This window comes from Tauraco erythrolophus, chromosome 15, assembly GCF_009769465.1.
Source record: "Tauraco erythrolophus isolate bTauEry1 chromosome 15, bTauEry1.pri, whole genome shotgun sequence".
Lineage (NCBI taxonomy): Eukaryota > Metazoa > Chordata > Aves > Musophagiformes > Musophagidae > Tauraco > Tauraco erythrolophus.
In genome coordinates this window covers 23,134,303-23,248,778 of record NC_141479.1, presented here as the reverse complement: position 1 = coordinate 23,248,778, position 114,476 = coordinate 23,134,303, and the positions used below count along the sequence as shown (strand labels likewise).

The 114,476-nt window shown below is 44.5% G+C and overlaps 7 protein-coding genes and 1 long non-coding RNA gene across 13 annotated transcripts; 3 read left to right on the top strand and 5 right to left on the bottom strand.

Annotated features, from left to right (window-relative positions):
* Positions 1-16,684: 16,684 nt before the first annotated feature.
* LOC147527806 (uncharacterized) lies at positions 16,685-18,887 on the top strand. The gene is made up of 3 exons (XR_015222568.1): positions 16,685-16,792; positions 17,437-17,742; positions 18,851-18,887. It is a non-coding gene; the product is annotated as an uncharacterized LOC147527806 (long non-coding RNA).
* Positions 18,888-30,682: 11,795 nt separating this feature from the next.
* On the bottom strand, positions 30,683-44,096 carry LOC104382756 (carbohydrate sulfotransferase 5). 3 transcript variants are annotated; one of them, XM_086621076.1, is made up of 2 exons: positions 44,048-44,096; positions 30,683-32,825 (listed from the first exon to the last, which is right to left on the bottom strand). In XM_086621076.1, exons 1-2 carry the CDS (start codon positions 44,086-44,088, stop codon positions 31,616-31,618), a joined length of 1,251 nt encoding a protein of 416 aa, XP_086477202.1. In that variant the 5' UTR covers positions 44,089-44,096; the 3' UTR covers positions 30,683-31,615. The 3 variants fall into 3 exon arrangements, with proteins under 3 accessions (XP_086477202.1, XP_086477201.1, XP_086477203.1); XM_086621075.1 differs by lacking the exon at positions 44,048-44,096 and adding an exon at positions 40,482-40,629 and having other exon boundaries at positions 30,683-32,826; XM_086621077.1 differs by lacking the exon at positions 44,048-44,096 and adding an exon at positions 40,495-40,547.
* A 57-nt stretch (positions 44,097-44,153) lies between these two features.
* Positions 44,154-48,238, bottom strand: TMEM231 (transmembrane protein 231). The gene is made up of 7 exons (XM_086621078.1): positions 48,097-48,238; positions 47,836-48,005; positions 46,734-46,862; positions 45,796-45,939; positions 45,432-45,513; positions 45,193-45,298; positions 44,154-44,343 (listed from the first exon to the last, which is right to left on the bottom strand). The coding sequence occupies exons 1-7, from the start codon at positions 48,236-48,238 to the stop codon at positions 44,154-44,156; spliced, it is 963 nt and encodes a 320-aa protein (XP_086477204.1).
* Positions 48,239-48,684: 446 nt separating this feature from the next.
* Positions 48,685-62,719, top strand: GABARAPL2 (GABA type A receptor associated protein like 2). Of its 2 annotated transcripts, XM_086621178.1 has the most exons (5): positions 48,685-48,754; positions 49,078-49,133; positions 54,432-54,604; positions 56,665-56,758; positions 62,656-62,719. In XM_086621178.1, exons 1-4 carry the CDS (start codon positions 48,721-48,723, stop codon positions 56,753-56,755), a joined length of 354 nt encoding a protein of 117 aa, XP_086477304.1. In that variant the 5' UTR covers positions 48,685-48,720; the 3' UTR covers positions 56,756-56,758; positions 62,656-62,719. The 2 variants fall into 2 exon arrangements, with proteins under 2 accessions (XP_086477304.1, XP_086477303.1); XM_086621177.1 differs by lacking the exon at positions 62,656-62,719 and having other exon boundaries at positions 56,665-57,684.
* Positions 62,720-62,741: 22 nt separating this feature from the next.
* ADAT1 (adenosine deaminase tRNA specific 1) lies at positions 62,742-87,014 on the bottom strand. 2 transcript variants are annotated; one of them, XM_086621175.1, is made up of 9 exons: positions 86,576-87,014; positions 86,158-86,226; positions 84,400-84,454; positions 83,505-83,635; positions 81,350-81,965; positions 75,878-76,023; positions 73,411-73,510; positions 70,679-70,765; positions 62,742-62,886 (listed from the first exon to the last, which is right to left on the bottom strand). In XM_086621175.1, exons 1-9 carry the CDS (start codon positions 86,742-86,744, stop codon positions 62,754-62,756), a joined length of 1,506 nt encoding a protein of 501 aa, XP_086477301.1. In that variant the 5' UTR covers positions 86,745-87,014; the 3' UTR covers positions 62,742-62,753. The 2 variants fall into 2 exon arrangements, with proteins under 2 accessions (XP_086477301.1, XP_086477302.1); XM_086621176.1 differs by lacking the exon at positions 62,742-62,886 and having other exon boundaries at positions 75,878-75,980.
* A 390-nt stretch (positions 87,015-87,404) lies between these two features.
* KARS1 (lysyl-tRNA synthetase 1) lies at positions 87,405-98,296 on the bottom strand. 2 transcript variants are annotated; one of them, XM_086621052.1, is made up of 14 exons: positions 98,215-98,296; positions 97,402-97,552; positions 97,033-97,198; positions 96,533-96,626; positions 96,083-96,269; positions 95,784-95,909; positions 92,352-92,471; positions 91,948-92,110; positions 91,679-91,852; positions 90,847-90,932; positions 90,073-90,158; positions 89,628-89,754; positions 87,835-87,978; positions 87,405-87,534 (listed from the first exon to the last, which is right to left on the bottom strand). In XM_086621052.1, exons 1-14 carry the CDS (start codon positions 98,274-98,276, stop codon positions 87,448-87,450), a joined length of 1,773 nt encoding a protein of 590 aa, XP_086477178.1. In that variant the 5' UTR covers positions 98,277-98,296; the 3' UTR covers positions 87,405-87,447. The 2 variants fall into 2 exon arrangements, with proteins under 2 accessions (XP_086477178.1, XP_009981857.2); XM_009983555.2 differs by lacking the exon at positions 98,215-98,296 and adding an exon at positions 98,024-98,115.
* Positions 98,297-98,333: 37 nt separating this feature from the next.
* On the top strand, positions 98,334-100,374 carry TERF2IP (TERF2 interacting protein). Its single transcript, XM_086621053.1, has 3 exons — positions 98,334-98,862; positions 98,901-99,052; positions 99,476-100,374. Exons 1-3 carry the CDS (start codon positions 98,334-98,336, stop codon positions 99,917-99,919), a joined length of 1,125 nt encoding a protein of 374 aa, XP_086477179.1. The 3' UTR covers positions 99,920-100,374.
* A 6,380-nt stretch (positions 100,375-106,754) lies between these two features.
* On the bottom strand, positions 106,755-114,237 carry LOC104370855 (carbohydrate sulfotransferase 4). The gene is given in 15 exon segments (XM_086621270.1): positions 106,755-106,843; positions 106,846-106,997; positions 106,999-107,098; positions 107,101-107,281; positions 107,283-107,435; positions 107,437-107,552; positions 107,555-107,578; positions 107,581-107,657; positions 107,659-107,741; positions 107,743-107,772; positions 107,774-107,794; positions 107,796-107,822; positions 107,824-107,883; positions 107,886-107,982; positions 114,125-114,237. Coding segments are annotated over 15 exon segments (1,323 nt in total).
* Positions 114,238-114,476: the final 239 nt, after the last annotated feature.

The window sequence follows — 114,476 nt, the reverse complement described above, 5'->3', positions numbered from 1 at the left end:
CATCTCCCTCTGACACCGGACATCGACTCACCGCGTCGCGGCGCTGCGCTCCCCTCTCTGCGTCGCTCTTCAACAATCCTCCCCATGCCTTTTCTCTCAGCTGAGTCCACTTAGTCGTTTTCCATCGTGGCCCTACTCGGACCATCATCTACAATCCCTTACCCAGCCAGGGAGTCGCAGAGAGACACAGACATAGAAAGAAAACTGTGGCTGTTGGAGGGGTCTGAGGACTCTAGGAGGAGTTGGGGGGCCTTAGAATGGGAACTTTAGAATGGAACAAAGTTCCACCCCGGAACTTCGGTTCCACCTCACAAAGGTTCCAGTCCGTCGTTTGTTCCTCTCGGAAACTGCCCCCTGGAACTTTGTTTCCGCGTCACAAAGGTTCCGGTCCGTCGCTTTTTGCCATCCCCCGGAAACCTCACCCGGAACTTCGGTTCCACGTCACAAAGGTTCCGGTCCGTCGCTTTTTGCCGTCCCTCTCGGAAAGTGCCCCCTGGAACTTTGGTTCCGCGTTACAAAGGTTCCGGTCCGTCACTTTTTGCCGTCCTCCCGAAAACCGCACCCCGGAACTTTGGTTCCACCTCACAAAGGTTCCGGTCCGTCGCTTGTTCCTCTCGGAAACTGCCCCCCGGAACTTTGTTTCCGCGTCACAAAGGTTCCGGTCCGTCGCTTTTTGCCGTCCCCTGGAAACCGCACCCGGAACTTCGGTTCCGCGTCACAAAGGTTCCGGTCCGTCGCTTTTTGCCGTCCCTCTCGGAAAGTGCCCCCCGGAACTTTGGTTCCGCACTACAAAGGTTCCGGTCCGTCACTTTTTGCCATCCCCCCGGAAACCGCACCTCGGAACTTTGGTTCCGCCTCACAAAGGTTCCGGTCTGGTTTTTTTTTTTTTGACGTCCCCCCGGAACCCGCACCCCGGTACTTTGGTTCCGCATCACAACAGTTCCAGTCCATCACGTTTTTCCTCCCAGACTGCTTTTTACCGACCCCCCATCTTTTTTTTTTCCCTCCTCACTTGCTTTTAATTGACCCACCTTGCTTTTTTTAAACCTCCTCGCCTGCTTTTTACTGACCCTTCCTGCTTTCTTCTCATTAGCATATCCCCACCCCTGCTTTTCATTCGTCCCACCCATCCTCTCTAAACCGCCCTCCGCTCTGCATGGCCCGCCCCCCCACTTCACCCATGCCCTGCCTTGTCGCAACCCCTTTGCCACCTGATTGGCACCCTCCCCGCTTCAATTTGCATGTGCCCCGCCCAACTTGGCCACCTCATTGGCATCCTCCGCCCTGCCATTTGCATTCTGCCCCCCCTCTCGCAGCCCCACCCAAACTACACCCTGATTGGCACCCTCTGACCTGCAATATGCATACGCCCTGCCTTCTCTATAGGGCTCTGTGGGGTTCTAGAGGGCTGTATGCAGCTCTATCGAGCTCTGTGGGGCTCTATAGGGCTCAGTGAGTCTCTCTAGCACTGCGCCGGTCTCTGTAAGATTCTGTGGAGCTCTGCGAGTGTGTCCGGGGCTCTACAGGGCTCTGTGGTAACCTATCAAGCTCTGTTGGCCTCTCTGGGTCTCTATAGGGCTCTGTGGTGCTCCTCGGGGCTCTGTGACGCTCTATAGGGCACTATAGTGCTCTGTAGGGCTCTATAAGTTTCTGTGGAGCACTGCGACGATGTCCAGGGCTCTATAGGCCTCTTTGGGGCTCTATAAAGCTCTGTTGGCTTCTGTGGGGCTCTGCCAGCCTCTATAAGGCTATGTGCTTGTCTATATAACTCTGTGGGGCTCTATAGGGCTCTGTAAATCTCTGTTGGGCTCTATGGGGCTCTGTAAAGCTCTATAGGGTTCTGTGAGGCTCTATAAGCCTCTGTAAATCACTGTGGGTCTCAATAGGGCTCTGTTGGACTCTATAGGGGTCTCTTGGTCTTTGTGCAGCTCTATATGTCTCTGTGGGGCTCTATAAAGCACTGTGAGGCTCTGTATGGCTATGTGGGCCTCTGTGGGGCCCTAAAAGTCTCTGTTGGGCTGTTTTGGCCTCTATAGAGCCTTGTGGGGCTCTATATGGATCTGTGAGGATCTATAGGGCTCTGTGGATCTCCACAGGGCTCTGTGGGGCTCTATAGCACAATAGATAGCTTTGTAAAACTCTATGGGGCTCTATAGACCTCTGTGGGGCCCAAAAAGTTTCTGTTGGGCTCTGTGGGGCTCTATAAGGCTATGTGGGTGTCTATATAACTCTGTCGGGCCCTATAGGGACCTGTAAGGCTCTATACTGCTCTGTGGGGCTCTATAAAATCCTGTGGGTCTTGATAGGGCTCTGTGGGGCTCTAAGAGGCTCTATAGGGGTCTATGGGGGTCTCTTGGGCTTTGTGGATCTCTGTAGGTTTCTTTTGGGCTCTGCGAGGGTGTCTGGGGCTCTATAGACCTCTGTAAAGCTCTGTTAGGATCTACAGGGCTCTTTGGGGCTCTGTAGGGCTTTATAAGGCTCTGTGGGGCTCTATAACGCAATACAGGGCTCTGTAAATCTCTATGAGGCTCTATAGACCTCTGTGGGGCTCTATAAAGATTCCTTGGGCCTCTATAAAGCTCTGTGGGTCTCTGTAGGGCTCTGTGGCGTTCTAAGAGGCTCTATAGGGCTCTCTGAAGATCTAGAGTGCTCTGTGGGGCCCTGTAGGGCTCTATAAAGCTCTGTGAGTCTCAATGGGGGCTCTACAGGGCTGGCTGGTGTTCTATAAGGTGCTGTGAGCCTCTCTGGGGCTCTCTAATGCTCTGTGAGTGTGTCTGGGGCTCTATGGGGCACTGCCGGGCTCCATAAATCTTGGTGGGGTTCGATAGGGCGCTGCGGTGCTCTTTGGGGCTCTATAATGCACTGTGGGGCTCTGTGGGGCTCTATAGCACTCTGTAGGGCTCTATAGGGATGTCTGGGTGTCTGTAAGGTTCTGTGGAGCTCTGCGAGGGTGTCCGGGGCTCTATAAAGCTCTGTTGGCCTCTCTGGGTCTCTGTAGGGCGCTGTGCAGTTCTCTTGGGCTCTATGAGGCTCTATAAAGATCTACAGGGCTCTGTGGGGCCTCTGTGGAGCTCTAGAGGGCTCTGTGACACTCTATAAGGCTCTTTTGGGCTCTGTGGAGCTCTATATGGCTCTATGGGGATCTAGAAAGCTCTGTGGGCCTCGATAGGGCTCTATAGGGCTGTCAGGAGCTCCATAAGGCTCTGTGGGGCTGTATAGAATTCTGTAGTGCTCTATAAGGCTATATGGGTGTTTATATAACTCTGTCGGGCTCTGTGGGGCTCCATAGGGGTCCCTTGGGCTTTCTGCAGCTCTACAGGGTTCTGTGGGTCTCTACAGTGCTCGGTGGGGCTTCACGGGGGGTCTATAAAGCTCTGTTAGACTCAGTAGGGCTCTGTGAGAAGCTGAGAGGCTGTAGGTTGGGTCTGGGGGCTCTAGAATAGGCCTTGGAGGCTGTAGAATGAGTCTGGGGTCTCCTGGAAGAATATGGGGGCTCTAGGAGGGGTCTGAGGAGGTGCAGAATGGTTCTAGGGGATTGGGGAGTCTCTAGGAGGGGTCTGGGGGCTGCGTACCACTGTACCAGGTGTATGACACTTGGACAGTCACTGCTCCTTCCCCCACTGCTCACTGCCCCATCAGCTCCAGTGCCCATATTCTGCTGCGCTCGTTGCTTCGCACCTTCAAAATAAAACAAAAACCCCAAACTCTCAGCAGTCACGGAGCCACCGGTCCCATCTTCCCTCTGACACCAAACGCCGACTCACCGTATCGCAGTGCTCCGCCTGACTCGGAGTTGCTCTCTAGCACACCTCTCGTCCCTCTGCATTTGAAAACACAATACAGGACAAGTCATCCAGCTGCAGAGTGAGAGCTGTACTTTTTCCATAGGTCTTTTTCCTATTACAAGAACACCATTTAGATTCTAAATACAGCTGCCATTAAAAAGCAAATTTAAGCTTCAAGCCCCACACGTACAAACCGTAACACCTTTTAAGACACAATCTGCTTCACTGCAGATGAACAGCCCCTCCCAGACAGCTCCACCATCCCTGTTCAAGCGCTGTTGAAGTGTCTGTCCACACACCCTGCTGATGGCTGCTCCATCCCAGAGGGCTGTATGTGCTCCCAGACCTCTGCCTGAACACTCCCGGCGTATCAACGTACTAACCCCAGACTCTTACTGCTCTTCCACCTACCCCCGACTCCACACCCCCAGGCAGAGCAGCTCCCAGACAGACACACACATACAAACCGACGTTCAACAGAACACTACAGGAAACGCAACTCCAAAAGGAAAAACCTCGCAACAAGAACAATGACTCCCAGACTGGAGATGCTGTGGGGCAACAAGACCTACGGAGCCACCACGGCAAGGTAAGGAGGCTCTGTGTCGAGCCCAGAAACAAGGCCAAAGGTAACGGCCCACGATGAGAAGTTACTGCCAAAATGCAGAGAATGGATGCACGAGAAGCCTCACTGCAAGAGTCAAGAACATAAGGATGCAACCAAGAAGTCCCAGTCCTTGAAACGGACAGTAAGAGATCGGAGCTGCTGACACAGCCCGGAAGAACGATGCGCACGAGGACCGATCGGAAACTTCCGAGACGCGAGACCGATCCGCGCTTTAAGCTTGTCCCGCCAGAGAAGAATTGACCGATTGATGCTCTGCCGATGAGTACGGGCATTCGAAACCCCAGAGATGGCACCCGAGATGCTGCTGCGCTCCTCAAGTGCAAAGATCACCTTGAGACCCGAGGAAGGTCTGAGAGACAGAAGACAGATGACGCAAACCACACAACACCAGACACGAGCTGGAGCTGCCCTGCCCGGCACACACGAGTGTTGTGATGAAAAGTCACTGCTCCCTTTACCAGGACAACCCTCTCTCCTACACTGACTTGAAAACCTCTCCCTGCAATTCCTCGCATTGTTCCCTCCTCCCAACCCGTCCCCAGCCCCGGTCCCTCAACTTATCTTGCTTAGGGCCGGAGATCAGAATCCATCCGTGACAAAAGCCACATCGTCCGACCACGATATTCCTCCAGTCGCCAGGTTCCTCTTCGTCATCTGCAAAAGAGTGCCAGCAGAAAGCATCCCGTTGGTTAACACCGACTGTTTCCGCAACACCCCTTCCCTCAAAAGCACTGTGACATTCCACTCACCTGCTCCCTACCGATGCCAAAGTCAGACGCTGTGGCCGTCGTCACTTCCGGCACCTAAGATACCGAGAGACAAAAATTACTGATGCGCTTGTGAGAAATCACTGGCCCCGTGCTCCTCTTGCTCTCACCCAGCTCACCTCAAATGCTCATCCGGTTCCAGAGGTGACCCGGCAGCACCTGCAAAACCAAAGAGAAGCGCTTTAATGAGTTGCCACAGCATACTTTGCTCTGAGACACCGAGCCAACCGAGAGTCACCTCACCTTCTTGGACTGCATTCTCAGCGTGCGGCTTCGCTCCTCCGAGTCTGCTCGCGGCACCTGAGAAAATGAACAAATAAGCAAAAGGCACGTGCTGAGATACTGCCTGAAACCACAGCCTGCCCGCACCGATTGCCGCACGCTGCTCCTTTACCTCGGCTGCTCGCTGGTCCTGCCTCTGCTATTCACAGGTTGCCGTGATGAGCCTCGAGCACCACCTGCAGAACACAAACAACAAGGGATGCTTATCACTGCACTGAGACTGTGTCACCTGAAAAATAACTGCTACTTCAGCCCACTGGTCATCGCTCACCTGCCCCAGTCGGCTCCAGTGCCGATGTCCTCATTTGCTCATTGCTTCACACCTTCAAAATAAAAGAAAAACCCAAACCGTAAGCAGTCAGGGAGCCAGCGGTCCCATCTGCTCTCTGACGCCAGACACCAACTCACCTCGTTAAAGCACTCCGCTCACCTCTTTGTCACTCTTTGGCACACAGGTCATCCCTCTGCAGCTGAAAACACAATATCAAACAAGTCATGAGATGCAGAGCGAGAGCTTAACCGTTCCAGAAATCTTCTTCCCATTAAAAGAACACTGTTTAGATTCTAACTACAGCTTTGCTATTAAAAAAAAAACCACTAAAGCCCCACACGTACAAACCATAACACCTTTTAAGACACAATCTGCTTCACTGCAGATGAACAGCCCCTCCCAGACAGCTCCACCATCCCTGTTCAAGCGCTGTTGAAGTGTCTGTCCACACACCCTGCTGATGGCTGCTCCATCCCAGAGGGCTGTATGTGCTCCCAGACCTCTGCCTGAACACTCCCAGCGTATCAACGTACTAACCCCAGACTCTTACTGCCCTTCCACCTACCCCCGACTCCACACCCCCAGGCAGAGCAGCTCCCAGACAGACACACACATACAGACCAACGTTCAACAGAACGCTACAGGAAACGCAACTCCAAAAGGAAAAACCTCGCAACAAGAACAATGACTCCCAGACCGGAGACGCTGTGGGGCAACAAGACCTACGGAGCCACCACGGCAAGGTAAGGAGGCTCTGTGTCGAGCCCAGAAACAAGGCCAAAGGTAACGGCCCACGATGAGAAGTTACTGCCAAAATGCAGAGGATGGATGCACGAGAAGCCTCACTGCAAGAGTCAAGAACATAAGGATGCAACCAAGAAGTCCCAGTCCTTGAAACGGACAGTAAGAGATCAACACTGCTGACACAGCCTGGAAGAACAATGCACACAAGGACTGACCGGAAGCTTCTGAGGCGTGAGACCAGTTCACACTTTAAGCTTGTCCTGCCAGAGAAGAATTGACTGATTGATGCTCTGCCAATGAGTACGGGCATTCAACACCCCAGAGATGGCACCCGAGATGCTGCCGCACTCCAGAAGTGCAAAGATCACCTTGAGACCTGAGGAAGGTCTGAGAGACAGAAGACGGACGACACAAACCACATAACACCAGACATGAGCTGGAGCTGCCCTGCCCAGCACACACAAGTGGTGTGATGAAAAGTCACTGCTCCTTTCACCAGGACAACCCTCTCTCCTGCACTGACTTGAAAACCTCTCCCTGCAATTCCTTGCATTGTTCCCTCCTCCCAACCCGTCCCCAGCCCTAGTCACTCAACTTAACTTGCAGAGGGCCAGGGGTCTGAATTCATCTGTGAAAAAGCCACATCGTCCGACCACGATATTCCTCCAGTCGCCAGGTTCCTCTTCGTCATCTGCAAAAGAGTGCCAGCAGAAGGCATCACGTTGGTAACACCGACCTCTTCCACAACACCCCCTTCCTCAAAAGCACTGTGACATTCCACTCACCTGCTCCCTACCGATGCCAAAGTCAGACTGCTGTGGCCGTCGTCGCTTCGGGCACCTAAGATACCGAGAGACAAAAATTACTGATGCAGCTTGTGAGAAATCACTGGCCCCGTGCTCCTCCTTGCTCCCACCCGGCTCACCTCAAATGCTCATCCGGTTCCAGAGGTGACCCGCGCAGCACCTGCAAACCAAAGAGAAGTGCTTCACTGAGCTGCCACAGGATACTTTGCTCTTGGACACCGGTCTGGCCAACACCTGCCTCACTTTCACTCACTGTGTCTTCACCCCTCCGAGCCGTCATGCGACACCTGAAAACAAGCAGACTGAAAGACACGTGCTGAGATACTGCCGAAACTGCGGCCTGCCCGCGTTGCTTTGTCTCCCGCTCCTTTACCTTGGCTGCTCACTGGCCCGGCCACTGCCATGTACAGGTTGCAACACGGAGGCTCAGGTACCATCTGCAGACCACAAACAGCAAGGCACGCTTACAACTTCACTGACAATACCACACCTGAAAAGTAATGACTACTTCAGCCCACTGGTCATTGCTCACTGCCCGAGTCACTTCTGCTATCGTCATCCTCGCTCGCTCCCGGCTTCCACCTTCAAAGTAAGAATAAACAAACCAGAAGCTGCTCTTATAGCCACCGGTCACATCATCCCTCTGACACCATACCCAAACCCACCTGCTTATGGTGACCGCTCGCCGCCCCTGTCGCCCTTTGGCGTATGGCTCGTCCCTCTGCATCTGAAAAAACATTATTGAACAAGTCACTCGGATGCCGAGCAAGAGGTAACCGATTCCAGAGGTCTTGTTTCCATTTAGGAGAACCATCTGGATTCCAACAACAGCCGGCCATAAAAATCAATCAAATATTCATCCCCACATGTCTTAACACATGCCTTTGAGATTCAGTCTCTTCAGCTTGCACTCGATCAGCCTCTCCCAGATGGCTCCGATCATCCCTTCGACATCCTCACGTGCTACTGAGGGCTACTTGCTCTCAGTGGACTGTATGGCTAATAACTAAACCATCTAGGCACATTAACGTTCACTATAGTCTCTCACTGCTTTTCTTCCCCTAACATTGCTACGCCCCTGGGCAGAGCAGCTCCAGCCCGGACACTCACACCGACTGACATTGCACACAAACAAGATTAATGACGAGACTCAGAGACCCGAGATGATGCTCGGCAAGAAGAATTACTCCCGGAGGGAAGACGCCTTTAGGCGAGAAGACTTAGGGGGCCATGAGGAAGAATCTACAGCTGCTCCCAATCGGTCAAATGCCACAGCCGGTGACAGAGAGATGACTGCAACTGTGATGATGGATGTGTGAGAAACCAGGCTCTGAGAGCTCAGACCAAAAGGATGCAAAGAAGAAAACAGCTGGAAAACAGCTCTGTGAAAATAGACTGCTCGACAGCAGATATGCCGATGCATCCTGGATCACCGCTGCGAGGCAACTGTCCCTAAGCTTCTGAGATGGGAGACACACAAGAAGTCTGAGTCGAGCTTCTAAGGCGAGAAAGGAAGCGCTTCTTTAGCGTTATGCTGATGAATTGAGGCACGCAAGACCCTCAGTACGGCTACCGGTGTGCCTACCTGGCACAAAGAACGACGAGAACATCAAGACCTGAGTAACATATAGTGTAGGACACAGAAAAATCACCACCACAAAATACATATTGACAAATACATGGGCTAGAACTGCCCTGCCCGGCACATGCTTTATGTTATGTGTAAAGGACCCCAGACCCCCTCCTTACCCGAATGTGTCCTATTCTGAACTGCCCTCTCCACTACACCGAATTTAAAAGCCCTCCCTGCCGCTCCACGCAAAGATAGCGCCGGCCCCTCGACTTAGCTTTCGGAGGGCTGGAGGTCGGAGTCCGTCCTCGGCAAGACCGCCTGGCCAAACTAGGATGTCGCTGTGATCGCTCCGTTCCTCTTCATCGCCTGCAAACAAAGCACCGTTGGTCACTTTCACAGCAGTCGACTCTGATCTCCTCTGCGATGTAAAAGGTATGGAGAAGTAGAAACTTCAGAGCTCTGCAAGGTGTATTTCAGTGTAACTAATGCTTTCTGAGATGAGAATTGTCTGATGTTTAGCCCTACGTATTGTGACGTGGAGGCCCAGACGGTTCGTGCTGCGTCTCTCGTGACTTTGTTGCACCTCTCGATGGCTGCACGGACACTGAAAAGAACAGATCTTCTCAATACCCAAACCCGACAGCAAAACCCATCTGACAAAGGCAGATGGAACCCCCCACCGCTTTCCCAACCTTCCCCCGGTTCCAAGACTTTAAAATCCCCTTTGCTTTCCTTGAACTGTCAGGGAAGGAACACTGCTCCTTCCCAAAAGCTCCGGCCCTGTATTTGCACCCCTCAATGCCCTGAGTCGACCGCTTCATGGGAATTGTTCTTCTGAGCCTTCCTCTGCATTCCACAGGCACATCCTATCTTCATTCTTCCCACAGACTCTGAGCTCGGCTAGAGGCCCACAAAATAAGTGAAGTCCTTATACTTGTAATCTATGAGGGGCCTGACAGCAAGCTACAAAGTCTTAAGGAACAACACGATACCCTGTATGCATTTAAGAAAAGTGATGAGCTGTCCCATATTCTGGCAGACACTATGCTGTAGGTCCCTGCTGTTTTCTTGAGAAATGCTAAAACTCCATACGCAGACCCATACGGGATGCTCACCCTGACCCCTGCTGGGTAATCTCACTGTTGCTCCTATTAAAAGAGACGACACCACAAACTTACACTGTATACAGCAACACCAGTGAAAATAACAAGGTTCTACCTTCAGTAAAGTCAGGAACTCCAGAAAACACAACACACCTGGAATTAGAAAAAACAACAACAATCAACACATGTCAGTTAATCATCTTACCACCCCTAAACCCTCAGTACAAGATTACTGACCAAAACCAACCAAAAAGCTGCACGCAAGTGTACTTTCCACTATACGTGCAGCTGAACCTTGACAGGTCCTGAAGCTCTTACCTCAGATGGACACCTCTGCATCCCTATAGAGCCCCACAGAGCCCTGTGGAGATCCACAGAGCCCTATAGAGGCTCACAGATCCCTATAGAGCCATAAAGAGCCCAACAGAGACTTTTAGGGCCCCACAGAGGCCCACATAGCCATACAGAGCCTCACAGTGCTTTATAGAGCCCCTCAGAGACATATAGAGCTGCACAAAGCCCAAGAGACCACTATAGAGCCCTTCAGAGCCCTATAGAATCCAACAGAGCCCTATTGAGAACCACAGAGATTTACAGTGACTTATAGAGCCCCACAGAACCCTATAGAGCCTTACAGAGCCAAACAGAGCCCCATAGAGCCCCCCAGAATTATATAGAGCCCCACAGAAGCCAACAGAGCTTTATAGAGCCCCAAAGAGCCCTATAGAGCCATGAACATCGTCACTGCTCCTTCCCCCACTGCTCACTGCCTCATCAGCTCCAGTGCCCATATTCCGCTGCGCTCGTTGCTTCGCACCTTCAAAATGAACCAAACTCCCAATAGCAGTAGTCAAGGAGCCACAGTCCCATCTTCCCTCTGACACCTGACGCTGACTCACCGTGTCGCAGCGCTGCGCTCCCCACTCTGCGTCACTCTTCAACAATCCTCCCCAGGCCTTGTCTCACAGCTGAGTCCACTTAGTCATTTTCCATCGTGGCCCTACTCGGACCATCATCTACAATCCCTTACCCAGCCAGGGAGTCAGAGAGAGACACAGACATAGAAAGAAAACTTAAAAACCACCGGGGTGAAGGAAGGAGCGAGAAGAAATAACTAACTGAGAAAAGGGAGGTATTAAAAACTAGGGTCAGGGAACCAGCTAGTGGGAGACGTGGAAAACAATTTCAAAAGCAGCATTTTCAAGTTGAAAACGCTCCTCGTCCACAACCTTTCCTCGATACGCGGTAGCTCACCTACGTAGGCGACGGAGGCTCCCAGCTGCCGCTGCTGTGTGCTGCGTCCACTCGGCCAGGGCTGGCTCAGGGGATCCTTCCTCTCCACAGGGACTGGCTGTTCCTAGCTGGATTCACTCCTCAGCCAGTTCCCCTCCATCAGCCCCCACAGACAAGTGTGCCCAGGCAGCCCCTTTTATAGCCACACTGGCCACCCTTAGCCTCACTGGCCACACCTGGGGTGCTCCCAGCCCCAGCTGCAGCCTGTTGCAAAGAGGGGCCATGTGACCAAAGCCCCACAGCACATGGCCCCCTCCCCTGGACCCAGCCACAGCCACCAGCTCCACATCTGGCAGCTGCACACACCCCCCCATCCAGGGGCACGGAGAAGGCAGGAACAGTTTCTTCCTTAATGGGCAGAAGAAATCCCGGCAGCGAGTTGGCTACGAGGCTCAGAGCCCAAAGGCAGCAGGACAGAGGCAGAAAAAGGGAAGAGAAAAGCAGGAGGAGGATGCTGTGATCCAGAGAGGGACGGGGACTGGGACAACAGTGTGGAGAGCTTGAGCTAAACCTCAGGGCCAGAGAGATGGAGGAATGAAGAAAAGAGGGAGTGGGAGAGAGAGGCAGGAGTTACCCGCAGGAAAAGGAGATGGAGCCGAGATGGGGAAAATCCTGAAGGTATCTCAGGAAAAGAAAGAGAGAGAGGAAATCAAAAGTAGAAACGAGGAGCCTGGAAAAAGTGAAGAGAGAAGGAGAGTTTGGAAAAGCGACGGGGTAGGAGAAAGACGGGCAGGAATGGAAATGAGGTCAGGGAGAGGGAGGGAAAGGCAGTGGGAGAATGGAAAAGGGTTCAAGAAATATAGGCAGGAATTTAGAAACCCTCTAGAGTCCTAGAGAGCCCTATAAAGCCCTCTAGACCATTCGAAAACCCTACAGAAGCCCTCTACAGCCCTATAAACATGTATAGAAGCCCTACAAACACGTACAGAAGCCCTATAGAGCCTTATATAGAGAACTATAAAAAAAAAAAATCTCTAGAAGCCCTATAGAGCCCCATAAAGCTCTCTAGACCCCTACAGCAGTCCTATAGAGCCCCATAAAGCCCTATAGACTCCTATAGAAGCCCCACAGAGCACTATACACCCCTACAGAGGCTTATAGAACATGAAGATTCCTCCCAGTCCATCCCTTTTTCTGTCCACACCCCACTCCCACCACCTGGAACTTCGGTTCTGCGTCACAAAGGTTCCAGTCCATCACTTTTTTTGCAGCCCTCCTCCAGAAACCACACTCCAGAACTTTGGTTCCACATCACAAAGATTTCGTTCAGTCACTTTTTATATCCCCCGCCACCTCACTCCTTTGCTTTGCCCTATAGAAGCCTCATAGACACCTGCAGAACAGCCCAGACCCACCCTTCACCCTTGCTTTTTTTCCCTTCTTGCCTGCTTTTTACTAACCAACCTTGCATTCTTCTCACCTGCTTTTTATTGACACATTCTGCTATTATTTTTCCTCCTTACCTGCTTTTTACCAGCACACCCATCTTTTTTTTTCTCTTCACCTGCTTTTTACCTCCCTGCCTTGCTTTTTTTAAACCTCCTCACCTGCTTTTTACCAACTCACCCTGTATTTTTCTACTTCTTCACCCACTTTTTTCCTACTCTGATTTATTTTTCCCCCTCACCTGCTTTTTACCGACCCACCCATCTTTCTTTCTCGCATGCTTTTTACCCATCCGCCCATGTTTTTTTTCTTCTATCTTGTTTTTTACCAACCCACCCTTTTTTTTTACCTCCTCACCTGCTTTCCTTGCTTTTCACCAAGCCACTTTTGTTTTACCTCCCTGTCTTCTTTGCCTGCTTTTTACCCACTCATCTTATCCAACAAAGGCTTCCGGCTCCTAGTGCCCTGTGCTGATGTCCACTCTGTCAGGGTCGGCTCAGGGGAATCGTTCCTCGCCACAGGGACTGGCTGTTGCTGCCTGGAGGCACCTGCCTGTGGGACCCCCTAGATTGACTCCTCAGCCAGTTCCCCTTCATCAGCCTCCACAGACAGGTGTGCCCAGCCAACCATTTTTATAGCCACAGCCCCACCCTCAGCCTCACTGCTCACACCTGGGGATGTCCCAGCCCCAGCTGGAGCCTGTTGGGAAAAGGAGCCAATGCCTCTAGGATTTGCCTAGTGGGGTCTAGGATGCACATGGGAGGTGTAGAATGGATTTGAAGAGATCGAGGGGTCTCTAAGATGAGTCTGGGGCTGTAGGAGGGGTCTGGAAAAATCTAGGGGCTCAAGGAAGAGTCTGGGGGAGCATAGAATGGGTCTGGGGGGATCTGTGGGTCTCTAGGATGGATCTGGAGAAGTGTAGAATAGGCCCGAGGGGATCTAGGGGTCTCTAGGACTGATCTGAGGGCTGTAAGAGGGGTCTGGGTTCTGTAGGAGGGGTCTTGGAGTGTGTAGAATTGGTTTGAGTGGATCTGGGGGTCTCTAGCATGGGTCTGGCCTCTCTACGAGCGGTCTGGGTACTGTAGGATAAGCCTAGAGGGTTGTAGAATAAGTCTGGTAGGATCTGTGGGTCTCTAGGATGAATCTGGGCGCTGAAAGGTCTGGGGGTGTGTAGAATAGGTCCAGGAGGATCTGGAGGTCTCTAGCATAGGTCTGAAAGCTCTAGGAGGGGTCTGGGGTCTGTAGAATGGGGCTAGAAATATCTGAGGGTCTCTACGATGGCTCTGGGGTGCTGTAGGAGGGGTCTGGGGGGCTGTAGGAGGGGTCTGGAGGTATGCAGAATGGGTCCAGGGACATCTGAGGGGCTATAGGAGGGGTCTGGGGGCTACAGGAGGGGTCTGGGGGCTCTACGATTGGCCTTGGAAGGTGTAGAATGGGTGTGGGGGGATCTGGGGGTCTCTAGGATGGGTGTAGAGACTGTAGGAGTGGTCTGGGGTCTCTAGGAAGGATCTGGGTGCTCTAGGATTGGCCTGGGAAGATCTAGAATAGGTCTGGTAGGATCTGGAAGTCTCTAGGATGAGTCTGGGGGCTCTCAGAAGGCTCTGTGCATTCTAGGATTGGCATTGGAGGATGTAGAATCTGTTTTGGGGAATCTGGGGTTCTGTAAAATGGGTCTGGGGGATGTAGGTTAGGTCTAAGAGCTCTAAGAGGCATCTGGGGGCTCTAGGATAGGCCTGGGAAAGTGTAGAATGGGTCCAGAGGGATCTAGCAATCTCTAGGATGGGTCTGAAGGCTCTAGGATAGGACTGGGAGGGTGTAGAATGGGTCTGGAAAGATCTAGGGTTTTCTAGGATGGGTCTAAGGGCTGTAAGCGGGGCCTGGGGGCTTTAGGAAAAGTCTGGAAGTTTGTAGAATGGGGAGGGATCTGGAGGTCTCTATACTAGGTCTGCGATCTCTAGGAGAGGTCTGGGAAGGTGTAGAGTAAGTCTGGGAAGATCTGGGGGTCTCTAGGATGCAGCTGGGGGTTTTAAGAGGGGTCTGGAGTCTCTAGGATAGGCCTGGGGTGTGTAGTATTGGTCTGGGGGATCTAGGTGTCTGTAGGAGGGGTCTGGGGGCTCTAGGAGGGGTCTCTAGGATGGGTTTGGAAGCTTTAAGAGTGGTATTGGGGTTCTAGGACGGGACTGGAAGATTGTAAAATGGGTCTGAGGGGATCCAGGGGTGTCTAGGATAAGTGTGGGGGCTGTAAGAAAGGTCTAGCGGCTGTAAGAACCATTTGGGGGTATGTAGAATGGGTCCAGAGAGATCTGGGTGTCTCTAAGAGCGGTCAGGAGGACTCTAGGAGGGGTTAAGGAGGGTATAGAATAAGGTTGGGTGGATCTGGTGGTCTTTAGGATTGGTCTGGAGATTGTAGAAGGGGTCTGGGAGCTCTAGGATAGGCCTGGAGGGTTGTAGAATAAGTCTGGGTGCATCTCGGGGTCTCTAGGATGGGTCTGGGGGCTTTAAGAGGGGTCTGTGGGATGTAGAAGGATTCTAGGGGTTTGTAGAATGGGTACTGGGGTTTCTAGGATGGATCTGGGGTCTCTAGGAGGGGTCTAAAGGCTCTAAGAGGTTTCTGGGGAAGTGTAGAATATGTCTGGACGGGTCTGGGGGTGTCTTAAGTATTCTTCTGGAGGACTTCCGGCCCATAGAGAGTCAGTTCGGCTGACTGATGGGGCACTTCCGGTGTTCTGGAGGACTCCCGGCCCATAGAGAGTGAGGTCGGCTGACTGAGGGGCCACTTCCGGTATCCTGGAGGACTTCCGGCCCATAGAGAGTGAGTTCGGCTGACTGACGGGGCACTTCCGGTATTCTGGAGGACTTCCGACCCATAGAGACTGAGTTCGGCTGACTGATGGGGCACTTCCGGTATTCTGGAGGACTCCCGGCCCATAGAGAGTGAGTTCGGCTGACTGACGGGGCACTTCCGGTATTCTGGAGGACTTCCGACCCATAGAGAGTGAGTTCGGCTGACTGATGGGGCACTTCCGGTATTCTGGAGGACTCCCGGCCCATAGAGAGTGAGTTCGGCTGACTGATGGGGCACTTCCGGTATTCTGGAGGACTCCCGGCCCATAGAGAGTGAGTTCGGCTGACTGACGGGGCACTTCCGGTATTCTGGAGGACTTCCGGCCCATAGAGAGTGAGTTCGGCTGACTGACGGGGCACTTCCGGTATTCTGGAGGACTTCCGACCCATAGAGAGTGAGTTCGGCTGACTGACGGGGCACTTCCGGTATTCTGGAGGACTCCCGGCCCATAGAGAGTGAGTTCGGCTGACTGACGGGGCACTTCCGGTATTCTGGAGGACTCCCGGCCCATAGAGAGTGAGTTCGGCTGACTGAGGGGGCACTTCCGGTATTCTGAAGGACTTCCGGCCCATAGAGAGTGAGTTCGGCTGACTGACGGGGCACTTCCGGTATTCTGGAGGACTTCCGACCCATAGAGAGTCAGTTCGGCTGACTGATGGGGCACTTCCGGTATTCTGGAGGACTCCCGGCCCATAGAGAGTGAGTTCGGCTGACTGAGGGGGCACTTCCGGTATTCTGGAGGACTCCCGGCCCATAGAGAGTGAGTTCGGCTGACTGAGGGGGCACTTCCGGTATTCTGGAGGACTTCCGGCCCATAGAGAGTGAGTTCGGCTGACTGACGGGGCACTTCCGGTATTCTGGAGGACTCCCGGCCCATAGAGAGTGAGTTCGGCTGACTGAGGGGGCACTTCCGGTATTCTGGAGGACTTCCGGCCCATAGAGAGTGAGTTCGGCTGACTGACGGGGCACTTCCGGTATTCTGGAGGACTTCCGACCCATAGAGAGTGAGTTCGGCTGACTGATGGGGCACTTCCGGTATTCTGGAGGACTCCCGGCCCATAGAGAGTGAGTTCGGCTGACTGAGGGGGCACTTCCGGTATTCTGGAGGACTTCCGGCCCATAGAGAGGGAGTTCGGCTGACTGAGGGGCCACTTCCGGTATTCTGGAGGACTTCCGGCCTATAGAGAGTGAGTCCGGAGGACTGACGTGGTAGTTCTGGTATGCTGGAGGACTTCCGGCCCATAGAGGATCATTCCGGAGGACTGATAGGGCAATTCCGGTGTGCCGGGGGACTGCCGGCCCATAGAGGGTGAGTCCGGAGGACTGAAGGGCGCTTTCGGGCCGCCCTGGAGCGCGGTAGGGGCCCGTAGCGGAGCGCCGATGGCCGGTTTCGCTACCGGGCGGACAGGTCTGTGCTGCGGGTGGGCGGGAGTATCCGTCCGTCGCCAAGAACCGCTCCGAGCGGCGGCAGCTGTTGCCGCCGGGGCCGCGGCGGTGCCGGTTCTCCCTCCGGCCGCGGCTCTCGAGGGCCCGGGCTCCGCGAGGGCGTTTCTCTGCTGCTCGGGGCCTCCCGGGCGGGTACCGGCGGTAGCGGCAGCTGCTGCCGCGGGCCAGTCCCTCTCGTCGCGGTCGGTTCTGCCTCCGGGCCGTTTCGCTGCGGGTGCGGGGCCGGGGCCGGGGCCGCGCCCGGCGGTGCCGCGCGGAGGGGCGGTGGTGCCGGGGGGGCTCAGCCGCGCAGTTCGGTTACTCTTACGCGGAAGCGGCGGTGGCCGCTTAAGCGGCGCTGCCCGTTACGCGCGGGACGGCTGTGCCGGGCAGTGACGGCGTCCGGCCCGAGCGGCCGTCGCTGGGGCGGGTGTGACTGCAGCGAGCGGAGCCGGGGCTCCTCCGGGGCGCTCCGTTGAGGCACGGGACGGCACTGACACGGCCGCGCTCAGTCACTGACTGTTCTAGGGCGCAGCAAGCGAAGGACTCGCGCCCGGAGAGAATCCCGGTTCTGTGCGGCCGCAGGAGAACGGAAAAGGACACGAAGCACCGACAGCAGAGACGGCAGCGGAAGAAAAGGTTCTTCTCTCGTCCGAGTCGCCATTGTGCAGCAGAAGTCACGAACCACGTCTGTGTGCTGTAGTTACACTCAGGTAGTGTCACCGCAAAGCGCTCCCAGTTATTGTTCTGGTTCTGCTCCGTGTCTCGAGATGTTCGTTACAGCGGTGCTGCCCGGCCGCCGTGAGCACCTCAATGTAACATCGCTGCTGTTTGGTGAGTAAGAGACATTAATGATGCCTAATTAGTGTTCTCAGGGTTTTCAAAATTCAGTGTAACTGTTTGCTAATCAAATTCGTTTTGCACTGGTTTTATTTTTATTTTAGTTCTACTTGAAAGAAATCGAGGGGGGGGGGGAGGGGGGGGGGAGGCGGGGGCGGAGCTGTCCCCAAAATTGGCCACGTTTAAATTTAGGTGGTCACGATACTGTGTTAACAGTTTTCTAATTTTATTTTAAAACTAATTCTTTTAATGTTGTTAGTTCTGGTTGATAATCATCACTACCTGCGAATTTTCTTCATACCTACATTTAAACACAGCTGTTAATTAGTGACTCACTTTTATTTCTCTTTATTTAATCTAAAGCTCTGATTACTGTTTTGGTTCTGGGCAGGAGTTTTTATTGGTTGTGAACTTACAGCTGTGTTATAATTTAAGTATTAAACACTCTCCATTAGCTTTCCAGTTCTATTTTCATTTTAAATTCTAAAACTGTCTTATTTTGTTTCCGATGGAGTCGTTAATGCAATTTATTTAATAATGGCTCATTAAATAAATGGCTATATTAAATAAACGGCCATATTAAATAATGGCTATATTTAACTTTATCTATTAATGGCTGTCAACCAGTTTTCTATATGGCTTCGAAAAAGGCTGCTGAATTTTTTTATTAAAATTACAGTGAAGACTGGGAATCTGAACCACCTGGTTTGTGAAATAGTAGCTACAATTAAATTTAACCATGATTCATCCCTACATAACATTTCCTTTGTTTATTTGCACTCTAAGGTTTTGTCACCTTACCACTAAAGTGGCATTAACTAGTGCCTGTGGGTTTTTTATTTTTTTAATACTGACTAGAGTTGTTCCTCTACAGATGCTAATCCCAATTAGTGCTCCGTTATTTGTATTTTGCTGCTTGTGGTTTTATAATATAAATTGGGAGCAATTACTGTCTGTAAAGTTTTGCATAGTAGCTGGAGTCTGGGCGTTATTTACTTGTAAAGACTGTTCTCGTTACTGTTATTTAAGTTTTTATTCTACATGCTTTAAAGTAAATAAGAAGTAGTAAAAATTAAAATAACAGGAACATTGGAAATCCCAGGGAGAACAGCGGGAGCACTGCAGTGTGAGCAGAGGTCCCACTCGGTCACTCCAGGATTTCGCACTTCGACTCCACCAGCCCTTTTTTTCCGGGAACCCTGAATTCCTGGGGGAGCAGATGCGCGCGCAGCAGATACACAGCAGCATCGGAGTGCCGGCTGTGCCACCACCACCCGCTGTGCCCTGTTACTGCTGCGGCACCCGCTGAAGCCTGAGCGACTGCCACCCTCTTGGCCAAAAGATTCTGACGGAACCGGTGGCACTGAAGAACGCCGGTGGGTACCCGATGGAGACAGAGGAGCGGTGCGGTCAGGACAGGTGAGAGGTACGATGCATAGCACTGAAACACCGTGCCGGGTCGCGCACATGCGGCACGGAGTTTTATTCTGCACGAGGCAGACATTCGTCCTCAGCATCTGCACAGCTCTCATCACGGCACCACCGTGACTCCCAAGTAGAAAACCAGCGAGCTCTGTGCCTGGCAGTGTGCCCTTGCCCTCTATCTGATTTATTGCCTGCAGGTCCTGTACTAAGCCACAGGTTTTGCCATCGGCTTTCTGACAGGCAAAAGAGGAGTGTTATACTCCAAGGAACACTCCATCAGTAAGCCAAATTTCCTAAATTCTTCTAGAACGTTTTTCACTTCTCGCCTGTCTTCCACTTTCAAAGGATATTGTTTGATCCTAACAGGCCTCGCTCTTTCTTTAAGTTTAGCAACTCCCAGTTCTGTATTTTTAGCCCTTCCAGGGATTCCTGAGGCCCATATCCTGGGGTACATCTGGTCTTTTCTCTCTTGTATAATTTCTTCCTCCTTTAACTTGCGGTTCAGTAAGTCATTTCATTCCCTAGCTCTACTGGAACCAGGAGATCTGCTGGGGAGGCTTTTCAGTTTACTCCAGTCTCTCTCTCATTCAAAATTAGAATTTCTCATCATCAGTACATTTGCCATAACGCACACTGATTCTGCCCAATTGGGGCATTACCTGAGGCTCCAGGAATATATTCTCGACTTCTTCCTCTAGGAGCACTTCTCTTAAAATATCTTTCTTTGCCTCTATTTGGGGCAGCAGTTAACAGGCTTGCCGGCAAGTTCCACGCTCACGCTTTTCTCTGTCATCCCATACAACGCTGCATTCACCTCTCACACCGTTATCACGTGCAGAACACCACCTCTGCCTCTGTTGACGAGTTTCTTTCACTGACAGCTTCTTTTTGCCTTCATCCCCTTTCTCCTACCCTCTGCACCTTGCCACTACCACCCTTGTTATCATCAGTTATCACCACCATGTGGTGATGGGGCAAATGGATGACTCCCAGAGCAAGGAAAGGGAAACGGGGGCCCTTGGGCCACACCAAAGGGCTTCTAAAGCAGGCAGTGGGGCTCAGCGAGGCCAAGGGGAAGTCAGCTATTACCATGCAAGTGCCATCTCCCACCTCTGCTAGCAAAGGCCCCACCCCTTGCCACCAGACACACCAGGAACATCTCAGGATGCTGATAGCAAATCCAGGAGCAACCTTAGGACATGGCACTGGAGGAATCCTGGCTGCTGCCAGGGTGATGCGAGGCGTTTCTAACAGCCAAATGTCGATGGCACTGGGAGAAACTACCCCACTCCCCCAGCCCTGTGAACAGCACTGGGGTTGTCCTGGAATGTTAAGGAATGTTTAAGTGGTTCAAGAGCCCTTGGGACTGGTCTCCAGCATCTCAGACACAATGTGTAACCTCCTCCCTGGAGCACTGTGTTGAGGCATTTTTTTACTGAGCACAAAGGGACATGGTATAGTGGTCACAGTCACAACCTGTGAGGGTTACTTGACCTGCAGTTGTGTAAAGATCATGACTGTGGGGTTCTTAGGATTCCACAAGGACATGGACATCTGAGTTTCTGAGAATTTCTTTATTACAAATTCCTATAAAACTATATTAAAATAAATTATATATATGTTTATACAAAAGTAGTATATATAGTGGGTGCATATATATATATACACACATACACACACTACAAGTCACTACAAAATTACCACTAGGAAAGCAAGTATATATATATTACAAGCGTAAAACAAATATATGCGTATTATATGTTGATACTAATTCTGACTAATGAAGCAAGTCTATATTTATAAACTTTTACCTGTGTGCACACCTATAAATATATTATGTGAGGTATCACTGGTATGACACTCACCAAATGGCTCCCAGGAGGGAGGCTGGCTGATCAACAACAGAAAAGTCCAACTTCAAAGATGGTCCATTGTGGAGCCTGGAGCCAGGGATGCATCCCCAGCAAGGGTCCAGCCTGTCTAGCAGATCTCGTGCAAGGAAGCTCAGAGAAGCTCATTTTGGGGAGGTAGTGAGTTACTTTTTATACCTCTTTGGTGTGGATACATAAGTGGGTTTAGGACATCAATTCCTGGAATAGTTGTTGCTGACTTATGCTGTCCTAGACACTCAGGTCACTATCACAGTTTCTTTGTTCTGTACCCATCAAGGGTTTTTTTGTCCCACCTAGGACTCCTCATCAAGGATGTTTCAGCTGAGCTTATCAGGGACGTTTTCAGAGAGATATCTTGTCTGTACTTCTGCCCTACCTCTGGAATAAAGCCTCCCCAAGAAATTTTCATAGCACCGGCTCACTTGTCACCATAGTGGTCTGACTTTGTGTGAGGTGGCTGTACCACATCGAATTTAGGCTCTACATGAGAGCACAGAGCTGAATCCTGGTTGGCACAGGAGAAGGTTACAAACTCCAGAGAAGGGTTCACAGCCTGATGTTTAGAGTTCAGGGTTTACAGTTTTTTATCTTGGAATGTAGACATTTCCATTTTTGTAAATCATCAATCCTGACTCTAAGTTATAAATCTAAAATGGTTGTTGGGGATTTAAAGTTTATGGATGACAATAGACTTTAAACCCTGATTCCTGATCAATAACTGCGTAAACTGTAAACCCTGACAAATACTGAGCCTCCCAAAAGAAACTATAACCTCTGAGTAAGCAATGCTCAGCTACAAACTCTAAAAACTAAACCATAAGTCAAAGACTGAACCCTCAGTTTCAAGTAAGAAACACCGAAGCACACATGAGCAGGAAAAGAGAAAAGAGAACCTGAGGAATTTTTTGACCACAGCTTTAAAAGTTTCCAAGGAAGGCGTGCAGCAGAATGCACTCCCACAGAACCAAACTGCAACGCCATATGAACTAATTGATCTGCACTAGGGACAATTAACCTAGGGGACAACAAGCAACCAGCCTTTCCTTGAAGAAAGCAGAGCCTGCTGAGAGACAGAGAAGTGTTTGTAGCAACTGGCAGTACTCTTCCTGCAGTCACTAACAGCACCTCAAACCCCTTTTTTCTCTGGCCAGTAAATCCCACCCTCACGACTAACCAGAAAACACCTCACCGAGTAGCCAGAACAAGGCTGGAACACTGCAGCTGGGGAAAAGTTTTTTGGTTTGATTATTGTTGTTTTTTTTTCTTATGATGTAGAACAAATGTTTTTTAGCATACTACTCACATGATGAATGTTTGTAGTCCACACCACCTAACTATTTGGCACATCACTGAGATTCGCACTGCGTCTGGCACACACTCCCCTACTGCCTGCAGCTTCAGCCTCACAAAAAAAACCCTCCAGCTCCCTCCAGCCAGCAGCAGCCAGACTGTCACAGTGTCTACCCTTTGGCCAGTAGGGCTCCGCCAGCTCGCCTGGCACCCACAGCCATCTGCCTCCATGCAGGGTTTAAGCTTCGGGTACTCTCTTCCTCTGTATCTCAGGCCACTAGAACATCATCCGTAAGACCACGCCTTTTCTTTATTCCCTGGAAACAGCTTTTCTAGCATTTTTCAAATGTGACCATGTGTTACTGCAAGCCTGTTGCAAAACCCCTGCAGTACCTGAGTAAAGGTATGTTTGTCTTTAAATGTACAAGCAAACCTGTAGGCTGCTTCTTCAGTTAGCGTGATGGCACAGAAACATCTGCAACTGAAAATCACTGCTTCTCTTCCTCTAATGTACCAATACTCTTAAGGTATGCTTGCTGCAACACGAGCCACTGTCTGAGTGAACTTGCCCATCTGGTGGTAATCCACCATCATCTGCCAAGGTTTTCCATCAGCCTTCTGGCATGGTTTAGCCCCAGGCGGGAACGAAGCACCACACAGCCACTCGCTGACTCCCCCCTCCAGGTGGCACAGAGAGGAGAAAATACCACAAAAGGCGCAAAGGTCGAGACAAGAACAAAGAGGGCTCACTCATCAACCACGGTCACTGGCAAAACAGACGCGACTTGAGGACCATATCAATTTAATTAATTATCAGTCACATTCAGAGAGGATGATGAGAAACAAAGCCAGATCTTAAAAACACCTTCCTCCCACCCCTTCCTTCTTGGCTCTACCTCCTCTCCCCACTGGCGCAGGAGAACGGGGAATGGGGGCTGCGGTCAGTTCATCACAGGTTGTTTCTGCCACTCTTTCCTCTTCAGGACGACTCCTTATACTCTTCCTCTGCTCCAGTGTGGTGTCCCTTCCCACAGGACACAGTTCTCCACAGACTTCTCTGACGTGAGTCCCTCTCACAGAATCCAGTCCTTTCCCATCAGATTGCCCCAGCATGGGCTTTTCCCACAAAGTCACAGCTTCTTAGGGCAGAGCCATCTGCTCTGCTGTGGAGTCCTCCACAGACTACAGATGCATCTCTGCGCCACTGTTAATCTCCAGTAGCGTGGGGTCCTTTCCCGTGGGAGGCAGCCCTCTACAAACTCCTTCAGAGCTCTCCAAGCCACGCCATCTTGGCCACAGCAGTGGCCCAGCACAGGCAGCTGCCTGCACGGGAGGCCAAGGGCCAGGCATCCCCCTGCCTCCCCAGTGCAGGTCTTGCATGGTACAGGTTTCTTTGTCCCTTCTTAAATAAGTTATTCATAGAAGAGCTGATTGGCTCAGCCCTGGCCAGAGAGGGGTTTGGCCTGGCCAGGGGCAGGTCCAACTTAGAGACAGGAAAGCTTCCAGCAGCTTCTTACAGGGACTGTCCTTGTAACCCCTCCCCTGCTACCAAAAACCACACCACGTAAACCCAGCACACCTTCCTAACAAGCCAAAACTGAGAATTATATGGGCTTAAATATTTGCAGAGCATCACATTCTGAATATTCTTTAACCATTTAACAGTTGCAGCTTCTTTAGGATATAGGGATTATTTAAACAGATAATCTGAGGGTCTCTAGCCACACGTCTATAGAAGGCAATGACACAAACTCAGCAGAAGGGGCTTTTGCAACATCTCAACAGCCTGAGAAAGGGTACCTGTGCAATAGTGTTGGGGAACCAAGATCACAGCAGTCAGCTCAGTAGAGAAAATAAGCTTGAACAAAGCGGTCCTTAGCAGTTCAAAGTCCCTGTTCTTCCCACCCACCCTAGATCTAGCACGTTATTCTTGAAGATAAACAGAAAGAGTTCTACAAATAAAATCTCAGTCAGCATTATTAGTTCACAGGAAGGAATCTGAGAATCAGAGTATTATAACACTGGGGAAGATAAAAACAACAAGCTTTGCTGGTTTCTTTTCAGTGGTCCCAGCACTTTACAGAAAGCCAAAATAAAGGGAAATAAGAACTTTATGATGTTATAAGTATTTTGAGAAATTATTTTGCCTGCTGAGATAAACTTTCAAAATGCTACTGCTGCACTGATCATTTAGAGTCAATTCTGTAGCAAAATTTTCAAAGCTCTTATTTTCTATCAAAGTACAGCGACAGTAACCAACAATCAGTAGTGCTACACCATAAGAGCTCTCTCTTGAGATATTTCACTCCCTCAAGAAAGACTTTCTGGACTCTGGCCCAATTGACAGGAACTACAGTACCAGGGTAAGAGCTTAATCTAAATGAGAAGAAAATTAGAGGCCGATGTTTGGCCCCAAAACTGAAATCGCTTTCTACTTTCTTTCAACTTCTGAGGTAGGCAAATTTCATTAGTCTTTCTATATGCACAGAATACAACCCAGAGAATAAAGAAAGCCCTCTGAATCAAGTTCATTAAAATAACACCAGCTTTTTGTTATTTATTCCAATCCAGTGGTTCTAAGGTAATGTATTTTATATAACGAGAGTAATACTAATGGGCCTTTAATTATTTTTAATTTAGAAAAGGACTTGAAGGAACAGCAGGAAGCTGTTAGAGAAGAAGTTAATTTCTACCACTTTAATGAAACAAAATAAGTTTTTAATGGTATGTTTAAAATAACTTCTTAAGTGTGTTAAAACCAGCTAAAAGCAAAGAAAATTCATGATTTAATGTGAAATTCAATCTGATCCTACTAGTACTCCCACTGCATCTATGAGGCAGAGACACTGGACTGCAAAGCTAGATGACAAACCTGCAACTAAGAAAAGGACAAGAGATACATTACACTTACTGAAAGCTCAGCTATAGGAAGCACAGCAGGGAGACAGAACTTGTCTGAATATTGAGAAGAAATATCTGTTCAGTGTTGACATTACTTTATGCGCGTAGCAGTCCTTCTGAAAAGGAGAACCGTTTTACTTCTCTATAGAAAAGCACCCTCCCAGCACTAAACCAACACACTTACCAAATTAGGCAAAATATACTAACTTGTTCATTTGCATGTGCCCTATAGAGTTCATGAATGTCAAAGTCTTCCAGATTCAGATGCAACTTCTCCTTGCACAGTTCACAGGTATACTGCTTCCAAAGAAGAACCTGGAGAGGAGGGGCAGGGGAAAATCAGAGTCGAGTTGCAACAATCTATGACATAGGACACAATTATACAAGCATTACAAGCTGTAATACATGTATACATGTCTTACTGTCCTGGCTTCAGCTGGGACAGAGTTAGCAGAGTTATTTTTAACAGCTAGAAGAGCTCCGTGTTTTGGTTTTAGTCTGAGACTCATTATGAGAAGAACGCTGACAGCACACTGATGTTTATAGTTGGCACTGAGGCCTCAAGGACTTTTCAGCTTGCCATGTTCTTACCAGCATGCAGGAGCACAACAGGATAGGGGGAGCATGGCCGGGACAGAGGGTCCACAACTCTCCTTACGATTTTGTACTTAGACTTAGGATTGAGGGCCAAACTGGCCAATGAAGCGTTCCATATCACTCAGCATCATGCACAGTATAAAAATGAGGTTCAGCCAGAAAGAAGGGCCTTTGCTCTTCTGGGGCTCTCACTCTCAGACTGCTCTCTCTCTCTCTCACTCTATTTTCCGGCCTCTCACTGGTCCAGGATTGGGTGTCAGGACTTATCTATTTCAGGATCGTTAGTCCAGGACAGGACAGGCCTTGGTCAAGGGGTAGTGAGCAATTACTCTGTGCATCACTCGTTTGTATATATTTATCATTGTACACATATATATTCATATAGTAGTAGTAGTAGTAGTAGTAGTAGTAGTAGTAGTAGTAGTAGTAGTAGTGCTACTACTACTACTACTCCTCGAGCCAGGGGGCAACCTCGTGGGGGGAGTGGGGGGCGCGGAACCTCGCAGTCAGAATAAGGGATAGAAGAGTAGTTGAGCTAAAAGAGGATTTCAAGTAAACATGTCAGCTCACAATACAACACACCCTTTAAAACAGAGTGCTTTGAAAACTTAAAATCAATATTAAGACTAATTGATACCATTTTGAACATATTCTTAGCATAAAAGTAAACACTCCTGTAGTGTTGGAAAACATCTCATCCTTTCCTCACAGCACTGCTGCAGGGAGATAACCCTGGGAGGCAGCAGGACAAGGTTGAACTGTAACCAGAATCTATGCTTACAGATCCACCACAGCCCTTGCACTGCTGCTGCTGCGCATCTTGCTAGCTTGGTCAATAAAATTGGAAGTGAAGTGTAAAACTTTAAAGAGTAAAATGAAAAATAAAAAACAAATCTCAGTAATTAATTTTATGCTAAAAAGGTGTGCATATGTTTTTATACATCCAACAAAACTCCTATACAAGCATCTGATTTTCCTTTTGCATTAATTGAACTTGCATAGCTGTGAACTGATACCATTAATTTATCCATACATTTTTAAATTTAAGTACACAGTTATAATTTGACTAGGGTTTTCTTGTGTGTTACATAGTTAGGAGGGACATCTGGCCAGCTGCTCTGCTCAAGAGAGATGCTACTGAACTGCCAGGGAAAGGTTTAGGTTGGAAGGTACCTCAAAGATCATCTAGTTCCAGCCCCCCTGCCATAGGCAGGGACACCTTCCCCTAGATCAGGTTGCTCAAAGTCTCATCCAGCCTGGCCTTGAACACTTCCAGGGATGGGGCAGCCACAACTTCTCTGGGCAACTTGTTCCAGTGTTTCACCATCCTCATTGTAAAAAATAAAATAAAGTACTTCAGAGCACTCCATCAAAAAAATATTGGGAGAAAATCTCGTAACACTCAGTTGTCTCTCTTTTTAAACATCTAGAACAAATACCTAACTGCTTAAACACACCTAACAAATTGTATGCTATAGCTACTTGGCAGTTACAGTTTAAGCAATGCAAGTTAGTTTGTAAATATTTTTAACTTTTTTAAAAAGTTTCATTTATGATGCAGAAATTTGTGAGATAAGAGATCCCCCATATCGTTTTACTTAAAAAAAAAATAAAATAAAAATCAAATCCCCACTGCTGCAATACATAAGGCTACCAAAAAGGACTGGCAGATTTGCTGATGTTTTTGGCTGTACTAAAGCATGCAGAAGAACATGTTTTTGTGATATCTCAATCATTATAATTGAGAACCCAAAGACCAGCGATGCCGTCTTTTGGGAGACATGCTGTGCTTTCATCTTAGGAAGGAAATTGACTTCCCACCCCCATCATTTCTGAAGGTCCACTCTGATGGGAAGTTGATAAAATGCAACTTCTTTGAATAAGATTTCCATTCTGGGACATTTCTTTTCAACTGAAGTAAAAAAAAATTACACACAGTAGGTTAAGGAAAAAGGACATTATTGAAGCAATAAGTGACCAAAACCACATCAAGACTCACTGTCACTGGTTTCAAGTCTCCTAACGCTTTTTAGGAAAGACTGTAGAACATGTGGAAGTGATGCTGATTTGTCCTGTTTTGTCCATGTCTCTTCTTTGACCTTGATTGCTTTAGTACAGGTGTTAATATCTCAATAAGGTTTTCTAGTACTTCTATGACATATTTTAAAAATTCCTTATTTGAAAAGCATAAAGCTTTTCTCATGAAAACAGAGTCTGTTTCTTCTGAACTCTTACAGTTTCTTTCCTCTTTTAGTACAAAATTATTTTCACAGTATCATTTAATAGTGAGTGCACAGAAACAGAAGATTATGCTTTCAGGAAGAGAAAATAAGCAGAGGGAAGTAAGCTTTGCAAAGGCTCCAGATCAGATTTTATTTTCTTTTTAGTATTTGTGCTAAATTATTTCATAGAAAAACTATAGGAGAGCTGGCACATTCTTAAAGTTAACTAATTTAAAGTCGACACAAGCACCTCAGGAAAAATGCAGACACACATCATAGACATACCTTATACTTGCAGACCACTATGGATCCTTTCCACCTGTCTCATGCTTTTGTGGCAGAAGAAAGGATGACAACACTGAAATGGTGGTAGTTCACCACCACCTTCTGAAAAAGAGAGGTCAGGCAGCAAGAGAGCTCTATAGGCTGGCAGCAGTCAACATTGCACTCCTTAAAAAATAAAAAAACAAAATCCAAATAAACAACAAAACCATGACCTTGTCTCTTTTTTTTCCTTTTGGATCTCATCCCTGTCTCAGCATATTGTCTTGCAGAGTATGAAGCGGTGATCTGCATCCCAATAGCATTTACATGCGATGAATACATTTTTGGAAACCATCCAGATCTGAAAAACCGGTGTCATTTTTATGGTTTTAATAATCATAACTCAATTTATTGACTTATGCATTTGTGAGGAAACTAATTTTTAAACATAGCCTCTCGTTTTGCTTGGAGCTCCTTGCTGGGGACAGCCCTGCCTGCACTTGGCTGCTTTTCAGCCGTGCTGGGAGTACAGTCCAGCTGATAGATACTCCAGCCAATTGCAGCTCCTGCTCATTACAGCTGCAGGTAGTTTTAGCTCTGGGGCGGTTCTCGTCCCTTTTCGCTCTGACACCTCCCGCTAGCTCAAGCCGAGTCGCTCCTGCAGATTACCGCTGCTACCCCTTCCGACGCTTGGTGCTGAGCCCGGCCCCGCCGGTGGCGAGTGCTGCTCTCCGCCCGGCCGTGAGAAGCCGTCCCGGAGCTCTCTCGGTGCGTCTGACCCCGTCCCATTCCGAACTGGGAAGAGGGTGCGAAGGCGGACGCCCGGGGCAGAGGTTGCCTCCGTCCCGCCGCCGGTCCCATCCCGCGGCCGCCTCCCTTCCTGCCCCCTCTCAACCTCCCCCCGCCACGCACAGGGGGCGCACACACGGCATCCGCGGCCAGGGGCATCTCCGCGGAGCCGCGGGGCCGGGCTGTCCCGGGTACAGGGCTGTGCCGTAGGAACACGGGCCGACAAGCACGGGGAGCTGCGGAAGAGGAAAGGGATATTGGATTCCCATTTTTCCCACAGGCTGATTCTCCCCTCGACGACGAGTCACCCCCGTTTCTCGCGCTTCACAGACCCCCGACGCGAGCCCCGAGGCCAGAGGAGCCGCTTTCCCTGCCAAAGGAAGGGGTGGCCGGTACGCCGGGTAGGCGGTTGGGAAAGGCGGAGGAAGCTCTCCGAAGGGTCGGCGTAGTGCTGGGAGGTACTTGGGTCAGGTTGGAGCCTTGCGAATGGGAAGGTCACGGCAGTCCTAGGGGAGAGGTGCGGGGTAGGAGTCGGGGGCAGCTCGGGACCGTGCCAGAGGCGTAGGGTGGTGCTCGGAGAGCTCCAGGGGAGCGGTGTCTGGGATAGAGTAGGAGCTGAACCGCGGTCTGTCACAGGCGAGTCACGGTGCATAGACCCAGCGCCACTTTCCCCTTTTCATGGCTACACACTACCCTTCACAGCCTTAGTACAGCTCCCGCTGTCCCAGCGTTCTAGCCTCCCCACCGTTTGTTTCACGTTTCCCAAGACGTTCCCAGATGCAGGGACACCCCCCAGTCCCAGTTCACTTTCTCCACAGCGGCAGTCACAGTTCTAGTCCCAGCAAGCAATGCTTGGCTAGAGCTCCATTGTCCCAAATAGACCCTGGCACAGCCCTACAAAATTAACAAGTAAACCACAAGACCCGAGTGAGAAACCCTCAACAGGAAACTGGTAAAAAAAAACCAAAAACGACCGCACAAGAAAATCTCCAAACCCTCAGTTTCACATAAGAAAAAACAAAGCACATCTGAGCAGGAAAACAGTCAAGAGAACCCAAGTAATCTCTGCTCACAGGTTAAAACACTTTCCCTTCATTTGTGAGTGTGCAGAACCGTAAGATGTCATAAACACTATACGGTTGCTGTTTATAAGCTTGGTTATAGCCACCGTTCAAATGTGACCATATGCAAGAACCAATACACAGGATTGTACTAAGCTGCATTTCAACTGAACCTACCTGCCCACACTGTGTGCGCTAATTCATGTGCAGTACCAACAAACGTTTGTGCTATCCAGGATAGCCAGCAGATGGCACACGGAGTGTCCAGAATGAGGGTAAAACTCAACAGATACAGACAGGGAAATGTTCATTATGTAAACCAGACATGGTTTTAGCCTATTAACCACATTGTGAGCATTTCTACTCTAAGCTACCTAACTGCTCAGGCACCAGGCTGTCTTCAGCCTTTGGCAGATCATAGAATGTATTGTCCATCCTGAGATGTGCTGTATTAAAAAAAATAAAAATAAAACCGAACAAAAGCACCATACACAAGTGTTTATCTTTACTATCAAAATTGTTTGAATTGATTACTTCCATACAGCAGTATAATCAATATGCATATTTCTAAGGCACCTTACATTTCTCAATGATCTCCATTAACAACAACTTGTAGTTCTGAAGAGAGAGGATAATGGTACAAATCGCACTGCAGGAGCAAGTGTGTGTCTACTCTGTGTCGCAGCGTTAGAACGCACGACTGGGGTGGCATTAACAAGCTATTTCCACAATGATTCTGCTCAAAGTTTCTTCATCTCTCTTGCTTTTTACACTCCATGACAATATTGCATTTGAGTATCTGATTGCAAACTCTTCCATTCCAAGGAAAGCACTGAAAAGTCTATCAAGAAATTAAGTTCCTGCTTAAGCCTTTTACAACAGAACTGCTGCAGTTGCCCCAGCTCTTGGAGAACTGCTATGTTAAAATTTAAAACATCAAGAGAAGTCTAAAAAAAAAATACACAACTGCACAACAACTTTAAAGTCAGAAGTCAAGCAATTCTGGAAGAAAGTGAAGGAATTTAGTTTCTGCTTTGTTCCATTTATACAAATACAGAACTGAGATTCTTAAATATTAAAGCACCAAAACAGAGGTGAACTATTATCAACAAACAAAGACATATTTGACAATTCATCTTTTAATAGAAAGTACTTAAATTATACTTTTAAAACAACGCTGAGAAAAGCACAGCTCAGCTGTAAATCTGCAATCTGTCAAGTATCTTGTGGCATTTCTTATGCTTTTTTTGTTTGTTTTTGCAGTGTAAGAAACTCAGGAAAAAAACTCCTTCTATTACAGAAAAACAGCAGACAGGAAGATAGTTAAACTCATCAGCCGAGGATTTTCAAGTTACCTATATGCTACACAGTAGACAAATACTCAACCATCTACCACCCCCACCCCCAACCTCTCAAAAATAACGTCTCAGTGCTTTGGATTAAATGATGACCAACTGAATTGATTTTGTCGTCTTGGCAACACTAAATCCAATGACAGATCTCTTTGTTCTTTTTCTGAATCCACCAGCTGATAGCCAAGCATGTTTATAGCACCTTTGCAAACTTCCTGTATTTTCTTAATTTTCTGGAAGGAAAGAACATTTCTCCAGGCCTGTGAAACGCTAACTGCATCTCGAGATGTGATTTTGAAGGCTTCTTTTTTTTTTCCTGATCCCTGTCCATGTGTGATGTTATAGATCCAGCTTTTGAGGGTGGGGGTCAAATGCAGATCTGCAAATTTGTACATTTCTGAGATTTCTGATAATGGATCTCTTACCAGATCTTCAAAACGGATCATTAAATAGCGATCTTTAAGGAAATTAGGTGGTTTTAGAGTAGCCGTTTCATAAATCTGAACATGACTTCTACAAATCTCTTGCATTACTTTGTATTTGCTGTCTTCCACTTTAGTGCCATTGGTACTCAAAACAATTCCATTGTCACGGGCTAATGCTTTGACCGATTGTTCCCGTGACTTGACGACTGCCCTGGGGTCACGGACTAAATGAATAATTTTGAGATTCAGGGATGGATCAGTGAGAAGGGGGTAGAGGACCTTCAAGTCAAAGAATCGGACCTCCTTGATGACAACATGGCTGTAAGTTTTACAGGCTTCCTCCACCTTACTGAATGGGTACCGTCCACAAAGAGTCTTGCATGCCATTTCACTGGTTATGTCAGTACGTTGAAAGGAGTCACAAGCAGGAGATGAACACAGAGCCCGACTCACTGCCCACTGGAAAAGATCAGATAAGTTTCTTTTCCAAGGCATGTAAGCATCAAACACAGACATGTCACACAGAAAGACCGACCTGACTAAGTCCCGCACTGCCATGTGCAAGACCTTGGCACTATTCTGATACATTGTAACCCACACATGCCACGCAGGCTCCATCAGGTAGAAGACGCTGGGATGCTGGCTGAAAAGTTGACCAACAAAAGAAGATCCTGACCGCCAGGAGGAGAGAATGAGGACGTGGACTTGAGATGGTTTCTCCTCAGACTGAGGCATGAAGCTACTGTACCGGGCATACATGAAGAGTAAGAATCCAGTCTGAACCGTAACAAAAAGTATAACGATTATGCTAGGAATCCGGATCCTTGCCATTCTCACCGAGGAAAAGCAGCTAAAAAAGCTGAAAAAGAGAAGGAAAATGCTGGTGAACCATTGCTCCAGTAGCACAATAATGATAAAACTTAAACAATACAAACTATTGCGTTAGTAAAACCTTTCTTCAAATATGCATGTATGTATTCAGCACTATTTGCTTCCTTAATCAGTGGCACTGGGAGATGATCACCTGCAGGTGACAACGGATTGGAAACTGAAAAAAAGTAATGCATGACAGCAAGATCACAGCAGATATAAGGCTGGAGCAAATGTTTGACACTGAAGGAAACTTTGGGTTGATGCAGCTCAACTGTTACAGAAAAAAAAAATCTACAAAATACACAAAGCCCTCAACTTGAAATCTGGCAAATACTGCCGAGGGGAAAAAAAATCTTTCTGAATTGCTCCACTGTGTTTCAATTTCAGTTTAACATTACAAGGTCTTCTATCCCTTAAAAGGAGTAGACGGGAACATCAGTAACTGTGGCTACTGAAATAAAAATCATCTTCATAAGAACTAATGTGAGTGCTGTACCCTGTGGTGACGGTAGGGTGCTACACCAATTGATGCTTGCGTACAATCCTCTGTTTTCTACATTGCAAGAGAAGGGTGAAAACTCACCCCCTGAAGCTGCATCTGGCCACAGATGTTAAATGAAAAAGTAGCTGACGTGTGTGTTTGGGCTGGAGCACATATACCTCATGACTGAATACTCTTGAGTTTGCATTTAGGGAATTATCCATTTGTAAATTAGAATTAATCTGCAGGTAACTCCTGGAAAATTTTAGGCATGTCAACTCCACACGGACTTCTGTTTTACTTTGAAGTCAAAGTTCAAGCCACATGTACTCCTCGCAACCTTTTATTGAAGGTTTTTGGCACCTAACCCTTTGTGCTCTTACTTTTGCGGATTCCACTTGTAAGCAGTCAGTATCATAGAATCATAGACTGGCATAGGCTGGAAGGGACCTCAGAGATCATCTAATCCAACCTCCCTGTCATGGGCAGGGACGCCTCTCAACTAGACCAGGCTACTCAAGGCTCCGTCCAACCTGGCCTTAAAACACCTCCAGAGAGGGGGCATCCACAACTTCTCTGGGCAATTTATTCCAAAGTCTTACCACCCTCATACTGAAGAATTTCTTTCTAAGATCTAATCTAAATCTGTTCTCCTTCAACTTAAACCCATTTCCCCTTGTCCTATCAGTGGACACTCTTGTAAAAAGTCCCTCCTCAGCCTTCCTGTAAGTTCCCTTCAGGTATTGGAAGGCAGCTATTAGGTCCCCCGAAGTCTTCTCTTTTCAAGGCTGAACAATCCCAGCTCCTGCAACCTGTCCTCGTAGCAGAGGTGCCCCAGCCCCTGGATCATCTTTGTGGCCCTCCTCTGAACACGCTCCAACAGATCTATGTCTCTCTTATGGTGGGGACACCAGAGCTGGACGCAGTATTCGAGGTGGGGTCTCACAAGAGCAGAGTAAAGGGGGAGAATCACCTCTCTTGACCACGCTTCTCTTGATACATCCCAGGATGCGGTTGGCCTTCTGGGCCGCATGAGCGCACTGCCGGCTCATGTTGAGCTTCTCATCTATAAACAACCCCAAATCCTTCTCTTCAGGGCTACTCTCAACCCACTCTGTGCCCAGTTTGTATTTGTGCCTAGGATTGGCCCGACCCAGGTGAAGGACCTTGCATTTTGACTTGTTGAAGCTCATGCAGTTTGCGCTGGCCCATTTCTCAAGCCTATCAAGGTCCCTCTGGATGGCATCTCTTCCCTCAAGTGAGTCCACGGCACCACACAACTTGGTGTCATCGGCAAACTTACTGAGGATACACTCAATGCCATCATCCATGTCGCTGACAAAGATGTTGAACAGCGCTGGACCCAGAACAGACCCCTGAGGGACACCATTTGACACTTGTCTCCATGTAGACATCGCACCATTGACCACAACTCTTTGAGTGCGACCACCCAGCCAGTTCTTTATCCACCGAGTGGTCCATCTGTCAAATCCGTGTCTCACCATTTTAGAGACAAGGATGTCATGTGGGACAGTGTCAAATGCCTTGCACGAGTCCAGGAAAACGACATCCGTTGCTTTACCCATGTCAACCAGCGCTGTAGCTTTGTCGTAGAAGGCCACTAAATTAGTCAGGCATGACTTGCCCCTAGTGAAGCCATGCTGGCTGTCATCAACCACTTGGTTATTTTTTATGTGCCTTAGTACAGCTACCAGGAGAATCTGTTTCATGATTTTACCTGGCACAGAGGTAAGGCTGACTGGTCTGTAGTTTCCTGGGTTGTCCTTGGTCCCTTTTTTAAAGATGGGGGTTACGTTGGCCCATTTCCAATCTGTAGGAACCTCACCAGACTGCCAGGACCTCTCAAATATGATGGCTAGTGGCCTAGCAACTTCAGCCGCCAGTTCCTTCAGGACCCGTGGATGTATCTCATCAGGTGCCACGGACTTGTGCACCTTCAGGTTCTCTAGGTGTTCCCGGACCTGATCTACTCCTACCCTGGGTGGTTCTTCACTCTCCCAGACCCAGAGAGCATCCTCTGTGATTTGGGTGGTGTGGTTCAAGTGGTTGCCAGTGAAGACTGAGTTATACTAGAACTCATGTTTCCTGTACTATTTAACTTTTTCCCTAACAATCCACTGCTTGCTACTCTCAGGCACAAGAGCAGATAGATAAACATTTTGTTTAATTCAGCACGGCCATTCTTCATAGCTAAAATTTGCCTTGTTCAAAGACTGAATTTTTGCATATTATGTCACCAGAAGCATCTACGGGTTTCTCTACGCTGTGAGGATTATCAGCAATCCAGTGGCCTGCACTGACACTTCGCCAAACAGAAGTGATGAAAGAATCGAAGCAAAAGTGCAAGAGCAGTTGCATTTGCTAGTTCAAGGAGTTTTCCTGAAATATATTCGATGCCTGAAAGCCAGCCAGCCATAACTACCTCAAATCTTTTTCTTACCTGCAAAACATAAGCCATTTGCTGCAGACTGCATTCTTCAGCTCAACACAGTCTAACCCATTACATAGCTTTTAGAGACTCAATGATGCTTTTTAAATAATATCTTTCTACTCTAACTACACAGAAATGCTGCTCCACTCTAAGCTCTCTGCAGAAATGCAAACACTGTTCTTTATACCTTATTGGCAAGGCGTGGGAAGTATAGATGTCAAACCAAAAGCCAGGGTTTTTAAATTCACATCTGCGTTGACTGCCTCTTAGACCTCTCGTTGCTCTGATTCCCACCCAAGTACTGTTGCAGACAATACTGTGCCAACAAAAAAAATAGCTAACGTGAGTACTAGTCCATACCTTGGGTCTGAATTAACCTGCCCACTACAAATAATATGTAAAATGACTGCAGCTAATATATTTCTCTATTCTTCAGTATGATATAAAGTGCAAGAAAAAAGCGTGATATCGAAGTAAAGCACTAAGTAGATACCCGTTTTCAGTTTTCAAGATTCATCTTCTACCCTTTTGGGAAACTTGAGATATTTCCAAGGAAAATGCACACACGCAGACAACACCAAGAAATTAATAATTACACCAAAAAAAAGGCAGCATCTGTAAGAGTATTCTCTCAGGCAGTTTCCGGTGCATGAGGCCAACACACACATCCAGTTCACTGGATTTTCGCTGTAAACAGCACCTTTTATTTCTGCATTTCTCACATTAGGCACGCATAATCCGATCTGCACGTAAGTATTCTTTTACCATTTGGAATTGCATTCTGCAGTTAAGGTGCTTTCAGCCTGGGTTAAACTTACAGCCCTTTAATGTGCAACTTTATAAACCACCAAGCTCTTTCACGATTTTTGACAAATGTTAGCTGCAGCAGAAAGCAGCTCTTGAACACCCTGAAGAATCGCCCTCCCATAAAGTTGCTGGATATATATACACACCCACATATATATACACAAATCTACTGAATAGATTACACGGTGTCATTGCCTTAATCGTGAGGGACCGGACTTTGTGATACGGGCTGTTCATATCCTCTGTTTGTTCCACCACAAGACTCACCGGAGGGTGCTGATAGCCCAGCTCGCTCCTTCAGCACAGAAAGGCCATACGCCAAAGCTTCACTACTTACTAGGTGAAACGCTGGTCTGTGACTTGCTTCGCATTGCCTCATCCCTCTTTTTGTCAGTGCTCTCCTCCGCCGCCCGCAGCTCGGCGGCACTGCCTGCCTATCCCAACCTCCCCTCAGGAGAGCTAAAAAGGGGCTCGTTCTTCCTTCTTGGCTTCCCAGCATTGCTTCTCGTCGCTGCACCTGCTGACTGGAGCAGGGCTGCTGACTGACAACACGGGGGGAAAGAGAGCAGCACCAGCGGGGCGGCTGTCCGAGCACTCCTGCCACCTCAGCGGCCATCTCAGTGACAAACCCTCCAGCAACCACCTCCTCATTGACTCACGAGATCAGACTGACCAGAAGCGGCGAGGGAGCTACAAGAGACAGAAAAACAGACTGAGGGACGCCGAGTTGCAGCACAGAGCACTCCAACACCTCTCAGCTGAGACGTTTGCAGTATTGCAATAGTTGCTGGTATCGCAATACATGCTCTTGTATGTAATGAATACTGTTAAGCAGAAATTATTTTAATATCAGTTACAATGTTATTCCTTTTCTGTGACAGTAGTATTACTTCTTTTGTGACACTATTTCTTCAAGGAGAGCTCTGGCAAATAGCAGAATAATCAAAAAGACTAATTCTAACAAATCCTTGAGGCAGAATCATCTCTTCACAAGCCAATGTCAACGTTCAAAATGTGATCTAAAAAGCATCTGCACATATGGTTTAGTTGACAGCCCTGAGCCAAGCTCTGTCCGTGGACTTGTCTGCTAACGCCTACTAATGCAAACAAGATCCTGGACTAGATGAACCCTGGGTCTGCCCCAGAATAAACTATTCTTATGTATTGTGCAAATGAAATTAATTATACAAACTGGCCAACAGAACAACCGTTTTCTTCATCACTTAAACTGGCTCTGATAGAATGCTGAGCTGCAGGGCCACTAGCATCTGCCATTGCTTGCCAAGAGACTAGATATATTACAGAAAGCTATCCAGTTTTACCAGGCAGGGTAAAAATACAGTGAACAAGAGTATCGATCCCAGAAAGCTTGCTTTTTGAACAGAGCACTCTTCAGACCCAGACGGTAGAAAAGAACAGAGGAGGAAAGAAATAAATTGTGCAGTGGATGATCATTTAGCTCTTGCTTTTGGGGACTTCTATTTGTTTGTCACATAAAACAAGTAATGTTGGAATGGAGTAATTAGATATTTGCAGGTCAGCAATCAAAGGAGCATAATTGCTCAGTGAACCTCCTTTCAGTACAGAATTCAACCTGAAGTAAATGAACAAAAATTAACTTTAGCTGAAAACCAAACAAACAAACCCCTCCTATTATGCTGCTCAATTTTCTGGGATACTAAAAAGACTGTAGAGAGACAAAAAGAGTGTCTCACATTAGAGCTGTACAGAAACATGGGCTCTCTTTGAGCTTGAGACAAAAGGCTGGAATGAAAGACTCCCTCAGAACAAACAGCTCTGGGTCTGTTGCAGGAAGACTGAAAAATCTGGCTGAAATAAAGCAAAACAACTGAGAGAAAAAAATTACAACTACCTGCTCCCCTAAAATGACTTCTGAGCAACTGAATCTTAGCTGTCTTCGTCGAAGACTTCCCCGGCCATTTTGTGTGCGAGAAAATTTCCAGCATGCTTTCATTTAAAACAGTTCATGAAGCACTTTTAAAGACAAAGTCTTTATAGATTACACAGAAATTACTTCAACTTCCACAAAATACAAAAATTCACATTCAGTTAATTTCCTAGATTGATGTCTTCCACTGAAAAATTCACGTTTAACCTTTTTCTAGCCAAAAATGATTGTCATGTATGCTTGTCATACACTAAATGCTGACCTTCACAGCAATCATACAGGCTAGTATAATTTATGTACTTACAACTCACCAAAACACCTCAGTAGTGACTGTGAAAAGCATGATAATAGTAAATGTCATTATGCATTTTAAAGAACTGTAAAATACCGTGTGGTGTGATAAACAGAGCAAAGACCACCTGAAGATCTACTATACCTTATGAAGAAGTTTACTCACTACATACTTCACCTGTAAGACATCGCTCCAATGAAACCACCACCAGCATGGCTTCTATGAGCTAACATTAGAAACTTGGTTTGCTGCTTAAAAAAGTGAAACACAGGAACACGACAAAGCTGGTCCAAGAAAAATGAACAATATTACTCGTAATTCTTGCTATAAATCACTCAGCTGACAAAATGTCACTTTCCACGCTTTTTCCACAGCTAGAAATGACACATCTTCATAAAACAAAAGCTTACTGTATTCCCAACAATATGCAGATTGGTCTTTGAATGGGGAAAGAAAAAGTTAGTTTGGAGGGTGCCTTCTATAACCACTGATACTTCAAAAAGAGTTATAAGTCTTCCCAACAGCTGATCATTGCTAAATAGTTGAAAGAATTAATAAGCCTGCTTAAATTTTTAATACAACAGTAAAACTGCAACAGAAATAATAAAAGTACAGTAAACATACTGTAATCAAACATTAGCATTTCAGCTGAGTGTTAATTTAGCTTTTGAAAATGTACTTCCTTTTACAATCTAGTGGAAAATGAGATTGGAAAAGTCGCTTCCAGGTAATCATCAGGCTTAAATACTTTATAATACAATAAAACATACCATAGATTTTATGATACCACCACAAAAAACATTTTTTTAAAAAAAGGTATTGGACTTTTTTTTTCCTTTATATTGTTTGGACTTAGATAAAGTTGTCCGGCCTGAACAAATGGCAGTGTTGAGGCACAGCCCTACAACATCTATTTCTCCATGCGATGCAGCTGAAGATCACTAAGTGTTTTCAGCTACTAGAATTACCAGCGTTCAAGAAATTAGGTCTGCTCAGTTGCAATTTTTGTTAGAATTTTTTACTATTTTTAAGGATAGCAAAACTGCGATGACAAAGAGACATTCGCAGTGACTGAATGCTGTTCACTTGAGACTTTGCCTGCACTGATACAATAGTGTCCTCAAATTCAAAGAGTGTGAGGGCGAATGGGCAGAGATGTGCCCCACTGAAGCAATCGCTGCAACTAAGAAATAACGACAAATTCTTTGGTCCAGTATGTCACTTTCACCTAGAAACAGAGGCTGGACACAGTAGAAAAATGGGAAGGAATTTCCCGAATGACGGTAAATGCTCACTAAAGCACCTGATTTCATCATCTAACTTCAGTAAACAAAACCACCTTAACCCGCATCAGTCATGTTCTCGGGGAGATGGGGGGGGACGGGGACGGGGGGACACAAGAGAAGAGTCTGATTTTCAACAGCTTTACCTCTGTCAACAATTGACTACGCCTGAAGGAACGCCCGGCACGGGACCGCGCTACACCGGCACCGCTGCGGGCACGGGCCGCGGCTCCGCCGCACCGGCTATTACCGCTACTTCACCAGCACGAGTAGGGGTGGTCGTGAACGGCTTTAAAACATTCTCCGAAACGTAGGGAAAGTGATTAAAAACCCCGCTGTTAGACACCGAGAAAAACGTCTGTCATCGTCCGGCTCGCCGACCGGGACGATGAGTCCTGCGGGATAACCCCCTCCCATCGGCCTGCCCTTACCTTTCCGCCGCCTCCCGACACCGCCGCGGATCCGAGCTGCCTACAAAGACAATGAGCCGCTTTCAGACGTGGCCGAGGCGCCGGGGCAGCGGGAGGAGCCCGGAAAGGAACCGATCCGCCCCGCACTCGGAGCATCCCCAGGCAGAGGCGCAGACTGGCAGCGGCGTCCCGCCCGCCCCGCCCCACGCCCAGCAGAGCACCCGGCCGCTCGAGCGGTAGCGGCTGGGCTGGGCGGCCGTGCCCGCCCCGCCGCCAGCAGACGGCGGCTAGCCGCCGGGGAACGCCAGCCCACGGCTCAGGCGCTGCACCACGGGCGGATGCCGCCCGGCCCGTAGGGTCCCGGCAGCCTCACAGGGGCCGGCCCGCTGCACCGCCTAGCGGCCTCCGGCACGCGCCCTCGTCTCCACGGCCCTCCGCAGCGCCCTGGGCCTGCCTGCCGCATCTCGCGCCGCCGCCTCCCCCTCCGGGCGGCCCGCAGGCCCTGGCGCATCCTGCGGGCCTCGTGAGAGCGGTGAAAGATCCCGCCTTCACACACGGGCTGCTTGGCTAGCTAAGAAATAAGCATAGAGGTGGCTTCTCCCATCCTAGTATCTTGTCACGCCTTTAAAAACTACCGAAGAATGGCTCTTACATGTCCACATTCACACTTGCGTTTACACACAGGACTTTTAATCAGCTACTTACTTTTTCCTCTTGCAGAGCCACGTACAGAAACTTGATTAATCCTAACATGCCTCTCTGTCCTTCCTCAATGAAAAGCATTTAGTTTGCTCTTTGGCATATGTCTACACGGAAGATCCGTGCAGTAGCACTGTGGTGGTTTGCAGTGGTATTTTTATTGGTCGTTTTATTTTCTGTTGCTTAGCAAGCTAAAGGAAGAGTCCTTACAGAGAGCCTTCCAGGAAAACTCCTCCTTCCTAAAGCTCCATTAATGCTAGTTGCAGTGGATTCTCGGGTATTTTTCCTTATACTTCTGTTTATTGCTATAGCCATAAAATCTAACTTACCTTTTTCTTTTTTTTTTCTGTTGCTTCGTTACTTACAGAAGTAGAGTGCCTCTCCAAGGCTGAAAAAGGAGTCAGAACTATGAACCAAGAACTCTGGACAGTGTAAGTGATCCAGGAAGTTACCACAGCAGAGATAGCACCAACAGGTTTTTTTCCCTGTTGTAGTCACATCTGCCTTAACTGCTCCTTTCACACTGCATTCACTTACCAGTCCCAGTTGTGAAAAAAAAACTCTTGGAAAAGAAACTGAGGGATTGCTTGAGGTCATACTAAACAGTTACATGCCATCTACAAGCAATCAACTCTTTTTTATTTCCTCCTTTTAACTGAAATAGTTCTCCTCTTAAATTACTGTAGAGGATTTTTTCCAGCTTTCTCATTCAAAATGAAAATAGAACATAAGGATATTTTTCTCTGTATTTCCTGAACCAGACCTATTCACCATTTCTTCTCACATGCCTTCACTGAACTGTTGCTTGGAACAGCATCATTTGTCATAACTTAATGTCGAAGGATACAATAGGAGGAAGAGTGTGAGAGTGATCATGGAGTCTCTCAGTATTATTGTTGTTTTCTGCCATTATCCTTAATGTTGCTACCTTAAACAGGTTTTTGTTCAGCTTAGAGGACTGTAACATATTCCATTTTTCTGGGAGTACAACAGCTCAAACCCTTGCAATGGGGTTCTATGGTCTCTCCAGAGATTTCTATCTCTTGATTACGCCCACTGTAATCCTTGTGCCCACACATACCAAGTTCATTCGGGGAACTGACTTGTCTGAAAAAGTGAGTGTATTTGGCAATGATCAAACAAACGAACTCCATAACAATCTCCCTGAATTAACTCATGCAGTCACACGAGCACTATCACCACTGCAAGGGAGAAGAGCTGAGACTACAGCAGAGCAGATGTACATCAGCTTGAGATAACGGGGAAACAAGCTCATGGGCCTCTTTTTTCATCCTGTTTGGCACCTAGAAACACTAAACAGCAGTAGACAGTTGCTTTGACTCTGTGCACTCTGATACAAAGCCAATTATCAGTGGTCCTAGGCTGCCAGGTACAGACTTCAAAAATCAAAGAGCAAACTGGAGATTTCAAACCAAAATGTATATATACGTGTATATACAGTGAATACTCCTTGCAATAATTTACAATTCACATGTATACATAAGTTCCACAAGCACCAAAGTGTGTTGAATAACCAAGACAGGGCTCCCCACGTTCATCTGTCACTTGCACTGAAGAACAGGCTGGAGTCCATCCAGCCTGTAAAAGCTGGGAGAAACGCAATCTGCAAGACCATAAAGTTTAAAATAAATTTAAACAGAAGTTCAAAAAGAAGCTGTCCATTCTGAGAAGGAGAAAAGGAAAAGGAATAGGCAGCTCTCCAAACTGCCAGGATGTTTAGTTCCAGAGGACAATAGCCAAAAAATGGGGTACTGATGTACAAGTTGCTCTTTCACATTTCATAGCTGCACCATGTCTTAAGAGTTCAAGAGAACCAAAGACAATCAGAATTTTGTTAACTAGCATCTGGAATTGTTTTAGATGATATAAAAAATAAGCCCAGAAAGAGAAAATAAAATTAAACAATATTCCCTACCACCACCACCCTACCCGCCTAATCAAGAATGAGGGGCAACCTACTGGAACAGGTTGCCCAGAGAAGTTGTGGATGCCCCATCCCTGGAGGTGTTCAAGGCCAGGTTGGATGAGGCTTTGGGCAACCTGGTGTAGTGGAGGATTTCCCTGCCCATGGCAGGGGGGTTGGAACTAGATGATCTTTGAGATCCCTTCCAACCCTAACCATTCTATGATTCTATGACACAGTATTTCAGTACTCCACAGGTGATTAGAATTGATTTAATTTTTATCAGTTCTAAGTTATCATTTAAGTTCTGAAAGTAATTATTCACTTGCTTTGAAGCTTCTCTGGTAGGTTTTTTTGTTGTTAGTTTTCTTTAAATAAATACCAGTCTTCTCTGTTTTACTATTCCCAATTCAATTAATCATCTAGTGCTACAGTAGTAATGCCAATAGTAAATGATTGTGCAAACCTTGCAGACACTATCATCCACTACCCAGTTTCTCATATCAACCTTCAATTTGCCCATCATCCAATTTAATAACTAAATCAGTGAGCATTGTATAGCCACAGTTAAAGTGTGGCTCTGACACCAACTCATCCATACATTTTTTCACATTCCTTATATTTGTTCAATTCATAGTGCACACAAATGCACGTACAAATAGCTCCTGACAGAACTCTAACTCAGCAGTGAATTAATCTACAGAACAGTAAAAATGGCTTATGTTCTTACTCTTAGCATATTATTTTCAATCTTCAAGGTTTAGTAAAATTAAGATAATGCAAAAGCAGTGTCATTGCTTTCTACTGTTTTTTGAAGTGAGTTGCGGTTGCAAAAAAATCATTAGGTTCTTCTTTAACTGCCAAAATTATTAAAATTTTCAGTCCCAAAGCAGTGAAGAGAAACGGATGAATGAACATTCATTTTAAAAAGGAAGCATGAACAGAACATACTTGGAACGCACAAAGTTCTCATCTTCCAAAGTAAAAAGCATATAGAGAATAAAAGCAGGTATCTATTTTTGAATTGCAATTCTTTAAAGTCTTCTCAGGCATCCCCTCAGGACTGGTGCTGTTTGTAGGACAGTACTGGAGACACTGGCAGAACTGGTGATATTGGAGTTGTAGTCAACACCTGATTCTGGAACACAAACATTTTAATCCTACCAAACACCCAAAGAAAGATAAGGAGAATACTGACATACTGGATCCAGGCAAATTTCATAATTTCCCAAAATCCTGGCTGATATTTAAAGAAAGTCAAGGAGTGTTAATGAAGAAGCTTCTGATACTACCACTGCAATGATGAAACAAAGGAACTCAGACGTGAAAAGGTACAAAACTCATTAGACATCAGTTTGTGTGGCAAACGCAAAGCCTTTGAGCCACGGAAACCTCTAAAAGCCTTTTATTGTAGTATATAACAAAAGCTGCACAGAACCGTCTGTCCTAGGAGACATTTAAACCAATTCTGTGGAAAGTGCCTATTTTGTCCCTGACTCACCAGAAAGTAGTTATTGGTAACACTCAGGCAGGTAAACAAACAAGAACTGTGCTCCATACAGATTCTTTTAGACACAGGCTTGTTCTTGTCTAAGAAATTGAGTAAACAATGTAATGAACGAATAATTATTTTGTAGAAAAAAAGATTCAGGTCTGTTTGCGCATGCAAGAGATTTGCCATATCCACTGCAGGTGTTATTATTTGGTGAGCTTACCTTGCATACACTTCTAATGATTTGCTTTAGGTCACCGAATACAGTATTGTGCTTTGCTAGTGACATCCATGACAGATTGGGACAGCAGGTGCTGCAGGAGCAAGACTTACTAAGGATATTCACTGTGAATGGCTAAGAAACTGCCTTAAAGGCCAGTTTAGTTAGGCTGGAAAGCAACACAGGTTCCCTCTAGAAAAAGGCAAAAAATGGTTATGCAAGCAGAACCATCTGGAGGAACAGGCAAACAGAACCATAGCGCTTGCTTAGCTAACAAAGGAAAAGTTTAGCAACAAGTCTAGAAGAGTTTTCATTTGGCCATATGTGAAGGCGCAAATAACGCAACGCAGTTACGTCACAGTTTATGCAGTTTTCAAAGGATATAAGATAACTTCCACTGGGTAATGAATAGTGGCATTAATGATAAATGGTGTATCTGTTGCTCTTCCAGTCATCCAAACAGGGTTGGGATCTGAAAAGACTGTTGTCACTAAAATGGGGAAAGGAAACATCCAGGTTAAGGGGCTTTCCAGTCTTAATACAGAACCCAAATTCTCATAGAATAGCTGCTAATATGCTGACTACTGTTGTCCTGTAATTCGCAGCTATACATTCAGGCTTACCATTTCTATCCCCATATGCTGCAATGATGTTTGTTAAATCATAGTCACTTGCAAAAGGACTTGTGCCGTTGACCACAGACACCTATTACAACAAGGAGACACTTGCATTATTTGTCCACTCTTCGAGAAAGTAATTCTACTGAGTTTCTTACACAAAGTAACCATGCCCATAAAGGAATGCATATAAACATCAGACTGAACATCTTGGCAGAATAACCTCTTCTACCTTTCAGCCTAACAAGAAAACACCAAAGTTCTCGGGTCCACTCTGTGCAGGAGTATAAAAATTAGGGTGTCACCTAAGGTACTAGGAGGATAAAGAGAGCGGGGAAACAGATAGGGAAGGAAAAAACAGTTTCCTTACATTGTATCTGGTATCCAGTCCACAATGGTTAAGTAATTGCCTCTGGTTCAATTTCAGGTCTCCGTTCACATAGAGCTGAGACCCTGGCACAGGAGAAAAAAACTGAAGAAAAGCCATGGTCTGCATCACAAGCGTTGACATTCTCTAAAATGGTGAACACAAGAAAAGAGAATTTAGAGGAGGGGAGAACACAACACACTTTTCTACCTCTTTGAATCTACAGATTTTCTGCATGGATTTGATTTTTTTGGTCTCCCAAGTTTCAGATTATCACATTAGTCTAAACAAGGGAACACCAAATAGGAAATATGAATTACCTTTTTTTAAGTCAACTACCTTAGTTGTTAGTTAACTAACTTTATAAACCAAACAAAGTTCCACAGGAAATTCAGTGAAGTCCAACAGTCTGTGGCTAACAACAGAAAGATTTGACTTACCATAACATGTGGAAACCAGCAAGATGACTAAATATATGAATTGAAGGCACACTTTAAAATACTCAGCAGTCAAATCCAGCTAAGGACTATTGCTCTGCAATAACGACCAAACAAAGAAGTTCCTTAGTCTTTCTAAACCCCTCCCAGCTACAAGATACATAAGATGATTACCATTGTTTCAAGAGTTATTAAGTAAGCAAAATCTCTAGTTTTAGGCTGCTGCAACAGCCTTTCCCTTCACCTTAGAAAACTAACTGGTTATGTCAAGACACAGCAGTATGTAAGAATGCACATCCTTCTGCCTACTGCAAGACTCTCAGTTATTTCCTGATGCCACCCACACTGACATCCACGTGCAACTCTGTTCTCTATGCTGCACTACAGCCCAAGAGAATAGATAGCTTCCAAAAATAATTAAATAAATAAAATCTAATGAGTAACCACTGCTGGAACATTACACTGGGTCTAGATGTCACAACAAATAAAACTAAAAATGCTTACATAAAGGTGATAGGAAAAGAGCAGAATCAGCTGAACACCAACTATGTGCTCTGTAGGTTGTAGTGGAAGTTCCAATTTAAAATGCAACTGATCCATTTTGCCATCTTGATTTTTGTCTTCTTCTCTAGTCTAAAAGAGTCAATAAGATTTTTTTTAAAGATGGGAACTTCTGTTAGAAAGAAAAACAAAAAAGGAAAGCAATAAAAAGCTGCTTGACTTTATAGACACAGGACTAGAGACAAGCAAGAAGCCTGCATTTTTGTCTGTTACACAATGTCTCATATGTCCCCCAGGGAGGGAAAGCTCATCAGACACTTCAAGGTCTCTTCTGCCCTATGCCATTCCATCTCCACTGCATGCTACAAAGCATGCCTTAGTGCTGGATCTTCTGTCACATCGTGTGTGAATGCATGACTGATGGTCATGCAGCATTGCAGCCTGCCCCTCAATGGCCTCTGTATGCCAATTCTTGGCTGTGAGTGCAGGTTTGCTACACTTCTGTGCCACAAATGCCCAGCACTTCAGCTATTTGCAAACATAACGGGACTCATAACAGAGGTAACACAGAAAAATAACTGCCACTGTTGAATCCCAGAAGGAACAACGGCTGCAGGGCAGAGGCTATACGCTTTACAAAGCACATACCTGCTTTCAAAACCTGGGGCTACCTACCAATCCCTTCAAACTTCAGGTCTTGATAAGCCATATGGCAGGGCAGCAGGGGGTAAAGCAACGCAACTGATTTGAGGAAAGTAAACTGATGTGTTCATGCAAACCACTAGTGTTGCTAAGGGACGTGGTTTAGTGGTGGACTCAGTGTTAGGGTAATGGTTGGACTTCATCATCTTAAGGGTCTTTTCCAACCTAAATGATTCTACGATTCTGTAACACTGGGAAAGAATAAAACTGGAACTGTTAAACATCACTTGCCCCAAGCGAATTTTGCTGTGAGTCACGAGCAATGCATGAAGCTGCTGCTCCTTGAAGACAGCAGCGCACGACAGGCTGCTTGCTCACAGGCGCCACCAGCACTCATCCCCTGATCCCACTCTCCAGCCCCACTTCCCCCCACCACTGCCGGGCCCACCCCGGGCAGGCCTACCGACAGGAGCGGGACTCGCAGCCGGTCCCCCTGGAGCCTGTTGAATGCTGGGAACGTGCTCCACGCCAAGAAGCTGCCCGGGCCAGGCCCGATGGTGGCCACAAAGAGCACCTCGTACCGGAACCGCACAGTGGGCTGCTCCAGGTAGGCGCTCTGCTTCAGCCAGAAACCTGCAGGCAGAGACAGCGCGAGGCCTCAGGACCGCACCGCGCCGGCCCGGGCCGTGCCGTGCTGTGCCGGGTGGGGTGGAGCGGCGCTCACCGTGGCTCCGGTAGGCCACCAGCAGTGGCGGCACATAGGTGAACACCGTGATGAGCAGCAGCGCCAGCGCCGCGGCGGAGCAGAGCCCGGCCCGGTAGCGCGTGTGGAGCGCGGGATGCGAGAACAGCTCCACGCCGGCCATCGCGAGCCGCCGGCCCTAGCGCGCGCCTCACCGTGGCAACGGCGGAGCGCCAGACTGACGGGCCGCCGCGCCTATCAGCACATCAGGGGCGCCGAGGGGGAACGGGCGCACCAGCCAATGAGCGTGTACTGCTGCATTCCGGGACCGACGACTGCGGGGAGGCGGGAAAGCGCCCGAGAACGGCAGCAGGACGGAGACGGCGGCACTTCCCGCGCCCCGGGAACGCCTCGAGCAGAGCCGACACGTAGCCTCGCATCTGCCGAGTGACTGCATGCCCAGATGCTACAACCCCACCCCTCCATCCCCGGCCGGAAGCGCTGTCTTGTGGGTGGTTGCTAGGGAACTGGCGAGCCGGAAGTCCCGCCTGCCGAGCCGTGATTGTTGTTGTTGTGACAGGGACTGTGACAGCGACAGGCCCGGCCGCCCGGGACAGCCCCTGCCCGCCCGCACACGGGCCTCGCCGCTTACCGCAGGCTCCCACCATGAAGTGGATGTTCAAGGAGGACCACGCGCTGGGTAAGGATGGGCCCGGGCCAGGCGCTGCCCGGCGGCGGCCCCGCCGCCCTCCGTCTCCCGCCGCCATCCGCTCCGCGGCCTCCCGACGTTGTGTGCCCCAGTCGGCTCCCCGAGCTGGTCGTCTTGTCTCTGGGCGGACAGCCGCCTGCGGCCCTCGGCGAAGGGTGGCCAGATGCCCGGGGACGGCCTCCCTGAACAGCTGGAGAACCCCGTCGGGGGCAGCAAGACGGCCGCGATCCCATCCCTGCGAGCACTGCCCTCTCTGCCTAGGACACTGGCGATACTATTACTATGCAATGACTAATTATGAGTTTTGTTCACAGAGCACAGATGTGTCGAGTCGGCAAAAATCCGAGCCAAATACCCCGACCGTGTCCCGGTGAGTAAACCAAGCCAGCTTCATCTGAGTACCTAGAGGCAGAGGTGGATAAGCTGTTTCCATCCTGCCCTCTCTTCTTTGATCAGATCCTACTAAGTAAATTCATCTTCCCTTTTGTGTCCTTAGATGTTTTAAAGAGGCCCCAAACACGTCTAACTAATCCAACGTTCCCTCCTCTGTCCCAGTGCATATTGACAAGTAAGCAAGAGTGCCTGTTAGGCACTAAACACTTTCCAGGCATGTTTATGGTTTATCAGTGTCCTGGTTTCTTCTAATGGCAATTATCTAGAGCACATGCCTTCAGTGTCTTGAGGATTTATTCTGTGCCTGATCCCAAGAAAGATCATAAATTCTTTAAACCTTGGCAATCTTCCATTCTGTCTATATGAGGAAGGTGATTTTCCCTCATGTATTCCATGCTTATAACCACTTATCGTGTTGAATCTCCCCATGCACACTCTGTTGTTTGAAGAGCCAGTGCAAGTGGTGACCCCTCCTTTCTGCATTAATACCTACCTACCTGCTAAATAGTGAATGACCTTTCTTCACTCTGCAATCCCTTTTATCATGTTTCAGTCACTGAAATGACCATGCTTCACATCCTTATGTAACAGCTAGTAAGATGTCCACATTCTCAACTTATCTGCTCGTGAGTAAAATTTCCCACATCCCATCTGACCACATGCCAGTTAGTGCCACTCCTGTCTGAGCTCTTGGCAAATAACTTATCCATTAGACAGCGCAGCCCAGAGAAGAACCTCTAATCCCATTGACTTTCACTGTTGCTGAGTTGCACCTAGTCACAGCATCTTCTCCAGTTGCAGTCTGGCAAGCTGATCTGATCCTTGCCATTCTCTGCTTGGCTAACCCCCCTCATATATAGACTGTAGCATGCTAATGACCATGCATCTCCACAGATTCCGTTTGTCCATTTCAAGAATCTCTTTCATAATCCTAGGGGAAAAAGAGACGTTGAAACTCATAGTGAGTCAGATGCTGTATCAGGAATGGATAGCCAGGTGTGGATGGATACAGGAATTAAATCTCAAATTGCAGTGTGATGCTTTGTCTGGACCAATATGTGTTTTCTGCTTGATGATACAAATTGTAACTTTGACAAAATAGTTGGTATCAAATATATTTTTGGCATTTAGTAGTCAAAAGTGGTTTTCAGACCTAATGTATGTTTCCTGCTTTCCAGCTTATAGCCTGCATCCAGAGGGACATAGGTCAAAGTGACTTCAGTTCTCAGCTGCTGTATCCATCTACCTGGATTTAGAGATGCTACAGTGGTTCAAAGCTACTAATATAATGTATAAACAGCCTGCCTCTGTCCTAGGCTACACCTTTTAGGAATAAAATGGGAAGTGAAAGAAATTCATGCTTGCTAAGCACTGCAATTTTAAATTTGCCTGGGGAATCAAGTGGTTTAAGGGTTAAAGGTATCTATAAATGTTACTATAAGCAGTTCACCAACAGCCTTGAATTCCAGTTATGACAGTTTCTGCATTATGAAGCTAAAATGCCTAGTGTGTTATTGTAATATTTTATTTAAAAAACCCTATCAGTTGTTAAGACTTCAGTATTCCTTTCAGGCTGTTCTTGGTCCTCTTTACAGTTCCCTCATACTAAGTTGCAAAGGGCAGCTACCATGCCCTCCTTCTGTTTCTATAGAGAGAGCTATTAAGAAATTATAAGGAAAATGCTCTCCAGATCATAAGATAGCATATTTTGTAAATTTACTTGAGCATTAGCTGTATGTTGTAGCTATGGGGAATGCAGAGCTAAGGAACGGAGATGCTGGAACTTCTTGTAAGCCTTATTTCACCATATGCTGCATTTTTCCTCCAGGAACTAGCCTATGCAGAGCAATAAGCATCAGGTCATTTCCACAAGTAATACTTAATTCTCCTTTCTCCTGTACCTGTTCCTTTTTGTTTGGTTTTGTTTGTGGCCATCTTGCTATCTTTCCTTCCTGTAGTCAATTTCTAATTTCCTAACCTATGGAGTAAGGTACTCTAATCAGCATAATACAAAGCAGAGAACAGCATCAGTGAGTCATACTTTGACAACAATAACACAGTGGAACAAACAATATACCTTAGAGTGCAGTTAAAAAAAAATATTCTGGTTTCCAGTGATAAAATCAGTATGTTATCGCAGACCTGAGTGTACAGATGTCCTAAAATAGTGATTAACATAGGCAGTCTTTTTTCAGAGTTGCCAACAAAAGCCTGTTGCTGCCAACATCATCTTACCTAGGCATCTCTGCTTGGGTTCCTACCTGCTTTCTGTTACCAAACGCTCCTGGTGTAAGCAGAGAATAGTGAAGTTCCTATGGTGGCTTAGCAGCATAAGCATGGGTTGTGATTTTTTATTTAATTTTTTTATTTTACTTTTTTTCCTTACAGCCTACATATTCTACCTGGCTTTCATTCATATATAGCTAAAACCTACACTTTATTAGTATGGTTTCACTGTCATCAATTAACTGAAGCTGTAATCATATAGTTTTTAACATCAGATGCATACATTGCTGGATTATCTGGCAGCGTAAGTCTGGTACAGCAGAGGCACACAGACAAGATCACATCATGGCGCCTTTCTGGTGATTTGGTGGGAGTGCTCAACCTGGCATCCTTGGCAGGCCAACTGGTATCCCAGAGTATACTGCAGCCATGCTTCATTTCTCTTCCTTGAAGCATTGTAGACCTTGGCTGAAATGCTTGGTGGCTAGCTATGGGAAATCAGTAATCATTGCTGGATTAATTATATAGATGCAGAAAGCATGGATTTCAAATTAAAAGCAGTGCTGCAAAGCACTGTAAAAAAAATGAACATGTAGTCTATGACCAACCAGAACTTTGCCGTATACCACAGTTCACACTGTAACTCTCAGTTTTGGCTGTATTCAGATATAACACAGCTGCTTCAGCTCTGCACGGAGTTACCTGAAGTATGCATGTGCCTCTACTTAGCGTGACAATTTCTGACATACTGATACATGTTTTGTAATAGTACAGGAGGCTGCACAGATAAATACCAAAGACTTCAGGGAAGGGGGCGAAAAAACAAGAGTTAATGAATACGCTAATGCTCTAGATGGAAGCCTGAGAGCCATTTTGGCATCTCTGGCTTCTGCACTACAAGTGCAATAGCAGATTAAATACTAGGCTGGTGATTCTCCCTCTCGTTTACCTAAATACTGATTTTTTAGCTTCAATATTACTGAAATTTATTTCTAATTTTGCTGTACACCATATAAAAGCAGTTGGTTCTGCCATCTGTTAGGAGCAACTTGGGACATTGTTTAAAGAAGATGGTTAAGTTGGAAGGGTGGAGGTGGTGTGTACATTAAACCTGTATTTCTTTGTATCGTGGGATTTTATTTAGTCATATGACAATTTAAAAGAGATAGGGCATGCTTGTTGCAAATTAGAATTCTGTGTAACACAAGATTTCCAGCAATGATGGTCACACTTGCATGTCCTATAAGCTGGATCCGTTTAGTTTGGTGAAAAGGAGGCTGAGGGGCAACCTCATTGCTCTCTGCAGCTTCCTGAGGAGGGGATGTGGAGAGGGAGGTGCTTATCTCCCTGGTATCCAGTCACAGGACACATGGGAATGGTTCAAAGCTGCATCAGAGGCAGTTCAGACTTGACATTAGGAAGCGTTTCTTTACCGAGAGGGTAGTCAAACATTGAAACAGGCTTCCTACAGATGGTCAATGCCCCAAGCCTGTCAGCATTTAAGAGACATTTGGACAATGCTCTTAATAAGATGCTTTAATTCGAGGGCAGCCCTGAAGTGGTTAGGCAGTTGGACTAGATGATCATTGTATGTTCCTTGCAACTGAACTATTCTATTCTTTCTTTTTATGTTGTGATAGTGACAAAACCAAAATAATAGGCAATGCACTTCCTCAGATGAGCTGCCCAGATACCAGTGCTGCACTCTAGTTGAATTTTTCTTGACTCCACTACAGCCAAATGGGGCAAGGAGGAAATACGGTTAAATAGATTCCTCAGTTTGTTGCTATCAACAGGAGTAAGTGAGAAGACAGAAGTCCTGGACTCCTTCCTTCAATCACCGGTTAAAGGGAAGTACTGCAGACAAGCCACTCAGAAACATGAAGTTTTCAAGCTGCCTGTGCTTCAGATGGCTCAGTAGATGCCAATTCCTCACTTGCCCCTGCCTCCCAAGCTTTTCTTGCAGAATACAGTTATTTTTTTGATGGTGCAAACTTCAGAACATTTTGAAAATTAGCCATATTTAAACACAATAGGACGTTACTGTCCCAGTGTGAATAAATCACAGAATCACAGAATGGTTGAGGTGGGAAGGGACCTCAGGAGGTCATCTGGTCCAACTCCTCCCTGGCTCAAGCAGGGCCACCTACAGCCAGAGACACCCAGGACCACATCTAGATGAGTTTTGAGTATCTCCAAGCTGGTAGACTCCACAACCTTTCTGGGCAACCTCTGCCAGTGCTCCCTCACCTACACAGTAGAAAAGTGCTTCCTGATGTTCAGAGGGAACCTCCTGTGCTTCAGTTGTGCCCATTGCCTCTTGACCTGTCACTAGAGACCACTGAAAACAGCCTGGCTCCATTTGCTTTGCACCCTCCCTTCAGGTATTTATACACATTGGTAAGATCCTCTGAAGCCTTCTCTAGGCTGAACAGTCCCAGCTCTCCCAGCCTTTCCTCATAGGAGAGATGCTCCAGTCCCTTAAACATCTTCGAGGCCCTTTGTTGGACTCTCTCCAGTTATGTCCACGTCTCTCTTGTACTGAGGAGCTCAGAACTGGACACAGCGCTCCAGGTGTGGCCTCACCAGTGCCAGTAAAGAGCACCTTCCTGGACCTGCTGGCAATACTTTGTCTAATGCATCCCAGGAAACCATTAACCTTCCTTGCTACCAGGGCACAGTGCTGGCTCATTTTCAACTTGAGGTTCACACTACAGTAATTTCTTATCATCAGCATACAAAAAGTTAAAAGATACCTATACTTTCCTGTCACAGGTTTCTTTTAGACATATTGCATCTTTTTACCCCATGACTGTTATCCTTGGACATAAGTTTTGAGCCATTATGTATAAGAATGTAGATTTCAGTGCAGTTGTAAAATCAGGTTTCACACTGCTGAGCCAGTCTTACCTCTCATTTGGCTGTGGTCAAGGAACCTTTTTGTTCTCCCCTCTGCTCACTGTTGCAAGCCTGTACCAGCAAGTGATTACCAAAGCTGTCTGTTCATACCAATCCTGAAAAGCCTGACCTTCACACCTGCACTTTACAGGTCATAGTGGAGAAGGTATCGGGATCTCAGATTGTTGATATTGACAAGAGGAAGTACTTAGTTCCATCTGACATCACTGTGGCCCAGTTCATGTGGATCATCAGGAAGAGGATTCAACTCCCATCTGAGAAAGCAATATTCCTCTTTGTAGACAAGACTGTCCCACAATCCAGGTCAGTGGCTATTTCCTTGGTATTCAGAAGCATTTCAGCAAGCCTGGTATATCACAGGGCCAGTAACTCCCCTCTTTCAGGCTTATTTGGTGATTTTAGGAGGTGTTTTGTTACATCTAATCTCACCCTGATAGTTTTTTTTTTTCATGAGTTTAACATCTTATTTCTTGAGCTAGGCCGAAAGGAAAAATGACTGAAAAATGTTACTATGATTTACTTCCGTTGCGAGAGGGTGAGATCTACAGTTATTATGATATCTTCGGTTGAGTGCAATAACATATACATGATCAATGCCAAAAAAAAAATCATTCTCAATGTAACAAAAAAGCTGCATGTTAAATATTCCAAAGGAAACGCCATAAATTATTCTGAAATCTGTCAGTTTACAAAGAAATTATGAGGTTACAGACTAGTTGCTGTTACTTGTTTTAAAAAATTACTTATTTTCTTCTATAAACACAAAATGCAAAGTGACAGTTTTTCACATTGCTTTTATAAAGGAATAAGTTTCATTGTTGTCTGCTACATACAGAATAACGTATAGCAGAAGCAGCTACAACTGGTTTCTATATATTTCAATAGTATTTGAGGAAACAGTATGTCATGATGTTATGTGGCTTAGATATAGTAGTATTCTTATTAATCCTTACCTGTGTAGCACAGTAACAGTCCTTCTGGGAAACCTGTCCAGACTCAGTTAGGAATATTTTTATTTACTTTGTGATACACAATAGGGACCTGTGAGAACTGTCTTTTTCTGCTCGCTTTCTTCTAAGAGTGTTAGAAATGTCTGTATGTCGTCATCTTAGCAGTGCTGTAGAACTGCTAGGAACAGAAAAGAAAAAGAAAGGCCACATTGTCTCATCTCACACATTCAAGATGAGATGTCACATCCCTGCCAGAAAAATAGGGCCTTGAACCTTCAATATTAATGCAAAAATAGTAACTTGTTAACAGAAAAACAAAAATATAATATGTTAATGGCTCTGCTCCTCTTGTAGACTGAATTTATTAAACAGACCACTAACTCTTGACATCCTTCTCTCCTCATCCAGAAGTTTATCTACTACTTAACCAATTCCCTTCCATTTCAAGTACTGCCTGCAGCTCTTCCCAGCTCCTCTGTTGGGTAAAAAGCCATGATCATTCTCTCTGTCACTTACATTCAGTCTGCATCTTTCAGTTCACTAGCCTTTTCCCAGTCTTGGCAACTCAAAGAAAGGCGAGCTAAGGAGGTGACATTTGTGTAACTGCCTGATGTCAACTGCCTGTTTCATCTGTAGATAGATGGTTGGAGCAGTTGCTACTGGCCAAGTAATTGCTACGGTTTCTTTTTGTTTTCGAAATACAGACATTGCTCTAAAACCCACAACTGCTTAGACTGTGAAGGGCCACATGCCTATTCGGTTTAAGAAAATTTTCATTTCAGCAAATGTTCAATAGCTTATCCACTGAAAAAGCACTAGTATCTGGCTGACTTGTAATTTATTGCCCACACATTTTGGTACTAGCACTATTTTAAATCATCACTTTTTAACAATTTAGAAAACAAAGCTCTTAATCCCCAAAACAACTACATCTCAAAGGAACAGTCCAAAAAGTACAAGTTTGATAGACTTGAGACCAGCTGAACATTCATGACTACAGCAGGTGGAGGGAGAAATGAGATTGCCTAAAAAAGAAGCAGGACGTTAATGCAGCTGCATTCAAGGAAGGTGCTATCAGGCTATTGATCCTGGTATTAGTCACAGCATCAATAATGGATGATTCAGAACCTGAAATACAGTCAGTGACTAATTTCTAATAAAATAAGGAAGCATTCCGACAAATGCATTTGTGAAGAAGTAGCAAAAACCTAGACACTCTGCAGAGAGCCCAGGATCATTTTGCTAACTCAGGAGTCAACTGCTTTTCATATATCCTCATTTTTGTACTTCAATTTATATTAACATACAAGTTTTATCTTATGTTAATCCTTGTTTGTGTGAGGATCTAACTGTTACTATTTGCAGCTGTCATGATCTAAACAAACCATTTCTCTTTTTTTTTCCCCCTTCAAGCTTAACTATGGGACAACTTTATGAGAAGGAAAAGGATGAGGATGGATTCTTGTATGTTGCCTACAGTGGGGAGAACACATTTGGTTTCTGAATGGTGGGTCTTGGCTACTACACCATCCTGCTGTGTATCTTGTAAATAGCTTATCATTTTCTGTTCTGACATCCACAGAAGTTCCTTCTATATACATGCATTTGTAACTGGATTTATTTCTTAATATATCGATAGGTCTTGTTTTAGTAGACTGTTAAATTATCAAAAAAAATTTTGTTGTTTTTGTGCTTTTTTTTTTCCTCATGGCTATGAATTCCCAGAGCCTCACTCCTTTGGGGGATACATTTGATGACACTGATTAAATAATAAAGCAAAGTAGTTGGGCTACAAAAACATGAAAAGAAGAATTGGCATTTATTCTGTTTTGAGGTGTTAGTTTAAGAAAAAATAAAAACATTAAATTAGTATTGGGAACACTGGATTTACTAGCTTATCCTAAGCAGGAGCAAGATGCTGATCATGATGAATTGAGCTAATATGTTCCTCTTTCTCAATTAACAAACAAGTACAATAAAAATACCTGTCACAAACAGGCAGTGCTGTCATTTCTTTACCTTAATTTTGGCACTATACAGTTGTTTATATTATTTACTGAACACCATACAGCTTCTCAGCCTTTAGTATGTGGATGATGATAGAAGGAAAAAACAAGGAGCTATCTGTAGGTTCCAAAACCAATAGCTTCAGAGCTACTAGATCTCATCAGGAGAATTGCTATGCCTACCCACAGGCTCTCAATGCAGGAGTAAATACCATGTGCTTTGGAAAGCGGGACCTAGGTAACAAAAGCATAGCATGTAAGGAAAGGGCACCTAGGGGAAGGAATGACACAAATAGAAGACCAGAGAGCTGGAGAAGTGGAAGGTATAGTTTGTACATGAGTTATTGCAGAGAGAAAAATAGTTGGTACGGAGTTCAGATTAAAACAGTTGCATGAGCAGCTCTGGGTAAAAAAAAAAAGGCCGTAGTTGTATAAATATGTATGTCCTTTCAAGTAAAAATTCTGTAGATACTGTAATGACATTACAGAACTAAGTATGTGAAGGAACAGCTTTACTGTACAGCTGAGTGGTGTGGATGACACACCTGAGGGACAGGATGCCATTCAGAGGGACACAGACAAGCCTGAGAGGTGGGCCCATGTGAACCTCATGAGGTTCAACAAGGCCAAGTGCAAGGTCCTGCATGTGGGTCAGGGCAACCCCCAGTTGTCAATACAGGCTGGGGGATGAAGGGACTGAGAGCAGTCCTCTGAAGAGAAGGATTTGGGGGTATCGGTGGATGAAAAGTTGGACATGAGCTGGCAATGTGTGCTCACAGCCCAGAAAGCCAACTGTATGCTGGGCTGCATCCAAAGAAGCGTGGCCAACAGGTCGAGGTAGGCTATTCTGCCCCTCCGCTCTCATGAGGCCCCACCTGGAGTACTGCGTCCAGCTCTAGAGTCCTCAGTACAGGAAAGACACAGACCTGTTGGAGCGGGTCCAGAGGAGGGCCACAAAAATGATCAGAGGGCTGGAACACCTCTCTTATGAGGAAAGGCTGAGAGAGATGGGGTTTAGCCTGGAAAAGAGAAGGCTCCAGGAAGACCTTATTGCACCTTTCAATACTTTAAAGAGGGATTATAAGAAAGATGGGTACAGCCTTTTTAATGTTTTAAAACTAAAAGAGTAGATTCAGACTAGATACAAGGAAGAATTATTTTTTTTTTTATGATGAGGGTGGTGAAACACTGAACAGGTTACCCAGACAGGTTGTAGATGCCCCATCCCTGGGAACATTCAAGGTCAGGCCGGGCAGGGCTTTGAGCAACCTGATCTAGTTGAAAATGTCCCTGCTTATTTCAGGGGCGTTGATTACCTTTAAAGGTCACTTCCAACCGAAACCGTTCTATGATTCTACTTAGTTGAGGCAGGCAATTAGAATTAGAAATGCTGCATGTAAAATAAAGTGATCCACATCAGTTCCTCCAGTTTATGAGCACTATTGCCAAGGCATGTATGCGGCACAGCAAAAGTAGAGACTTGACCACAAAACCAAAAGAAGTTGTTATTCATGAGGCTCTCAACTTCTCTCCAAATGAGCTTACTACAGTTAACACCACTACCTCTGCTTACAGGCAAAGAGGCAAACTTGTGGCTCTGAACAGTGAGGGGTGGGGGATGCGGAAAAAACACCTTATTGACCTAATTGCACAATACTGGAGCTCATGCTTTGATATCAGGATGACACTGGGTTGGAAAAGTAGCAGTGCTTTGAACTTTGTAAGCCAGCAAGGAAATGCCTAATAAAAGTTTTACTTCATTTGCACGCTACATGGTGTGGAAGTGTTTAATTTTTTAAATGTCACAGTGGAAATTTATCACTTTCCAAGCTTAAATCAAATTCAAACTATCTCTACTCCCATGAAGTCACATTATGCCTAGAATTACGTTTGGCTCTACAGTTATTCCCAGCTACTGGTAGAAGGACTCCAAAGTGAAGGCAGGAGCCTGTGAAATGGTGACGCTATTATTGAGGCTTGTCACAGTGACAGTGCTGCATATGCTTACTGCATCTGAAAATATGCTGTTGATGTCAGTAAGCCTTTCATTATTCAGAATAGCACTGCAATGTATAGCACTGCTTTAGTAAACATTCCATCACTGGTTCCATCCTAAATTCCTTCCACCCACTCCCTTTCCAGGCATTTAGTGTTAATGTTTATTCTTAACAGAATTTTTGATTCAGAATGAAGAAAAGTTGGAACTAGATGATCTCTAAGGTCCCTTCCAACCCAAACCATTCTGTGATTCTGTGATTTTTTTATTACCGGAAAATGTTGTGTTTCCTTTAAGCTGAAACTTCGCAATTTGCCTATGGTTATCAAGTAATATTTTTTGTTAGCTGTTAACAAGCAAGTAAGAAACATAACTTAAAACTCATAGATAAAGCTAATTACATGCTAGCACATAGATATAAAACAAGGGAAGATGAAGTTTTATTCCCAATGTTACGATTAAGGTGACTTTTGGAATACCCTTCATAAGCCTCTAAAAACCCCATATAATTACTCTCTTTAATGTCTCTGTAATTACTAGTTTAGATTTAGGAGCCCAGGTACACAAATAATTCCAGGGAATGCAAGGATAAACGTTCTACAGCAGTAACTTTACTTTTCATCTGCAGATGCACTTAAAATGGAAATAAAACATGAAGAGATTTCCTTTTGAAATGCATAGATGAAATGCATCCTTCTAGATAGTACAGTCACTCTTTAAAAATTATTAAAAGCATTTGGACCCCGTATGATCTTCACTTTCTGTTAACCCTTCAGGACTGGGAAGATATTTCAATTTATATACTGAAAACAATGAAATACCTCACTATACCTACAGCAAAACTTCTACATCACCTATCTTAAAGATAACTTGAAATGTCATCTCTGATATAACCAAACCAATACTAGATAAATTTGGATGGTCTTTGCTCACAAATTATCTTGCTTCCACCTGTAAACCACTGCTGCAACCCTCTTAAAATGGCATTATCAGACTGTTAGGATGGTTCTGCTTTGAGAGAAAGAACTGCTAGGCCCCTCAACTACATTTGGCTCCTAATTTTCCCCAACACGTTTCTTTCCTCCTTACCAACAGTAGCTTTCCAGAAGTAACTCACTCTTCGTTTCCATACTCAAGCCTCAAGCATCTTCTCCAGATGGGTTTTCACAACCAGCTAATAGTTTGTAACAAGTGAAAGGAAGCCTGGAAGGCTCCACCTCCTTCTGCCCTCAGCAGTGCAGCCCTGGCTCTTCCTTCCCTTGAATGCTTACTGGGCTTACTGCAAAGCTGATTCAACTCCTAGTGAAAAGCTACACCTTGTTTTGGGCTCATGGCTTGTTTTTCTACAAAGACAGTAATTTGAATAGTCTTCAATCTACTCTGAACATACTGAGAATCAGTAAGCACTCCAGTCTGACAAGTAGCAGAAAGCAGCAGTCTACACTCCACAAGTATTTTACAAATGCATACAAAAAATCTTATCAGGAACAATCTCTTCTAACAGCCAGGCTGAAATTTTAGGAAAGAGTTAAAAGAAATTACATCATATAACTGCTCATCTGAAAACTAGTCTGATGCGCAGACTATAGAAGAACTAGCCTTATGCAACCCATTTTAATATTGCAGCTGGATAGGAAATGGTAACATTCCAGTCTGGTCAGCAGGTTCACTACTTGTTGATTAACAAAGGGAAACTAGGTACGTTAAGGTATAGTTTCTGCAAGATTTCAGGGAAGAACAAAGATGAATTTCAGGAGCCTGGAAATGTATTGGTTATCTCTTTAGGTAGTCTACAGGACTCTGTCCTTGGAATGCTATTTGCTCAATTACAATACCTTCTACCATTTCTCTTCAGCAGTTCACCCTGTAGCCCATCTGCAATGGCACCTGGCCATTTTTCATTCTTTGATGACTAATGCAAGCCACCGTTCTCCATAATCCCCTGCGCCCTACAAACACATACAATGACTCCCCCCCTCACCAATACAACTGGTCTTTCTGCATGTCAGTGCTGGATTTGAGACAACAGCCTTAGAGACACAGAATTCAAGTGCTTTGTTATTTCTTCAACAAGTAAGAGAGAACTATTCTTATTTGACAAGTCAACCCAAGTGTGAAGTAAAAGGATTTGCTGTAATCAATTCTCAGACTGTAATGTGATATGTACTGTTCAGTCCTGTATGTAGCTCAGTAGATTGACTGTAAAGCCTGTTCGGAAGATTGCTGTGCCCATTTTTCAAATCCAAAACTATAGTAAGATACCAAAGAACAGAAAACTCAAACCACTAAAGAACTTTGAAGTTCTGCATTATCCACTTCTTCCACCCTGCCATTGCCTTGTCCAAACATTTTATGAATTGTAATTTACAACAGAAAAAGTACAAAAAGGGAGCGTGCTCAGCAGCAGTCACATAGTTCTGGACTTGCTCGCAGAAGGCAATAATTGGGACAGAAAGTTTAAGGAGGATTACCCACTGCATCCCTCAGCTCACAATGTTGACTGTTTTGCCATGCAGATGTTATTTGGAAACAAAGCATAAAGGCAAAGACTGCCAGAGACTACTTCCAGTCCCCCCTAAAGCATCTCCACCTTTGCCAGGCTATTAATCAACTCTTGACAGGAAACAGCAACATAAATGGCTAAGGCATCCTTGCTTTTAATTAACTATGTATCACGGGGGACAGGGAGATGGACAGTGCTTCAAACACTGATAAATAGGTAAATATTTGCCTGGAATTACACAGGATTGACAGGTTTGAAACAGGTAATTCAGGAGGCTTCCTTCCTGTCCACAAAAGCAAAGCAGTTGAAGGGCTATCTAGCAAAGTCCTGAAATTCGGAGATGCACGGTATATACAGCCTTCTCCCCAGCACTCTCTTGCTTCTGCTTTGGCTATATCTAGTAAATAGAAGCTTATATGAAGGACTGCCAGAAAAAAGACCCTTTAACAGGACTAGTATTTCCAGTTAGAATCAATGGAGCTGAGGGACATGGAAAATTATTCCAGGCATCAGACAAGGAGGGCCAAGAGTTATAAAAATATTACTTACTATACATTAGGGTTGTCCTAGCAACACATAAACAACCATAACGTTATGAACAGTGGAACTGAAAAGCAGCACTACAATTTTACAATGACAGCCTTTCTTCCATAGCGCAGCTCCAATTTCAGTTGACTTTATTTTCATTGCAATGAACTCTGGCTGATAGATCATGTCCTCTGATAACAGAGGATGCATATCACTGCTCTTCCTTTCTTTTGGAGGCATATTGTTCCAGGCAGCTCAGAACTTAAGTCTGCAATGATCCTTTTCTATATTTCAATAAAAAGAGGGCTTCAACTCAACCAAAAAAAAGACTTCTCTAAATTGCTTTTCTTTTCACTCCTGTCTCCTTACAGCACATGAACTAGAGGACATCTACTTCTAGCCGTCAAACTGCAGAGGTATCTGCTGTGCACCAGGACTTATTGCTGGATTTACATAGCCGCATGTATTCTCATGTGAAGTGCAGATATTCCTTGGTATTCTTGACCCAACCCAGCAGAGCTTGGCTACGCAGCACTTTCCAGGCTTCTTGATAATTTAATGCAGCTTCCTTGTAGTCCCAGTAGGTTTCTAGAGTCTTCATCCTGACAGAAAACGCACAACAATGAAAACATTTCTATTATCCTATCAGATGTAATGTCATAAAATGAAAAAAACAATCAAACATCTAAAAACATGATGATGCCCTATGAGCTCTTTCATGCTACTGAGTGAAATTCTCTTGTGCTTCCAGTGAGACTTGGAGACGCCCAGGCCCTGAAGCTAGTGTCAGACATTGTCAGCAGCCTTACAAAAGGCAGCTAAATTACTCCTCTACTGTGCTTCAAACACACTGGCCAGCAATACAAGTGTTAGTGTTTGACTGTGTGTCAACAGATTACAGAAAAATTCCCTGCTAGCAAAAAAAGTTGAAGCAAAGCAGGAAACATGGCTAGAGATAGACGATTTGATTTGGGTGGAAGTAGCCTTGTTTTGCTATAAGAATGGATACAATCGCTGGCTGGAAGGGAAGGGGACAAGGACGAACAGGACAGTTTTTCTTTTCCAACGCAAAATAATGGAGAAGAGTGACACAAAGGTGAAAGTACTTTTTTTACCTTCTCCCTAAAGCAAAAGAGCCTCAGCAAGGCTCTCTATTTCCCTTCCTCAGGTACAGCCTGCTCCCCACAATCTCAGCAGAACCACTGGTCACTCCGCTGAGTACATTATACCATTAATTTTCAAAACAGGGAAATTCAGGTCTAGAGTATCTGAACACAAGTGCCTCTAGAACAATTTCATCAAGACTTTTTTTTCCCTCTCCTTGCATTCCTTTCCCAGTCTCTCACCTCTGCCAAACAGTCTGTCAGCCACATGTGGCACGTAACATTTATACATTCAACCCAATATGAAGGAAAGATCATTTGCCACAGGACCTTTGTGAAGAGCCAAACTACTATAGAAACCTTAATCTAAAAAATTCAGAGAACCACTGCACTAACTTCCAGAACAGGCTTTCATGCTCAAAGGCATCTTGATCACCACCACCACCCCAAAAAAAACCCCAAACCCTAACAAACCCAAAAAAACTTAACAGCAGACCATCAGAAACTGCATTTCAGGCATTCAGCACTCTGCTATAAGCGTTCTTCTAGAACACTGTGACATGCATAGCAAGCCATGAGATATTATCTATCTTGCAGATGTTTGGTTCAGAAAGTACAAGAGTAGGGAACCTGTCTATGCCATTGCTGAACATGGGAGATGTATGCTCTCTTACAAATTTGCCTGCACTCTTGTCACAGCTAATCCATTTTGCTTTCTTTACCTCTTTCACATTAATCAAACTCTGTAAAACTAACCTCCAAGCTGCTCTAGAAAGTTCCATGGAAGGGTCCACTGCAACTCTTCCCCACCTGGCCAGTGGAACAGTCACAGAACCCCATTGTCAACGAGGAATCATGGTTTAGGAGCCTCACCAAACAGGCAAAAGACCAGCAACTATCTGCATAAGCAGCATTCAGGAAACAACACAGGTCCAAGGAGGGCCAAGGTTAACCCACAACAATCATCTCCAAGTTGTTCCTCTCCAGGTACTCCAACATGTACCTCACACACAGTACAAACCACGTGCACCTTCTCCTCCACCTCAAAACCACTTCCTGGTGAGCAATATGCATGCCTACGCTCAAGGATAATGACTGAATCATTCTTTGGAAAGAAACTCTCTTATACTAGCAAGCTTCTTGCACTTAAAAGTACGTCCGATGTATTTGTTTCAGACTTTGACCCTGCCGTTCTTCACTATAAATCCATCTAATGACTTATATTTGTCCTTTATCATAGAATAGCTAATATCAGATACTGTTTACATCTTCCAAACATAGCTATTTGTACTTTTGAGGTCACATTTACGACAGTCAAATATCAAAAAAGAATTATACAACACATTTTTGGACTGGCTTGATTTTGTGAAGGGTGAAACAGCTGTTTTCCTTGCATTTGCTGTGGATGCACATATATAGATATTGATCCAGACATAGATAGATAAATATATTTCACCTGCCACTAAGCCAAGAGAAAGACTCCAATGCTTAGCTGTTCTTCATTTCTTCCTTGCTAAATGTTGCTCTTTTTCCTGAATCCACTGGCAAATCATAGGCTCTTCAACTCATATCCGGCAGTCTGATTCAATTTAACTAAAACACACATGGAATTTTTCTAACCTAGATTATTCCAACAGACCTTTGTTTGGAAACTGTTAAGGAAAACATAGCTCACATGAGAGCAGGATAGACGGTACAGAGAAGTTCAATATTTTCAGTCCACTGACAGCTACATGGGCACATGTAACTGCAGCCTCTTGGGGTCTCATTCTCCCAGCAGACAACATCACTACACAGTTTAACAGTGGATGCAATAGAAAGCTGCATTTTAAACAGCTTCCTCAGAGAGCTGACAAAATCAAATAGATTTTATTCAATTCATGCTCAACTTCTGCATTAAGCTTCTAAGAAATTTTCAACATGTATATGAGAAAATGCTTTCAAATTCAAAATACATCTGCCTAAAAACCTCACATGATTCGACTATCTCAGCTTTGGTTGGGCCATTAAGGCTCTGAGCACTAGTAATGAAGAACCTGTGACTTTTTTTGGCAGAAACAAACACTAGTTTTCTGCTCCAGGCAAAGCCTATCACAATCATCTGTTCCTCAGCCTATTCAGATCTGCCTGACTACATTCCTTTTACACTCCCCTTTACTATTTCAATCTCACCGGTACACTACTGAGAAAGAGACAGAGTGTGATTCTGATGCCTGTGTACCAGGGACATAAGAGGTGATTCACAGATTTCATTCTGAATGGTATTACACTCTTGAAAAAAGCCTTACACAAATGACCATTATGGTTGAAAACATTCATGTGCTTAGCCACATGCAAAGCTGAGTAGAAATGGGCTCACGAGCAAGGCAACCTGCAAAGAAAAGCAGTAACACTGCTGCAATACTTTATTCTCAGCAACAAACCCTACCTTTAACCCCATATTCAAACATTTACATTCAACCCATAATGCACTTTCGAGATTACAGACATACTGCACATGAAAAATGTTGACATAAGCACAAGTCATCAAACAAAACACTACTCTTGTACAAAAATTAATGAGCCACATCTAAGAGGGCAAAAGCTCACAGATCTTCAATATATAAAAACCTGTTGTGAATCCATAATGCATGATAGGGGGTCAGGAAACCATAGTCGGCCTGATTCTATCAGTATCTTCTTCAATGCTTCAGACAAAATGCAGTCATTGCAGGTAAACTTTGTAATTGACACCAACTGTTAAGAAGATACAGAACAAAGCCACAGAGCGAGCTAACTCAATGAGTGAGTTCCACTCAAATACAACAAGTTTTAACAGCAAGGTAAGGTTTGCAGCATTTGGAAGATTGTTACAGCATTGCTGTGCCTAGCTTGGGAGACCAGATTTTCAAAACATTATTGAAAAATTAGAAAATGAGCTTTGTGGCTTTTTCAAATGTCATCTGAGATGTGGAAAAAAATGAATCACACACAGAAAGAGATGTAGAAGCTCAACAGAGTAATTACGAAAAAAATAAAGTCTTGAGATAATTATGATGGATAAGTGTTTTCATGGGGCAGAAAATGCTACTTAAGAAAAGGCTCTTCAATCTGGCAAAGACCTAACAGGCATCTACGACGTGGAGTACAGAAGAGATTTTTCTCAGATCAGAGGACCCAGCTGTCCCGCAGGCCTCTATGCAGTAGTAGGACCATCGCAATAATTTAATGTAGAAACTTTAAAAAGAAAATTTAAAAGGAACTAGAAAATTGCAACAAAATTCTTGCCAAACATGTTGTGTTTGGCTTTTTTTAATTGGAGAACAGCAGTAACAGTGGAACTGCACCCCTCCGTGACTTTCATGAGGCTGACACTTCCCTACCATCGCCCAGTCATTCCATCAGGAAATATTTTGCGGTCACCTGGTAGAATCTTTTTTTTTTTTTTTCCCCACAAACGAACACTGGCAAAATATCTTGAACACAAAGCCCAAGCAAAGATTCTATGCTTTACCTTAAATATTTAAATCTTACAGCCATCTGAAAGTCCTTGCACTCCTTTGTGCAATAGCCCACCCCCTCCAATGAGACGTCACTGGAACTGCAGACTGAACGTGAAGGAGGAAGAAAGCACTGACTACAATTTCAGAGAAAAGAGGATCAGTCATCCATTTAACCAGCCCAGCAAGAAGCTCAGGGCAGGTTTACGTTACAAAGTCTCCCTCAGATTCAGACAAAGGGCTGCGTAGCCACACCTTGCACAAACAAGGATGCCTGGTGAATCTGTGGTGGGTGCCACTGCAGACAAAAGAAGGCTTTCACTTCCTCAGGTGATGAACAAGGCACCGTTTTTCCTACCAGCAGAGAAAAAAAAACAACAAAAAACCTCCTTTGCCATATTACCACCAAGTCATCTGCAAACAACAATAATACCGCACGGGTTTTTACATAACAATTCAGATCAGCGATGGTACAACACTGCCTACGGTGGGTCATCATTCCTTTGACTGTGAGCATGGAAAACACGAAAAGAAAAAAAAAAGCTGGATTTATGTACCAGTTTTCAAATTAATTTCAAAATACCATTAATTTCAAAACATTAACATGAAATAACATGTGAGAGGGAGTAAAACAGACTATGGCATGTGGAGGTAAGAGGTTATAAAGAAATAAATAACATTTTAGATAGCCTAGCTAGAGAGATGAGTGAGAATTTAAGTACAGCAGAGAAGACAGATCATAGAAATTATCACAAAGAAAGAAAGAAAGAAAGTAGGACAGCACAATACAGCACTATGTGGTTCTTGGTGAAGAAGTAGTCAATGCCAGCCAAACAGCACCTTCTCACAGTCTCAGCTGAAAGCAAATAAACTAAATCCTGAAAAAAAACCAACTGCTGAATGTTATGCTCAGCATCTTAGCTAAGATACACCACTACAAATTCCTACACTTGCCTTTTAGGAGAGTCACCAAAGTTCTGCCTCCAGTCAGCTCTCTACCTGTTCCAATTTAACAGTGCCCACACTGATCCTCTGGAGAGGAGTGAAGAATGAAAGAGAAAGGAAGGCACAAAGAGTAGGAGAAGCAACATTTAAACATAGGAAAGAAGCAAACAAAAGAACATAAGAATCAGTACACTAGTTCCATATAAAGCTTTATCTGCTCCAATATCCTAGGATTGCCAGTGGACAACAGTATATGAAGGAAGAATTAAGTAAAGAATGATCCTTGTCCTATTATACCCTACAACTACCAAGACAAGCTGTTTAGAAAATTTCAAAGGACAGAAGAATGAGATTCCCTTGATGGCGCAGCAAGGATGGGAGGCAAGAGACCAAAAAGTGAACTAGAAGAGGCAGGGCAGGAACTTAGGGGCAAAGTGGAAAAAAGGAACGTGGGTGACAGCATAGCACTAGAGTCAACCATTCATAGAAGGAGATAACAAGATAAATGTGGATGGGAAGAAATTACAAAACTGGGTAACAGTTAAATACACAGCAGTTTAGAGGAAACAATTTGGGAGCGTGGATTTCTCATCTTAAGTCCACTCAAATTCACACTACAAGGAAGAAAGGAAGAAAACACATCAGAATATTGTGCAGAAAGAGAAAGGAAAGAAGAAGGAAACAGCAATACAAAGACATTTTTTTAGTTTGCTTTTTAAGTGAAGAGTAGGAAAAACAAAGACTTCAAAAGGAAAGCAACTGGACAAGCTGAATAGTTAGCCAGCACTTCTACTGTATAAACAGAGTTTGTGCTGCCTAAAAATGATGCCACATCTGCAAATCAGCTGGAATTTGTCAGGAGAAGCCCAGACAGAAAAATGATAGAGCACAAAAAAGTCAAAGGAAATTACAAAGCCACTGCAGTCTAGAAAAGCCCTGAGGTGAAGTGACTTTACATAAGCAGCACATGATCAGCACAATGAGTCACTTGCCCAACAGTGCACCAGCTCACACTCTATTCTGAGGAAATTATGATGGCTAAACAAGTGAGCACAAACTTCCACCTCAAAGAGGCTAATAATTTTATATTTAAAACTGAACTAAGGAGAAAGTGTTCCTCTACTTATAGAATCAGTTGAAACCATTTCAGCAATAGCATAGCTCATGTTGACATCAGAACTTTAAAATAGTTATGAGACACTTCTACAGACCAGAAGGTACCTGCAATCTCTAATTCACAAAACTCAAAAGCAAGCAAGATCTAATAATTACATATCCAGGGTGCACTTACTTCGGCTAAGCTAATCTCATCTAATATCTTGGTACCATGAAAGGCAGAAATGTCCTGTCTCCCCTGCTTCCAGCCACACATACCTCCTACTTCCTTTGCATGGGTTTTATTATCCGTTTTAGTTTTCCATGAGCCAATTCCGCTCCTTAGTCCAATAGAAAACACAGAAGACAAGGAAATTGTTTTCTGCCACATAAGCTAGTTGAACTGTCTCACTGTAAAGTTGGAGAAGTGCTACTGATACAAGGGAAAAAAATAGGAATCTACAGCAAGTAGCAGCAGAGACTGCTGCAGGACTATCTCCATCAGCAGCTACAAGCAGTTAAATTAGCTCAACGGCTGGTAGAATTGCATCCCAGAGCTGGTGAAATCATACCTGGAAATAAGTCTAAAATAAAATTAACCTTCCAAGGCAATGGATTTGGAACCTTCTACATGTCTCAGAATCTCTAAAGCCCAAGTGAGAGGTAAGTTTCTGTGTATATGAAACTATGCCTTGCTCTATGGTAGCTATTCGGGCTGGAATATCACCAACTACATAATGCATGTAATGTAATGCCAGACCGGATGATTACCACAAGAAACTCCAGTCTGATAAACTAAACTTATTTGTAATAATGTAAAAGAAACCTCCAAGTATGGCTTCCTCCAACAAAAGCTTCTTTCTGTTCTTTCCAGAAAGTCTCCATCTATGTAATATATGCATTGCTGAAAGAGCCCTACACACTGTCTCACCTTATTAGCTCTTACTTCATCATACGCTTAGAGAAAAAGATTTTAGCCTAGACTTTTCTAAAAAACAAAACAATAACCAAAAAAAACCCCAAAACCCAAAAGTACCACAAAAAAAACCCCAAAACTTTTTTTACTGAAACTCTTCCTTGTTGTGAAACAAAGAAATGGCATTTGATAGAACTACTAAACACCAACCAGATATCAGTAACCCCACAACAATTCTGGGATTGGGCATTCAAAGAATGCCACCAAAGGTACAGTGCTGCAGGCAGCTGATCAAACAGCTCACATTTTCAAAAAAAAGTACTACCTTCCTCCTCTCATCTCCCTCTCCACTCCTTCTTCCCTAGCTGTCCACTGCCACTTTCAGATAAAACCACTTTAACTCAGGAAAAAAAAAACAAAATGTAGAATTTTCGGGAAAGATAGCAAGTTGAAGAGGCTTACAGAGGCGTCCAAGAGACACCAGATCTACTGCAACAGAAGCCCAAGACTTCACTGATCAGGAACAGAGATTACTCTTCTGAAAAGTAGCAGGCCTTCAGAAGAGATCAGCTGCCCAAAATTCTTACTTTAACTCCAAACAAACAAACCACCTGCAATTTCTTCTGTTTGTCATTAATATATGAGATGCAATAGCTATTTCTCCAAGGACGTGATTTAAAAAGATCAAAGAGAGTCTTCCTAACCCATCAAGCACATGCCGTATTTTTCAAGTAACAAATTTTAACAATGAACTTATCTAAAGTGAGATTCATGAGCAGATTCTGGTATCATCACAGTATTCTTGAGTTTCATTAAGATAAATTTACACTTCTAAATATAATGAAAATGGCTTTACCGGAGAGTGTCTGGTAGATTCTCTTGTGAAATACTTGTCACCAGCTCTTGAAATGTATGGAAGAGTTCCACTTTACAGATCTTGGATCTGATGGAAAAAAAAAATAAATCAGAAATTCTGATGTAAAAAAGAAATTAGAAATGTACTTCCTCTTACAGCTCAGTCGTACATCCCAGCTGAATGGTTTTGGTAAAAAACACGTTCACTTCTCAAATCGCTTAAAACGTTTTCCACAATTTAACTTATCCTACTCCATCTGAGCTGTCCACCTGCCCTATCCTTTCGTTTAAATGTTATATTGACAAAGAGCTGCATTGCCCTCATTGTCCCAGCTAGGACACTCTCAAGTTTGCAGAGAGAACATTTTCATATCTTCAGTTATCCATGTGAGGCTGCACTGTCATCAGCTCTCAACTACAGCAAAGTTGAGCCAAAAAGACTAGTCCCAGAACTGATCAAACAAGCACAGAAGGATTCCAAAGGCTTGTTCAAACTGGCAAACTTTGTATTATTCAGAACAAATAAAAGAACCAGCAGAAATATCTGGAACAATGCTGTCCTTTTCATAATGGTGATGAGGACACATTCAGCAACAGCTGCAGGGCAGTTAAATACAAAGAGGCTCATCAAAAAATAAAGTGAGTCAAAGTCTGAAAGGTCTTTTGAAGTTACCATACACATCTCTGTCAGCTTTAAGCCTTTCACTTCCCCCAAAGAGAAGGCAACCAGAAGAGCTGTTTATAAAGCATGGTTTGTTTTTGAAAGCCCCAGCTGATCTCTCTATTTAATTAAATTCTCTTTATACACTTGTCTTCACAATGACTGATTCAGTTGTCCAACATGTGCAAGCTGATTCTCCCCAAGCATTGAAAAAAACCTATCAATCAAAAAAACTTTCCTATTTTGCTAGTATGTTCTTTAAGAACCCCAAAATTGACATGCAATGCTCTAAAATTTCATCTCACCTTAATGTGTCAAAGGTTCATGTTGCAGTTTTCGGTGTTTTACTTAATTAAGCATTAACAAAAGTACATACCTACCTACAGAGATGTACCTACAAACTCCTTTCTGTCAGTCACCTTTACCTTCCCTCATATTTAGTCTTATCTAGCATACTGAGGCAGGGGGAACCCCGAACAACATGCCCCACTGATCACCCTGAGATTCCTTGAGGGGAAAAAAAACAGGGTAGACATACAAGACTTGTTTTTTATTAAACACCTCCCCACCCCCCTAGGCTATATATTCCCTATTTTCACGATGAAAGCTCCTTTTGTGACCTTTTATCATGAAAGTGTAAACAGCTTACTTATTCCTTGACATTCTTTTTAATCCTGATTTCCGAAGAAAATGAGTCCTTTGCAATCACAGTCTTGCAGGCCCTCTCTAATGATTTTTGAATGTTTTAGTGAATTAAAGAGAGGAGAATCTCTCAATAATAACAAAGTTCCTATAGTTTTGTGCAAACCGGCTGCTAGCAGATGGCTGTGAAGTTTGAATTGATACACAAATACTAAATAGCAAATTTAAACCTACTGAGAAAAAGGGGTTGGTCACTTCTGTTTGATCTTTCACACGTCTTCTGGAATACATTACACATCACATACTAAAAACTGATATTCTGTAGTGCACATAAGGCCTGTCTCAAAAGACACACTAAGTCACCCAGATCACCTGTGCTAAACACATCCCAGACACCAAGAGTGGCCACACCTGGTCCTCTTCTTTCCAGGGAAAATTTGGAAATAGCAAGATATAACAGGATAAACTTAGTCAAGTCAGGCCTAACTCGGAGAAGCTCAGAATATGCAACTCGCAGGCATGTGAATGAATTCTCCACAAAAATTGTCCAAGCTGTACTTACCATTTTATTCACTACTGCCAGGATTATCTTCTTTCTCCCAGACAGTCTGGGGAAATGAACACTATGACCATTGATAAAGTGGTAGTATAAGCAGCCAACAACTAAAACATGACCCCAACCCTCAAGCTGAACTTCCATAGACCAATGATAATTTTGATCACCTAAACTGAGGAAAGTGTCAAGAGATGGAGAAATTTGTCTGCAGACATTTACAAGTAATTCCTCTTGACCACAACAAAAATACGTAACTGCTTCTTTAAACATTAATAGTTGATAGAAGATAATGATGCTTCTTAAAGTGCACGGCGTCAAGACGACAATTGGAAAGGTGACATGTTTTGTGTTAGGAATCTGCAGCAAGCATTTCATAACATATTCAAACTTTAAGGCAGAAAGGCACATTTCAAAGCAACACTTTTAACAATCACACATTCAGGTCAGCTGGCCTGACTTACAGAAAAATGAATCTGTAAAAAAGAGGACCTGCAATACACACATTTCCTTTGGTCATCAACCCAAAAGATACAAAGCAAAAATTCTGCTAACTTCACCAATAAATAAACTGTCTTTTAATAAAAATTGATCATAGTCCCCCAGCACCATTATCCACAACGTTCTCTTTAACCAACAGTGACAAAGAAGAAACAGGATAAACTTGTTAACCCTCATTCAACTTTTGTCATTGCAACTCCCATTCTCTCCCTTACGCAGTAACTCTTCCTTTTCCCCTGCTCCCTACCTTTCCCCTTTTTCCCCACTCTCTCTATTTCCTTCTGCTCTGACAATGCACTACACATCACATGAGCTACAGAGGCATGTATGCTAAGAAACAAGATACACGCATCCACATATCACAACATTCTCACACCTGCTCTGATGGCTTCCAATACCCTTCCTTGTTGTCCCCTGCCGGAAGCCATCTGAGGTGACATCCAGAGGCTGCTCAGGGACTGCGCTCCAACTGATAGCTGTAGAAGAAAGGATTATGAACAAGGGAGACATTCTCATCCCAAAAGCAGAACGTAACAGTTCCTTTCATTCCATGTGTTCACATGATACCATGCTTCTTCCCAAAATAATTCAAACTAGAAAAAGGACCACGGTTCTCTAGGGTCATGATTCACTGGAATCACCTCAAGGAACAGGTAGATTCTGTTTAATAGAAAGAAAAAAAAAGTATATATATATACACACACACAGAGGGAGCTTTCATTTTAATCAGGTCCTTCAAGAATCCATGTCGCTAAATATTCAGACCCTCCAGCTTTGTAATTCTTCCCTTTTTAGGGGGATTCCACTTTCTTTTGTGCATCCTGTCTAGGCAAAGCACGAAGAAATTTCCAAGTCAGACGGCTTTTTTTCATATCAGGCTGTGAAATACTCCCCTAAGCTACTTGGATCAGTCACTCTGTTTTCCTTATTAATTTATTGTGTGTTATATTTTTATTGTGTATTGTATAGTCTAAATAGTTCTCTCTCTGATGACTGACATGCATTGAATATCTGTAGACTTTACTGGAAAAATGTTATTAGCTAGTAGCCAAATAAAAATAATTTGTTGGAAGAGATGGCACATGCCAACAACATTAACCTTTATCCCCATTCGGGTAACCTTCTTACCATCTTAAACTGTAAACTTCTTGACGCTGAAACTCTGCATGCCACATCTTACAGATTTGTAACTGACCAGCAAAGAAAGTATCAGCAGCACTTTAACAGAAACAAAACTGATCGACATGCCCAATCTGTCCCTCCATAGCTTAACAACAGTTCCTTTAACTTATACTGCCTTGAGAATTTTTGTTCCCTAAGTTCTCCCATTTCTCTGTGTTCCTAACAGGCAAAACAGTTGCACATGCATTAACTCTAAAGACAATTTTCGCAGCTTCTCTCCTTCATGACACCATCTTGCCATTCAAGATGCTCAAAAACTACACCTTCTAAAGCATATTATGGAGACTGGTCAAAGTTAATCACACTTGTATTATGATTGAACTGTACGCTGCAATTGCCGTACTCTGCTAAGTGTAAATTGTACTTGTGTTATAATTTAGGTACAATGCTGTATCACTCTACTAAATTAAAATCCTGTGTAATGTCAAACAACATTAAATACATACAACTGGTGTAAACATTAAAAACCCCCCATGTGTGGATTATCTAAAACCACCCAGTCAGATGACAGCAAAGTCTGACAGGCAAATAAAAATTTACTTAAAAATGAAAACACTTTCTATTTTTTCGTTTCTTCATAGTTAACACAAATTTCAAAATATTAAACGGAATCCATTTTTCTTTCTAAAAACACCAGCTGAAATATTCCTATCAAGCATATTTCAGTACTTGGTGTAACAGCCCTGAACGAGTTTATTCTAATTTTCATCCTTTCAAGAAAAAAAAAAAAAAATCAACCTAGCATAATTCATATATGCAAAAAGTGTGATAAAGTATCATTCGTCTTTATTTAACAGAATTACCTCAGTAACTGTACAGAAAGAAAGGCATACTCAGGAATTTAGACACAGTTGGCTTCAGATCTTTTCTGCTAAGTGAATTGGCACCATTTTTCAATGACAGATTTTGTTTCCTATTTCACAGAATCAAAATCTTTTCCTCCCTGGCACCTGTAAATAACTCCAATTTAATGAATCTGAATTCCATTGAGGAACCCTTTGCTTCCATTCTATCGTCAGCTCTATTGTCATAGAATAACTTCCAGTTCCATTTAAGCCACAAAAGTATGCAACAGCAGAAGGCAGGCATGTCCAAGTTTAAAGAAACTGCTTAACCATACACATACAGTGGCAGTTCCATTGTTTTTTTTCCCCAAATGAGAGTATATTCATTCATCGCCATGACAAAAAAATGCAATGTCCAAAACCTCTATCAATTAAAACCTTTACACTATACTACTCTGTATTCTTTCTACGTTCACAGATTTCTGAAGCAATTACAAGCATAACTCAGCACGGCAAGTCTTCTGTTCATTACCAAGGAGAATGCAAAACTAACTGAAACAATAAGTCTTTTGATATTTTTGTCTTCCTACTGCCCTCAGAACTTTTGCTTTCACTGGTTATTTTCTGTCTTTGTTTAGATTATAAATTCTTAATAGCACCAACCAAGTGTTTATTCAAGCCTGAAAACTCCCTACAGAAGCAGAGGCTGAGCTGAATATTTTTAAGTTCTGGCCTGAAATTAAATTCTTGTTACAAATCACACTTTGCCTCTAGCACTGGCAATGAATGATGTTTCATTTTAGGAAACCATCAAAACCACCTCATTTCTATTTGCACTTTTGCACATAGTTATGTAACTGGCTCAAGTTAACTCACCTGCACTACAAGGAACAAGTTTTGTTTTGCTGTTGGTTTGAACTTCCTGAATTGCCTGACGGCTATGTTCAAATTGGAGATCTGATTGCAGTAGTTCAACCTCCTGAGGGAGAAAACCATCTGGTAAAAATGAGATATGCTGACACCTAAAGTAGAAACAGAAAAATGCAAGTGATTTTAAGTCTGGTCTTCCCAAACAAGTCAATTTTATGCAATTTCCCTTCATCATCTAAAAGATGTTACTTTTAAATTAAAACTGAATTGAGTATGAGTTATAGAAGCAAGACAAGGAGGTTTAGGGGCATTTTTCCCTTCAAAAAGTATTTGTTAAAAAAAAAAAACAAAGCCACATAGCTTATTAAGACCTTGTCCATCCTAGAAAAACGAAGATGAATTTATTTTAAGAAAGGTCTATTTAAAAGCTAGTATAATCAAAGGAGATAAAGTATGCAAGATAAAAGCTGCAATACACTTCTGCAATCAATGAAAAATAATAAAGTATTAGTAAACCGTATTACATTAACAACTGTTTTATGAACCTGAAGGTTCATAATCAAAGACTTGAAAGATATAAACCATACTTACAGTTCCATGTATAATCACATCTTTATTACCTTAAATTATTGTTACATGCCGAATGGGATTAGGCTTGTATGAGGAGGAAAAAATGGCCTGTGTTTAATCATGATAATATTTACATAGAGCAGGAATAAATTAAGACTGAGGTTCATGTTGTCAGATGTAATAGTCTAAAAAAGTGCCTGACTTTGCAATCTAAGACTAATGAGGCTGGGCAAATTCTTATCCCACGTGTTACACAATGAGTAAACTCCACTGCACAGGAGCTAAAGTTTCCCCTAATAACATACTATGACCTCTTTTATAACCATCCTAAGAGGATGCAAGGCTATGGAGAAATGGAGGTACTAAAAAAAGCTGAACCCTTCAGATGAACTGATCTGGTAACTGCATCTTAAAGGGAGTGGTTCAGCTCCTCCGTTTCTTTCTTGCTACCCTTTCCCTCCACTCTGCCCAGTTCCACTTACTCTTTTCTAATGCTTGCAGTCCTTTGTTGCACAGATTTAACTTCCTAAGCAAGAAAGTACCCACTTCCTATCCTCTTGTTGCTGGGATAGTTTTCACCAACTCAAGGATGCGAGGAGCAAGAAAGCCAGCGTGCAACAGATGACTTTGCTCATTTAGAGCAGTGCACTTCGCCTCTCACTTAAATGTACCTGAGGAAACAGGTTGTGTTATCAGAGCTCTACTACTCACAGCAGGGAGAAAAATGAAATTCACATCAAAGAAGCAGATAAATTTTTACCACCATGGAAACGCACATAAATTTTGCCTTGCCAGTCTAACACAACTCTTAAAAGTCTTTTCCGAGCTGGCTAGTACAAGCTGTCACATACTGGGTGTCCTGAACCACTTCAGTAAACCACAGAATGGCTGAGCTGGGAGGGACCTCAGGAGGTCATCTGGTCCAACCCCTCCCTGGCTCAAGCAGGGCCACCTATAGCCAGACACCCAGGACCATGTTCAGATGACTTTTGAGTATCTCCAAGCTGGGAGACTCCATGACCTTTCTGGGCAGCCTCTGCCAGTGCTCCGTAGAGGGGAAAGAGCACCTTCTTAGACCTGCGGGCAAAACTTTGCCTAATGCAGCCCAGGAAACCATTAGCCTTCTTTGCTGCCAGGGCACAGTGCTGGCTCATTTTCAACTTGGGGTCTAGCAGGACCCCCCCGTCCTTTTCTGCAAAGCCACTCTCCAGCAGGACAGCCCCCAGCATATATTGGTGCATGGGGCTGCTCCTTCCCAGGTGCAGGACCTTGCACTTCCCCTTGTTAAACTTCATGAGGTTCCTACCTTTCTCCAGCTCGTCAAGGTTCCTCTGCATGGCAGCACAATCCCCTTGCATATCAGCCACTCCTCACAGTTTTGAGTCATCAGCAAACTTGCTGGGGGTACACTCCATGCCATCATACAGACCATTAATGAAGACGTTAAACAAGACTGGACCTAGTATTGACCCTGGAGTACATGGCTACTTACATCTCCAATTACCCTTTGTCCAGTGATCACCACCCCCAGGCTCAGCCATTCAGCTAGTTTTTAATCCACCTCACTGCTCATCCAGCTCGCAACAGATTCTCTACGAGGATCTTACAAGAGGCAGTGTCAAAAGCCTTACTGAAGTCTAGGTAGACAATATCCACTGCTCTCCCCTCGTCTACCAGGCCAGTCACTTCATCGCAGAAGTTCTTCAAGTTGGTCAGCATTCACCCTTGATGAATCCACGCTGACTACTTCTGATTATTTTCTTGTCTTTCATGTGCCTGGAAATATTGCCTCCATCTCCTTCCCAGGGATTGAAGTGAGGCTGACCAACCTGTAGTTCCCTGGATTCTCCCTGACATTCCCGAAGAATGGAATGACATTTGCTTTCCTCCAATCTTTGGCAACTTCTCCCAAGCACCAAGACTGATCAAAGATTAACAAGAGTGGCCTCATACGGCTATCACCCAGCTGGCTTGTAATTATCTAATTAAGGTTTAGGCCCTGCCTACAAAAGGCGGGCCATTTCCTCCTGGCTGCGGAAGATGCAACAACATCCCTGGAGCCGCAGCCCAGGCTGATGAGCAACAGCCTCACAATGACATCTACCAGTTCCCTTGGCTCTCCTGGGTGTGCTCCATCAGGACCCAGGGACTTAAGCATGCCCAGTGTTCTTAAATATTCTCTGACCTGATCCTCCTCCACCAAGGGTATGTTCTCCTTGCTCCAGACTTTCCCCCTGGTCTCTAGGACCTGGTATTCCTGAAGGCTAGTCTTGCTAGTAAACACTGAGGCAAAGAAAGCTTTCAGTACCACAGCCTTTTCCACCTCCTGTGTGACCAGGGCCTCCATTCTCACTCAGCAGGGAGCCCACATTTTCACAAGCCTTTGTTTTGTCACCTGTGTACTTAGAGAAGCCCTTCTGGTCTTCAACAGCCCTTCCCAGACTCAATTTCATAGAATCATAGAATGGTTAGGGCTGGAAGGGACCTTCAAAGGTCATCTAGTCCAACCCCCCTGCAAGGAACAGGGATATCTCCAACTAGATCAGGTTGCTCAGGGCCTCGTCCAACCTGGCCTGGAACGTCTCCAGGGATGGAGCTTCCACCACCTCTCTGGGCAACCTGTTCCAGTGTTCTACAACTCTCATGGTAAAAAATTTTTTCCTAATATCCAATCTGAATCCACCTCCCTCTATTTTAAAACCATTACCCCTTGTCCTATCACAACAGGCCCTCCTGAACAGCCTCTCCCCATCTTTCTTGTAGGCTCCCTTGAGGTACTGGAAGACCGCTATAAGGTCACCCCGGAGCCTCCTCTTCTCCAGGCTGAACAGCCCCAACTCTTTCAGCCTGTCCTCATAGGAAAGGTGCTCCAGCCCTCTTATCATCTTCATGGCCCTCCTCTGGACCCTCTCCAACTGGTCCATGTCCTTCTTATGTTGGGGGCTCCAGAACAACATTTGATGGGCTTTAGCTTTTTCAACCTCATCCCTGCACAGAGACACTGTCTCTATACTCCTCTTAGGTTACCCACCCTTGCTTCCACCCTCAATATGCTTCCTTTTCATGTTTTAGTTTGATCAGGAGCTCCTTGTTCATCCATGCAGGCCTCCCGACATTTTTGCCTGACTTCCTATTCATCACGATGGACCACTCTTGAGCTTGGAGAAGGTGATCCTTGAATATTAACCACTTTCTAAGGGCCCATCTTGCCTCCAGGGCCTTATCCCGTATGATTCTTCCAAGCAGATCTTTGAAAAGGTCGAAGTATGCCCTCCTGAAGTCCATGGTTCCGAGTTTGCTTTTTACTCTCCTCTCTCCCCTCAGAATCCTGAACTCCACCATCTCATGGTCACTGCAACTAAGGCCTCCTTCAACCTTCGTATCCCCAAGGAGCCCCTCATTGCTGGCAAGTTTGAGATCCAGCAGAGTATCTCTCCTCTCCTCTACCTGTCATTTCAATCATTCCTAAAGGTGGATGAGGTTCAAAAATTCCACTTCTTTTTATATTGCAGGACAGGAGAATGAGAAACAAGTATGCCAAAGCCAGAGTTGCAGAGCCAAAAACCTCATCCTTTACAGGAGCTGAAGGCTCAGAGTCTCATGGTAGAATTCTGAAGTGCATCCCTCAGAATGCATGAAGACTACAAAAGGTAGGCTTGCACTGCACATCCAAATCAGTGTGAATATAAGTGGTGGAATAGATCAATGAGAGATAATTAGCTTGCACGCAAGCGTGAAGCATCCCAGAAGCATGAAGTTTTGCTCAAAAAGCAATAAACTGACAATTAAAACTAACAGAAAAAATTGTTGACATGATATCGTGACTTTCCAATCTGACTGCCAAGTAGCATTCATCTTTCCAAACCAAAATGTACTACACCACTCCACAGCAATTTCTGCTTTAGGTATAGAACTCAGTTTCCATGGGCTGCACAGCACACCTGAAGACACATGATACAGTAAAAACTTTAGAATAGCAGTTTTCAAAAACCTCTACTGAGAACAGACTGACAATACAATTTTGAAATTTTACATGGGATGGACTTCTATGCATATGCAATAACCCAAATATTAACCTTCTAGAAAATTTAAAGTTTGGGCCCAAGCTTAGGAAGACAGCAAAGAGTAAACTGTTTTTACTGTAATTCCCTTCAAAGCAAATTTAAAACACTGCATCCTTTACGTGCTAGAATGTAAGTCTGAAAGCAGGGTCTAAAATCAGCGAAAGCTTCGGAAGAGCGAAGTTATTGTCTGTAAGGACAATCAGAAAGACATCCTTTCCACAGTGCAAAAGTCTACCTATGCACTCACTTGGAGTCACTTCAGTTGGATTGCCTTTAAGATGGATGGATTTGGAGGCTTTTTAATTTAATTTTAGGAATGGTCCTGCAAGAAATAAAAGCTGCTTTTGCTTACCAACACAATTCTATAAAAGGGAACTTACAGATATTCAGAATGACTTTGTGGAGAATGGAAAACTGAAAAAATTAAAACTTTTCTTGACCCTGATTAAGGAAATAGAATCAGTAAGAAGGCAGGAAAAGTTTAACTTCACTACACCAAAAGTCTTCACTACACTATGTTTGTGCCCTTCTGGCTGCTTTTTCTGCTAGTAGGCTTCTAGAAATACTCAGGTGGGTAACGGCCTTTCACTGCTCCGTGAAGGGAAAACCAAGGGGATCCTGAATCTAATGGAAATTCTTTTGTGAACCTTCAAGTCTGATCCATCAGCAGTAGTCACCTTTTCTCCATACTACAGAGGACTACTTTCTGAAAAGGTGAATTTGCAGAAATTCTTATTTTCTGCAAATGACTTCAGTGCAAGGTCCTGATACCTGCATGACACATCATCTTCCATAACTCACTGTCTCCATACACGCTATCTGATTTCCAAAGGAGAGCACTTACCTTTCAATAATTGCTCTCCGCATAGCTTCTTGGCTATATGGACACTTCCCCACTATAATTGCTGACAGATACACTGGATACTGCAGGAAATGCATCAAAAGAGCTCCTTGACACCCTAACACATTCCAACGAGCCAGTTTATCACTGCAGGACATAGAGCGTGTTGCATCCCCACGACCTGGCTTCACTCGTAATAATCCCACACGGTGGTACCCTAGGCCAGGTGTTCGGGCATCACCCAGCTCTCCAGGTACACATTTTGCTCCAGTTCTATAAACATCTACTATTTTCGGTCTCCCTAAGCCAGTCTCCTTATTAGCTGTTTGCATCTCTGCAGAACATCCACAGCTCTTTGGATTTGTGTCGCCTTCTGGTTTCACAGATACTTGCTGAACAGTATCTTCAGTCATTACGGAAAAGCAACCACCATCGTCAGTTTTCATTCTCTTGAGTACATGATCACTTGCCATTTCCTCTGATTTCCTTTTACCTTCTGGACCCAAATGATCATGGTTACTTCTACACTCTGCTGATTGCCCAACTGTATCATCTCCAGTCACTGGCTTAGAAAGCTGGTTCTCTGGTTCACTAATTGGAATAATAGAAGCATCTCCACCTAGAACAAAAGAAGTAATATCAAAATGGGCCAAAACCGCATGTCTCATGACTAGAACACATCACACCAGTAATATTACGGCTACTACTAGCTTTCACAGATTTGCACTCAGGAAAATTTAACTATGAGAACACACTTTTCGGACAACACTGCTCTGCACAATGAAGAATTGGACTTTGCTGAAATTTGAGCCAATGTATGTTTAATTTCAAGTTTTGCATTCTACCTAAGAAGTAATCAAAAAAGTAAAATTTAAAGCAAAAATTATAAAGCAAAAGGTGTCAAAGACATTTGACAGACTATAAGCAGTGCTGACAACTCACAGGAAAACTAGTCTGATCTAATTAAACAATACAAACTTCAAAAGACTAATTAATGAATAACTTATAAAATCAGGATAGAAATTTTAATCTGTATCACTAAAACAGGCTCAAAATCAAAATTCTGAAGCCCAGTTCAAAACAAACAAAGCCTGACAGGGATATGAGAAAAAGGCAGTCGTCAGGAAATTATTCTTCTTATTAAACTTGAAGATACAAGATTCTATTCTCATATTGCATTAACACAGAAAACCATCATAGTATATTCCAGCAATGCCATTAAAATAATGAAAACGTATAAGCAACTAATTCCCTAAGCAAAATACTGATGAGACATATTTTGAGAGTGCTTAGACTTCTTTGCCCTGGTAACAGACCAGAAGTTGAAGAACACACTGGTAGAAGCACAGTCACATTGAGACATCTGATAAAGCGGTAGACCAAGAGGTCACATTCCTACATTTTGCCAATAGATCCTCATGGTTGTGGTGCTGTATTTTTAAAACACACCAAGAATGTTTTCCATGACAAAACAAAAAGCTGCATTCCATTCCATAAGAAGTTTTGGGCTGGGGGTGGTGGTATGTTGTAGGTGTTTTTTTTGGAGTTTGGTTTTGGTGGTTTGTTTGGTTCCATTCAGAGGGTTTTTTTTTTCCCTGTTCTGTTGATTTGGGTTTTATTTGTCTGGTTGGTTGGGTTTTTTTTGTGTGGTTTGGTGTTTCTGGGGCCTTGCGTAGTTGGTTTTTTGTTTGGTTCTTGTTTGTTTGTTTCTTTTGGGGGTTTGTTGGTTTTGTTGTGTGTGGGTTTTTTTTCATTTGGTTTATTTGGTTTTGTTTTGGGATTTCTGGGGAACTGTGATAAACGTCAATGTTTTTTACTAAAATTTGAATCCAAGGAGACAACATTTAAAGCAAAGGAACCAGGAGATAAGACAGCACCTCTGATAAGTATGTTAATTTCTGGGGAAAAAAATAAATCAACCATTATTGTTTAAAGAGAAACAGAAGCATTCCACTATATAATGAGCAGTGTATCAGACTTACTGAGTTCTCATGAATCACATCCAGTGAGACAAAATACCAAATCTTAGGGCACATACTGATAACATGAGTTACTGCCTCACTCTCACTCCAGACCAAAGAGAGACCAAAGAAAGGCAAGGGGCAGAAAAGATTCTACAAGTGGGAGTCACGAAATTGCTTCACTCCAGCATACTCACATGGGGTGTGACTGGAGAAGAAAACAAATACAGTATTTGGTCTGAGTTTCCACTTCCCAGTTTCAGATCCCGGAATAAAGATACTGCATTGCTGATGGGAAGCTGCCAGCCACATCTGATGGAGAAGATATCTGTTGGGCAGAAAGTTTTCATGAAACATTTACTTCAGTTTTGATGCATGGGAAAACAACAAAAATTAGATGCTCACTAGTGCCTGTTCTTTCCTGATGTCTATGAGGAGCCAACCAGTTCTGCTTCTACAGACAGATCCAACATACTCCATAAAAATAAACACATTATTGGAACCTTAGTAACTGACCTCAAAGGGTTGGATTCTGTGGAGTTAGTTAACTCCCCAAACCACGTACGTAACATCCTCTCCTCCTCCCACTCTGTATTTTTACCAGCACTGCAACTCATCCGATTCCGTGAGAGCCCATTTAGTAGCATCAAACTGCAAGAAATATACTCTTTTCTTTAGCATTACTATTCTCCTGGCTCAGTCCCTTGAATCAGCTTATCCCATGTGAACAAGAGGACTGGTATATGGGAAACAGCAAAAAAGGCTACCCTTAACAGCTAGTCATCAGACCAGCATTGATGCCACATGAAATCAGATCCTACTTCTTCATACAGAGGCTCTACAGGAATGAGGAAGAAACAAGATTTTGTGAAATGGCCTTAACGCCGCCTAGAAATACAAAGACTAGATTAAACTCCTGCTAACACAGGGAAAAAAGTGATGCCTACACAGAAGTAATACCATCTCTTTCATTACATTCTCATCTTTGAAGCTGCAAAATCTGGCTATTTCAGCTACAGGTCAAAACCATTTGTATCACAACCACCAACCTCAAGCGGCACTGAATAACAGCATGTGAACTTCATGCCTCACCTCTGGAAGCTCCTCTTGGCCACAATTTCAGCATGACTGTCATTCAGAATATCTCCTAGAGCAACAACCAAATGAGAACAATACGAATCATTACTGAAAAGGAGTCAAACAAAGCAAACAGAATTTGACAGATGACAGTTCTCCAGATTTGTTAGCATTTGCAGGTTTAGCATTGGTATTAGGTTATTCCAAGATATTTTAACTTCCAGTCACTACAAAAGGAGGTCAATAGCCTACACAAATAAAGGACAGAATTCTTCACTCTGCAGCAAGTCAGACTTGTTTAAACACCAAATTTTAACTCTCCTGACATCTGAAATCCTTTGAGTTGAATAAACACTGGCTTCCTTCAAAACCTTCCTGATGTCTGTTCTTAACAGTAAGCCTTGATATTCTCAGATTAAGCATAACGTCCAGAAAATTTCAACTGTTCGTTAAACTTTTGGTCCAAGTGTCTTATTGCACTATGTCTTATAATTTAAATCGCTTTTCTTGTAAATAACTCTGATATTTACCAGGTTTACACATCTCATCTTCAAACGTCCTGCAGCATCTGCCTATTGCGGTATCAAAAAGAATAGGTTCTGTAGATTAGCTTTTATTTCAGGAATAAAAGGCCAGGTGATAAAAGTCCTCTTTAACAGTTCTAAAAGTTCAAAAGGTGCTCTAAAAGATAACCATTAACACGACTTACCAAGTTAATTTAAAAATAAACGAATGTTATCCTAAGAGGAAAATATTTTCTAAACTTGAGATCACTGAAGACAAACAACAGAGAGAGTAACTAGCTCTACCGTTTTCCAGTCAAATTTCTACTTTGACTCTTAATATCTAGATTGTAAGTAGTACAACAGTTTAATCACAATTTTCCTAAATCAATGAGAAAAATGTCTGTACTAATACTTTTCTAAGATGGCTAAGTCACAAGAAACATCAAACAAACCCTAAAATATATAGTTTCTGCTCTTTTGCTCCACTAACTCATTTCAGTATGAAGGGCCTTACACAGAACATGAAACAGCCTAAAACTGATGCATGCAAAACTGTTTCTCCTATCTTGCTCTACTCATCCTCTGAAGTTTAAAGAAGGTAGAAAGCCCTATACCTACATATTCACAATTTTCCTCCTTAGTCACTTTTCAGCATTAATTACTGTGGCTTCTCCCCTCTCCTAGGAAAGAGGACAGATACAATCTGAATTAAAAAAAAAAAAAAGGACATGCAGTGCAAGCAAAGTCCTACAATACATGGTAAGAAATGGTAGCTGTGGGAAGTCATGTATCTATCCCATACATTTATTGCACAAACACTTAATATCTAGCCATAGAATCTACCGTAGGGGAGAAAACGCCTGTTAGTACCACTGCTGAGTTAGAGTAAGGGTAAGACCAGAAAGGTATCTTTTGTATCAGACCACAACAAAACTAGACTAACAGGTGACAAGCCCAATTATTTCGCTTATATTTTGTTTTGCTTGCAGTGATGAAGTTTTTGGTTATGTATACTCAGGGCCTAAACTACACATTTCTACATAGAAAAGGTTTATTCACCCTTAAGGCAGCAACTGCAGCAAACTTTCAGGGCAGACATTCTGGCTGCCTAAGCCTCTCTCTTCTTGAGAAGATGAGGTCTGCCTTACACTTCTGGCTTCAATCCAAAACCCTGAGCTCAAGGCTTTGGACACTTTCATTGATTCTATGCCACCAGCAAGAAAGAAAGTAGTAGGTAGTCTGTTCTTGGATTTTACACCATACTTACCGTTTTTTCTCATTTTGTTTTGGCCAATACATTTTGTTCCAGTTCCCATAGCAACAACTTCCTTTGTTACTGAAAAGGGAAACAACAGGAACTAAACAAACTATCGCCAGAAACATTATTCTCTCACAGCCATTCTAGTAAGGTAACTCACAGAACATAGCGTAGAAGGGAAGGTAGGCCACATTCCAAAAAAGAAAACAGCATCGGCTGGAAAAAGAAACACGGAGTACAAAAAAGGAGGGAGGGGGGGTGGGGGTGCAAACGGGGGGGGGGGGGGGGGGGGGGGGGGGCGGGGCAGAAAAAGGGGGGGAAAGGAAAGAAGACAGAGAGAGAGAAAGGGGGGAAGCAAAGCATCAAGGACTGCCACCTCCTCTCCTCCTTCCCCCCTCCTGCCCCTATCCCCACAACTCATTCTTACCCTGCAGATTCCCTGGACTATCAAGAACCTCTTTTTGGGTTGCAGACTCCACTTTGACAACAGCTGCCAGTGAAGTCCATTCTCTGTTTGGATCTGGTTTCCCCTGCTTAGGGAGTCTGGTCCTGTAATGCAGGTAACACAGCTCAGCAATTTCATCAGCCGACCACATGGCTCCTGAGGCAAGCGCAGGTTCTAAAACAGAATTCCATCACAACAGATTCCATCACAGCTTACTAACAACCCTCATCTCTTCAAACCCTACGGACTTGATCTGCACGACACCTTCCTGTAGCAGATTCCTATATCCAAGGGCTAACTGCATCATCCCTTTCAGCATTTAAGAAATATAGCATATGAAATAAAAAACTTTTTTCCAAATTGCTAGGAATAAAACCCAATGCCAGAACCCCCCTCCGCCAGCAGGTGAGACTGCCGGGTCCCCAAGGTTCCCGGTACGCAGAGGCCAAGTGTTCGTCACTCCAACGTCCCCGTGCGGCCGCTGCTGCACACCGTGCACCCGTTCCGCGGCGGCACGCTGCCCCACGGCCGGGAGCGCGGAGCGCCACAGCCGGACAGCAGCGTGCCGACCGAGCCGGCGCAGCACTGGGGGGTACGTCACGCCACCCTGGGCGCAGGGCCCCACCCTCCGCGTTCCCGGTGCCGCCGCTCCTCGCCGGGCAGCGCGGCAGCAGGAAGCGCCCCGAGACGGCGCGGGACACGCGCCCCGCCAACACCCGGCCCGCGCACGCGCAGCTCCCGCCCCTCGCGCCGGGTCCGCCGGGAACGGCAGCTCCCGCGCAGGCGCACACAAAACAAGCGGAGACAGGAGCAGAGAACGGTGCGTTTATTCAGGGTTCGCGCCGCCCCGGGCTTCACACAGAGGTGCCTTCGCCGGGCTGGTCGGGCTGCGCCTCCTTCTTGTTGTCCTCCGGTTTCATGGCCGGGAAGAGCAGCACCTCCTGCGACAACGGACACCGTCAGCGCGCGCGGCCGCGCCCCGCGAGCGAGACCCCGCGCGCAAGTCTCGCGAGAGCAGCCCTCGGCCGCGCTTCCCGGCGCCTTCCGCAACGCCAGCAGGGAGCGCTGCCGCGCCGCAGAGATTTGTGCCCCTGCTACAACGGAGCGCTTTTGTGAGGGGGAATTCCCAGGGGGGTACACCGTCCGCTTCTCGTTTGGTTAGCGAGACGGCCCGCCTGGCAGAGTCTCATCCCTGCGCCCTGACAAAGCCAGCAGTAGGCACTGCCGGCCCTAGCGTTTACCTTGATGTTACTGGAATCTGTAAGGAACATGGTGAAGCGATCAATTCCCATGCCCCAGCCAGCTGTAGGAGGAAGCCCATACTCCAGTGCTGTGCAGAAGTTTTCATCAATAAACATGGCTTCATCATCACCTGCAGCTTTTGCCTAAATGAGAAAATAGTAAAAAGTGGGGTGTACAAGACCTAATAGTACCACTTAAGCTAACTCCTACCAAAAAAGGGGAATACTGATATTTGTAGTAGCCATGTAACTGATGAAACCAAGTAACGGATGCAGGAATCTCAGCACCTGGAGAACTGTGGAGGTCACTTGCACAGGTACTTCCAAAATAGCTCTAGGCTCGATTCTTTTCTCATCTGTAACTTTCCTTTCTAGACAAAGGCCCAGGCCCTTCATTCAGTGAAAACTATCTCCAGGGCCAAATGGCAGTAGATGACAGTGCAGTAAACTGCTTTCAAAGGCTCCTCAGGTTCTTTATTGCCTGCAAACCCCCCTTTAATGTTCGCGGAAACAACTAAGAAGTATAATTGTTTGAATCCTCAGTAGCTGCTTCATGAAGCAGTTTTTAAGGATTCCTTTTTTTCCCTTAGGTAGAAAGATTAAAAAACCCTACACTGAGATGGTAACTAACGCATCTGACCCTGACAGCCTCCAAGTGCCAAAAGTCAAAGTAATAAAAACGCAGACTAGCCAACCTCTCAAATTTAGAAAATGCCAAGTTAAATGTTGAAACAACACTTTTGCTCACACAGTTTCAAGGAAGACTTTGCAAAACACTGTTAAAACAAACTTTTCTGCCTGAGTCTGAAATCTTGAAACATTAACTGCCATCCTTCATCTCAGTCTTCACCTTCAGTTTTCAGGCGAATTTTCATTCAATATATATAAACATATGTCTGCAAAGTCTGGGTATAATCATGACAGACAACTGCAGCAAACATATACACAACAGACCAAAGGTGAAAGAAATCTGTAACGTTGTTCATTCTGACTGAACATCTTGAAATTTACTATCAAAAGTTAGTTAACGTTAAATCTGTTTTCCTGGTTTTGACAATGATTTCATCCTCTCAGGTGCTGTGAAGCCATTACAAAGAGTAGGAAGAACTAGAACTCTGTTTCTGCAGACCACATAATCTGACCTCAATCATGTGTGGGCACACGTGCATTCATGGATGTGTATACCTAATTAATAACAAAATCAGTTTCAGTTACTCTTTTCTGAGCCTTATCTAGAGAAACCCAGTACTATAAATTTGCAGGCCTAACAATTTCCAGTCTGCAGCTCTATTCTGTGAGCTAATAGTAATAGTAATAACTCAATTCAGGAAATTAGGCTATTTCTTACACAGCATTCAAACTCTTTCCAGACATGAAAATTTATTTAACAACCCAGAAGTATAATGTTGTATGACTACATAAATGCTTAATTGGGGAAAAATACCTTTCAACGTGAGTAAGATAGAGAAAACGCTTTGCGCGTTTGGGTTTGTGGGTTTTTTTTTCAGATTAGTACTTCAAGCAGAATAGAAGGGAAGATGTTCCAAAACAAAGTCACATCACTAAAAAACTACTCAACAGCAGCGCTTGGATTTGTTTACCTTAGAGAGCAAAGTTCCTTTAAAAGGAATTAAATTTAATGACAGACTTTCAACTTGAGTGAGAAACACTTGCTCTAAGTATTAACAACCCTTCTCAGCAGTAGGGACTAACACCAGATTTGGAACAGATATAGGAAATAGTCTTTGCTTACATGCCTGTACCATTGATTCACTGTCAGCAATGCACCATACCTTGGCCTGATCCTCAAAAAGCTGCCGCTGCCGGAAAGGATCATTAAGTTCTGTGTACGCATTGCACACCTCCTTCTTCATTACAAAGAGTTCGAAACGTTCTGTTAGTCCTGGATGAGAGCGATGCCTATGTGAAGAAGAAAAAACAACCATACCTTAAAATAACCATCTTTACAGAAGCAAAGAGCACATACATTACTTCAGGAGGACGGGCCACACTTGGCAGTAACAGCTTTCGAAATTTCAAACTACTAAGCATCAGCACACCTCTTCCCTGGATGATGGGATTCACAGCTCGGGAGCCAATGTCTATCTTGTTTGGTGTCAGAACACACAAACTAGTACACAACATCAAAATTTCTGCTTTCACACTTGTGACTTTATTTTTTTTCTTTTTAATAAAGTAGAGGGTTTAAGACTTACACACTGTGTCTCATACTCTTACCATTTGGCTAGAGGACTCATGATCTGTGGGTGATCACAGATGAATGTAGGGTTGATACAGGTGACTTCCAGGAATTCACCAACTAACTGGGAAAACGAAAGCAAACAATCATGCAGAGTATGATATCACTTTCCTAGCACTGCCTTACCCAAACATCCTACTTCCCTCTCTTCACTACTTAAGAAGGTACCGTAAAACTGAAAAATTTCCCAACTAATAATTCCTGATCATGGTAATGTCTTCATTTCAGAGAGCGCGTGTCTCCTAGTTGGATAAGAAAAATGGCATAGCAAAAACTGTATTAAAAAAATAGTAACATAATTCAACTTGCACATAACAACAAAGACCAATAGGAAAAGCACCAGAAAAACAGCTATCAGGCAATATTTTGGGCACAAATGAAAAGAGCTAATACAGTTGACAGAAAAACTATATGGTAAGCTTACCAGTTTGATAAGGCATATACAACAGCACGGTTTTCACAGACAAAACTGACAAGATAAAGCATCTGCTTTAAGCACAAAAGACTAGTTATCAAACTAAAACCCTCTAGTGCTCACATTAAGCAGGCATCAGTAAACCGCATTTTGGTGAAGACAACACAAAAAAAACCCAAACATTTTGACACAGCAAGTCTTCTCACTGTAATACAGAAACAGCTGAAATGCATTTCAGAGTGTTTTTTCAGATGCAGCTTTTGCTCTGAAGAGACTTCTGTTGATACAGATATATCCTCCAAGACACTAGGATTATAAAAACACCACCTTTACTTACTCTGTCAAGAAGCCTGGCTGTTGTCCTGGGAGGTGGACACTCAACATCTCTCTCTGTACAAAGGTCATCAAAGAACCTGCGAGTTTCTGAAATTGTTGCAGACAAAAAATGAGAAAAGCCATCCAGGCAACCATGTTTTTTTCTTTATGCATCCTTCAACATGTCTTGGAGCAATTTATAAGATCTTAATGGAATACATCATGGAAAACATGAGCTTAAGTGTCAATCTGCAAAAAGAGTGTTTGTTTTTTAATCAGTTTACATAAAATGTAAATTATTTTAGATTTCAGAAACTGGACAACAGTTAAGCACAATCCCACGTGACTGCTGAACATTATTATTGGGGCAGGGGGGGAACTGAAAAAAAATAAAAATAAAAATCACTAAAAAGTGTATTAATTTGTTTCCTCATAGCTCTGGATTCCAGGAATAAAATAGCACAGGCACACATTTTGAAGAAAGCCCAAAACAACCACACTCCTAACCTATGATCACAGGCATGGAGACTCAACTGCACAAAAGAAATAAGAAATAAAAAGCTGAGTCTCTTCAATAGATCAAGAACTCCCCAGATCATCATGCCTCTCAAGTATACAGCATCGCATACAGTCAACAAAGGAAGAGGCAAATGAGTCAGATCCAGCCAAAGACTGCAAGGAATGAAAGGCTTCTTTCTGAACTCTTAGGTAGCAGATAAAACCAGAGAAAAGCAATATGATGTGTCAGTAACACCTCAATAGAGCAGCTAACAGACTGCAGGCTGAGAACTCGAGACCTTCTGCCCTCTTTCTGTTAAGGAAGAATTACAGGACATTCATACTCAATATCTAACCTTCAGTTTCAAAACACTCGGCTGATGGAAATTTCACTCCTAGGACCTTCTCCAGATCATACACCATGCTAATTCGTCGGAAGGGAGGGGTAAAATCTATTTCATAGGCCTGTCCATCTTGACCATCTGGATGATAAGTGATCTTGTAACCTCCAGTAATATGTTTAACCATCCCTACAAAAGGAACCTCAAGTTTAGAAGAGTATGCCACATAATACGCAATTCTTCAGAGATTTGTACTGGTTTTTAATTAATATTGCATACGTCACCTGAAAGCAAATTCTCTGTAATTTCCATCAAGTCATGGTAGTCTGCATAAGCCATATAGAATTCACAAGTTGTGAACTCGGGGTTGTGAGTCAAATCAATGCCTTCATTCCGGAACTGACGCCCAATTTCATATACTCTGTCTATGCCTCCAACCACCAACATCTAAACAAAAGAAAATTCCAGTAAACACACTAGCTTTTTCAAAAGAACTATAGACAGCTCAAACACACACAACTGCAATATGACTTTACAAATCTCATTGAAGATACATTTTGTTTCCTCCAATTCAATGAATCCACCTTTCTTCATGTATAATCCTAATTTTAGATGCATTTGCTTCTTTAGAATAGAATCAGAAGAGTCTGGAGAATATAGGCTTAGCCATGAGGAACTTTTATTTTACCTTATGGTAAAGCTCTGGAGCGATTCTCATATATAAATTCATATCCAATTCATTGTGGTATGTGATAAAAGGTTTTGCCACAGCTCCACCTGGAATTATATTCATCATAGGAGTTTCAATCTGTAAAATAGAAACAATCAAAAAAATTAATTTAACAGTAGAATAAATATTTCCAGGCTCCTACCTCAATGCCCTGCTTTCATCTAAGCTGTTTCCAAAGCAGAAGTCTGTAGATCAAGCAAACAAACAAACCTTTGATCAAGCAAGCAAAACGAGTAGCTGTGATGAAAAATCTCTGTATTTCATTTATTGTTTGATATCCCAGTACATGAAAACAATTCTGAGCTAAAGAGCACTTCTCCCATGCAGTCAGTAAAGACAAATTACTTAAACTATTTGTTGCTATCAAGAATCATGCATATTTACTATAAATGCGAACCTGCTGGGTTCATGTTATCAAAGCCAGGAACTGGGCTGTGGCATTGTCACAAAATCATCTGTTTACATTGCAGAAAATGAAGTTCAACAAGGCCAAGTGCAAGCTCCTGCACCTGGGTCAGGGTGATTCCCAATATCAGTACAGCCTGCGGAATGAATGAATTGAGAGCCACCCCGCAGAGGAGGATGTGGGGATACTGGTGCGTGAAAAATTGGACATGACCGTGCAGTGTGCACTTGCAGCCCAGAAAGCCAGTCGTATCCTGGGCTGCATCGGAAGCATGGCCAGCAGGTCGAGGGAGGGGATTCTCCCCCTCTACTCCACTCTGATGAGGCTCCACCTGGAGCACTGCATCTAGCTCTGGGCTCTCCAAGTACAAGAAAGAAGTGGACCTGTTAGAGCGGGTCCAGAGGAGGGCCATGGAAATAAATGGTCAGGTAACTGGAACACCCCTCCTCGGAAGAAAGGCTGAGAGTTGGGGTTGTTCAGCCTGGAGAAGAGAAGGATTCAGAAAGATCTTCTTGCAGCCTTTCAATATATAAACAGGGCTTATGAGAAAGGTGCAGAGGGACTTTTTACCAAGGCCTGTAGTGACAGGACAGGGGGAAACAGTTTTAAACTGAAATAGGGGAGACTTCGACGTAAGGAAGAAACGTTTTATAATGAGGGTGGTGAGACACTAGAACAGGTTGCCCAGAGAATTTGTGGATGCCTCATCCATGGAAGTGTTCAGGGTCAGGCTGGATGGGGCTTTGAGCGACCTGATGTAATGAAAGATGGCCCTGCCCATGGCAGGGGGGGCTGGACTAGATGATCTTTAAAGGTCTCTTCCAACCCAAAACATTCTGTGATAAAATCCATTTGGGCAAGAGAGCGAGCTATTTCATAAAACTTATGAGAAGTAGCAGCCTTCCCAGTATCTTCTCCAAATCATCGCTTATGCTGTAAATTCTTTAGGATAGCCTCCGTAACAAAGCTGTAAAGTAGTAATCTTGAAAGAAATGAAATGCCATGGATACTGCAAATTTCGCAAAACCTAAACAATTTTAGTAATATTGCTTTTTTGGGGGAAAAAAGATTGTTTAACATTTGGAGCATTCAAAAACATATGGTGGTGAGAATGGCTGGGAATATACAGAGACATGGAAACATTTTTAGACAAAAAGCTGTTACTGATCTTCTGTACGTATGGAGAATCCTAAAGTTCAACTGAATCAATTTCAAGGAGAAAAAAGATCAAATCAATCCACTGCAGGCTTCAGTGAATTGATTTAGTCCAAATCATTACAAATTTTCTTTTGCAGCAGCTGTATTTTCTTAGATTTGCTTCAAGCAACATACACTATCAACTCCATGAGAAACAGACTTCAGTTTAATGTCTCTTGACATTGAAAAAAGTAGCTACAAATAATGAAAAAATGGAGAAGCAGAATGATTTACAACTCAAAACTTGGCTCCCTACACAGAGACCTGGTGGAAGCAGCCAAACAATTTTCTAATTGATTCTGTGGGATATGCCACATTTTAACTCCTGTGCTTGCACACCAGCTTAGCTTTCATGTTAACGCAAAGAACTTCAGTATGCCTGTCTATATCCTCTCATCTTAGCATCACAAATTAATTCCCTGTTACTGACCTAGAAGTATGAAAACAGGTATTTTCACAACAAAATTTCACAATTCACAACAGAACTACTTATAGCCATACAGAAGGGGAAAGCTTCCACAAAACAGAATGAGACTCAGGGCTTCTGTGAAAGAACAACGGTCAGGGCAAAAAAAAGAGAAGTCAATGTGTGATGAAGAGTGATGAAGAGAGAACAAGGATGCAGCTAGAACTTAAAAAAGAGCATAATTTTTGTAGGCTATGAATTAATACAGCTCCCTAAACAAGTATTTAATGGGATTCTCCAAACAGATCTACACTATAAAACAAGCTGAGCTACAGAAAACAGAAAGCAGTCAGCATCCAAGACAGTACTGGAATCAGAAATAAAGTTTAACTGATGATGATTGAACTAACAAGCTGTAATGGTTTAGGCCGACAATCAGCTGAAGAGCACAATACAATACCCATGACAGTTTGGCTAATTTTTCTCAAAATTAACTAGTATCTGTTCATGGCATGACACTACACTGTGCCATATGGAGTACTGGCATGATTGAGCACTGCCTGATTAATGTACCTCCAGACTGCACTCTATAGTATAGTATGACTTCTCTGTCTTTTATTTTATTCTCAACGTTCTCTCCAAGCCGAAGTAACTTACTCCATTATTCCAACAAGTCGAAACTTCATATAAATTGAGGACTCTTATTGTACTTTTTGATTAAGTTATCAGAACAGTAAAATCTGTAAGTACTAGATTAAGAATGATTTGAAAAAAATCAAAAACAAATCAAAGAAAGATGTTAAAGCCATTACACACATGATAAAGATGACACAGCACTGGTTCAGATTCCCACTGCTCTCAAAAAACTAGCACTGGCAGCTTTTGCAGATTCAGTTGATAAAAACTTGTAAATAAACTACACTGAGTTCTAATCTTTCTGCTAACTTTAAAATATAGTCAAGAATCTGAATGCAACAGAGAGCAGAGCTAGTATTATTTTCTCACATGCTACTCTGCAATAGATCTTAAGATAAAACCCTTTTTACTTACAGGAAGTAAAACCTGCATTTACCTCCAGAGGCAAAACACCATTGCAAAGATGTTATTTCCACCTCAATTTACTGAAATAAGGAAAGGACAGCAGTAGTTTGATAAAAGTTTCCTGAGTCATAACCTCACCAACAGAGGAACAGTCTGAACTTTAAAAAAAGCAGAAAGGAATGGCTCCCATTACACTAAACTGATAAAACACACTGTGCTGAGGTAATTATTCTCACTTCCATAAATATTTTGCGTATGAGCCTAAACACAAAGCACCCTTGAAGCTGAGAAGCTCTAAACACATTCAGTATGCAGAGAGAAATAAACACTGAAGCCTTACCTCGAGGAAGCCCAACTCATCTAGAAAGCTCCGAATATACGTAATGATCTTTGCACGGGTTATAAATTTCTGCCTCACATAATCATTAAGCATTAAATCCAAGTATCTCTGACGATATCTAGTTTCCTGAAAAGAACACATATCTTTAGAACAAGCTAGACAAAATGTGCTGCCAAAGGAAAAATACCAAAACAAAACTAATGTTCCTTTGTTGACCGACACAATCAGCAGGTATAAAAGATCATCCGTTCAGACCTATCTGTCAAATTGCCTCAAAGAGTGACAGGTAGGACAAGTACCTTATCTTTGAGGCCAAAGTGAAGATGAGGCAACATGTGCAGGCATGGAGACAACAGAGTTATTTCATAAGGAATAATACTCAGTTCCCCTTTCTTTGTTTTCCCAGGATTCCCCTCTACACCAATAATGTCCCCACGACGCAGCTTGTTGTTAATACGGAAATACTCTTCCTCAGATTTGTAGAGCCTGTAATTACAAAACCAATGTAAGCAGTTTTATTTAATACTCAACATTCCAAACTGTCCTGTAAGTCTCTCCCCAGATCAAATCCTTTAAGAAAGGATTCTTCTAGCAGGGGAAGCCAAACAAAAAATCGTAAGCAAAACACGACCTGGCTGCCTAAGCCACCCCACAGATGAATAGCCTAAGGAGATGAAGGCCCACATATAGATCTCTAGGCCCTAGAATGCAGTTCAGTTTAGAATACTACTGGGAATACCTCTACTTACCTGGAATTTGCCATGATCTGCAACTTGACTCCCTCACCACGAAGATCATAGAAAATCAGCTTCCCTCCAGAGGCACGCTTTGCATGGATTCGACCTAAATATTAAAGCATGCAGGACGTCAGGAAAAGAGTCCCTGGCAGAAAAGATATAGGGGCAAAAGCCACAGTATTATCACTTGGACAAAGCATCGTCATCTCTGAACTGATCACTAACCATGAAAGAGAAGCAGTTAAGCCTCAAAATTAATACCAGAGCACAAAAGACCATATGAACTTTGGGTCGTGGAGCCTATATCACAATCTCATCTTGTAGTTGTAAGGGATGTTGCATGGGTCCACTCAGTCTGAAATGATGCGTCCTGCATAATCTAACACTGCTACAGACTTCATAACCGAGTAACAAGGGATCAGCAAAATTTGAAAAGAGACCATCCCATCACCAAAAGCAGCCAAGACTTGGTTTAGCAAAGCCATCTTTCTGTATCCCAGATTAGCCTTTACCTGCCACTCTCACTGTAATGTCTGTCAGGTGATCTCCTGGCTGCAGGTGACTGTACTTCTCCACAAAATCTGAGAGAGATAAGTCTACATGGAACTTGTGGGGATAGGGATCTTCATTGGTGCCCTTCAGCTGCTGGATTGCATGGCTACGGATCTTGTAGTATTGCTGTCACCAGAAACAAACAAAACCAATTTTGTTAGAAACTGAAAATATTTTACAGGTTGTAAATTAAAACAGAGCTGCCCTTATGTAGGAATACATAGGTCTCTCCCCTTTTAACCATTTAGACATCCTTGAATAAAAAAATCAAATGTAAATCAGTAACATTTATTACCAGAACAGTAATAAGCATGAGGCCAGACACTCACATTTGGATCCAAGCTTTCCTCATCAGCACCAATGTTATTCTCAGAGTCAGAAGTCAAGGAAGGCTTATTTGAATGCTTTTCATTTTGCTCTTTCTGTTTTGCCTCTTTTTCAGCTATTTTTCTCTCTGCCTTTAAACGTCTCTTCAGCTCACTGCAAGAGATGGAAACCAGGTGCAGCAGGTACTCTGACACTTTTACAGGGCAACGCTTGGCAGGATTCTGCCAAAAGCCTACTGTACAAATAACCTTGCCATTTCCCTGGCTCTGCCCAAAAGTCAAAATAATCGTTAAACATTTTTTAAGCATTTTCTTCTTTGAACTCTTTTAGTTCATCTCTTATGAGATGCAAATACTGACAGAAAGTTAAAACTAAATTAAGCATTACATAAACAGGCCTTGAGGACGCACGTCCATATGCCCCAGGACCTTCCGCAGGCCACTTTATGCACAAGAGTCAAGCGACTCCATGTAGCACACAAGTGACACGAGGCAAACTCTCCACTCAAAGAAAAGTCAGGCGCTACTTCGTGAGCAGCCCCCGCGGCTCTTCCCGCGGCCCCGACCGCGCCGGCCGGGACTCCACAAGAAAGCGGCGGGCCCAGCCAGACCGCGGAGCACCGACCTGCTTTGGTCATGAAGCGCCCGGCGCCATCGGAGCGCGGCCGCAGCCCTCCAGGCCCAACCGCGGAGCCGCGCAGCGCCGGGGCTCAGCATGGCGCGCTCCGACAGATCCCCCGGCGGAGATGCGCAGCAGGTCGGCCAGCCACTCGCCTCCCCAGCCCGGCCCGGCGCCACCTGCCCGCCCACCCTCACTTTTTGCTGAGGCGCGACTCGGTCTCCGCCGCCTCGCACACGCGCTCCGCCGCAGCAGCCATCTTCCCAACTCCGACGGGTCCTTCCGGCGCTCCCGCACCTGCGCGTCCGGCGCGGCGATGGCGGAACGCGGGGACGGGGCGGTCCCGCGCTCGCGGTCGGTGTTCTTGTGGGACGATGGGAGCCCGATGCGGTTCTACGTGCGGCCCGGGCTGGCCAAGCTGCGCTTGGCGCCGCTGGTGCTGGCGGGCGGCGGGCGGCTGTGCCGCGTGCAGGAGCCGGGAGCCGTGCTGCTGGCACAGCCCGGCGAGGCGGCGCCCGGCGGGGCCGTCTCCACCGAGTACGTGACCGAGTGCGTGGAGCGCAACCGGCGGCTGCCGCTGGAGCCCTTCCGGCTGCCGGCCCCGCCGCCCGCGCCGCCCGCTGCCCTACCGCGCGGACGCCTCGCCTTCACGGAGGCGGAGGACGCTGAGCTGCTGCGGGCGGTGCGCGGGCGGGGCGAGGCGCGGGCGGCCGGCCGAGCGCTCTGGAAGGAGCTGGAGAAAGCCCGCCTGACGCGGCACACCTGGCAGGCCATGCGCGACCGCTACCTGCGCCACCTGCGGCCGCTGCTCGGGGGTGAGCTGGGGGCGGCCGGCGGGGCAGAGCGTGGCTGCGGGGCGAGGGGGAGGCTGATGGGCGGGGAGGCGGGGGCGATCGTGGCCCCGGGCCGCGCTGCGGCCCGGCAGTCTGTGCCCGCGTGTTCCCGCGTGTTCCCGCAGAACCCCAGCGGACGGAGGCGCCTGCACAGAGCACAGGTCTCTTCGAGGCAGCTAATCGGGAGTTTGAAAGCCCGGAGGTGAGCGTCCAGGGCCGGCACGGGGTGTAGCGTTGCTGCTGCAGCTTCTTCGCACCGCGGTGCCGCCGAGAGCGCGCTGCTCGGAGTCGGCCTTCCCGGTTGTCACAAAGCAGCGTAAGGGTAGCGCGTTTAAATTACTTTGCACCATGATATCCCTTCTGCTGTGGCTAACTGGGAGCTTCATATGAGCCGTGAACTATGTGGCTTATGATGAATAGCACCTTGCTGTGGCGTATTTTCTTAGTTTGATTCCCTGCCCAAGTTAACTTGAGGAAATTATATATATTACATAGTATATGTATTATATATGCTATATATAATATACTGTAGAGTCACAGTGGAAGGTGGTTGGGTAGCGGTGATAAAAGCAGCTTGCCAGAAAATACCATGTGTAATTGGTGACTCTGCTTGTCTTACTTTTAGTCAGGAAGTGACGCTTCAGACATTTCAGAAGAACTTTCAACACAAGATGGAGAGGAAAAGTCCCCAGGAGAAACAGCATCTGGTTTGAAAACTAGACCAGAGGACTCTGCTCTCCCTGACACTCAATTACAAAGGGAAGAAAGACCAAGGAGTACTTGCTCTTCTTCCAGTGTGGTGGGAGAAGTAGTAAAAACTATGCAGCACTTCATGGAGAAGTTCAGCATGGACCTCTTCACTGTTACACAGGCCTTTCTGAAAAACAGTGGTGAAGTGGAGACTACTTTATACTTTCTGCAGACAGGGCAGCGCTTGGATGGGTACCCTGTATGGAGCAGAGAGGATGATTTGGAATTGCAAAAAGATGATGAATGTGTCAGAAATAAATTGATAGCAAAATTTGGAGCTGAAAATGTAGCAAAGAGGGTAGCATTTAGGAAAAGTTAGATAGCAAGCAGAGGGGAATAACCCATCTAGGCCTGTGGCAGGAACTTTAAAAACCAGTCATTTCAGAAATGCAAATGTAATGGAAAATGCGATGCAACATTCTAAAATTTCAGAAATACTTCAATTTTTTTTACAAAAAGCCTATTTGTATTTGATTTTTATTTGTATTATTAAGTACACTAAATTTAAAAGTAGAAAATTATGAAGAGAAGGGTTCTATACAGAATGATGTTTTCACTGAAATTTGCTTTAAAGCATGTATCTACTATATAAACCAGCTGACAGTCCTATCTGTACCTTACTGCATACAAAGGATTTTGAATAGGTGTTGGCACCAAAATCTGACAATCACTTTGAGTGCTCTAACCTGTAATGCATTATTAGTGCACAATAGCAGCCTGCTCTTTGTCACGTGTCTTCAGACTGTTGTGGCTGATCATTTAATAACCTCCTCTGCCAGTGCTGTTATTACGGTTTTTTTTTGGTTGTTTGTTAATGAACCTCGATTAGCAGCAGACATTTGGAGATGATAACAATGAAAATGTAACTTCAAAAAGAAGGATCAAGAACATTCATGCCAGAAGATGAGGCACTTGGTCTTGTAAATGAATGCTGAGATATCCCAAGAGTGGCCATACATACTGGGAATAGCCAAAAAAAGGTCACTGTGACAATATAGCATTCAATCTCATGTTACAGAGATCTGTCAGTTAAAACCTAACGCCAGTAGGTGGTCATCTCAATTTTTATTGCCACTGTCTGGCACATGTTCTCTTCAGTGCTAATACTGCAGGGTTTGTTTAATAACATCACTTTACCATACTGCTTCATGATTTCAAAAACAGTGAATAGCTCTGTCCCAGCTTGCATCGCTACAGATTGAAGAGTCTCAGCTTCTTTAATCCAAGCAAAGTAACACCTGTACCAGACCATATAGTCTAACTGGAAAAAGTAGACCAGCTTTCAGGGCCACAAGCATTAGTTCAAGTAGAAGATATAAGTTAAGAAAGAGTGGCCAAGAGTTTATTTAGGTATATATCACCTAAGTCATCTTAGAAAGAGAACACCATTGCTAATATAGAGAGAGGCACAATCTGAAAGACTCAGTACTTTCAGCCTGAAATCGTGCTCTGGTCACTATTTTAGTATTGTTTGAAGTCAGTCCTATAAATCTTTTGGTGAAATAAAATGGGCTCATAAAAGCAAAAATTGATTTTTTTTTCTTAGAATTATATTTTTTTTTTTTTGCTTATTGCACTGTGGCACTCAAAAAATTAAGGTGAATTAGGAAATTGCCAATTTTAAGCCAAATTCAAATTATATTGAAAGTTAACAATAACTTATTGAGACTTCTACTTCAGAAAACCGCTGTCCTGAAACACCATCTGATTATTTGGGGAGTTAACTTACGTAGCCAAATAAATGCCGAAACTCTGTTTTAGGACTATGCAGTGTTTCACTGGACACGGTCATTCCTGCTGAAAAAGTGAGTTATTTTGTACACTCGTGCTGCTCAGAGTGATTACCTGAGATTTGTGTGGAAGACCAGACAAGCACTTAACAAGAGAGTGCAAGACAACATATCAAATAAAGTAGTACGTTTTTTTAAAATTAGAAACTCTATCAGCTGGATTTGAAATCCAGAGACTGCTGATGACCAGGTTCATGAACAAGAGACCCGTCACCTCCTGCAGCCAACACTCCCATTCTAGCTTGGGTGGCGTACGCATCTCAGCAGCACCATAACCTCACAACTCAATGGTCTTGTTTAACCAAAACTGCTCTAGAATTCAAAGTGAGAGGTAGAACACATTAAATGGCTGCAACATTAAAAGATCAGGTGTAAGGCTTATTACATCTTTTTATAATTCTAAGTTATTTTAAGAGCGAGTTTGTCCTCTTCAGGGCAATTAACCAGACTTGCAGTGCAAACTTCTGAGTCTGCATATAGTGCTTTTACCTTTGCAAAACCATACAAACACATTGTCTAACACTGAGAACCTTTCCAAATGCACGTGGTGCACTCAGTAGACCTAGGAACTAAGACACAAGAACACAGCTTAGTCAAGGTTGCTCTCTTTCATCTGTTCTGAACTCCTGAAAAGCACTGCTTATCCACACTATTGCTTGCGCAGGCCCACGGGTCTAGGTCTCCTCACTTTCCTGGGAACAGGACCTGGAGATACCACTGTATCATATAGCTGCTTCGGAGCATTCTGGCTCTGCCTTCTCCCCCCGATAAAAAATCCTTCTTTTCTCTGCCTTGTCTTACCAAAGACAGAGTTACATTCCTTCCAATATGCTGGAGACAGTTTGGCTTTCCATGTTCATATCAGGTCCCTATGCTATAAGGGAACGTCAGGAACACTCTTTTTGTAGTTCGAGGTATACAAGATTCTTCTTTGTGTTATTGCCTGGAGCAGCAACATCTGTAAACCTGGGTGAGCAGAATGACAATGCGCATGCCAGAACTTTTGAGTTAAAGACATTCCAGAGGCAGAAATACTGGATCTGCAAACTATTATCTGGAATTTAGGTATTTCCCATTTGCTTCCTTTTAGAGTTAGCCAGCATTCACCAAATCAATGAATTCTGGCCTTTCATAACTAAAGTTACCAGTGAAGAACTAATTGCACGCACCAGGTTGAAGAGCAACAGACAGGAATACCAAAGAGTCATTTTTCAAATGTCCCTTTGATTGGTGACTTCTCCATCTTACACTTCATTAGTATAAAGCAGAGTTTACTCTTCTGAACTTGCACACTGTAAACTTGATATTTGTTTCTAGACTTCCGTGATCTTTATTTTATGCCAAAGGATGTAGCTGTAATTTTAAACATCATGCTCACCATCTTGGAAGTTTGGAGGTTTTTGATGTTTTTTTCCTGCACCAAAAGTATTTTAAGTCATCTTTGTTTCATTAAGACAACTTCAATTTTCATGTGACCACACTGTGTGGCTTTAGTGCTTCCAGAAAAATAAAATCTTACCAATTATTGTATTGAGGAAACATAGCTAAAGAAGTGTAGTAAAGATACACAGAACGATCCTGCTTTCTCTCTCTCTGATTAAGCTTAGGAAACAGAAGTTAAAGTAATTTTCAAAACAGTACATTAAGAAAATGTGTAATATGTTATTTCTATGTCATTTGTTACTGGCTGACTAGAAACACTATGAATGTTTTTGTCCAGCTAAACATTTGATACACGGAATTGTCTCAGTCCACTGAAAACAAGTATTTGTAATAAAACTTATGGCACTCAAGCTGACATAGGTTAATGTACAGATATAATTAGCAATGTACTGAAAGAATCTATGTTTGCTCAGAAACAGCCTTCTTGGCACTTAAAGTAGGAAGCTCTTTACTATGACTTCCGTAAGAACAGGCTTCTGAAATCCATGCTTTTATCTGAATCTGTTGAGGTCAATTTTAACGGACTTTAAAAAAAATACAGTGGCTGCATGCTTCTCTAGCACAGTACGAAGCCCTACTTCTCTATGCGAGCCTACCTGCTCTTAAGTTTGTTAAGGAAGATACCTTGATTTCAGTGGACTTACTACCATGATAACAATGCTGCCTGCTCAGCATGGATTTTGTCATTCCACAGGATCCCTAGCAGTAAAACTATGATTTCCATAATATACAACATCCTACTTTTTGCAGGTATTAGTGGTTTAGCTCTAGGAATATAGATATCCACAGTGCTATGGTAGCAGGTGATCTGCAAATGTCACTAAAGCCTAAATGTTGGATACAACTTCTGATGTCCCCTTTATGAATCTAGCTTCAAACCTTTATTTACACAATACAAGGACTGAGATCTGCCTCTTCTGAATTGAGTCAGTATTATCACATGTTTTACAGATGATGAAATGGAACTTCAGACTGTGGAAAGCTACTGAAGTCTTTCCAACCACAAAGAATAACATCTTTGTTTTTAAACAATAAGCTGTGTACTTAGAGGAACCTTTCTCAGTGGTCTCCAGGAAGAAAACATGTCCCTGAGGAGCAAATGTCCTGTAATCATCCATAGCTGCTTTAAATGTTTTTTAGTCTTGGTGACTAGGGCTGATTGCTTCATCCAAAAGAAAAGCATGACTGAAAGTGAAATTTGGATAGTGACTGACTGTGCTGAAGGAATCACCAGCCCCTATAGAGAAATTTGGCTTGTACGGTGTACAGACTTAGTGCATCTGAATAATTCAACGCGCTAGGCCCTGTTTAGTGGTAGAGATGTCTGGATACAATTTCAAAGAGCTCTTCAGAAACACTGACATTCATCTAGTCATGCACGCAGAAAAACAAGAAAACCCTGCTAACTGGGTAACAAGCTGAGGTTCGCCCCTGCCCACCCACCCCTTACAAGGCATGAGTATGCACAGGGGCATTTGAAGAAATAGAATTTCATGGATAAGAGAAATGCTGCCAACAAACACTGGCCTGTGAAATCTAATAATTAACCATTAATACTGAATGTTACAGAAACTGAAAGAAAAGCTCCTCCCTCCCGCCTATATTATCTTTCCCACTGATTGACCAATTCTGCTTCTAGAGCTGGCCTTGTTGAGCAGCTACCCTCCCCTACTCACCGCTTGCTGTTGCACAATTCATCCTGCAACTCTCTTCCTAACTGGTGCTTGATGGTCTCTTACCGAAAAGGACACAAGGATCTGGAATGCTGATGCCTACCCCAGTGAAGGTGACTACAGAGCTGTTTCTGGGCTGGAAATTCTCCCAACTTCTCTAGGCTGCTGCTCTTTGTGGTCTCAGAGCTGGTTGTTAACTGGGATGGCTCAGTGGTTCATTCCACAGGTCCACTCGTTAGCTAGCAGCTACTTTCTCTTGCTGACCAACGTTAACTGCTCAGTGTCTGTCTGTAGGTTACTTTCCCTAATTTCCTCAGCAGACTCAGCACATAACAAACCTTCATTAATTCTCTGATACAAAAAACCTCAACCAGCCCAGCTGCTGTGAATTGTTAGAAAAGCCGCCTTCCTTACTACTAGCGATTGCTATTCAGTTAAGGTGAATCCTTCTCTATCAACCTTCAAACACACACAAAAGGCACAGCCTGGACACTGTTTCTTGCCTATACACCTTCGAACATGAACACAGTCACTATATCCCCTCATTTTAAAAATTCAGCAATGTATGTTTCTTTTTTTTAAGAAGATATTGCAACTTTTTAGTAACATGCAAACAAAGTTAGTCTTCTACGTAGACATTGTGACTTTCCTACAGTGGGCACCAAATGCCCTTCTGGCAGTTTTAATATGAGCACTGTCACCAGAGCTACACTGACATGAGGAGGGCAGCTGACCAACAAAGTGAACAAGGCCTTGGGGCAAGGGGCTGCAGCCAGGGCAGCTGGCGGAAGAAGTGCACTGGGAGAAAGAGCATGTGAACCATGAATGGGGGGTGGGGGTGTTGGTGGAGAGGGAAGGGAACACAGTTTCCCATGGCCCTGAACACCCTCATGCTGCCTGGAGCCTCCTCGGATCACCTCCAGTGCCCAACCTTGTCTTGATCACCTTCTCCCAAGGATGCAATCCTCAGAAGCAAGCCTCATCCCTTTTGATGCTTGTGATCTGCCTTAGCACAGCTGCCTTGCTGTCTGCAAGATAGTGGAAATATTGCAGGTCTGGAGCAACAACTGAATGCCTGTTAAGTAGATGCATCTTAAAGGCACCCTGCAATTTACACACGAAAGAGGCTGTTTAGAAGGAGGGTACAGTGTAGGCATTTCACTCCCCACGTTTGGTAACAAGCTTTTGCCTTGTTTTATAGAACACTGTTAAAACCAGGTTAAAATAATTTTGTTGTTCAGGTTTGAGCTACATATTCCCATTGGAGGTGGGAGAATGGCATCTCCAATGGAAATGCTGGAGAATGGCATAGCCCTACTAAACATAATTTTGTTGTGCTGTAAGACAGGAATACTCTCACCAAATAATTCAATAGGATAACTTCCTATTCTCCCCTAGCTTCTTCAATCCACTGCCATTAACCTATCTCCCCAGTTCCAGTATTTATAGCAATGGAATCTGTGCCCTTACTTGTCTCTACAGTCTCAACCTTGGCATCAATCTCTCTCAGTCACTCATGTGGACTGTGAGAACTCCCACGGGAATAGCTATTTTTGGTTTTGAAATACAGACTTATTTCAGCTGAAAAATAAATGGATTCACACAGTCCCAGAAATGGATCACATGTGCCAACTCAGGAGTTTTTATTTTCCACTATAGTGGTTTATTCCATTTTTCCCATCATATAGTAAGCGAACACAAACATTTCCCCAACATTGCCACCAAGGCTGAATGCCTAAGCATAGGAGTGGAGCAAAAGAAAAACTGGGCTGAAAACTCAACCATTCTGAAAAAAGAATCCAGAAAACCAATGTTGGTCATCCTTGTGTCTCTTCTGGCATTACATATCTGGTGGCAGCACAACAAAGGTGTTCTCTTTTTTTCAGCTTCCAATTATCTCCTCTTCCTTTGCAGTGAATTGCTCCATGTTAGTTTTACTAGTATTTAACTGTGATCTGTGAGGAATTTGAGCTCTGCTATCTGGCCCCACTCCTTTGGCATTGTTTGCTCCAGCCTACACATACTTCCTCTTTCCCATAAACATGGACTTTAATTTGGAAAACAGACTTGCATTACTTTCAGCCTGCGTTGTTGCTGAGCTCCAGGGGCCTTGGAGCGTGACCCTGTGCTGCGTAGGAAAGCTTCTCAGGAATGCAGTCAGGGTTCCTGTGTTACTTGTCCTTGCACAGCACATCCATGCATGCACTCTTACACATATATGCGTTTGCCTCTGTCCTCTTTTGCTCTACTAGAGTTCTCCACTCTGCAGTTTCCAGAGAGTAGGTGCCGAGAGCAGCTTTTCTGCCTTCAGAATTTGTTACTCAGAGGAGTTCTGGCAAACAAAAGATCCAGTGACATATTTTTTTGCTCTTCTTCAGACTGAATGAGCCGGTTAGCCCAGCAAGTCCATGCATCCTTGCACACATTTTGCACTTTTTCTATTTTCTGGAAGGGGAGGGTCTTCCTCCAGGCTTGGGATACTTCAGTGCATCTCTGACCCAATATCAAAGGCTTGTGCTCCTTGCCCATTCCCATGGGTGATGTTGTGCACCCATTTCTGAAGTTCTGGTGTGAAATGGAGTTCTGCAAACTGTACATCTGAGCAGCCCTTGCTAGTGGGTCTCTGACAATGTCTTCATAGCGAACCAGCAGGTAACGGTCTTTCAGGAAGCTGGGACTGGCCTGACTGCCTGCCTTGTAAATCTCAACGTGCCTTTTGCAGATTACTTGCATTGTGTTGTAGGGCACCGTTTCTCCTTTTGTCCCCTGGGACCCCAACAACGATGCTAGTGTCACGTTTCAGGTTTGCCATTGTATTCTCTCGGGACCTGAACACAGCCCGAGGATCCCGTACCAAGTGAATGATTTTGAGGTTCAGGGATGGATCAGTGAGAAGAGGGTAGAGAACTTTCAGGTCAAAGAACCGAACCCCTCTTGATGGCAACGTGGCTGTAGGTTTTACAAGCTTCCTCCACCTTGCTGAATGGGTACTTGCCACAGATTGTTTTGCCAATGCTTGCAGTGATGATGTCACTGCGACTGAAGAGTCACAAGCAGGGGGGGAGCACAAGCTCGGCTTGTCTCCCACTGAAATAAATCAGACTTTTTTTTCTGGCTAGACATGTAAGCTCAAATACAGACATGTCCACAGAAAGACCGACCTGACTAGGTCCCGCACGGCCATGTGTAAGACTTCGGCGCTGTTCTGGTACATCTTAACCCACACATGCCATGCCAGGTTCCATCAGGTAGAAGACACTGGGGTTGCTGGCTGAAGATCTGTCCAGTGGAAGGAAGATCCTGACCGCCAGGAGGAGGAGAATGAGGATGTGGACTGGGGAAGGTTTTTCTTCCATCGGGCTTTTTAAGTCATCGGCATGCTGGGTAGGAAGTGAAATTGGATCAGAAGGAAGGACAGAACTGCCACAATCAGGAGCAACTGCACCCTTCCAAACTTCATCACAGTTGCAAGGAACCTGCAGAGACAGAGAAAGTTCAGCATCACAGTATCAGGAAGAAGGCAGGATGTGGTGCAGCAGTATCCTCCCAATCCCTTTGCAGGCTCCGGGTTTTGAAAGCTGCCATGCTACCAATGGTACTGTGAAAAACCACAACACAAGGTGTCTTTGGAAAGGACATAAATACTACAGAGCCAACAGTTTTCTGTAACAAACCACTGTTTATCAGTAAGACATTCTAATGCAGCCTTAGAATATGATTGAAAAACTTGTCTGCACTTTTAATCAAAGTTTAAGAGTTAGTTCAGCATACTGAAATAAGTCATAGAATCATAGAATTTCTAGGTTGAATGACCTTAGAGATCATCCAGTCCAACCGTCCCTAATCCACCCATTAAACCACGTCCCTAAGCAGTACATCCACCCTTTCTTAAACACATCCAGGGATGGGGACTCAACCACCTCCCTGGGCAGCCTATTCCAGTGGCTGACAACCCTTTCAGAGAAGAAATTCTTTCTAACATCCAACCTGAACCTCCCCTGACTAAGCTTATACCCATTTCCTCTTGTTCTATCACCCATCACTGATGTAAAGAGCCCTTCCCCCACTTCCCCACCATCCCTTCTCAAGTACTTGTAGGCCGTAATCAGGTCTCCCTCAGCCTCCTCTTCTTTAGGCTAAACAGCCCCAATCCCTCAGCTGCCTCCTCGTAAGTTTTATTTTCCAGCCCCTTCACCAGTTTAGTCGCCAAATCAGTACACATAAATGTGTTCTTAGTGTACACAATCCCTGGAGACGTGATTCCTAGCAATTTTTATGGAGGAAAGATGGAACCAAATAGGTTTTGTGAAGAATTCAACAGTTCCACATTGTTACTTTTAAGCTTCTGTTCTGATCACCCATTTACAACTATTTTTATGCCAGAGTGTTGTAAAAGTACAATGTAGATTTCCATTTCTTTTGCCTATATTCTTTTTGGAATTTCAGGAAAACATTATTGTCATCACAGGCAAAAATCACATACCAAGGAAGTCATTTGGCACTGTATAACTAAATCCAAGCACAACAGTATCCCCTCCACAAGCAGAGCATCATAGGCAATTTTGCTAGAAAGGATTTATCTCATCCATCTTTGTGTAGGCAGGCTTACCTACAACTAACACCTTTCTTAGCCTAACTCCTTTTTAAAGACTATCTCTTGCTACCTTGCCCTCGATCCCCCCGCCCCATCCTGTAGGTCTTTCGTGAGAAGAGGTACAACACAAGTGTTAGTCCAACTCAAAGGTCCTGCCCGAAGGCTGGTCCTTGTTTCTCACACTAAACCTCTATTCTGCCTGTTGAGGATTACTTCATTATGGAAAATGTCCATTGTGCTGTCTGAGACAATTCATAACCTGAGTACCGGCTGGCACAGGAATCTGCAGGAAGTACACCATCAGGGATGGGATCTGAGGCAGAAAGGATTCAACTTTTTAAAAAGTACATTAAAGCGTGCTCTGCCAACTGCTCCTCTCTTGTGCGCTCTCCTTCCCTCCTGCAGCGATGCCTGATTGTGCCTTGAATGGTGGGTGCATGCAGCACTGGCCACCCTGGGGACGGGCTCCTAAGATAGCACCGAAGTCCACACAGTATGGTGTGCTCCCGTCACGATGTGCCAGGCTGGCAGTTTAGCTGTGCTGCAGGGAGACGGGCCTTTCTGGCTAGTGCAACTGCTTTACGTTTTCCCAAGGCGAACTAAAATTAAAAAACCTTACTGGTTCTCAGTCCTGGTCAGTCCTTCCAGGTGCTTCCCCAGCCAGACAAGGTAGAGACAGCAGGGTCTTCAGGGCTGCAGGGCAAGCTGGAAGCCCTCCCTGGACAGAGTGGCACTGGAGCCCAGGTCCTTAAAGCCTTGGACACTGCTTTTGTGCAGCCCATGATGGCACTGAATGCAGGCAGCCATGCGCGCACAGAGCAGCTGAGACAGCGTGTCCCAACTGGCACAATGCAGACACTGCTTCCCCACTGTGTGCTTACCATGTTATCTTCTGGGTCCATGCTAATGTGTGAAAGTTCCCAGTCAAAATTTCCCTAACCTTCTCCTTATGCCACTGTCTCAATTTCCCTCTGCAGCGAAGGTTTCAGACTAATTTGCATGGAGGTGCCTTCTCCCATGATTTTCAGTTCCTGTAGCACTGTAGCTAGCTAGGCCATAGCCATTGTATTTGAGAGGTCCTGGCAGTCTGGTGAGGTTCCTACAGATTGGACATGGGCCAGCGTAACCCCCATCTTTAAAAAAGGGAACAAGGACAACCGGGAAAATACAGACCAGTCAGCCTTACCTCTGTGCCAGGTAAAATCATGAAACAGATTCTCCTGGTAGCTGTACTAAGGCACATAAAAAATAACCAAGTGATTGGTGACAGCCAGCAGGCTTCACTAGGGGCAGTCATGCCTGACTAATTTAGTGGCCTTCTACGACCAAAGCTACAGCGCTGGTTGACATGGGTACACGCAACGGATGTCATTTTCCTGGACTTGGTGCAAGGCGTTTGACACTGTGCCACATGACATCCTTGTCTCTAAATGGTAAGACACGGATTTGACAGATGGACCACTCAGTGGATAAAGAAATGGCTGGATCGTCGCACTCAAAGAGTTGTGGTCAATGGTTCAATGTCTACATGGAGACCAGTGTCAAACGGTGTCCTCAGGGGTCAGTTCTGGGTCCAGTGCTGCTCAACATCTTGTCAGCGACATGGATGACAGCATTGAGTGCACCCTCAGTAAGTTTGCCGATGACACACAAGTTGTGTGGTGCGTGGACTCACTTGAGGGAAGAGATGCCATCCAGAGGGACCTTGATAGGCTTGAGAAAATGGGCCAGCGCAAACTGCATGAGCTTCAACAAGTCAAAATGCAAGGTCCTTCACCTGGGTCGGGCCAATCCTAGGCACAAATACAAACTGGGCACAGAGTGGGTTGAGATAGCCCTGAAGAGAAGGATTTGGGGGTGTGTATAGATGAGAAGCTCAACATGAGCCGGCAGTGCGCTCATGCGGCCCAGAAGGCCAACGCATCCTGGGATGTATCAAGAGAAGCGTGGTCAAGAGAGGTGATTCTCCCCCTTTACTCTCTGCTCTGTGAGACCCACTCGAATACCGCATTCACTTCTGGCCTCCCCACCATAAGAGAGACATCGATCTGTTGAAACGTGTTCAGAGGAGGGCCACAAAGATGATCCATAGGCTGGAGCACCTCTGCTACGAGGACAGGTTGCAGGAGCTGGGATTGTTCAGCCTAGAAAAGAGAAGACTTTGGGGGGACTATTAGCTGCCTTCCAATACCTGAAGGGAACTTACAGGAAGGTGGGGAGGACTTTTTACAAGCGTGGTCCACTGATAGGACAAGGGGAAATGGTTAAGTTGAAGGCGAACAGATTTAGATTAGATCTTAGGAAGAAATTCTTCAGTACGAGTGGTGGTGAGACTTTGGAATAAATTGCCCAGAGAAGTTGTGGATGCCCCCTCCCTGGAGGTGTTTAAGGCCAGGTTGGACGGAGCCTTGAGTAGCCTGATCTAGTTGAGAGGCGTCCCTGCCCATGACAGGGAGGTTGGATTAGATGATCTCTGAGGTCCTTCCAGCCTATGCCAGTCTATGATTCTATGATGTTTACATTTCGAAGTACAGTCACTACTGCTAACCAACTAGGAAAGGTACTCATCTTCCCCTCAGCATATATGCATATACTTGGCTTGTTAATCTACCTGCTGTGCATTCGTTTTCAGACTTAGGGTTTCTAAGGCAGCAATTGTAATTTCTCAGCACCAGGACAATACTCAGCCCAATGGGTAATCATGGTTGTAGCCAATAAATGCACCACAATATGAATTTTTATTTAGTAAGTCTTGCAAGGATGAGGCTGTGCATTAGTGAGGGGACCAATGCTTCTGGTCTCCTGGACGAGAAGCCCACTGATTTTTTTTTGCATTATACAAATGGACTGTAGCGTTCAGGTCTGACAAGAAGCTGATTCAGGTTGCCGCTTGGACCAAACCTAAGAAGAGCTGCAAACAAAGCCTGTTGTAAAATAAGTCATGTATCAGCTTCCTCTTCAAATGAATACAGCAGTGTTTACCGAAACGTCCTGACTTCCAAATGACCTTTGATAATATCACTGCCATCTGGCACCATTAATATCGTTATTCTAACTGCCAACAGAATTCCTAGATTATAGCCAGGAAGCTCTTAACTGAGAAAAACTCTGTTGAGCAGACATGAACACTGGCGTTAAGACACCGAGACAGATTTAAAACCACAGAAATCATGATTTCTCTGGAAACCTGTGTGTGAACAGTCCGAGTATGAGTCAAAGAGAATGGATTCAGGTTTTTTTTGAGAAGCAAGAGAGTGCTTTTATCTTGAATCAAACCAGGATGGGACAGTTGGATGGTTTAGACATTTCAACGAGTATGCAGATAATCCCTGTGACTGCTTTGGTGTTTGCCTGAGAAATCACAGAATCATAGAAAAGTTTGGAAAGGACCTTAAAGATCATCTAGTTCCAACTCCCCTGCCATGGGCAGGGACACCTTCCCCTAGACCAGGTTGCTCAAAGCCTCATCCAACCTGGCCTTGAACACTTCCAGGGATGGGGCAGCCCAACTTCTCTGGGCAGCCTTTGCCAGTGTTTCATCAACCTCGGAGGCGAAGAAGTTCTTCCTTAGATCTAGTCTAAACCTACTCTCTTTCTGTTTAAAGCCATTGCCCCTTGTACTATCACTACATGCTCTTATAAAAAGTTCCCTCTCCGGCTTTCTGTTGGCCCTCTTTAAGTACTGGAAGGCTGACACAGCTTCAACAGCTTCTTCACTCTTATACAAGAAGCAGTGATGATTGTTGCCCTGTCCAGTCTGTCCCACAGGGAGGGGAGAAGGACTGAAATAAGCTGTGTGTGCCTGGTGAATGGAATAGGACAGCCCAAAAGAGCAGTAGAGGTTCTATCAGACCTTTCTGTTATGAAAGAAATACTAATTACATAACCTTATTTTCACCACTCTGTCTCTCAATCATGGCAGCTGAGATGCTTCTAAACTAAGGTCTTAAGCTTAACCACATTCCTCTTACAGCAAACTTCCAGAGTCACAAGTGATTCAGTTCATTTCATATTGCAAAAGTGAAATGTGAAGCCCTCACAGAGCTGCAGGTAAGCCAGAACACTGAAATAATCTCAGCTACAAACCAACAAAAAAAAAAAAAAGCACACTTACTGTCTGCTGGCAGAGAGATGAGCCCGCCATTTGGCTGAGAGCAGAAAGAAACAGGAAGAATCTCAAGGCACTAAGGATGAAGAACAGAAACTACTGTAAATAATGACAATCCAGTGCCACCATGTTAGAGTCTCCCATAGCACACGTAAGAGAAACAAGGAACTAAGCTCTGCCTGTCTGAGCAGCTACAGTCTCAAAAAAACCCAAAAAGAGTTTAAAAGCTTTTCCAGAAACACACAGAGGCCTTGGAAAAGCTTGATCCAAGGCAAAGAAGCAGCAGAGAGAGAGACATACCCACCAAACACACTCTGAGCATTAGCATGTGTCCCCCATAGCACAGAGTTGTTGAACCTCTGCGTGTCGGGGGGAGAAGGGGATGGTGGTGGTGACAGCACAGCCCAAAATACCCCACACTATGCAGATTGTGGCTCAGTGCTCTGCAACTATGGGGCAGCTCTACAGACCTGTACAGATTCCTCACTGCTGTAGTGGCAGTAGTGTAGCAAAGTGCATCTGGTGCCAAGGAAGCCCCAGACACTGGCCTTTGATGGCATTGATGGTTGCTCATAGTTTTATCAAATCTTTCTTCAATTTGGCCTCAATCAGCTTCTGCACAATCAGAAGTAGCATCTGCCCATTCAGAGGAGAACAGATGGCATGACTATCACTAATGGGAAATGTGAGAAGGGGCACTGAGAAGACAGTCTGGAGAAGCAGGAACTACCCTCTAAAACAGACCAACAGCTTCTATCTGCAGGAGGAATCATGTAGCAATTTACTGGCATCCACATGTTTACAACGTTTTCAAAAATTATCTCCCAGTTCAGGCTGCTGAGCATGAGCAGTGAATACAGTTCTGGGCATCAAAGTTGTCCACATCAGATATCAAGAAATGGTTGAAAAATCTTACCTTAGCAAGTCCTCTTGAAGCACCACTAGACTTGATTCAAGCAAAGTTGCCCTCACAGATGCACACTACTGTGGTACACACTCCTCCAGGCAGTCACACAAACAGCTGTGCATTCACGTACTCGCGCTCTTGCCTTCATGCCAGGCTCTCATATACACCTGTCCTCAGCTCTTACCTATACCTGTGCCCACTCCCTCCTGTCCTTTCATTTGTGTAAGTCCCAGCTCTAAGGCTCTGCGCTGCCCGCCTTACTTTGACCAGCCTTAAGCTAGAAAACTCCACCCTGTCCTGAGCAGGAAGCATGGGAATGGCAGTTTTCTTGCAGGGGCACAATATGACTGAACACTGCTAG

What these genes read in the sequence shown, in the direction of transcription:
- LOC104382756 (XM_086621075.1), bottom strand. Translation starts at nt 40,629, where the DNA reads ATGCTCCGAGTGCGGGGCGGATCGGTTCCTTTCCGGGCTCCTCCCGCT. An exon ending in CGGAAAGGTAAGGGCAGGCC is followed by an intron (nt 32,827 to 40,481) that starts GATGGGAGGGGG and finishes TTCTCTTTTTCA; the next exon opens with GCTTTTTTAGCTGCTTTTCC.
- TERF2IP (XM_086621053.1), top strand. Translation starts at nt 98,334, where the DNA reads ATGGCGGAACGCGGGGACGGGGCGGTCCCGCGCTCGCGGTCGGTGTTC. An exon ending in GGCGGCCGGCGGGGCAGAGC is followed by an intron (nt 98,863 to 98,900) that starts GTGGCTGCGGGG and finishes ATGGGCGGGGAG; the next exon opens with GCGGGGGCGATCGTGGCCCC. An exon ending in GGGAGTTTGAAAGCCCGGAG is followed by an intron (nt 99,053 to 99,475) that starts GTGAGCGTCCAG and finishes TCTTACTTTTAG; the next exon opens with TCAGGAAGTGACGCTTCAGA.
- GABARAPL2 (XM_086621178.1), top strand. Translation starts at nt 48,721, where the DNA reads ATGAAGTGGATGTTCAAGGAGGACCACGCGCTGG. An exon ending in AATACCCCGACCGTGTCCCG is followed by an intron (nt 49,134 to 54,431) that starts GTGAGTAAACCA and finishes TGCACTTTACAG; the next exon opens with GTCATAGTGGAGAAGGTATC. An exon ending in AAGACTGTCCCACAATCCAG is followed by an intron (nt 54,605 to 56,664) that starts GTCAGTGGCTAT and finishes TCCCCCTTCAAG; the next exon opens with CTTAACTATGGGACAACTTT.
- ADAT1 (XM_086621175.1), bottom strand. Translation starts at nt 86,744, where the DNA reads ATGTGGTCGGCTGATGAAATTGCTGAGCTGTGTTACCTGCATTACAGG. An exon ending in CGGAGAGCAATTATTGAAAG is followed by an intron (nt 76,024 to 81,349) that starts GTAAGTGCTCTC and finishes TTTCTACTTTAG; the next exon opens with GTGTCAGCATATCTCATTTT. An exon ending in AATCTACCAGACACTCTCCG is followed by an intron (nt 62,887 to 70,678) that starts GTAAAGCCATTT and finishes GTTTTCTGTCAG; the next exon opens with GATGAAGACTCTAGAAACCT.
- KARS1 (XM_009983555.2), bottom strand. Translation starts at nt 98,115, where the DNA reads ATGCTGAGCCCCGGCGCTGCGCGGCTCCGCGGTTGGGCCTGGAGGGCT. An exon ending in CATTACAGTGAGAGTGGCAG is followed by an intron (nt 96,627 to 97,032) that starts GTAAAGGCTAAT and finishes TTTAATATTTAG; the next exon opens with GTCGAATCCATGCAAAGCGT. An exon ending in CAGATCATGGCAAATTCCAG is followed by an intron (nt 96,270 to 96,532) that starts GTAAGTAGAGGT and finishes TTGTAATTACAG; the next exon opens with GCTCTACAAATCTGAGGAAG.
- TMEM231 (XM_086621078.1), bottom strand. Translation starts at nt 48,238, where the DNA reads ATGGCCGGCGTGGAGCTGTTCTCGCATCCCGCGCTCCACACGCGCTAC. An exon ending in GGTGGCCTACCGGAGCCACG is followed by an intron (nt 48,006 to 48,096) that starts GTGAGCGCCGCT and finishes CTCTGCCTGCAG; the next exon opens with GTTTCTGGCTGAAGCAGAGC. An exon ending in TACCCAGTGGAAGTTATCTT is followed by an intron (nt 44,344 to 45,192) that starts ATATCCTTTGAA and finishes GACTTTCTTTAA; the next exon opens with ATATCAGCCAGGATTTTGGG.